The sequence below is a fragment of the Ooceraea biroi genome, chromosome 14 (assembly GCF_003672135.1).
Source record: "Ooceraea biroi isolate clonal line C1 chromosome 14, Obir_v5.4, whole genome shotgun sequence".
NCBI lineage: Eukaryota > Metazoa > Arthropoda > Insecta > Hymenoptera > Formicidae > Ooceraea > Ooceraea biroi.
Window position 1 is genome coordinate 7,891,344 of NC_039519.1, and position 134,448 is coordinate 8,025,791.

Genomic DNA, 134,448 nt, shown 5'->3' on the forward strand with positions numbered 1-134,448 from the left:
TTAAGACCATCTTAAGTACAAAAGGTAAATTAATAATAAATGAAAATAAAACTAAATAAATATTAAATACCTCGACTGACAATTAAATAACCTATTAATTTTTTTCAACCACACTTACATTCATATTCTTCGGTAGGCTCTGACAATCGTTGGCTGCTCGTCTGCAAACAACGATGATCCCTCACGCGATGCAGCGTGGAGACCGCACACCTTATTGATCGAAACATCCTGATCATCCGGAATTAATTCTCACGATGAGGAGCTACGCATTCCATGAACTCGCATGTTCTAACCTCGAAATGCACTTTCCTCGAGCGCAATATCAACAAGCGTGAAGTGAGCAGGGTGGGAGTAAATTCGCATGCGCTGAACTCGCATTGCGCTTTTGAAACTTCCTGTATGTGCGGGCGCATTTGATACCCTGCAAATTTCTTCAGGTAACGCTGTATAAACAATTCCGTAATTATTACTTAACGTCCGTAGAATAATGCATCAATTTTCTAACGTACTTGCGTTAAAGATTGTTTTATTAAGGGGAAGCTGGAGTTGCTAGTGAACTATTTTTTCACTATAGCGATGGTAATTGCAGTTTCGAAAATTCTCTTTATTGCTTGTGCAGAATAAAAAATCCTTCTCCACAAATGAAGTATAGATAGAAAGAAAGCCCGCTCTACAGGACTTTATACTCAAAATGGAAAAGAGTTAAAACCTTGCATTTGTCTTTTCTAACTTTTTTCCATTTTGAATATAAAGTCCTGTAGAGCGGACTTTCTTTCTATCTATACTTCATTTGTGGAAAGGGATTTTTTATTCTGCACAAGCAATAAAGAGAATTTTCGAAACTGCAATTACCATCGCTATAGTGAAAAAATAGTTCACTAGCAACTCCAGGATCACCTTAAGGGGAAGCTGGAGTTGCTAGTGAACTATTTTTTCACTATAGCGATGGTAATTGCAGTTTCGAAAATTCTCTTTATTGCTTGTGCAGAATAAAAATCCTTTTCCACAAATGAAATATAGATAGAAAGAAAGCCCGCTCTACAGGACTTTATATTCAAAATGGAAAAAAGTTAGAAAAGACAAATGCAAGTTTTTAACTTTTTTCCATTTTGAATATAAAGTCCTGTAGAGCGGGCTTTCTTTCTATCTATGCTTCATTTGTGGAGAAGGATTTTTTATTCTGCACAAGCAATAAAGAGAATTTTCGAAACTGCAATTACCATCGCTATAGTGAAAAAATAGTTTACTAGCAACTCCAGGATCACCTTAAGGGGAAGCTGGAGTTGCTAGTGAACTATTTTTTCACTATAGCGATGGTAATTACAGTTTCGAAAATTCTCTTTATTGCTTGTGCAGAATAAAAAATCCTTCTCTACAAATGAAGTATAGATAGAAAGAAAGTCCGCTCTGCAGGACTTTATATTCAAAATGGAAAAAAGTTAGAAAAGACAAATGCAAGGTTTTAACTCTTTTCCATTTTGAATATAAAGTTCTGTAGAGCGGGCTTTCTTTCTACCTATACTTCATTTGTGGAGAAGGATTTTTTATTCTGCACAAGCAATAAAGAGAATTTTCGAAACTGCAATTACCATCGCTATAGTGAAAAAATAGTTTACTAGCAACTCCAGCTTCCCCTTAAGGTGATCCTGGAGTTGCTAGTGAACTATTTTTTCACTATAGCGATGGTAATTGCAGTTTCGAAAATTCTCTTTATTGCTTGTGCAGAATAAAAAATCCTTCTCCACAAATGAAGTATAGGTAGAAAGAAAGCCCGCTCTACAGGACTTTATATTCAAAATGGAAAAGAGTTAAAACCTTGCATTTGTCTTTTCTAACTTTTTTCCATTTTGAATATAAAGTCCTGTAGAGCGGACTTTCTTTCTATCTATACTTCATTTGTAGAGAAGGATTTTTTATTCTGCACAAGCAATAAAGAGAATTTTCGAAACTGCAATTACCATCGCTATAGTGAAAAAATAGTTCACTAGCAACTCCAGGATCACCTTAAGGGAAGCTGGAGTTGCTAGTGAACTATTTTTTCACTATAGGGATGGTAATTACAGTTTCGAAAATTCTCTTTATTGCTTGTGCAGAATAAAAAATCCTTCTCTACAAATGAAGTATAGATAGAAAGAAAGTCCGCTCTACAGGACTTTATATTCAAAATGGAAAAAAGTTAGAAAAGACAAATGCAAGTTTTTAACTCTTTTCCATTTTGAATATAAAGTCCTGTAGAGCGGACTTTCTTTCTATCTATACTTCATTTGTAGAGAAGGATTTTTTATTCTGCACAAGCAATAAAGAGAATTTTCGAAACTGCAATTACCATCCCTATAGTGAAAAAATAGTTCACTAGCAACTCCAGGATCACCTTAAGGGAAGCTGGAGTTGCTAGTGAACTATTTTTCACTATAGCGATGGTAATTACAGTTTCGAAAATTCTCTTTATTGCTTGTACAGAATAAAAAATCCTTCTCTACAAATGAAGTATAGATAGAAAGAAAGTCCGCTCTGCAGGACTTTATATTCAAAATGGAAAAAAGTTAGAAAAGACAAATGCAAGTTTTTAACTTTTTCCATTTTGAATATAAAGTCCTGTAGAGCGGGCTTTCTTTCTATCTATATTTCATTTGTGGAAAAGGATTTTTATTCTGCATAAGCAATAAAGAGAATTTTCGAAACTGCAATTACCGTCGCTACAGTGAAAAAATAGTTCACTAGCAACTCCAGGATCACCTTAAGGGGAAGCTGGAGTTGCTAGTGAACTATTTTTTCACTATAGCGATGGTAATTGCAGTTTCGAAAATTCTCTTTATTGCTTATGCAGAATAAAAATCCTTTTCCACAAATGAAATATAGATAGAAAGAAAGCCCGCTCTACAGGACTTTATATTCAAAATGGAAAAAAGTTAGAAAAGACAAATGCAAGTTTTTAACTTTTTTCCATTTTGAATATAAAGTCCTGTATAGCGGACTTTCTTTCTATCTATGCTTCATTTGTGGAAAAGGATTTTTTATTCTGCACAAGCAATAAAGAGAATTTTCGAAACTGCAATTACCGTCGCTATAGTGAAAAAATAATTCACTAGCAACTCCAGGATCACCTTAAGGGGAAGCTGGAGTTGCTAGTGAACTATTTTTTCACTATAGCGATGGTAATTACAGTTTCGAAAATTCTCTTTATTGCTTGTGCAGAATAAAAAATCCTTCTCTACAAATGAAGTATAGATAGAAAGAAAGTCCGCTCTGCAGGACTTTATATTCAAAATGGAAAAAAGTTAGAAAAGACAAATGCAAGGTTTTAACTCTTTTCCATTTTGAATATAAAGTCCTGTAGAGCGGGCTTTCTTTCTACCTATACTTCATTTGTGGAGAAGGATTTTTTATTCTGCACAAGCAATAAAGAGAATTTTCGAAACTGCAATTACCATCGCTATAGTGAAAAAATAGTTTACTAGCAACTCCAGCTTCCCCTTAAGGTGATCCTGGAGTTGCTAGTGAACTATTTTTTCACTATAGCGATGGTAATTGCAGTTTCGAAAATTCTCTTTATTGCTTGTGCAGAATAAAAAATCCTTCTCCACAAATGAAGTATAGGTAGAAAGAAAGCCCGCTCTACAGGACTTTATGTTCAAAATGGAAAAGAGTTAAAACCTTGCATTTGTCTTTTCTAACTTTTTTCCATTTTGAATATAAAGTCCTGCAGAGCGGACTTTCTTTCTATCTATACTTCATTTGTAGAGAAGGATTTTTTATTCTGCACAAGCAATAAAGAGAATTTTCGAAACTGTAATTACCATCGCTATAGTGAAAAAATAGTTCACTAGCAACTCCAGCTTCCCCTTAAGGTGATCCTGGAGTTGCTAGTAAACTATTTTTTCACTATAGCGATGGTAATTGCAGTTTCGAAAATTCTCTTTATTGCTTGTGCAGAATAAAAAATCCTTTTCCACAAATGAAGTATAGATAGAAAGAAAGTCCGCTCTACAGGACTTTATATTCAAAATGGAAAAAAGTTAGAAAAGACAAATGCAAGGTTTTAACTCTTTTCCATTTTGAATATAAAGTTCTGTAGAGCGGGCTTTCTTTCTACCTATACTTCATTTGTGGAGAAGGATTTTTTATTCTGCACAAGCAATAAAGAGAATTTTCGAAACTGCAATTACCATCCCTATAGTGAAAAAATAGTTCACTAGCAACTCCAGCTTCCCCTTAAGGTGATCCTGGAGTTGCTAGTAAACTATTTTTTCACTATAGCGATGGTAATTGCAGTTTCGAAAATTCTCTTTATTGCTTGTGCAGAATAAAAAATCCTTTTCCACAAATGAAGTATAGATAGAAAGAAAGTCCGCTCTACAGGACTTTATATTCAAAATGGAAAAAAGTTAGAAAAGACAAATGCAAGGTTTTAACTCTTTTCCATTTTGAATATAAAGTCCTGTAGAGCGGACTTTCTTTCTACCTATACTTCATTTGTGGAAAAGGATTTTTTATTCTGCACAAGCAATAAAGAGAATTTTCGAAACTGCAATTACCATCGCTATAGTGAAAAAATAGTTCACTAGCAACTCCAGGATCACCTTAAGGGGAAGCTGGAGTTGCTAGTGAACTATTTTTTCACTATAGGGATGGTAATTACAGTTTCGAAAATTCTCTTTATTGCTTGTGCAGAATAAAAAATCCTTCTCTACAAATGAAGTATAGATAGAAAGAAAGTCCGCTCTACAGGACTTTATATTCAAAATGGAAAAAAGTTAGAAAAGACAAATGCAAGTTTTTAACTCTTTTCCATTTTGAATATAAAGTCCTGTAGAGCGGACTTTCTTTCTATCTATACTTCATTTGTAGAGAAGGATTTTTTATTCTGCACAAGCAATAAAGAGAATTTTCGAAACTGCAATTACCATCCCTATAGTGAAAAAATAGTTCACTAGCAACTCCAGGATCACCTTAAGGGGAAGCTGGAGTTGCTAGTGAACTATTTTTTCACTATAGCGATGGTAATTACAGTTTCGAAAATTCTCTTTATTGCTTGTACAGAATAAAAAATCCTTCTCTACAAATGAAGTATAGATAGAAAGAAAGTCCGCTCTGCAGGACTTTATATTCAAAATGGAAAAAAGTTAGAAAAGACAAATGCAAGTTTTTAACTTTTTTCCATTTTGAATATAAAGTCCTGTAGAGCGGGCTTTCTTTCTATCTATATTTCATTTGTGGAAAAGGATTTTTATTCTGCATAAGCAATAAAGAGAATTTTCGAAACTGCAATTACCGTCGCTACAGTGAAAAAATAGTTCACTAGCAACTCCAGGATCACCTTAAGGGGAAGCTGGAGTTGCTAGTGAACTATTTTTTCACTATAGCGATGGTAATTGCAGTTTCGAAAATTCTCTTTATTGCTTATGCAGAATAAAAATCCTTTTCCACAAATGAAATATAGATAGAAAGAAAGCCCGCTCTACAGGACTTTATATTCAAAATGGAAAAAAGTTAGAAAAGACAAATGCAAGTTTTTAACTTTTTTCCATTTTGAATATAAAGTCCTGTATAGCGGACTTTCTTTCTATCTATGCTTCATTTGTGGAAAAGGATTTTTTATTCTGCACAAGCAATAAAGAGAATTTTCGAAACTGCAATTACCGTCGCTATAGTGAAAAAATAATTCACTAGCAACTCCAGGATCACCTTAAGGCAGAACAAAATATAATAACTTATGTTTATTAGAAAAAAAGAATTGGAGACACGTGGCTTTTAATATCGTTGGGAAATCTTAGGAATCGAGGCAGTTTTGTTAAACACAATTTAATACTGTACAGTTGAAATTATCGAAATTATAATATAATTATAATATAATAATCATGTTCATATCATTAATCATATAATACTTCTCGTATCACAATTTTACCGTCATTGTTTATGTAATGGATAGATTAAATTAGACAAAACTTCATACCAAACACAGTCACAATTATACGATAGTTTTCATAAAAATTGTTTTATGTATCAAATACAATTCAATTAATTCATTGACGTTACGTTATATATTAAAATAATTTCTTATAAAATTTCTTATTGCTTGTTAAACAAATGAGCAGAGATGATAAATGCAAAATCTTTATGTATATAATTATTTTTTTCTTAATAGTATATAATTAAGTATTAATGAGATTTTTCACTAGGCAAGTACATCTTACACCTTCTAACGATCCTTAGAAAGATTCAGGGAATCCCCCATGTCAGCTGATTGCGATGATTGTTGCTTTTTGTGCAACGTCGTCATGTCCAGCCCCCCGAAATCGGGTTTAACGCTCGAGATTGTCAGATCCTCCGTTCCCTGATACTCGCCCGGTCTGCCGATCTTCGAGTCGAGTTGCGCGTCCAATTTTTTGCGATCGCTCGTATAATCCTCAGCGCTCGCTGAGAAGCCTCTAAGCTGAGACGCGTCCGACGAGCTGACGGCGCTCTTGAACGGCGACGGTACCGCATCGACGGTGACGAAGTCCGTCGATTTACGTTGCTCGTTGTTATCCACATCTTTCGCCGGCGGGATCTTGCCGAGCGGACCGAACAAGTTCGTGGCGATGTGGCGCATGTACGCGGACGGTGACGGCGACGAGGTACGCGTGAAGTCCGCGATGGAGAAGCTGGACAACTTCGCCAGGTCAGCAGTGGAGAAGTTCGCCAGCTTCGTCAGGTCGGAGAACTTGGTGATCTGCTGGGTGATGTCCGCTAACGGGAAATCGGTGTTCGTCGACGTTCGAGTCTTATTGATAGCGCTGCCGTCGCCAGCCAGGGAATTTGGCAGTTTCGAGAAGTCGGTCGGCGCGAAATCGTAGTCGCACTTGGCGTTCTTCACCGACACCGTCAGCTCGCCCGACTGGAAGCTCGGTATGATCTCCGACGGCGAAATGTGCTTGGAACTCACGACCGGGTTGCCGTCTTTTATCTGGGTGATGGACGCGGCGTCGTTGCCTAAACTGTCCTTCTTGATGCCGTCGCGGGACGTCGAGGGTTGCAGCACGAACGGCTTGGACGTAGGCGTGATTATGGCGCCGCCGTCGGGCTTGAAGTTGACCGGCGTGAGGAAAACGGCGTTATTGGCTGTAAGACTGACGCCAGGCGGCCCGAGCGATTCCGAGGCAGATACCAAGGGGAACTTCATGGCTAGGAAATCCGGCGTGTTGCCGTCCTCCGAGCCTGGACAGATCATCTCCCTGATCACGTCCCAGTACGAGCCGTTTGATCTGTTTCGGCCAGGCAATTTCGATGCTAGGGAACACTGTCGAGACACGATCGTTAATGCGATATTTGATGAGTCCGCTTGCAGACATTTCACATTATTTGTTAATGTACTCACTCTTAAGCGTTCTAGGTACGTTGTGTTACCATTAAAATTGGCAGTGAAGTCGATGCCACCTTCGCTTTTGTAATATTCTATGCATCTTCTCTGCGAAAGCAAATAATAATAATTAATTAAAAACCAATAATTAATTAAAAAATACTCACAATCTCTTCCAGTGTGTCCTGAGAAAGAAAATGCTCCTGCGACAATGTGTAACTGAGCAGCATGGGCCGAGGGTACTCGTGGGGCCTGTTCTCAGGTGGTGGCATGGACCAAAAGACGTTAAAATTCGACTCGTAGCAATTGCCATCCATATTATAGGGAGCTACAAATTAGGAAACAATAATAATAACAAAGCCGTTGCACACCTTGTGAGGAAGTCTTTGGAATACCAACAACATATCAATCCGACGCATGGTATGTATCCGTTATCACTGTGCCCCTTCATTTTGATCTGGTAATCCAGTTGCGAGTCCACGTCCCGCAGCGAAGGTGACGCGTGCGAGCGCGGGTGAGAGTGATACCAGCCTACCAGCGTCACGCGCTTCCACTCCATGGCTCTCGCTATCTCAGCCTCCACGGCTGCGGCGGCTGATTTATCCTTGCCGGAGTAGCGACACGGAAATGCACACGTTATGGAAAGATCTGCGACAGCACGAGCGTAGTTAATCATCAACATTCTGAATGCACGTAGGATTAAATGCAGCAGTTACGACACGCACTATGTGAATTGATGTCCCAGTGTCCACCCAAGTAGCCGCAGATCTCCCTGTCCGTCAAGTGACAGTGCAGATCTACCAGCAGAGCCGCAGTGGTCGTGATGGTCACCAGGAATGGCTGTATCTTGCCGAGCGTGCTGAACGACGTGAGTTCTACCATGGTGCTCATGTCCCTGGAGAGTGAAAGACAGCTTGATATTAGGTTGTTCATTAAGTTCTGCGGTTTTCTCGATAGATAGCGTTTGTCCATTGAAAAAGATAGCATGCATCGCCTGAACCGCGGATTGCCGCACACTCCGTGACGGGTTAGACAACGCTTGACATTTCGCCAGAGTCTTTGTTGTGTTTTGACGTGTTGTGTGTACGCGCTATTCATTGAAAATGGAGGATCAAAAGGTGCATTTTCGGCACATTTTGCTATTTTTCTTCCGCAAAGGAGTAAAAGCGACGGACGCGCAACGTGAGATATGTGGCGTGTACGGGGACTCGGCCATAAGCTCTGACACTTGTCAGCGTTGGTTTGCGCGCTTTCGTTCCGGAGATGTGAACGTCTCCGATGCTGCTCGCTCCGGTCGTCCATCCACCACTGACGACGACCAAATCGTGGCCGCAATCAAAGCAGACCGACACCTGACGACGCGGGAGAGCGCGGAGCGCTTCGACATCGCCCATACAACGGTTGCGCAGCGATTAAAGCGGCTTGGGATGTCGAAAAAAGCAGATGTTTGGGTCCCTCACGAGCTCACCGAAAAGAACATTTTGGACCGCCTCATGATCTGTGAATCCCTGCTGAAATGGAACTCGCTGGAGGCCTTTCTCAAACGGGTGGTCACGGGAGATGAAAAATGGGTGGTATATAACAACATTCGACGCAAGCGGTCATGGTGCGGTCCGGGTGAGTCGTCACAATCGGTTGCCAAAGCGGATTTGCATCCGAAGAAAGTGATGCTGAGTGGGTGGTGGGATTGGCGAGGCGTCCTGTACTTCGAGCTGCTTCCGCGCGGTCAGACCATCGACGCCGAGAAGTATTGCGCTCAGTTAGAAAAATTGAAGCAGGCAGTGGCGGAGAAGCGGCCGGAATTGGCGAACAGGAAGGGCGTTGTCTTCCACCACGACAACGTCAAACCACACACTGCTTTGGTGACCAAGAAAAAGTTGAAGTGCTTTGGCTGGGAAGTCATGCAGCACCCACCGTACTCCCCAGACCTTGCGCCGTCGGATTACCATCTGTTCCGGTCACTCCAAAACAATCTCGACGAGCAGCGCTTTAATTCAGTGGACGATATTCAAACGTACTTGGAGGACTTTTTCGCGCAGAAGTCGCGCGACTTCTACAAACGCGGCATTATGTCCCTTCCAGAACGTTGGCAGAAGGTGGTCGATCAAGATGGACAACACATTCTAGATTGAATAAATGTGTAAGTACAATAGATTTATGTTTTAATTTAGAGCAAAAAACCGCAGAACTTAATGAACAACCTAATAAATGAAAAAAAACATGTGCATGTGTATGGATCACAAGGATCACTCTCTCGCAGTTCTTACATGGCGTGACTTCGTATTCCTAGATTGGCGTGCTTCACTGGGACTCGTACTATCTGCACCAGTGGACTAGTCTGTTGAACCTTCTCGATACCCTCGTCCATGATCTCGGCCGAAATTATCTCCATGGTTTCTATTATTATTACTTTCACGAAGTAGCTGAGACGGTCGAGACTATTGACGTTCGGAGACCCACATGAATTGTTTCTTTTTGTCTTCACCTCACGTGCAAAAGAGTAAGACGCTCGCTTTGTTAAGAAAATTTCATCTCGCGTGTATGTTATCGCTGCAATTCTTTACAAATTGTAATATTGTTTAGCTAGCGTGAAGTACAAACGAATCGCGCACCGAATTAGAAAAACACATCCGATAGCGTTATTACCTAGCTCAACCTGGCCTGACTTGACAGTGTGATGCCAGAGAGAAACCTGAGAGCGGCCACCAGCCTCCACGGGCACATTTCCTGACGTTTGACGCGCCGCCTGACAAAGTGGACGTGAACTAGGTCGTTACGCTCGGCAGAGAGAAACCTGAGAGCGGCCACCAGCCTCCACGGGCACATTCCTGACGTTTGACGCGCCGCCTGACAAAGTGAACGCGAACTAGTTCGTTACGCTCGGTAATGATACATGATTCGTGTCCAAACTATTCACAAGGAAGCTTTCCCATGTAAACTCTACTTTCGAACGAGTCATAGTGCGTTCGAAAGGGAAGGTAAAAATATTAATGTCGTGTTCGAGGGTTTGGGTGTATGAGCCTTGGTTTCGGAAAAATTTACATCTAAAAGTAAGCATTTTCCAGCGGTACGAAAAGTACCATGAATAGCTACAATTCGGCGTGAAGCGCAGTAGTCCAGTGGCTAAGCGCGAGACTCGTATTTTGCCATCCGCGCACGTTGGGTTCGAGACCGAGTTGTGATAATTTTTTTTCTTCGGATTTTTGTTTCTTTGTGTTTACATTATATTTTTTTATTATATAAATAATAAATTATTATGTAAATAATGATTTATTATGTTTTATTATATTTTGGAGGTATACGTATATAATGAGACATAAACATATACATTTAACATTTGTAAACTTTTTATTTATTTATATAGTTTGTATACTGTCGAGTGTTTATTTATTATAAAATTCTGGCATGACTGTACATAAAAAACATAAATGCTTTTATATAAATTTTCCATCCGCAACACTGTACAGTCATGCCAGAATTTTATAATAAATAAACACTCGACAGTATACAAACTATATAAATAAATAAAAAGTTTACAAATGTTAAATGTATATGTTTATGGCCGGTATTCATAGTCGAATCTTATATTTAAGACCGTCTTAAGTTTATCTGCAGATGCTGTATGGATCATTTCATTGGCTATGGAGTATCTGAAGATACACTTAAGACGGTCTTAAATATAAGATTCGACTATGAATACCGGCCTATGTCTCATTATATACGTATACCTCCAAAATATAATAAAACATAATAAATCATTATTTACATAATAAAAAAATATAATGCAAACACAAAGAAACAAAAATCCGAAAAAAAATTATCACAACTCGGTTTCAAACCCAACTTGCGCGGATGGCAAAATACGAGTTTCGCGCTTAGCCACTGGACTACCGCGCTTCACGCCGAATTGTAGCTATTCATGGTATGCATTTTCCGTACCGCTGGAAAATGCTCACTTGTATCATTACCGAGCGTAACGAACTAGTTCACGTCCACTTTGTCAGGCGGCGCCAAACGTCAGGAGGCTGGTGGCCGCTCTCAGGTTTCTCTCTGGTGATGCATAGACATCATATTACCGAATGATGATGTCGAGAACGTCAGCGATCTGTATTATCATGTTGGTAAGATAGACGCCAGTATGTTAATCGGGTTGTGGTAACGCAGGCGTCTTCGTGCCTTCGTGACAGTCAATTAGTTCCCAAAAATTCCGTTACGAGTCTCCCCTATTTTGTTTAAAAAGTGCAGTAGAAATACGGCTCAACAACTGATTAGACATGATTTTTACGCTCAAGTAAGTAGTTCTACAATAATTAAAAGGTAATCTGTAGATATTTTTTCTATATCTATAGATTTGTTATACACATCGAGATTAATTCAACAAAGTCCTTTCGTACGTCTCAATTATCGTTATGTAAATTGACTCTGTTTTGTGAGGTTAGTATAGAATAAACATGAATGTGAAGCCTGCGGCAACTCTATGCACATTCGCAATTGCGATAATGTACAGTTGAAAATCATTCAATTTCGTTGACAAAAGGAAAAGAATATAATATAAAATAGTTTTTAAAATAGTAAGAAAGAGAGAATTTTATAATATATTAAGGGGAAGCTGGAGTTGCTAGTGAACTATTTTTTCACTATAGCGATGGTAATTGCAGTTTCGAAAATTCTCTTTATTGCTTGTGCAGAATAAAAAATCCTTCTCCACAAATGAAGTATAGATAGAAAGAAAGTCCGCTCTACAGGACTTTATATTCAAAATGGAAAAAAGTTAGAAAAGACAAATGCAAGTTTTTCACTTTTTTCCATTTTGAATATAAAGTCCTGTAGAGCGGACTTTCTTTCTACCTATACTTCATTTGTGGAGAAGGATTTTTTATTCTGCACAAGCAATAAAGAGAATTTTCGAAACTGCAATTACCATCGCTATAGTGAAAAAATAGTTCACTAGCAACTCCAGCTTCCCCTTAAGGGGATGCTGGAGCTGCTAGTGAACTTCTTCGCGATGGTGCTGCCATCGCACAATATTTGCACAATAAAATGTTTTTTTACAAAAATTTGGCAATTTGTACGCACAAAATCGCTGTTGAGCGGTGTTTGGACACAATTAAGGAATATGAGACTGCTTTTCGAAGTGACTTTAGAAGCGTCATAAAAGAGAATTCTGTGTTTTCCTTTAGGATTAGAGGTTAGAATACAGGAAAACACAGAATTCTCTTTTATGACGCTTCTAAAGTCACTTCGAAAAGCATCCTCATATTTCTTAATTGTGTCCAAACGCCGCTCAACAGCGATTTTGTGCGTACAAATTGCCAAATTGTTGTAAAAAGCATTTTATTGTGCAAAATTGTGCGATGGCAGCACCATCGCGAAGAAGTTCACTAGCAGCTCCAGCATTCCCTTAAGGGGAAGCTGGAGTTGCTAGTGAACTATTTTTTCACTATAGCGATGGTAATTGCAGTTTCGAAAATTCTCTTTATTGCTTGTGCAGAATAAAAAATCCTTCTCCACAAATGAAGTATAGATAGAAAGAAAGTCCGCTCTACAGGACTTTATATTCAAAATGGAAAAAAGTTAGAAAAGACAAATGCAAGTTTTTCACTTTTTTCCATTTGGAATATAAAGTCCTGTAGAGCGGACTTTCTTTCTACCTATACTTCATTTGTGGAGAAGGATTTTTTATTCTGCACAAGCAATAAAGAGAATTTTCGAAACTGCAATTACCATCGCTATAGTGAAAAAATAGTTCACTAGCAACTCCAGCTTCCCCTTAAGGGGATGCTGGAGCTGCTAGTGAACTTCTTCGCGATGGTGCTGTCATCGCACAATATTTGCACAATAAAATGTTTTTTTACAAAAATTTGGCAATTTGTACGCACAAAATCGCTGTTGAGCGGTGTTTGGACACAATTAAGGAATATGAGACTGCTTTTCGAAGTGACTTTAGAAGCGTCATAAAAGAGAATTCTGTGTTTTCCTTTAGGATTAGAGGTTAGAATACAGGAAAACACAGAATTCTCTTTTATGACGCTTCTAAAGTCACTTCGAAAAGCATCCTCATATTTCTTAATTGTGTCCAAACGCCGCTCAACAGCGATTTTGTGCGTACAAATTGCCAAATTGTTGTAAAAAAACATTTTATTGTGCAAATATTGTGCGATGGCAGCACCATCGCGAAGAAGTTCACTAGCAGCTCCAGCATCCCCTTAATCTATAAAATAAGAAAAATTTGCTTAGAAACAACTGTAGACAATCGAATAAAGAAAGCCGGAGATTATTAAGGATTCCTGACGCATAAGACGCGTTCGACTACACGAATGTCATCAGAATACTATTGCAGGCATCACATAGGTAAACTGTTTAGGCGGATTATGGCGACAGGCTCTTTGTCGCATCTGTCATACACGAGGCATTATTATATTCCATTTCTCCGCTATTTTGTCGGCCCCCTTATTCATTTCTTCTGCATCATTGAATCGAAATCGGCACATAATCCAAAAATAGGATTATTTTTAATGTAATGGTCAATATATACACCATGTAAAGGGAAGAACTTACAAACTCTCGCCCAGTCATACATATTAGCTTGTGGCTTGCTATTAACGCCGATTCTCTCAATCTCATTTCATTAAATTTTGGTTTTCCATTTTTATTAAAATTATTTATGCTAATAAATATTTAATTATAATGAAATAAATATTTGCAAATATAAAAGTTTGGTAGTCGAGGATAAAATCTCAGTACATCCATCATCGAAGTTTGGTCATCGAAACATTTCGTTTATCGTAAAAGGCATCTCCGCTTTGCATACAACAATGACAATGCAATCATTGACATTCTCAGTGTACATCGTGTGCGATTAAGCACAATGCGGCACACGTTTTCTTCCATTTTCATCTGACTTAGAAGAGACGGGAGCATCGGGGGTGCAATTCATATTTGCTGCCGCAGTCAGCAGCGGAGAGAATTGCACCTTTAATCAAGATTTCTACCAATTTGCGAGCGCCGACGGCGCGAAGACAAAGCCTATTGTTGCCGTAACTGGTCGGAGCTTCAAGTGTTCCAACGCAACGGTGAGAGCCGATGCGCGCGTGTATACCGGGTGTACTGCTAAACCGATAAACACATATTGTCGACATTTCTGTTATTTATTAAATTAATTTTTACATTGATTGTATTTGAAATAATGCGTATATAAAAGTCATTAGATAACATATAATATTATTAAACAATGCTCTCTTTTCTCTCTCTCTCTCTTTCTCTTTGTTATCTCGAAGTTAGATTCATTAAATTTATTAAGATTAAGTTTTTAATATTTTAAATGAAAACGTTAGTTTGTATTCTGTGGATGTTGAATCTAAAGTATATCATAAGAATATAAAAGAAAAATTATTTTAACGTATATTGACACAAAAAATAAAATTCTGGATTTGAAAGTATGTTGAGATTGATTTCAATATCGAGAAGAATATTCTTCTCTTATTAGTACAATTTTCTCCGGTACAGTCTTAAAGTAGTTGCTCAGTTTGCGCTACGTGTCTCTTACAGTGTATATAACGTAAGATTATCGGGTTATTTAAATATGTATAAGACAGCTACTTGCGTATTACCCTGTATACGCATGTTTTCACCGGGCCAGGACAGGAGGAGAAGATGAGGATTTCGTGGTGGAGGCTGACGCTCGGGGACCGCCGAGCTAGTCGCTTCGCATCCCAGAAGCCTCTACCCTACCGCTTCCGGCTAAGCCCGCTGCCACCGCGTCCCAGGCAACTTGAAGCCACTCGTAGCTCTGTTTGTGTTTGCTAATTGTGAATTGTCTACTTCTTGCCGGTGGCTTGTGTGCATGCAGCGTTGAGAGCAAGGGAGACAGACCTTATCTCGAATCTGCGAATAGCGAAAACAATATAAGAGAAAGACGGAAAGCGAGAGGGAAGCAGATAAAGAGAGAGAGGAACGGAAGAATGCGGAACACGAGCGTGTGCGAGGCGAACCGGGTTCTGGCTGGAAGCACATCGCCTACGAAATGCTCGGATTGAGGAAGAGCCACCCCCTCGAGCTAGTATCCCTGTCTGCTTGCCTGGGCTGACTCCTTTACCCTCCGTCCGCACCCAGTCCTACTACTCCGCACTACCACGGCGCTTTTATGCCGTAGACACTTGAGTTTACCTCACTAGGCGGTGCTCGTATGAGCACCACCCGCCAAGAGGCATCCACGAGCGCGAAGGTACCAATTTTTAGCCGTTCTTCGTACCTTGATCGTCGGCAATTGAAAAATAGTTGGCGGTACTTAATATAGGATGTTTTATTGTGAGCAATAAGGCAGTAGGATTTACAGGGTGTCCCGAATTTAAATGTCCAAACTTCGGGAGCGTGTAGGGGATGATAAATGAAAAATAAAAAGTCCTTTAGAGATACGCTCGTTTTTACTTCGTTTTGGAAAAATCGCAAAAAAGAAAACGTAGATTTCATGCAGCGATGACTCGTCGCTCCGGAATTCTTCTGTTTGAAAATCGGCGCCGCGCATACTCTCGCACTTCCTTTGTTTGTTTACATTTCTGCTTCTCTCCTATAAATTCGTCAGTTACTCATCAGAAGCCATCGAGTGAATTACTCCTGTCACAATGCCGCGTACATGTTCTAACGTTGAATATGCTGATATGGTTTTCGATTAAACGCAGCCGGATATACAGATTTGTTGGGGACAGACTTCCGTAATTATTTAGAAGACATCCACCTGCAACAACGGATGAGATGTGGTTCCAGCTCGATGGGTGTCCAGCTCATTGTGGCAGAACTACTCGAGCTTGGCTAGACAGGCATTATCCACGAAGATGGATTGGACGTGGAGGAGTAGTATCTTGGCCACCTCGATCACCTGATCTGACACCAGTGGACTTCTTTGTGTGGGGGGCCCTGAAGCAGGAAGTTTATTCGTTGCCAGTCAACTCAAGAGAGCAATTAAGAGACCGAACCGTGGCTGCAGTGCACCAAATATCACCAGATCAGTGTTTGGCTGCGACACCAGCTGTCCGTACTAGATGCAATGCTTGCATTGCAGCAAGAGGCCAACATTTTGAACAATATCTACATTTACATTAAGCAAGTGACAACATGAATAAATAAGTGTGAAATCTACGTTTTCTTTTTTGCGATTTTTCCAAAACGAAGTAAAAACGAGCATATCTCTAAAGGACTTTTTATTTTTCATTTATCATCCCCTACACGCTCCCGAAGTTTGGACATTTAAATTCGGGACACCCTGTATACTTAATTATAAGATATTTTATTTATATGATGAAAAGGAATTTGGCCTTGATTGACCTTGAATGTTTTTATGTAATGTATCATTAAATTTATATTAAAAAGGGCTACTATCCTATAAAATAAAAAATACAGCATCCCATTAAAAAAAAGAAGTTGACTTTGAAATGTCCTCAACGCCTCCACTCATAAAATAATCGTATCCGTTATATGGTGTCCCCCTTTGTACTGAACATATCAGTATAAACTCTTTTTTCATGTCTTCAAATTTCACTAATAATTAAATCGGTCACTTTATACGAATCACCCTGTATAATATAATTATGATGCTAAAAGTAATTTGCAAAAATTAATAGTTCTTATTTAGGAACTAGTAGCTACACATTATGCAGAGTCGTTAATAATTATATTGACTTGTTGTTAACAGAGTTGTTAATTGCAGTCCTTGGTGGTTTGAAGCTCACCAGAGATACTTTTAATTATCTCGCGGAACCAGCGACGCTTTAATGAAGCGTCGATATTGGCGGCCGGATCATTTGAACTCGCGATAATGAGACAATTTTCGGTGTCGTCCCCGTGCGAAATAAAACGGTGCCGCGATTGTAGTACCGTGAGGGGGATGCGCGCGGTGCACCCTCCGTCGGCTGCTGCTAGGCCGGGGCGCGGGCGGTCCATTCGGAATATACCCCGTCTCTCCAGAGACAGGGGACATATTGTTTGGCTCAGTAATTCCTCGCGTTATTTCCCGTGTTTGCTTTTTATCATTGTAAACTGATATATTGTCCGGGGTAACTCCCCTCGCGGTGGAGAAACTTAGGGGCGCGGAGGGGGCGGGAGGACGACTGTGGAGCGGGTACGAGCGACGGAGGGAGCGTAATCGCTCGGACCAGCGGCGCGGAGTTTCACTTTGCAAAGTGATGGAAACGAGATTACTCGACTATAACACCGAGCTACCTTCTTTATTTTTAGACGCGGAAGCGCGCGGCAATGGAACGCCGCTCGTATACGTGTCGGACTACGTGCGCGGATATACGTGCCCAGAAATGAATTTGATAGAGTGACAGCGTCATAGTGGTCTGTTTTTCTGTCTGCTTTTTGTACGGTTGAATATTTTTGGTTGTCTGCTGCGTTTGCGTTGACGTTGAAAAAAATAGCGACTTGTATGGCGAATAGGAATTTTTCAGTACAAGATATCACAGCATTGGGATAATTGAATAAAAACGTTGAATTGCATCAGTCGAGATTAAGATAGGGAATAACGAGAAGTAATAAATTAGCGACAAGTGACTTATTCGATAAGTTTTGCTCATGAAAAAATACAAACTTAATGTTAGTAAAGTGTCAATAAAATATAGTGTAATTTAAGAATAGTATTATATAAAATATACAATTTACAACTTATCATATATTATAAAATAGTTTCATTCGCTTCTTGAAATTTAGCATTTTACATTTCTACGTGAACAGTAAAAATATAATTTAGTTTTAATATTTTATACCGCACATAAATTAAATGAAAATAAAGTATAAATAGAGATTATACGTATTCTTGATTTTCTTGTTAAGTTATTGGTGAGGGAAATTTTTTCTTAGTCGATCGTTGGATCACCATTGGAGTATTGTATTGACATGTACTTTGCGTCAATGTTTGAGCTTGAACTCTCTCGAGTGTCGCGTAAGTGCTTGCGTGCGACACTGTGATATACACGCTCGTCATATGGCGTGACACGTGCGCCAACGCTAAACTCGTCGCATGGCAAACAACGAATTAAGTCTTCGGCCGTTACGCTTCAGACCCGAATCAAATTCTCTGTAGTTTGAGATTTGTCAATAAAACGTTGCGAGTGTGACGAGATCAATTTGCGAAGTTAATGGAGCAAGTAAACGTTTCCATGAATTATTATAAGTATCAAGACAAACAATGTAATTTTTGAACAATGAAAGATTATTCGACCATCGATTGGCAAGCTCACTTTATTTATTAACGTGACGTTTCGACCAAGGTTTCTCGTCCTTATCAAACCATGTGTAGATTACGTTAATAGTTTCGTCAACAATATTTGAAATATGGACGCATTGTGGGCGCAAAAGTCGTTAATTTCAAACTGAAAACCAAACCACATGTTCAATGAACTATTATAATATCTATAAACATTAAAATCCTGTACTTACAGTTGCACGTCACTAATTAAAAACACCGTAAATCAATTCATTTTTAAAACACTAAGTCGATTTGTAGAGTTCACAGCAACTAAACCTCATGGGACAACGGCTCACGTAATAATGATATCAATGTAATTTTTGCTTGGAATAATTATACTCTTTGGAGAAATATGATCATGTTATATACAATAAGAAACTTAATTCAGATCGGATCAAGAATGAAACAGCCGAAGCTATTACAATGCGAATTATAAACGGCTTTGTACAGATTGTAAGATATTATTGCACGAAATATTCCATCCCAGCCATTCGCCATCGTTCGAAGTTCCCACATCTACATAACGATAAAGATGGACCTGGTCCCTATCTCGGTGGAATGTAATTTATGTTCCTCTTCGGTTAATTACGCGAGGGGGGCATTGATACCGATGGGAGGAAGGAAGCGAGGCGAATGTTTAAAGGGCAACGGTATGATCCGAAGAAAGGCGTCGGGGCGCATCGTCGCCGGTAAAGTGGGTGTAAGTGAGAACAGTAATGGTAGGTGGCTGCTGCCGAGACGACAGTGGAGTTGAGTTGCACACACCCCGGGAATCTTCGTCTTAGGAAAAGTCGGCGTGACCTAACGCGGAAGACAGGGGAGTCTGTCTGTCTGTCTGTCTTTATCAGCCAGGCAAGCAAGCAGGTAGAGCCGTCGAACCGCCACGCCACCCCTGCCTCCCCCTCGCTCCCCACCCTCATCCTCTTTTCACCCCTCACCCCTCAGCAGCCGGTTTCGCCGAGAGCTACGCCACCGGCGAGAACACCCGATTGGCGTTTCTCTCTCGAACGAGGGAGGACATCATGCACCCCTATTGGCTCCCGCCGAATCCATACTCGGTACTTACTCGCCACCCCATTCGTCGACCCCTCGCGGGACCGAAATCCCGTGTTTTCCCCCTTACCCCCGCGCGTCCTCATCCACCTACGTTCTCCTCGTTCGACACCCTTTATGAGCGACCGATGCGACTCGCGCCGCTCTCTCACGGGGCGCCTTTACAATGCATTTCACCGCCGGCGCTTTCACCTTTCGCACGCCGGATATTTCTAAATAAATGCTTTTTTAATAAGCGTTGGTCGCGCGGGCGCGAGTAGCGCCGTAACTGCAGCGCCATTTTGCACGTGCTTTCGCGCCTGGGGGAGAAAATTGGATTTCCACGGTCGCTGGGGTGCCGGCCATTTTTCTCATTTCGATATTTGTTGCGTCTAACTGCTACCACAGTTTTCTACCGGTGTCGGAAAATGGTTGCCATGGAGATCACTCCAACGTAAAAATGTTTCATGAGAAATAATTATTTCGCGTAATCGAATTAATTGTATTGTAAACTTTGATTTCGAAAATAGTAGCTTTCTATTTTATTAAGAAATAATTTGTTCATTCAAGTTACATTTCTTATTATTCAGAAAAGTACATCTATCTATCAAAAATGTGTGAAATAAATAAAACTTAAGTATGACAACAAAATGCAATTATTTAAAAAGTTTTTAAACAGCTGATATAAATTATATAAAAATATAGACTTTTACATATATTGTACAATAATAAGATAATTAGATGTTTTAAATAAAAAATATTTTCAAGATTAATATATGAATATTATTAAGATAATACAGATATAATTTCACGAAGTTTCTTTAACAATCCATCAGTAGGAACTTTTAGACAAATCAAGTTGTTTTCTCGAAAAATGAATATTTTCATGTACCATTTCATGTACAATATTTTATGAACAATATATAATTGTTTCAAAAGATAAAATCATTGATACGTTTTACAATAGTTTCAAGAAGAAAAAGCGTCATTGATATCTGGTTTGTGCAATAGATCGACGCGACGGCGAACGAATTAGGCCAAGGAGGGAGCCGACGCCTCTCAGCTCACCGAAAGAGGATCGATGCAAAGTGTCGAACTCGAAAGCGAGGAGAGCAAGGCTTTCGCCTGCACTTTTGTCGTTGCTGGTCGCACCTCGCCCTTCCTGCCGCAAGTTCGAGCAACCCGCGTGGCGGATAGAAACGGAATAGCCGCGCTGTGACACCCCGTGTGGTGGGTAAACGCAGGAGAAAGAGAGAGGAAGGATCAGCGACGAGAGAAATGACGGGGATGAAGAATTTCTGTGGGGTGACTCGGGTCGAGCAACGAGGATGGGCCATCGTTGCTCCGCCTATCGGCACCGCCCACGCTGCTGGTGTTGCTAGCCTCTTCCTTCCTTGCTTCCTCGCCCTTCACCCTCCGCGGTGCAGCTGGAACCTTCTCGCGGCTCGCCAGCAGGCAGCGCACACACGTCATCCTCATCGGCGGCGAACGGCGCCTCCAACCGTCGCCCCAGGGTTGCCGCCGCGACCCGTCCATCGGAAATCGTCGAACCCGTCGATTCCGGACGCCAGGAGTTTTTTCCGGAAGTGATCTAAGTCGTGCGTAAAATGTGACGTCGATCGCAGATTAGTGAACCGATCGGGCCGCCTCGAGATCGAGAATCTCGGCTGAAGTTGATGGGGGTGAACAGCGAAATCAGCGCACGGGACGCGGGAGGATCAATTCTGAGCGAGGATACTTTGGTGCGTGAAGAGGGATCATCTGTTCTGACAGTAAGAGAGATCAAACGACACCGCCTTCGATCGCAGGATGGCTCTTCAAGCTCGAACTTCCGGGTTGTAATGACGCGTCTCGCCAAATAGGCCCGAAATTTCAATCCTGATGATTGCGAGCAAACTGAAAATGAAACGGAGAAGCCGTTTGACGAAAATGTTTGACGAAAGTACAAGAATATAAATATAAAATGTGAATGAACCGGAAGACTGGAATCAAGAGTCTTGATGATGCCGACGGACGGAGTCAAGATTACGTCAGATCGATCGTTAAAATGTCGATTATCCAATGGCCTCGGAGGTTCTACTTTGATGATGATGAGGAACTCTTGAACTTAGTGACTCGTGTCGCGATGTGTGCACTTTGAAATCGTTCGTAAGGAATTTGTACAATTATTAAGGATGGTATGAAGAACGCATACTGTGACTGATGAGAAAGAACTTTACGCGAAACTTGAATCGTATTCAATGTTGGACGTTCGACAATTAATCGGAAATCGGTGAAAGTGTTCGGGCTGGTAGAACAGAAGTCGTGTTGTGGATCGTGTTGCCAGGGTCGAAATTAAGTGACGAAATCTTCATAATTTCTGTAAGTATCAACATTTACGAAAAAACTTATTTTGTCTCTTTTTAAAAGTTGATATTAAACTGGATAGCGATCATCGATGTTCTTCTCTTTCTCGATGCTTTACGTTCTGCAGATTACAGCTGATTTATTTGTAATTATCTCTAAATAGCATAGAAATTTGTAACAATACAATTTGTCGACCGTTATTAATTCTTTATCTTACAAAAGGTTTATTGAAGTTAAATCATTTCAAGAATTTAGATACATAAATCAAGGAATACATTGTTGGAAGATGTAATATACATTAGCTGTTATTTCATCTTTTATTGATTATGTTTCGACTTTCCATTCTAATGCACGTTTGCGTGTGCGTATGTCGAGTCTAAAACTCGAAGGTTCATTATCAATCGAAGAGTAGATTAGAGGATCAAAGGCTCGGCGTAATTAGCCAGATTTCATCGATGGATAAAGCGAAGATATATACCGCTCCTCTGCATCCAGAGTACTAAATGGATTAAAACGCTCGACGCGTCGCGTCGCGTCGCATCCCATCTTTTCGCAAAACCGGGATGTCGCGCGCAATTATTAGATGCGTTCAAAATAGATGTAAACATTTGAAACTGAGATGATAAAGTATGATAAAGGATTAGTTAAATTACTTTCTAATGTAGAAATAAATTTGACCATTGAGGTTTTAGGTTTTCTTTGAATTATTTGAGTTTTAACAGAAACTTGATCCACAGCTACCTATAACACAATTAATATCATAATTTTGAATTGATTAATTAAGGGGGGAGCCTGCTTTAGAACGCTGAAAATAAGGTATAGATTTACGAATATTTTTTGGAGAAACTATACAGCGGATCATTATAAAACTTTTATGCATTTATTAGTACATGTTTAAAGACAAAAAAATTATTTTTTGATTTGAATATATCGCCTGTAGAGGTCGTCCTGGAGGCATCTTAGTGCAGCCGGCGTTGTAAATTGGTGAGCATTCTCCTGCCTCCAAATTTCATCCAAACTGAAAAATTGAAATATTTTCTCGTTATTTATGAATTCCCATCGTCGATGAACCTTTAATATTCATAAAAACATTAAGTTAAACAATTATTTTTGCATGAAAAAGTTCAAAAACTTTGCCTAAAAATCGTACTTTTGTGTTCTAAGCTCCACCATTTTGGGACTTTTCAACTTTTTTCTTCTCTCTTTGGTTCATCGACGATGGGAATTCATAAATAACGAGAAGATATTTCAATTTTTCAGTTTAGACGAAATTTGGAGGCAGGAGAATGCTCACCAATTTGCAGTGCCGGCGACGCGGCTGCACTAAGATTTCTCCAGGACGACCTCTACAAGCGATATATTCAAATAAAAAATAATTTTTTTATCTTCAAACATGTACTAATAAATGCATAAAACTTTGATGCATTTCTTAGTACATGTTTAAAGACAAAAAAATTATTTTTTGATTTGAATATATCGCCTGTAGAGGTCGTCCTGGAGGCATCTTAGTGCAGCCGGCGTTGTAAATTGGTGAGCATTCTCCTGCCTCCAAATTTCATCCAAACTGAAAAATTGAAATATTTTCTCGTTATTTATGAATTCCCATCGTCGATGAACCTTTAATATTCATAAAAACATTAAGTTAAACAATTATGTTTGCATGAAAAAGTTCAAAAACTTTGCCTAAAAATCGTACTTTTGTGTTCTAAACTCCACCATTTTGGCACTTTTCAACTTTTTTCTTCTCTCTTTGGTTCATCGACGATGGGAATTCATAAATAACGAGAACATATTTCAATTTTTCAGTTTAGACGAAATTTGGAGGCAGGAGAATGCTCACCAATTTGCAGTGCCGGCGACGCGGCTGCACTAAGATTTCTCCAGGACGACCTCTACAAGCGATATATTCAAATCAAAAATAATTTTTTTTTTTCTTAAAGCATGTACTAATAAATGCATAAAACTTTGATGCATTTCTTAGTACATGTTTAAAGACAAAAAAATTATTTTTTGATTTGAATATATCGCCCGTAGAGGTCGTCCTGGAGGCATCTTAGTGCAGCCGGCGTTGTAAATTGGTGAGCATTCTCCTGCCTCCAAATTTCATCCAAACTGAAAAATTGAAATATTTTCTCGTTATTTATGAATTCCCATCGTCGATGAACCTTTAATATTCATAAAAACATTAAGTTAAACAATTATGTTTGCATGAAAAAGTTCAAAAACTTTGCCTAAAAATCGTACTTTTGTGTTCTAAGCTCCACCATTTTGGGACTTTTCAACTTTTTTCTTCTCTCTTTGGTTCATCGACGATGGGAATTCATAAATAACGAGAAAATATTTCAATTTTTCAGTTTGGATGAAATTTGGAGGCAGGAGAATGCTCACCAATTTACAACGCCAGCTGCACTAAGATGCCTCCAGGACGACCTCTACAGGCGATATATTCAAATCAAAGTAATTTTTTTGTCTTTAAACATGTACTAATAAATGCATCAAAGTTTTATGCATTTATTAGTACATGGTTTAAGAAAAAAAAAAAAAATTATTTTTGATTTGAATATATCGCCTGTAGAGGTCGTCCTGGAGGCATCTTAGTGCAGCCGGCGTTGTAAATTGGTGAGCATTCTCCTGCCTCCAAATTTCATCCAAACTGAAAAATTGAAATATTTTCTCGTTATTTATGAATTCCCATCGTCAATGAACCTTTAATATTCATAAAAACATTAAGTTAAACAATTATGTTTGCATGAAAAAGTTCAAAAACTTTGCCTAAAAATCGTACTTTTGTGTTCTAAACTCCACCATTTTGGCACTTTTCAACTTTTTTCTTCTCTCTTTGGTTCATCGACGATGGGAATTCATAAATAACGAGAACATATTTCAATTTTTCAGTTTAGACGAAATTTGGAGGCAGGAGAATGCTCACCAATTTGCAATGCCGGCTGCACTAAGATTTCTCCAGGACGACCTCTACAAGCGATATATTCAAATCAAAAAATAATTTTTGTTGTCTTTAAACATGTACTAATAAATGCATAAAAGTTTTATAATGATCCGCTGTATAGTTTCTCCAAAAATAATTCGTAAAATATACCTTATTTTCAGCGTTCTAAAGCAGGCTCCCCCCTTAATGAAAAGAAGAGAGAAAATTAATAAATTTAATAAAAATTTTGTAAACATACAATATGGAAATCAGTGATTCGATGATACTCAAATTATCTACTTTCATTATGCAACTTTCGCAACACAGTAATATTATACAATAGATTTCGCTGTGTTTTACTCTTCACCATCTTATTTTCTCATCACACGAGCAGCGATTGACTCGATTAGACTCCAGTTCTATCTTACAACGAGCATCTTCCACGTCCAGAAGAAGATCTCGGTGTGATGCAAACGCTGGTGGCTAACAATTGACACCCACATTGTCCGTCTGCGCTACGCACACACAGTAATCTGTCTCATCTTTTCCTCCCGTAACTACCGGCATGTACTTGTACCACGTACCAGCGATGAAAACATTCAGTATTCGAGAGCACCATGGCATCATTGTCACGCAGGGGGTGCAACAATTCGCGTATCCCTCCCAAAAAGCAGCATAGAGCAGTGCGCTACAAAACAAACGCGCATCGAGGCAGTAACGGCGCGGTGAGTGCCATTGGAAATTAGCGAACAATTAGTTCCAACCCCGCTCGTGTTTTATAAACATGGTTCTCGTGCCATCGACGGCCATTATTTTCGAGGATTCGCTCGCCTGCCTAGCTACCTACCTACGTACTACTTACCTAAGTACACCCCACGTTCGAACGTGCGTGCCCGAAGTATCCGACTATATTCGAGCGAGTACTTAGGGCTTTCGAGCACCGTACAGCACGGGGAAGGGGTAGCGGGACTCACGAAGGGGTCTTGTAATGTTTCAGTGCGCTTAAAAGCGCGAGGGGGTTAGCGCGGCAACGGAGGGCCAGCGAGGCAAGGCAGCTTTGGTGTTGCAGCCTCTTCAACCTCGTGCAAACACTCCGGGAGCGGTACGCGTTCGCCCTGGTACGGCGATTAATATCCCAATAAGGCCTCGTTCACCGAGCTCACTCGACCGCGCGCGGCTTCGTTGTTTATTCATTGTATCGCCGGATATTCTCCCGCGGGATAAGCTGCCTCGACGGCTGCTGCGCCGTCCCGGTTTCTTGGGTTCTTTGATTCCAGAAGCGGAAGTGACATCGGGTTGGCGAATGTCATGGCGAAGCGACGGAAAATGATTCCGTGTGATGTGATGGATAAATATCGAACAATCAAGATCATGATAGGGGATGATGAGAAGCATGTGCAACTTCGAAGACGTGAGCTCTGGAAATTTTGGAGTTTGGGAATCTCGAGGCGTCAGAGAGAGTTTGTATTTGATGAAATCTTGGAATTTGTAAGCTTGGACCTTGAAAGTCGAAAGCTTGATGTCGACTCTTGAAGTACAGTATACATATAACAGTTTTATTCTTATCAAATTTTCATAATTCCCATACAGCACGAAAAGATTGCATATGTATTGCAGGAATCTTCCACCGCAACGTAGCAACTTTTTCATTGCAAATTCACTGCGAAATGTTTCTGCAGCATTGCTATGGGATTGCAGGAATGTGAAAATGTCCGCTTTTCGGAACATTGCAACGAAACGTCATAATAATATTGCAATGTAATGAATTTGCAATAATTATAATTATTCATTATTATATACTTTAAATATTTTTATTTATTAACATAAATAGACAATTATATGTAATATAACAATAGTAATAAAAAATGAAATAAACATTTTCTCTATTTTTCTTATAAAAAAGTAACTGTTCTTTATTAAAAAAAAAACTTAAAAATCCTCTTCTTGAGATATTATTTTTCCTTTAATTATGTTAAAATATTTTTCCTTTAATTAAATAATTGAATCTTCTTCGTTTTTGTTTGTATGTTGCCTGTAAAAATAAAATAGGAATTAAAATTCATATATTAGCATAAAATTACATAAAAATATACATACTGCAAGTATGTATAGAATTATACGTAAAATGACATACTTTGATCTCTCAATCCTAACCGGAGCTTGAGCAAGCCACTTGGAAATGCATTCAGCAATTTCTGCATCAGTGGCATGATTGTGTATTTCACGAACAGCTTCTATAACAGAAAAAGTTATTAAAAATATTACAACTATTAATATGCAGTTTTCTAATGAATTTCCATAATTTTGAGGTTATAGTGATATAAACCGTGAGATAGGCAAATAGAGTGATTCTCTATTATAATTAATAGATACAAGATTAACAGCACACAAGTGCTATAATTAGACATAATATTATAAAAAGTACTTACCTTTTCTTTTACGTAACTACTTTCTTTTAGAATGATGCTCGCGTCGTACAACCACCATGTTCTTTAGATAGTCGAAAGAGACAACACCGCATGCACATATATATTACCGAGCTCAGATTCTGGTCATCGCACATCATTGGTCGAATAGATTTGGACGAATCTCGTTAGGATAGGAAGACCCCAATGTTTTAATAAAATGAATTATTAATATTAATTAATTACAAATTTTGATTGTGCAATGTTTCCGAAATATTAATGTCATGTTGCTACAAGTGTGCTGGTATTTTGCGGATATGTATCTCTGCAATGTCTTTGTACCGTTGCATTGCAATTTGCAACGTTGCAACGTTGCTGCAACGTTGGTGCAAGCTTCTGTGCTGTATGGGTTACGACAAAGTCTTTCTTAGTAACGTAGTGTGTCTAGAATTTATTCAAGAAACACGTTTCCAAAATATATTTGACTTTAATGGTCAGGAATTAATTTCGAATGCTGATTCATGAAAGAGATAGTTCATCTTGTTTACATGAATATTTATAATCCCTTTCGAGGGAAAGGTGGTGCCAAGTTTCCCATTTGGAGCGTAATAGAAACGTGTCACGGATAAATACCATATAACACGCGCTGATTACCGCCACTATCGTGACGCAATTGTGCAATTTCGCGCGATTCCTTGTCCTCGTATCGCGGGCACACGTCAAGTTTGCCACCGAATATTACGAGCGCACCTGACGAATCTACAGTGGCCCCGAATAGTGGAGTTTAAGACTGCACGAGGCGTGCGATTAGCATATTTATCGGGCGGCTTGTATCATTTCGTTTGCCGGTGTTAAGAAAACGAAAAACACGGGACACGACGCGACATTAATTGCCGACGCTGAGGTACGAGCAGATCGGCTCGAAAAATTCTGATATCGTTTTATTGGCCAATCCACCCAATTATATTCGAGTGCGTTAAATGTTTACCCATGTAAGACGACTTTTATGTGAATTTTATTGTGAATTAAACGGAGCGATATTTTGCGCTCACGGAAAATTGCTTAATTAGCGTGCCCAACATTCACCGGGTAGTAAACCCACGAGTCACGAGGTAGGCAGCGGCTTTTCGGCAATTGGGTAATTTGAGGAGGAGATTATCGTGGATAACGAGTATATCTGCTGTAATTAGACGCGAGCGCATTTGCAGCGAATTGTAACGATTGTACATAGAAATTTGGTAGATTGTAAATATTTATAGATACTGTTTTTCTCTTTTCTTTATTTTTTCTCTTTGTCGTTTGCGAGATTTTCTTATGCAAATTCGAGTACAAGGAAACAAAGTATAGCAAGACAATTGTACGATTAAATTTTCAATAATTATGAAAATTATACAGGAGATAAAAAGATATATATATATATATTTGTTTAATTTTACTCTTGCTGACACACACGATGAAAAAAGAGCGCGTTCTCAAATTCAATGGAACCAACGCGACTTCCTTTCTCGCTTTATCTTCCCCGTCGTGGAATCTCTGGCATTATTACGCTACTTGATTTCGCATCGAGCCAGCTGTCTCCGATTATTCGCTATAGAAATTTCGGGGATTCCGGTTCAAAGGGAGACCCTGGCATCCTCCGCTAATATTTGAGGAGAGGCCCTGCGCAGTCTTGGGTCTTACCGGACGACGTCACACGGTTTCCTCGTTGTCCAATCATCCTCGGGCCTTTCCTCGGCAAATAGGTACAACTTGATTATATAAGTGCAGTGAGTGTAATCGTTATGTAACCGTTACGCGGTTAATAAAAAATTTGATTATTACAGGTTTAAATTATGGTACTTTTGTCAGATATTTCGTAGGAAAGAACGTCGTACAAGTTACAGGTTTTGAAATAATTATACTAATAAATACAGTGAAAAATCTCTTGAAGAGAATTCAGAAAAGAATTTTTAGATAATTTTATATTTCTTTATTTACGTACAATCCGAATATACTTTGGAGGGAGAATATTTGCGATCCTAAACATTGACTATTTTAGTTTAATACTGTAGAAAACGGAAAGTCTTCTCTTGCAGTTTGAGAAGCGCCTTTTCCAGAGTTTCGAGACTGTCAGTTACATGACGACAATAGGTATCACGTCGCGTTAACAATCGTGGTTTTCGATCTCTTACGAGATTGATGAGCTAACGCGCTTCGTTGATTAGAGATATCGCCGGTTCGGGGAACTCGTTCTCCGATGGTGGTGACGCCACCCCTCGCGAAATGCCTTTTCATCGAGTGATCCCATGAGAAACGATGCGAAGCGGCGAAGCTCGGGGGAGATCACGCGAACCGGAAGAGTAAACCGAAGTATTCTAAGTATCCGGACAGTAAGGGAGACGGAAATCGTTGCCTGTACAGTTTGCGAGGTGCGCGCTTTAAGTCTTCTAGATACAACTATACATACATCTCAAGTGTCTTACAAGGGAACTAACACAACTGTCCGATTTTGATGGGCTTTGGATATGTTGTAGAGCATCGAAAAATATTAGACCCCTATTTTTTTTTAGCTGCGTATCTCAACGTTTAGGGGTTGAAACAGCCCCTCGAAGATAATGAATTTTTTCATTTTTAGCGAATATCTTTGAAAATATAAGATATATGAAAAAATGTTTTATACAAAAGTTTTATACTCTTTACAACGGTGTATTCACATTTTTCGAAAATGTCAAATTTTTTCATTTACCCCTATCTTCGAGGGGCTGTTTCAACCCCTAAACGTTGAGATACGCAGCTAAAAAAAATAGGGGTCTAATATTTTTCGATGCTCTAGAACATATCCAAAGCCCATCAAAATCGGTGAGGGACAGTTGTGTTAGTTCCCTTGTTAGTTTTTTTCTGACATTTTACTTTGAGCCAGGAATCATGACGATGCTAGTCGAATAATATTCTCGACATTGCAATCTAAATAAGATCTGAATATTCTTCAAATTCCCATATGAATCACAAATCTTTATAATTTTGCGAATTTGATGATTTAAGACTTTCTTGACAAATCCTAGGAAACGTCACGTTCTTTTCGAATAGTATCATAATTCCAGTTAACCCTAATTAAAATTAAATAGATGATTGTTGCTTTTCATATAACGAAAGCATTAAATTAATGTCTTATGTACCTTTGAATCCCTCAATATTTGCATGCAATCAGCAAAATCTGTATAAGGCACATTGGAAACTCTTTGAGGGAAGTCGGGTCCTATCAATCACATTGAAATTCTGAAAACAGAGTGCTGCTTTCGCAGAGGTCCAAGGATCAGCAAGATGACTAGTCAGATAACACTTTGCCGCGTTACAACGCTCGCTCGCGGCCGGCGGGTGGCCGTCGGTTGTACGATGGTACATGTATATGTGTGTGTTTGTGGGTGGGTGGACATGTACGAGCGTGTGCCTGCGAGACATGTGTGCGTGACATAGAGTCGAGGATGGGGCCGAAGGTGGTTGGTATCTTGTTGGAGGGCGAGAAATACGAGCCGGCAGCCGAGGCTCTTCCAACAGCTTGCGTGCGAGATCGAATCGAGAGGAAGCGAGCGTGAGACAGAGAAGCGGCGAGCCGTCGGGGTGGAACGAAAAGGACGGAATATACCCACGCGCGGGGTCGCTTCGCCTGTTCGCACCCCCTTTTTGCTGTGCTCTTTAAAAAATTAGCTTCTTCTCTGCGCGAACGCTCCCGCCGACACCGCTTTATCGTGCGACTCCAGGGCCGGGCGCAAAATGCAAGCGAGAGATCTGTTCCGACATTCGTCGATGATGTTTTGCACTTTAAATGATTTATGTAGCAACATTAAGAGAATGAATTTGCGATTGGAAATTAATAACAGAATTTTAGACATTATTTAGGGAATTTTAATTAAAGTTATGCTTTAACAGAAATTTAAATGGTTTTTAAAAATGTACACTACGTATATTTTAACTCCAAATTTTGCTATCTATCTGTTATATTTGTACACTAAGGTGCATTGATTCGCGTGGTAGCAAAAATTTATATTAATATTTATTAATATTACTATATATAATAATATATATATATATATTATTATATATATATATACATATATATTACATGTATATAATATTATAATATACACATATATATAATATATATATTAATATTAATAAATATATATATTCGCTACCACGCGAATTAATGCACCTTAGTGTACATACATATGTTTACGAAATCCATTTTGTGTAGTTCGATTTTTAGAAATGATATTGGGTTGGCCAAAAAGTAATTGCATTTTTTCCAATAGATGGACATACATGTCTTGAAATGTAACTAACTTCATTCTAAACCGCAAATTCATTATGTAGGTTAACAACTCACAGTTCAAGCTTGTTTTACAAAAAGAAAGTACACGATTTCGTTAACAATTGTTTGTTTGCCGTCCATTTCAAAATGGAAAATCAAAAAGAACATTTTCGTCATATTTTGTTTTATTACTTCCGAAAAGGGAAAAACGCTGTGCAAGCTCATAAAAAGTTATCTGATGTATATGGCGAAGATGCTTTAAAACTGCGGCAGTGTCAAAATTCGTTTACTAAATTTCGATCTGCAGATTTTAATGTGAAAGATGCACCACGCTCAGGAAGGCCAATCGAAATTGATGATGACAAAATAAAGGCACTGATCGATTCGAATCGGCGCTTAACGACACGAGAGATTGCTGAGAATCTTAACGTATCGAAATCGAGTGTTGAAAACCATTCAAAACGACTTGGATACATTAGTAAGCTCGATATTTGGGTACGACATGAGCTGAAAGAAATTCATCTCACTAAGCGTATTGACATGTGCGATTCTCTTTTGAAACGTGAGGAAAATGATCCATTTTTGAGACGTATGATAACAGGCGACGAAAAATGGATCGTCTACAACAACGTCAAACGAAAAAGATCGTGGAGCAAGCGTGATGAACCTGCTGAAAGCACTTGAAAAGCAGATATTCACCAAAGAAAGATTATGCTGTCAGTCTGGTGGGACTTTAAAGGTATCGTGTATTTTGAGCTGCTTGCAAGGAATCAAACCATTAATTCAGACGTATACTGTCGTCAACTGGATTGCCATCAAACAGAAACGTCGAGAATTGGTGACTCGCAAAGGTGTTGTGTTTCACCATGATAACGCTAGACCACGTACAAGTTTGGTCACTCGTGAAAAATTGTTGCAGCTTGGATGGGATGTGTTACCATGATGTTACCACATCCACCATATTCGCCAGACCCGGCACCATCAGATTACCATTCGTTTCGTTCTTTGCAAAACGCCTTGAATGGTAAAACCTTTACTGCTGATGAGGATATCAAATCGTTGTTGGAATTGTTTTTTGCTGAAAAAGATAAGAACTGTTTCGAGCGCGGAATCATGAAGTTGCCTGAAAAATGGCAAAAGATAATCAAACGAAATGGACAATATATTGTTTAATAAAGTTTTCGTTTCCCATGAAAAATTCGCCTTTTATTTATATAAAAAAACGCAATTACTTTTTGGCCAACCCAATATTATATATATTATATATTATATATTATATTAATATCTATTGGGCTGGCCAAAAAGTAATTGCGTTTTTTTCCAATAGATGGACATACAAGTCTTGAAATGTAACTAACTTCATTCTAAACCGCAAATTCATTATGTAGGTTAACAACTCACAGTTCAAGCTTGTTTTACAAAAAGAAAGCACACGATTTCGTTAACAATTGTTTCTTTGCCGTCCATTTCAAAATGGAAAATCAAAAAGAACATTTTTGTCATATTTTCTTTTATTACTTCCAAAAAGGGAAAAACGCTGTGCAGGCTCATAAAAAGTTATCTGATGTATATGGCGAAGATGCTTTAAAACTGCGGCAGTATCAAAATTCGTTTACTAAATTTCGATCTGCAGATTTTAATGTGAAAGATGCACCACGCTCAGGAAGGCCAATCGAAATTGATGATGACAAAATAAAGGCACTGATCGATTCGAATCGGCGCTTAACGACACGAGAGATTGCTGAGAATCTTAACGTATCGAAATCGAGTGTTGAAAACCATTTAAAACGACTTGGATACATTAGTAAGCTCGATATTTGGGTACCACATGAGCTCAAAGAAAGTCATCTCACTAAGCGTATTGACATCTGCGATTCTCTTTTGAAACGTGAGGAAAATGATCCATTTTTGAGACGTATGATAACAGGCGACGAAAAATGGATCGTCCACAACAACGTCAAACGAAAAAGATGGTGGAGCAAGCGTGATGAACCTGCTGAAAGCACTTGAAAAGTAGATATTCACCAAAGAAAGATTATGCTGTCAGTCTGGTGGGACTGTAAAGGTATCGTGTATTTTGAGCTGCTTGCAAGGAATCAAACCATTAATTCAGACGTATACTGTCGTCAACTGGATAAATTAAATGATGCCATCAAACAGAAACGTCGAGAATTGGTGAATCGCAAAGGTGTTGTGTTTCACCATGATAACGCTAGACCACGTACAAGTTTGGTCACTCGTGAAAAATTGTTGCAGCTTGGATGGGATGTGTTACCATGATGTTACCACATCCACCATATTCGCCAGACCCGGCACCATCAGATTACCATTCGTTTCGTTCTTTGCAAAACGCCTTGAATGGTAAAACCTTTACTGCTGATGAGGATATTAAATCGTTGTTGGAATTGTTTTTTGCTGAAAAAGATGAGAACTTTTTTGAGCGCGGAATCATGAAGTTGCCTGAAAAATGGCAAAAGATAATCAAACAAAATGGACAATACATTGTTTAATAAAGTTTTTATTTCCCATAAAAAATTCGCCTTTTATTTATATAAAAAAAACGCAATTACTTTTTGGCCAACCCAATAATTTTCATTAAGACAGAGTCGGTTCAATTTTGTTGAAACATCTTGGTCATTATAATATTTTGGCTTATTAGATCTGGGACACTCAATAGAAAGTCCTGACACGGTGCAATATAAGGTTGCGTAAAGGAAATGGTACATTAATTCCGAGTTACCCTCGAATATCGTTCCACCCCCGTACGTGTGCGCAACACCAAGACTACCTAAGAGCGGCAGTTAGCCCATGGTGTTCGGGAGGCGGCTGGTAATTTGTACGGAGATATACGATAGACAATAACACCAGTAAGGGGCAGCACAGTGCGCTGACTAATTTGTTTATCATAAGCTTATCTTGATTTATCGCTCTCACCTGTGCCGTGTCGTAACGCCAATCGTTGACTTTCGTTCGTTTCTCTCAATGTGAGCGGCAGTGAATATATTTCTCTCTTTTCTGCTTTTTCCCTCTTTCTCTCCCCGTTCGATATTTTCCCAAAATCTACGTGACACAATTGCAGGGCATCGTCCTTTTCGCGCGCGGATCGTGTAAATGTTTTTATTCAGGCCACGACTTCGAGGAATAATCGCGGAAAACCACGTTACGAATTGTTCGATCAATTCCGAACCGTATCTGGACAGTTGATAATCCGACGTGGAATATTTCGAATGGAATGTTGAAAAATTCATTCGAGTGGATTTAACTGAGCTCGTGCGGAAGGCTCGTATGCATATTATAGGGAAACCGCTCACATGTTCGGCAAGGGTCATTTCGCGCATGTTCCCCTATATTTACGCGTATCTATATCAAATTAATTGAACGGTCGATTTTATTGATTGATTAGCGACGATCGCGAATGTACATTTCTCGTATCGCGTATGTGATCCTATCGAAAAGTGAATTCATCGCAAACTCGATACTTGTGTAACATGTTAATAATTGAAGAAGTAATTGCAATGAGAAAATCATGTTCAAAAGCAGTCGAGATAGCGCGAAAGATTCGTTGGTTGGACTCTGTTGGATCCTGTTCAATAACGCTTTCTTTATATTCGTCCGAATTTAAAAAAGTTTTATGGCCACTAAATTTTAACGAGGGCTCGTCATCGTCACGGTTTTCGTCGAAAATTACACGGAAGTGAATGACGCGCGATACAATGCCGCCTCACCTGCTTTGCGTTACACATTTTAAGATATAACTGGTTTTTTTAAAAGGTTGCATCGAATTTAATGGAATCATTTTTCACGTCGATCTTTCACGAGGAATATCTTTACTGTAAATTTATTGTAGCCGGATAATATCCTGCATCTTCCATTATAATTACATGCGATGTAAAATGCGATTGCGTGTAACATTTGTGTTTATGAGTATAATTGTTAAATTTTCATAAATGCAGTGACATATTTTGTACGAAAGTTATATTATTAGTGAAATTATTATTAATGAAATTTATTTGTATAAAATCAAATTCTTTCTCGGAGACCATGCAAATAATAAGTTGCATTTATGCAGAAAGTCAGCGAAAATAAAATATAGCTGCTCGTACGCGCGGGAATGGAGAAGATATACCGGAGGAGTGTCCAGTCACGCTATGGAAATTATGACGTATTACACGATTGCCTTTTCAACGTTGCACGCAGCCTGCTCATGCCGTGACTAATAAGTAGACATAACGCAATTTAACGCGCATTAAGGCACCTTAGCACACGATAGTGAAAAGAATTTGAACGATGCGATTCGGAAGCGGCCATTCACTCGAAACATGACGTGAATCATCTTATCTGGAAGCTCGTAAATCGAATTTGAATGAGAGATCGATAGCAAAATCAAACGTCTCATGACACCATCTGAATCTCGAACAATATTATTCAAATCAATAGATTGTCTAATTTTCTCCTAAATTAATAATCGAATATAAATTTCCTAAAACTTTATCGTTATTTCTATTTGATTATCGAATTATATTTTACATTATTAGCGCGTTTAGGTTGCAGCAGCAAAAGTAATACGCACCCACAGAAAAGATTTCTGGACTTAATGCTATTACTCTTTAATCTATCATAAAATAAGATCGCTATAGCGACAATCATATTTATTATCGAAAAGAAGCATATTTTAATCTTGAATAGAAAATTCGAAAATCTAGATTTAAATAATCTTGGTGCCATCTCATTCATTTTCTCAGAAGGATTTAGATAAAAATTTGTAGCAAGTTCAAAATATTCTTGATTTCAGAATATTGTGACATCTAAAAGACATCTTATTCTATTCTTCTAAGAGAATTTGTAGAATCTGCACAAAACGGCCAATATTTATGTGTTGCAATCGAAAATCGGGAAAGTGTTTCTGTTATTTACAATGAATAAGTGCAAAAGATATGGAAATGTCTTATCTCGAATCTTATTTCTCAAGTAAGTATATTGTATATACTTACTTACATTTCCATATCTTTTAATATTTCTTGTAGAGTATTGCACTTATTCATTGTAAATAACAGAAACGCTTTCCCGATTTTCGATTGCAACACATAAATATTGGCCGTTTTATCGGAATAAAGGACGCAGAAGCGCCGAGTCGACGAGCGACTGTGAGAAAATGATGCGTCGACATGGACAAAGCCTACTATAAAGTGGCGCTAATATCAAATTATTCTACATACAAGAATATATAAGCATAAATTTGTACATGTTACTCTTGTCTCGAGACAGCAAGACAATCTTATTTAATTCGAGAGAGAAGAATAGAAATTACTGATTTAAATTAAAAATTGTTTTATTTTCATATTTTTTATGCTTGTAATACGATTAAATTAGTCAAGAATATTTTTCGTCTTGTTATCAGAAATCCTTTCTGAGGGTGTATCGTTTTCTATATTATATTTTCATATTGTATATACTTACTTACATTTCCATATCTTTTAATATTTCTTGTAGAGTATCGCACTTATTCATTGTAAATAACAGAAACGCTTTCCCGATTTTCGATTGCAACACATAAATATTGGCCGTTTTATCGGAATAAAGGACGCAGAAGCGCCGAGTCGACGAGCGACTGTGAGAAAACGATGCGTCGACATGGACAAAGCCTACTATAAAGTGGCGCTAATATCAAATTATTCTACATAGAAGAATATATAAGCATAAATTTGTACATGTTACTCTTGTCTCGAGACAGCAAGACAATCTTATTTAATTCGAGAGAGAAGAATAGAAATTACTGATTTTAATTAAAAATCGTTTTATTTTCATATTTTTTATACTTGTAATACGATTAAATTAGTCAAGAATATTTTTCGTCTTGTTATCAGAAATCCTTTCTGAGGGTGTATCGTTTTCTATATTATATTTTCATATTGTATATACTTACATTTCCATATCTTTTAATATTTCTTGTAGAGTATCGCACTTATTCATTGTAAATAACAGAAACACTTTCCCGATTTTCGATTGCAACACATAAATATTGGCCGTTTTATCGGAATAAAGGACGCAGAAGCGCCGAGTCGACGAGCGACTGTGAGAAAACGATGCGTCGACATGGACAAAGCCTACTATAAAGTGGCGCTAATATCAAATTATTCTACATAGAAGAATATATAAGCATAAATTTGTACATGTTACTCTTGTCTCGAGACAGCAAGACAATCTTATTTAATTCGAGAGAGAAGAATAGAAATTACTGATTTTAATTAAAAATCGTTTTATTTTCATATTTTTTATACTTGTAATACGATTAAATTAGTCAAGAATATTTTTCGTCTTGTTATCAGAAATCCTTTCTGAGGGTGTATCGTTTTCTATATTATATTTTCATATTGTATATACTTACTTACATTTCCATATCTTTTAATATTTCTTGTAGAGTATCGCACTTATTCATTGTAAATAACAGAAACGCTTTCCCGATTTTCGATTGCAACACATAAATATTGGCCGTTTTATCGGAATAAAGGACGCAGAAGCGCCGAGTCGACGAGCGACTGTGAGAAAATGATGCGTCGACATGGGCAAAGCCTACTATAAAGTGGCGCTAATATCAAATTATTCTACATACAAGAATATATAAGCATAAATTTGTACATGTTACTCTTGTCTCGAGACAGCAAGACAATCTTATTTAATTCGAGAGAGAAGAATAGAAATTACTGATTTAAATTAAAAATTGTTTTATTTTCATATTTTTTATGCTTGTAATACGATTAAATTAGTCAAGAATATTTTTCGTCTTGTTATCAGAAATCCTTTCTGAGGGTGCATTTTTCAAGCATGCCTTGTATGTTGCTCGCTATAAATATTATATTTATAAAAAAGAGTAATTGTTTCAAGGATATCAAGGTGGTCGCATCTCCGCGCGATATCGTATGGAAATTGCACTCGCGCAAATTAAATGCTTGCTTATAATTAAGCGATAGGTCGCGACGGCGATGGCTCACGTAATAAATAATTATAGATACATATATATACATATATATGTGTGACGCATATGTGTAATAACTCTGTCCTCGTTAGGCGTGCTCATTACGCAGTTAGATAGGATCGTAATGCGACGGGGAGATGAAAATATAATTATCCGACGGTGTTTTATATTGCGGGGGACGGTGACACATACGAGATACGCGGCGTGCCAGGTCATCCTCTTATGGACTCGCACAGGAAAAATTAAAAGTCGCAAATTGGTGACACGACCTGCGCGATGCACGAACGTGCGCGCTGCATATACATATGCACCGCGAAGCTGAACGTCGTGTGCGATGCATCAGTGTGTTCGTTTAGTATGCGTTAATTCGAAGCGGTCAGTTAATTAAAGTAATCGAGATAGTACCGGGCACTCGGTAATTAGTAGCTGTGGCTAACGCGATAATGCGATCTCGGATCGGCTTGCGATCACCCTACCAGCATGGCGAGACGGTACACGATATTTCGAATACTTTCAAGGAGAGACAGATAACAAACAAGGGAGTTAAAGCAAAAGGTCACACACGGTAGCCGCCGCAGAAATTATTTTCTTCTTGCGTGAGATTCTTCGCGATGTGCAGTACATCAGCGTAATGCTTGGACACTATATTCGTCCGGAATTAAATTCTTCGCTCGCACTTGCTCTCGCGTAGTAATTTATTGCTCATACTATTATAACTGATACTGCTTGAGAAATAATTATTTTAAACTTTCTTCTAAAGAATTATATAATTTTTGATATTCTTTAACAATAGTTACAATAGTTTCATGAATCTAGTACTCATACATTGTTTTTTATTTGCAACGAAATACTGAAATATTGCGAATCACTTTAATAGCGTGTATGCTAATTTTTATGTAATTTATAGTGATTGAAATGTTCATGATGATTTTGTTTATCTTTCCGTCAGCTCATCATCCGTTAGATGACGATAAGTCTCTCAATTAATCGCTATCTGATAACCCGTTCGGTACATGACGCGAGCAAAGCGCGTGGACAGATTAACATATATTATCATAAAACATATTTTCATCTCACGGTATAATTTGCACACCTCATTGTTGCTAATACACGATTACTTTCCGCGTTCACGGCGGGTAGAGCGTTCTAAGTTCACAGGAGTGGTTGTGGGAGCATATCGTAGAACGAAACCGAGGTGCACGGACACCGGAAGTTCATGCTTATTCACTGAGCACCGAAAGGGCGACCGAGTATAATTTACGTATAAATTACGTGAAATGAATCAACGGCAAGCGATTAATCGCAATGGCTCACCCGCGGTAATAACAATGCCTGCTAGCTTGTTTACGAGCGTTAAACGAATACATTATGTTTTTCATTATTCAGACACGTGGACACATCTATTATTTCCACCTCCTCGTGATATGCCTGGACTCTCCTGGTACAAATGCACTTTTTCGCTTCAATATAAAAATGATGCACGCTACTGTAATTATGGTTCAGCGTACTAGAACTCGTAAAACAATATTATCAAGAAATTAAAAATCAGGAGAGTATAATTGATTAAACGTTTGTTGCGTCGGCATGATTATGTAAGGGTAAGGATGGCAAGAGCGAAAAACTGAAAGAAATGGTTGTCATGTTTAGACATGGTACAATTAAGTCTATAAGCATTATTTGTATTGCATATAATTAACTTATAAATTGGGTGAAAAATTATTTGGTGATTTTAAAGAATTTCTTGCTCACCTTAAATTGATTCTCCAGAAAGTTAAAATTTAACATTGATAAATGAGAGAGGGAAATTTAGTCACTTTGTAAAAGTTGTCCATGAATCGAAAATTATTGGGTTGGCCAAAAAGTAATTGCGTTTTTTTATATAATTGCGTTTTTTAATATAATTAAAAAATATATAATTTATATAATTTATATAATATTATAAATAAAAGGCGAATTTTTCATGGGAAACAAAAACTTTATTAAACAATATATTGTCCATTCGGAATCGATCAGTGCCTTTATTTTGTCATCATCAATTTCGATTGGCCTTCCTGAGCGTGGTGCATCTTTCACATTAAAATCTGCAGATCGAAATTTAGTAAACGAATTTTGACACTGCCGCAGTTTTAAAGCATCTTCGCCATATACATCAGATAACTTTTTATGAGCCTGCACAGCGTTTTTCCCTTTTCGGAAGTAATAAAAGAAAATATGAGGAAAATGTTCTTTTTGATTTTCCATTTTGAAATGGACGGCAAAGAAACAATTGTTAACGAAATCGTGTACTTTCTTTTTGTAAAACAAGCTTGAACTGTGAGTTGTTAACCTACATAATGAATTTGCGGTTTAGAATGAAGTTAGTTACATTTGAAGACATGTATGTCCATCTATTGGAAAAAAACGCAATTACTTTTTGGCCAACCCAATGTACGAGTAAAATGTATAATCGAGATTACAACACAATAAGTCACGTGGAAAAACAATATCGACGGAAACCGTGAGAAGTGGTGCCGTTCACGAAAACGCGATTCCCATACTTCGCATTGGTTGGAGTAGCGGGTACCACGAAGGGGAAAGAGAATGGAGCGATGCGAGGGTAGGCGGATTGCACGAAGTAAACAGGCCGTGAAATTACCTTTTAAATATTAGATTATGATTAAATGTGTACCTACCTTCGAGGCACTAAATGTTCACCACCGCCCCACGCGCAGTTCATAAAGCTGATGGGGGTGGTTTATGGCAGATGAGACTCGAACGCCCCTCTCGAGACTATATCGAGATATCAATCAGCTCTTGCCATCAGATAAGATTGGCTGCTCAGGAAGTGACTGCTTTCAAAACCCGGATGAGCTTTCTTGTGTCTTAGCAGACTGTCATCGGAATTTTGACGTGCCTTGTATAAGTGGCAAATAAGGGTTGTACATTGAAAAATGACAGTGCAAGTGCACGAAACCTTCGTGCAAGACGTCGTGGCCCAAATGTACCATCGAAAACCTACTTATTCCACACGCATAAGATGGTAAAAAATATATCAATTAACACGAGCATAATTTTTCGGATTGAGGCGGCCAATACCAATTTGTTTATCGTTATCGCGATACTCATTTCCTGCACTATCGCGATGGCAATCTCTCGTTCACGCATCACACCCCAGCAGCTGTCACGAACTCGCGACGACAATTCGGGAACCCAACTTTATGCGCGTTACACCGCCCATAAACATCTTCGCGTAACTGCAACAGTGACGCTCGCCGCACGTCGGTCGATAATCTTCCCCGTCGCTCGGGCGGCTGTCTCTCTTCCTCTCGCTGCACGATACACGCGTAAATTGCAACAACAATGTTCGGCTTTGTTGGCAGCTAATTGGGTATCGTTAACGCGCACCGGGGTCATAAACGGTTTTAGTGGCACCTTCGGCGATAAATTTCCCCGTACGCCCCCGTCAAAGGAACTTAAAGTCCCGGGCGAACACGTGGACGACACGCCGGGGCCAGTAATGGTGCGCTCGTGTGATGGGCAGGTGCTTATATCCGGTCTCTCGCGACCGGTGGCCGCCGTTCCGTTCCGTTCCGCGTACGTCCGCCCGCGTGTGCATACGATATGCATACATATGCATAAAAAAGAAGGCGTAATGCCCAGTGGGCATTGTACGCCCCCGCCGCACAACTCGGCGCAATTCGTCGAAAACTTTCCGGCGGTGGTGTAAGCATATGCATTGCTCACTTAACAAGATTGATATAACGAGATAGACGCGGGGAGATGCGTAATGCGAGCGCGCGTGAGCGTGCGTCCGGCCGTGCGTGTGCATCCGCAATTACGCGCGACGGAGGATACGTAACAAATAATTAATGCAAACGAGGGATCGTCCGCGAAATTTCAGCCCGTCGGACCTGTCGGGAAAGGTGCGAAGCTGGAATGCGACAACTCGGGCAAATATTTACGACGCCGACGACGGCCCGCGTTTCCGTGGGAGCCGCTGGTCTCGAGAATTAAACTGTACTTTCTGCCAGCGCTCTGGAGTAACTCAGGGTCTGTTCGGATTTTGTTTACTGGTATATTATTATACAGGGTGTTTCCTCTAAATGCAGCACTTAGAATATCTCTGCTTCCTTTGATGATATGAAAAAAGTCAAAGGACGAAAATTGTTCGATTCAAAGAGACTAGTACTCTGGTAAGAAAATTATTTTTTGTAATGTGACCTTTCACAAGATATCAAGGTCATGAACATTTTTTTAAACGAGATGGTATATTTTCCTTAACGAAATGATGTAGCTTGTAAAAAAACAAATTCAACCATACAGAATATGTTGACCTTCAAATGACTTTGAACCACAAAAATCACGTTTAGGAAAAGAAACTCTATTTATTGTATGTATAACTACAAAGATATACTTTTTTACAGATGTTCCAAATGATCACCGTTTACTTCGATACACTTTCGAATTCGATGAATAAACGATTGTTCTACGTTTTTGAGATATTCCGGAGTAATTGCGGTGCACGCACGCTGAATTCTTTCTCGCATATCTTCAGGTGTTGTCGGAATATCGCGATAAACTTCATTTTTTAGGTGTCCCCAAAGAAAAAAATCAAGAGGCGTAAGATCTGGTGATCGAGCCGGCCAAGAATTCTTCCACCACGTCCAATCCAGCGATCAGGAAATGATTCGTTGAGTATGTTCCGTGCAAATGAAGGTCAACATATTCTGTATGGTTGAATTTGTTTTTTTACAAGCTACATCATTTCGTTAAGGAAAATATACCATCTAGTTTAAAAAAATGTTCATGACCTTGATATCTTGTGAAAGGTCATGAACATTTTTTTCATATCATTTTCTTTTTTCATATCATCAAAGGAAGCAGAGATATTCTAAGTGCTACAGTTAGAGGAAACACCCTGTATAACTAGTATATTTTTAGAAAATACTTTTTATTTTTGTGGGACGATTGAAGCAACAGCTTCAATAAAAAAACGCAGCGTGATTTGTATTTCGTTTAAAGAAATGTTTAATAGGTGAAAGTTACCTAAAGAAAACGGATAGTGTAAATATGTGAACACACATACTCGTTTATTTAATTTTGCAGTAATTAATCTACAATATGATGATCACTAGTGGGATTAGAAGTTTTTGTCTACGTCGAATATGTCGAATTTGTGCTGGCGTCGCATTCGATGCCGTTGTCCCCGTATTGGCCGACAAGTAGCTCTGCTACTACCCAAAATCCGCATCCCGCCATCCGGTTTGAGGGCAACAAGAAGTTCGAAATCTCCGGGGAGAGTTTGCCGACTAAAACCAACCCCTACCGGCTGCTCGAGGGGCTGCACCACAATACAAGCAATAACACGTACCAACCCCTCCGTCCTCCCTCCCTTACCGTGGCAATCTCACTGTCGCCTCGTGCACGCACCCTCTCTTACCTTAATCGACGAAGGATGATTTGGTCTTAAATAAACTTCTCACCTCCACCGACGTAGACCACATCCCCTTCTTCGACCCTTCATCATTTATCACATAAATTGTCGAGTGGTCACTTTGATTATAGGCTTACCCTGTCGCCGCTTCTTGAGTCCCTCCTCTTGAAATCACAATTGAATCTGACGTTTAGAGAAAAAGAGCTACGCACTGTTTTCGAGGGAGTTTCATTCGTTAAAGATCAAAATCACGAAAATTATTACAACAGATAAAATACAATATATAAATAACTTTTCTCACGAACATCATACAAACGCACAAGCTCGTTTTAAGACAACGTGATAAAAGATCCTTGATTTAAAAAAATTCCAATTAAACTAAAGTCGCAAAGGGTGAGGAGAACCGACTGATCGGGTGTCATCGTTCGAGGAGTTGCAATACCTCCGAGATCCCGAAGCATTTGCCTTTGCGTGAATTTCGAGACTGCGAGAACCCTAAAACGGACAAAGGGATACCGATCGAAGGAGGTGGAGTTGCAACGCGGAGCGAGACGGTATTATTCTGTCGCGACGAACGGAAATGCATGGAACGCGTCCACACCGACATCCGGCCACGTGTCGACCCTTCTTCCCGCGAGATGGACCAATAGAAGCTGCGATATCGAAGGAAGGACCATCCTGATGAGGCTCCAAGAGCAGAAACGTCCAGACGGACTCGGCGGCACGCGCCAAGACGACCGGGAATTATTCAAATGGAATTCACAAAACGTGCCAGCTGCCTTCGCCTCGGCTCCGATCCAAATTGGGGGAACGACCAAGGAGCCATACGCTGTACATAAGGCCTTTTTATGTTACCCGCCAGCTCGTCCCCGCCTTCTATTTGCCCGACAATTTGACACCGATTTACGGCTTCGTCCAAGTCAAATCGCGGGCAAACCCGAGATACCGCGACTGAACAATAGAGAACAATAGAGAGAAATTTGACTATTCGCGGGAATCCATTTTACTTATTATTTACCGAGGGCGCGTAACATTCCATGGACGGATTAATAAATCAGGTAGTTCCGATAATAATGTTTTTTAACGAGTATGCAATTGTAATATTATCGGTTTATTATCAATCATTATCCATTCATCATTGTAATCCGTAACGAATCCGTAGCCTGTAGCATTTCGCTTTAAAGCGAGAAACCCAATAAAGAAGGATGTTTTTGCAGCATAAAAATCTGAAAAACTTTTCCAATTCTGTTGTTAGATGCTGCAATTTCTTCGACAGCTTTCCCCCGCAGTATATTTCCGTTCAAATCATTTCCGCGGGATTTCTTTGGTGTTCCAGTCAACGGTGTAAGCCCGAGGGGTTAAATTGTGACATTTAACGTGTAATATCCTATATAATCTTGTATGAAAAGCGCCGTGCAGTAGTTCACGATAGAATAAAGCCGTCGCCGAAGAAGGGATGGTTTCTCAGGGGCGGTTAGCAGAACGGTTAAAGGCATTGAGCCGTCCAAGCCACTCGCGAGAGAATTCTGAGCTTCTGAGACCGACGGCAGAAACCCCTGGGGGTTGGGGGTGGCAGATGGCAGCCATCGGACCAGTTCTTTCCGGCACTTCGTTCCGCCGCAATCGTCCGGATACTCTTGTTCTAGAAAAGAGTGAGGGATTAAGTGTCGGAGGGCATCAAAGTGTCATCGCGACGATGATTAACGTCTCCCGATAAAGAACATTTTGGGGAAATGATCGAACTTCTTAAATTTAAGTACAGAAGAGTTGAAGGTTAAGATACAAACTTATTCAAGATTCACTTTTTATCTTTTTATGGACCTTTTCTCTTATTCCAAACAATTTTCGTCGCAAAAATTTTTGTCTAAGAAGGAATTGCTGCTGGCTAACGTACTGTTAATATAATTTAACATTTACATAAATTTGTAATTATAATTATGATTTTAACGATTTCCTAATTTATTAAGTCCTTTGTCTAGAAAAACTTAAGACTAAACTCAATAAAAAACTATTTTTATTTAAAACCTCAAATTTTCATGATTACGTTTAATCTTAATTTCTTCTAGCCATTGAAAAATGTATGGCTTGTACAAATAATTTATTTATTTGAATAACAACAATTTAATGTCATGCAGGTCTATCACAAACGATAAATTCTTTGCCGTCTTACATATGGATCTGGCACATATCAGACACAATTTAGTGACGTCTATTTCTAGAATTGTTTCGTGTTGCCAGAGTGACACAATATCACATTCGACGATGGATATTTGGCGTGGATGTGAATAGCTGCGCACGCAAATATCGTCACGGCTATTGCTTCCTTATCAGATATCAGTTATGTGCTCGCTTTGGGGTGCGTGCAGTCTATTACGTCGGCGATCCATTGATAAGCACGTCAAATCCGCCAGCAACACGCTCCTCGGCAACTAAGCCACGCTATTGAGAGTCCCCACGACTACTCGAATCGATCATCAAACACCTTCTGAGAGTGAAGTATCCTCGATTCAACCTGTCTTACGACGCGTCCCGACCGTTCGCTTTTATCCTTCCACTTGTTACGAAATAAAGAATTACCAACTGCGCCATAAACTCGCGTATGTTATTCGACTCACAAGTAACACTACCCAAGTGTCACACGCCGATTTTGATAAGCTTTGAATATGTTGTTGTCTAGGTCAAAATATGAGATACATATTTTTTTATATCGGCCCGTTTTGCCATTAAGGGGGTGAAACACCCTCTTGAAAAAAATCGGGTTTTATATTTCTTAGCGAATACCGTCGAAACAATAAAACATATAAGAAAAAGTTTCAAGTAAAAGTTTTATGGATTCTAATGTACTTTATAACAGTGCAATCAGATTTTTCGAAAATGTCATATTTTTCGAAATTCCTTTCCCCCTCCACAATTTTTGAAAATTTTAAAATTTATCTTTCAGCAAAACTTCAAGCATATTTAACGACAATTCAACCATATATGATAAGGTCATATTCTGAAAACGCATTTTTCAAAAATAAGCTAAAAGTACCTCTATATCGCTACATACGCGCCCCGTCCGTATTCTCGTATTTAATACGCTAGTTACTCCTGGCAACAGTTTTTTCGCACAGAGATAACAATGAAGTCGGGGGATTACTTTTAATTAACAAAATAAGTCAGGTTCTCGCCCTCTGCCGGACCCAGAAATGGTCAACGTAGAGCTGACAAGAAAATTTTACTTTTTTTATTTTTTTCAATATTTCTAAATTTGTTTGTTTTTTTCTCTATAATTGCATATATACTAACATTTCTTATAAATCTGATTGCACTGTTATAAAGTACATTAGAATCCATAAAACTTTTACTTGAAACTTTTTCTTATATGTTTTATTGTTTCGACGGTATTCGCTAAGAAATATAAAACCCGATTTTTTTCAAGAGGGTGTTTCACCCCCTTAATGGCAAAACGGGCCGATATAAAAAAATATGTATCTCATATTTTGACCTAGACAACAACATATTCAAAGCTTATCAAAATCGGCGTGTGACACTTGGGTAGTGTTACTTGTCAGTAATAAAAGCTGCGTTATCAAAATTCCTCGACCGATCGAACGCCTTTGATTTGTAATAGTTATTGACAAAAGTAGAACATTCGAAGAATGCATCAACAGCATACAGATTTTGGGATCTTGTGACGTAAAAGCTCAAGAAGAGATCGGCATCTCAAGAATTTATTAATACTTATACGTATGTATATTTATATTTAAAATTTTTGCGACATAATCGAATATTTAATATGATGCAATCAAATTTTAATACAGCCTGAATAGTTTTGACTATAATTTTATTGGACGGTTTTTTAATTTTAACAAAATCTCTGCTCCAATTAATTTCAGGCTTGTTCCATGCTAAGCACTTTGTCATTCAAGCCACTTGCGTGCGAGAGCATATTTTTTTATATCAATTCGTACATGACATAACTGCGTTCAGCTGAATTTGCTATATAGCAGCTCTGTGTGAGCTAGCTGCACATTTTCTCCTCAGATCACATACGTCGTCTCCTGATCTGCACTGGTGGCAGCCGGCACGCGCCACTCAAGGAGTCCCCTATTCATCTTACCATGATTCCCGAAGACGAGTATAAGTATATCGTGCGAGGCAAATGGCACGCGAGACTTCCGGCACCGGTCCCCGGCTCACCTTTGCAACGTCGTCTCCCGTGTTCCCGGGGTATCGGGTTTACGGTCCATTCTTCCTTCGAGAATCGAGATCGCGATTGAATGGCGAGAGCGGAAGCGACGTACGCCCTCGGCGTGCGTCGCGTACGCGCGCGTCGCGCCGCGCAAAACCCCTTTTTTGCTGCTCATTGTCTCATCCGGCTGGGCGGAGATGGCTGGAAATGCGGGGAGGAGAACACCCCAAGGAGCACTGTGCGAACAATGCGCGAATCTGCGCGCGACCGTCGACGGACACCCGAATTTTACCTGGACAATAATAAATCATACTGCAATCATTCTGCAATAGATAGAAAAACATAATTCAAGAAGAAAAGAAGAGGAGAAAAGAGGGATACGTTACAAGTTGTAAGTGAAGCTTTTCGTTGTTCATTGTTTATTCTAAACTTGTCGAGTCGAAACTATATGTGCTGTGTGCAATTTTAAGCAGGCATCCATACGTGTGATGATCTCTTCTAATACGGTCGTGCCGTTTTATTCGCGGTATTACGGAAATTTCGAATTCCGGTCTCGTTTGCGGGTCCCTGGGCTAAAACGTACGTGACAAACGCGAGCATGTAGGGTGACCTGAATGGGCCACGAAGTGACAATGGCGAGGCAATTGTTTCGCTGACTTTTATCCCGCTCATTATTCGACGCGACTATTGACTATGATCGTCGGCGGCCGATCGTTATGGAGGCCGACGGTTTCGAGTTACCGAGCCATTGTCGAAAACATGGAACACGCATGACACCGACAATACGAGGCGAACGTGACGTACGCGTGTGTTGGCACGTGTATATGCGTATTTTTTCGCTTAAACGGCCTCAGAATTCACGCATCTCCGACCGAATTATGAATGCAATTAGTCAATATATTAGGGGTGTGATTTAGTTTTGAGGGTTTTTTTGCTCTAAAACGCATGTATTTAAATATGATAATGAATGAATACCTTAATCCAAATATTTTCCTTCGTTTTCTATAACTTTCTCCCATCTTTCTGGCAAGAGATGGATTCCACCACGATAAAATCACTCTTCTTTTCAGTTGGTCCATTCGTCGACGAATTTTCGCACTTCTTCCAAATTATCAAAGTGTGTATCCTCTAAAGCGCGTTGCATCCACCGGAACAAATAATAATCGCACGGAGCAATGTCCGGAGAATACGGGGGGGCGGTAAGATTCCCATTCAAGCTCTAATAGTGTTTGTTTCACTGATAACGCAACGTGAGGTCGAGCGTTGTCACGAAGAAGAATCACTTTCCGTCGTTTACTCGCAATTGGTGGTCGTTTTTGGTCCAATGCTTGCTTCAACTTGTACAATTGGTGTCGATAACGATCAGCCGTGACAGTCTCATGCGGATTTAACAGCTCATAGTACACTATCCCACCAAATACAGAGCATTACTTTTGAACCGTGAATATTGCGTCTCGGAGTGGATGTTGATGGTTCGCCTGGATCCACCCATGATTTTCTGCGTTTCGGATTATCAAAATAGATCCACTTTTCATCCCCAGTAACAATCCGAGACAAAAGACTCTTCTTTTTTTGCCTGGCGGTCAACGAAATGCAAATGTTCAAATGGCACTTTCCGATAATTGATGTCGAACCCATTTCCCTTCTTTCTGAATTTTTCCCATTTCATGTAAATGTTTGGTAACTGTTGTACGATCAACATTTAATGCTCTAGCAAGAGATGGATTCCACCACGATAAAATGACTCTTCTTTTCAGTTGGTCCATTCGTCGACGAATTTTCGCACTTCTTCCAAATTATGAAAGTGTGTATCCTCTAAAGCGCGTTGCATCCACCGGAACAAATAATAATCGCACGGAGCAATGTCCGGAGAGTACGCGGGGTGCGGTAAGACTTCCCATTCGAGCTCTAATAGCGTTTGTTTCACTGATAACGCAACGTGAGGTCGAGCGTTGTCACGAAGAAGAATCACTTTCCGTCGTTTACTCGCAATTGGTGGTCGTTTTTGGTCCAATGCTTGCTTCAACTTGTACAATTGGTGTCGATAACGATCAGCCGTGACAGTCTCATGCGGATTTAACAGCTCATAATACACTATCCCACCAAATACAGAGCATTACTTTTGAACCGTGAATATTGCGTCTCGGAGTGGATGTTGATGATTGGCCTGGACCCACCCATGATTTTCTGTGTTTGGGATTATCAAAATAAATCCACTTTTCATCCCCAGTAACAATCCGAGACAAAAGACTCTTCTTTTCAGTTGATCCATTCGTCGACGAATTTTCGCACTTCTTCCAAATTATGAAAGTGTGTATCCTCTAAAGCGCGTTGCATCCACCGGAACAAATAATAATCGCATGGAGCAATGTCCGGAGAGTACGCGGGGTGCGGTAAGACTTCCCATTCGAGCTCTAATAGCGTTTGTTTCACTGATAACGCAACGTGAGGTCGAGCGTTGTCACGAAGAAGAATCACTTTCCGTCGTTTACTCGCAATTGGTGGTCGTTTTTGGTCCAATGCTTGCTTCAACTTGTACAATTGGTGTCGATAACGATCAGCCGTGACAGTCTCGTGCGGATTTAACAGCTCATAGTACACTATCCCACCAAATACAGAGCATTACTTTTGAACCGTGAATTTGCGTCTCGGAGTGGATGTTGATGGTTCGCCTGGACCCACCCATGATTTTCTGTGTTTGGGATTATCAAAATAAATCCACTTTTCATCCCCAGTAACAATCCGAGACAAAAGACTCTTCTTTTCAGGTGATCCATTCGTCGACGAATTTTCGCACTTCTTCCAAATTATCAAAGTGTGTATCCTCTAAAGGGTGTTGCATCCACCGGAACAAATAATAATCGCATGGAGCAATGTCCGGAGAGTACGCGGGGTGCGGTAAGACTTCCCATTCGAGCTCTAATGGTGTTTGTTTCACTGATAACGCAACGTGAGGTCGAGCGTTGTCACAAAGAAGAATCACTTTCCGTCGTTTACTCGCAATTGGTGGTCGTTTTTGGTCCAATGCTTGCTTCAACTTGTACAATTGGTGTCGATAACGATCAGCCGTGACAGTCTCATGCGGATTTAACAGCTCATAGTACACTATCCCACCAAATACAGAGCATTACTTTTGAACCGTGAATTTGCGTCTCGGAGTGGATGTTGATGGTTCGCCTGGATCCACCCATGATTTTCTGCGTTTCGGATTATCAAAATAGATCCACTTTTCATCCCCAGTAACAATCCGAGACAAAAGACTCTTCTTTTTTGGCCTGGCGATCAACGAAATGCAAATGTTTAAATGGCACTTTCCGATAATTCATGTCGAACCCATTTCCCTTCTTTCTGAATTTTTCCCATTTCATGTAAATATTTGGCAACTGTTGTACGATCAACATTTAATGCTCTGGCAAGTTCTAAAGTGGATGGTGTTGGATTTTCGTGCAATAATGCTTGGAAATCTGCATTTTCAAGCTTTCTTGGTTGTCCCGAGCGTTCTTTGTCCTTCACATCAGTATCACCACTTTTAAAGCGTCTAAACCAGTATTCACACGTCTTAATTGACGGGGCAGAATCACCATAAGTTTCCACAAGAATTCTATAACCGGCAGCCGCAGTTTTCTTTTGATTAAAAAACAAAAGCAACGCATGTCGAAAATGCTGTTTCGGAAGTTGCATTTTTACGATGATATAAACGCGACTGTTATTGCATCTATTGCTACAATGCTACTAAATGTCATGGATAATGTCAAGACTGTAAGAAAGAACAGTTATCGGAAACAGCTATTGGAACAAACTGACACTACAGCCATCTGTTGCAAAACCCTCAAAACTAAATCACACTCCTAATAGATGTGCGTTTGCGGGATATTATTGATACCATCAAGCAGGAAGATTAATAACGCGATATATGCGGCCTTAATAATAAACGGCATAATTTTATTGAATTCTCTATTTGAGTAAAATTTAACACGTATGAATAATGCCAATGATGATATAAGAGCCTTCTTACTGATGCGAATTTTATGCCGCAATTTTATTTCTTGCGAAAGCGAATATGAGTTTACGATGCATTTATCGAAGCAACCGGTCGCACACACATACATGCAAATCCAGGTTGGAAAGAGAGGAACGAGAAGAAAGAATCAGTGATAACAAGGTGCCTCCGGTGCTCCAACGAGGGCTGCAACAGTCATCGGGTGGGAGAGAACACTAACCCCCCGTGGACTGCGCAGCTGTGAACCCCCCGCCAACTCGGTTTCGACTCGACGACGACATGTCGAACACCAGTGAATTCCAGGCGCACATATCGAGCCCAGCGGGACCGTTGCCATTTTGCAAAGCCGCTCGCATTCATCCGGGCACGCACGTGGGCACCAATTTTTTTCGACCCTTAACGTTTGCTCATATGTGCGGCTCGAGCGATTTGCGCGACTCGTGCGACCGAAACTGCGCTCCCAAATTGCCATTTCCATTGACATCCAGAGTTCCGTTTCCCTTATTCAGTTTTTGTTTGCTGTTATATGAGTTTCGCACCAATTCACGTGATTTTGCGGTATATTCCAGTCTTTCTTTTGTATATTTTAATTTTGATTTCGCAAAATAACGTGCGTGTGTGAAACATTTCTATTTAAGCTTCCAGAACACTGCAAAATTATTACGGTTTATAGAAATAGGACAAAAATATGTCAAAGTTATAAACTTTAAGATTTATGAGTTTTTAAGGATACAAAGAGTACAATATATTTTTCGATATACATTATATTCCATTATGTTCACTTGTCCTAAACATCTTCTCTTGAATTGCAAGATATAATCGGACTAGAAAATATTTTTGAGAAAATCATATTCGTTGGTAATTCCATAAGTATAATAAAATAATTTTCCAATCACGATAATTTAAATAATCAATTTGTCGTCCAATACCCTTCTGCGAGAAAAGTATTTTACAGGGAATATCCAGCAAACTTCATTTTTGTAATTAAATTTTCTTATATTTTTTAAATAATATTTGCGAGCTGTGTAAGTCGCGCGCTCGGCGAACGTGTCCTCGATTCCGCTGGTCGGATGTCAAAGTCCAACTTGGTAAACCTACCGGGAACTTTCTTAAAATTAAGCAATTCCCCCGAATGATTCGGGAGAGACTGCCGGGACGCAATGTAAACGGCATATAACCGAACGACTTAATCCGGAATACCGTCGGAATACACCAACCCCCTGATTCGCTGACTCGCAATTTATTCCTCCGTACCCCTCGCCGTCGCACCACCGCTCTCCAATTAACTTTAAATCACCCTCCTCCACGGACCCTCCTCATAACGTGGAACTTCGAAATTCAGTTCGTCTCGATTTACGCAAAGACATTATGTATTGCGATGTACTCGCACTTGCATTAATGTATTCCTGGAAGTTTCATCGAGAGTCAATCTCGCATTACTTATGCGGCGCATCTTTTAATTCATAAAAATATCATTCTTTTAAGATTAGAATTGGATCATAAATTAAATTCGAATTTTGTGAAATAATTTTGACCTCAAGTTCTAGTTTATACTACTAAGAGCAGTGTGAACGGTTTAATTTAATCCGTTGAATGTCAGCCATTGCAAACAACATTAACGATAAAAATGGAAATCTTTTTAACACAGTTTATCTTACAAATTAATTTTCTTTCAGAGATATTTGTAATTCTTGTGAACTTTTCAAAAGTATCGAAGCATTTATTGGGTATTGCTTTAGTCTACAAAATTCGCTGCGACGTCATATTTTTTCACACGAGTTTGAGATTCCTAAAGATGTACGTGAAAACGCGATAGGCGATTAAGCTGACTAATTTCGAAGCGGCTTAGGTGACACACTCGTCTACGCTACGAAACACGAAGGGCGGATTTGTGGCCGAGTTATGGGACAGAGGACAAACCAAGGGGGCGTGCATTGTGCCTCCTGTCATCCTCAGCCTGAGCCTTCGTTGTCCCAAATGCTAATTATATGTCAACTGTTCACGCGCCGCATCACGAAAGGTTGATTGTCAGAGATGGAACAATAGGGAAGGGCTTGCTAATGGGCCTGATCCGGGCCGAAAAGAATTTCCGGTATTTTCTTGAGAGAAATCCTTTTTCTTGACTACATTTTTTACGATGTCTTGTGATGATATAATCCTATATTAATTACATAATATTTTATTTAATGATCTGCTAGAAAATTTGTATTAATTGTATAATGTATACTGCAAATTTTAGAGAGTTTTAATATCAGTTAAGACGTGTAAAGACAGTATTTCGAAACGACGGTTTATAAAAAGGATTGAGCAAGGAATTTTGCGGCGCACCTTATTTCCTTATCGCCACTTAACGTTGAAGAGAGATAGGCGTCTGCGTCCATGAGCGGGTATATCCAGAGAAGGCCGCGGTGATTGATGCAGTTCGTACACGCGAAATCGCTATCCGCCCACTTTCACCCTCTTATTCCAGGATGTTCATACGGGGGATTCACTGATTCGAATCGCTATGCCTGCTGTTTCGGGGTCAACCATTTTAGCTAGATGTATCGTATTCCTTTGCACGTCTTTGTATCCGGAAAAAACCTGTCAATTAAAAATTTCACCAAACTCTTTTTGTCAAGCGTGTTGATGAAAAATAAGCGGATATTTTATAATTGTATTGTATGAATTACATGAATTTTTATTTTATTTTTCGTTAATGCGATAAAATTGCTTCTCTAAAATTAAGCAAAATTTTTCTTTAACTCATTACATGTACTTACTTGCTTTAATCATTTTTACATTTTTCATCACTCATTTCTATTATTAAAATATTTATTACTTTATTCTTAGAATCTTTGAATGATACAGGATAGCATACAAACAGAAAGAGCAATATAATAAGAGCGATATCTCTTATTCTTGCCATATTAATCACGGAAGATTTAAAGAACTTGAAGAAGACAACCGATCTCATTTTATCAAACAGTTGCATTTGCAAGTCCGAGGATGAACTTAAAAAGCATTTTGCAATGAAAGAAACGGCGTTCAGTTGAGTGTAATCTCTTAATTGTTTCGTTAATTATAATAGAGAGTAAATAGTCTCAAGAGAACGAAATCTTGGCGATTGGAACGAGAAACCGCAGGGTAGAGAAAGGTAATTAGCAGATCGACAACGAGACGGGCAAATTTGCAAAGCCATTTCAAGTTCCTTCGAGCCCCCCCTTCAACTTTCTTTAAGTTCGAAGCTATCCGCTCATCGTCACTAATAGTTTACTAGAGATGATTGGATTCTTCGGATCGGTTGTAACCACATCGGTAAACTTTGTACATTTAACGCCTGCGATTTAATCCCTACACTGGATAGATCGCTCGTTCGCGAAGGGGTTGCCGCATTATCGAACCAGTCACGAAAGCGAGTCTTAGCTCTGCCTAGTTCGCGTGCGCCTTTTACACAAAATTGACTTGCAAAGCCTGTTTTTGGCATTCCGTTCTCCCCTGTCATCTTCGCCTCATAATATTGGGTTGGCCAAAAAGTAATTGCGTTTTTTTAAATGTAAATAAAAGGCGAATTTTTCATGGGAAACAAAAACTTTATTAAACAATGTATTGTCCATTTTGTTTGATTATCTTTTGCCATTTTTCAGGCAACTTCATGATTCCGCGCTCAAAAAAGTTCTCATCTTTTTCAGCAAAAAGCAATTCCAACAACGATTTGATATCCTCATCAGCAGTAAAGGTTTTACCATTCAAGGCGTTTTGCAAAGAACGAAACGAATGGTAATCTGATGGTGCCGGGTCTGGCGAATATGGTGGATGTGGTAACATCATGGTAACACATCCCATCCAAGCTGCAACAATTTTTCACGAGTGACCAAACTTGTACGTGGTCTAGCGTTATCATGGTGAAACACAACACCTTTGCGATTCACCAATTCTCGACGTTTCTGTTTGATGGCAATCCAGTTGACGACAGTATACGTCTGAATTAATGGTTTGATTCCTTGCAAGCAGCTCAAAATACACGATACCTTTACAGTCCCACCAGACTGACAGCATAATCTTTCTTTGGTGAATATCTGCTTTTCAAGTGCTTTCAGCAGGTTCATCACGCTTGCTCCACGATCTTTTTCGTTTGACGTTGTTGTAGACGATCGATTTTTCGTCGCCTGTTATCATACGTCTCAAAAATGGATCATTTTCCTCACGTTTCAAAAGAGAAGCGCACATGTCAATACGCTTAGTGAGATGAATTTCTTTGAGCTCATGTCGTACCCAAATATCGAGCTCACTAATGTATCCAAGTCGTTTTGAATGGTTTTCAACACTCGATTTCGATACGTTAAGATTCTCAGCAATCTCTCGTGTCGTTAAACGCCGATTGGAATCGATCAGTGCCTCTATTTTGTCATCATCAATTTCGATTGGCCTTCCTGAGCGTGGTGCATCTTTCACGTTAAAATCTCGAGATCGAAATTTAGTAAACGAATTTTGACACTGCCGCAGCTTTAAAGCATCTTCGCCATATACATCAGATAACTTTTTACGAGCCTGCACAGCGTTTTTCCCTTTTCGGAAGTAATAAAAGAAAATATGAGGAAAATGTTCTTTTTGATTTTCCATTTTGAAATGGACGGCAAAGAAACAATTGTTAACGAAATCGTGTGCTTTCTATTTCTAAAACAAGCTTGAACTGTGAGTTGTTAACCTACATAATGAATTTGCGGTTTAGAATGAAGTTAGTTACATTTGAAGACATGTATGTCCATCTATTGGAAAAAAACGCAATTACTTTTTGGCCAACCCAATATATATTAATATAATATATATAATATTGGGTTAACCAAAAAGTAATTGCGTTTTTTTAAATATAAATAAAAGGCGAATTTTTCATGGGAAGCAAAAACTTTATTAAACAATGTATTGTCCATTTTGTTTGATTATCTTTTGCCATTTTTCAGGCAACTTCATGATTCCGCGCTCAAAAAAGTTCTCATCTTTTTCAGCAAAGAGCAATTCCAACAACGATTTGATATCCTCATCAGCAGTAAAGGTTTTACCATTCAAGGAGTTTTGCAAGGAACGAAACGAATGGTAATCTGATGGTGCCGGGTCTGGCGAATGTGGTGGTTGTGGTAACACATCCCATCCAAGCTGCAACAATTTTTCACGAGTGACCAAACTTGTACGTGGTCTAGCGTTATCATGGTGAAACACAACACCTTTGCGATTCACCAATTCTCGACGTTTCTGTTTGATGACATCATTTAATTTATCCAGTTGACGACAGTATGTCTGAACTAATGGTTTGATTCCTTGCAAGCAGCTCAAAATACACGATACCTTTACAGTCCCACCAGACTGACAGCATAATCTTTCTTTGGTGAATATTTGCTTTTCAAGTGCTTTGAGCAGGTTCATCACGCTTGCTCCACCATCTTTTTCGTTTGACGTTGTTGTAGACGATCGATTTTTCGTCGCCTGTTATCATACGTCTCAAAAATGGATCATTTTCCTCACGTTTCAAAAGAGAATCGCAGATGAAAAAAACGCAATTACTTTTTGACCAACCCAATACATTTTAAAACAAATGTTTCTTTAAATGTTTTCGCATAAAATCTATATATTCGGGTTATATTGGGGTGTATTACAAAGGAGATTTTTCGTATAACGCGGAACGCGTTTCCTCCTGTTATACGAGGTATATTGTGTTGTACAATACATGTCTGTGTTATTATATCGGATAATAAAATATCGAAATTCTATTTCAAATACTGAACTTTCCTATCCCGATTGCGCATACATGGATTTGACAGCGCAGATATTAACAATAGAATATTGTTATATTTTTATTCCGTTGTTATACGTGTTTTTTAGCTGCCAAAGTATTTAAAAATTTCGTGATTTCCCTCTTTCAGTTCTCTATCTGTATAACTTTTTTGTATAATCACTATTCTTTTGCTAGCATTTTTACATCTATCATTTTACATTTATCTTTCTCTGTATATTTTAATATCGTTTCGATATTTTTTTCTTTAAGAGCATTTGTTTGTTGAAATTTTGGTGCTCAAGTTTAATTTCATGAGAAGAGTAATTCGCGAAAATGCATCAGGCTCCGAAAGGAGCAAATAACTGCACCGGCGATCGCGTGGGACGTGTCGTCGATTGGATCGAGTGGCATTAAGAAAACAAAATGGTCTCTGGCTGCGTGTCGGCCATGCTACGGCCGAGATTGATATAAATTGGTAGAATTGCCGGGTGCCGCGGGTCTCAGTAGCGGGGAACGATACTGATTGCCACGGCCGCTCGTTAAGTACTGTAACAATACTGGCCCCCACTACGATGCGGTTTGCCACCCCTCGCTTCGTGCACCCTCGCGACCGATGATAGCCTCCACCAATCTGTTCTCGTTCATCCCCTCCGTCGACAACGGTGACTCGCTCTGTCTCTGTCGACCGATGTGAAACCAAAAGAGGAAGGCAGATGGATTGACGCGATACCAAAGAGAAGGACGAAAGTACTAGGTAGCGAGTGAGAAGAAACCACGAAGTAAGAAAGATAGAGAGAAGGGAGGCGCAGAGGGAGAGAGAGAGAGAGAAAGAGCGAGAGAAAGAATGAGAGAGTGACAATGCACGGGGAGAGACAGGGCGAAAGAGATGGAGGGAGAAGCGTGAGAATGGGAAGGAGGATACGTGAGGGTAGGGTGAAAATAGTAGAGGGAGAAGCGTGTGAATGAGGAGAGTGTGAGAAGGGAACCAAGGATAATGTTGGGGACGAATAACAGAGAAGGCGATGAGCGCGAAGAGAGAAGAGAGAATGACGGTGCGTGACGGTGCGAAGGAGGAAATGACAGGGTGAAAGATACGGCTAAGAGGGACTGATCAAGAAGATGAGAAGGTAAAGGGTAGGTCGTACGAGAGAGAGAGAGAGAGAATGACAAGAAATAGATAAAGATATATATAAAAAAGAGAGCTAACATGCATTTATAAGTAAAATTTATTTAAAGAATAAAATAAAATAAAATATTAATAATTACTATATAATAGCTGTCGAAGTATCTGTAAATGTTATATATTATTTAAGGGTTGTTTTATATTTGAATAAGAGTTCGGAACAGCGACGGACGGCGTGGCAGATTTAAAAGTGAAACGGAGAGGAACACGACAGGGTAAGCGGGTTCTACAATGACAAATTAAAAAATATAAAATTAAAATTTTAAGTTTTAAGTTGTAAGAAATTGACCAAGTCGAATGTGGAAACAGAAACCGACTGTGATTGGTCAATTTCTTATGATTAAAATCTTAAAGTTTTATATCTTAAATTCTCATTGTAAAACCCCTTAACAAAGACGTAAAATGGCATGAGGAACGGCGGCTGTCTCGAGCTTAGCTTGATAGGGGCCGAGAGGAGCCTACGCGGTACATAATCGCGTTCTTTTGTCGATGGTACACTTCGGTCGACGGTTGCGCCCTTCCATGGCGCTGGAAGCTGGCGTCGCGACGCGCCGCGCTGTCTATGGTCGACGTTGCCGGTGCTTTCTATAGGCCGTAGGGGCGGGTTTCGGGGTGCGTTACGAGGCAAGGCCGTTTTCCCTGCTCGAGTCTCGCTTCTCACACCGGGGGTAACTTTTCCTACCAGGCTCTCCCGGTTATTAGGGCTGCCTTCGTTTGAGGGACAATCGAGAGGTACCCCGACGATGGGCGGGGCTTGCGAAAGACCGCTGCGTCGCGTTCCATCCAGTAAGCTCGCTCTTTTGAGCTTTTCGGAAAAGTTTCTAGCGAACACAAAGCAAAGGAGAGCTGGGGGGTGAGCGCCGCATTATGGCACGTTGTTCCGGAATGGAGCTGCGACGAGAAAGAAATTTATGAATGATTAGGGTGAAGTGCTGATTTTATAACGGAACATTGACGGAGATATATATATCTAATGCACTTTAGAATCTTTTTATGCGCAACGATGACATTTTTTAAATTATAACCAGAAGATAGTCTCAAAAGTATTCACATATTGGGTCGTCCGGAAAGTTCGTACCGATTTTGAAGGAAAATTCAAAGGCAACATTTTTTTATGTCGATAAATATTTATTGTCTTATGTATGCACCGTTTTGTTTCACAACCTTTGTCCATCTTTCACGCAACTGGAAGATTCCATTCTCCCAGAACTTCTTAGGTTTCTCGGCGAAAAACTCCTCAAGGTGGTTTTTTATGTCGATCAAAGAGTTGAAGTTCTTGCCGCTAAGAGAATTTTGCAAAGACCTAAATAAGTGAAAGTCTGAAGGTGCAATGTTTGGTGAACACGGTGGGTGAGGTAGCACATCCCAGCCAAACTCCAACAATTTTTGTCGGGTAGTCAAAGAAACATGAGGTCTGGCATTGTCCTGATGGAACCGACGCCCTTCCTATTAGCTAATTCTGGACGTTTTTCCTGAATCGCTGTCTTTAATTCGTCCAGTTGCGAGCAGTACTTATCTGCATTTATCGTTTGGTTGTGTGGTAGGAGCTCATAATATAGGATTCCTTTCCAACCCCACCAGACACAGAGCATGACTTTTTTGGATGAAGGCCGGCTTTCGGAGTGGTTAATGCTGGTTCATTTCGCTTACCCCAGGATCTTTTTCGTTCTATTGGGTCGTCCGGAAAGTCCGTGCCGATTTTGAAGGAAAATTCAAAGGCAACATTTTTTTATGTCGATAAATATTTATTGACTTATGTATGCACCGTTTTGTTTCACAACCTTTGTCCATCTTTCACGCAACTGGAAGATTCCATTCTCCCAGAACTTCTTAGGTTTCTCGGCGAAAAACTCCTCAAGGTGGTTTTTTATGTCGATCAAAGAGTTGAAGTTCTTGCCGCTAAGAGAATTTTGCAAAGACCTAAATAAGTGAAAGTCTGAAGGTGCAATGTTTGGTGAACACGGTGGGTGAGGTAGCACATCCCAGCCAAACTCCAACAATTTTTGTCGGGTGGTCAAAGAAACATGAGGTCTGGCATTGTCCTGATGGAACCGACGCCCTTCCTATTAGCTAATTCTGGACGTTTTTCCTGAATCGCTGTCTTTAATTCGTCCAGTTGCGAGCAGTACTTATCTGCATTTATCGTTTGGTTGTGTGGTAGGAGCTCATAATATAGGATTCCTTTCCAATCCCACCAGACACAGAGCATGACTTTTTTTGGATGAAGGCCGGCTTTCAGAGTGGTTAATGCTGGTTCATTTCGCTTACCCCAGGATCTTTTTCGTTCTACATTGTTGTAAATGATCCATTTTTCGTCACCCGTCACTAATTGCTTCAAAAATGGTACGTTTTCGTTGCGCTTGTACAGCGAGTCGCAGATGGAAATGCGATCCATTAAATTTTTTCGGCCAAATTATGCGGAACCCATACATCACAGCGACTTACGTAACCAAGCTTCACTACATAATCGTGGACAGTGGTTTTCGATATTTTCAGTATCTCTGCTAATTCACGTGTCGTGTAGCGCGGGTTATTCTCGATCAGTGTCTTGATTTGGTCATCATCGGTAGTAGAGGGTCTGCCCGAGCGTTCTTGGTCTTTAAGGTTAAAATCACCAGCTCTAAACTTAGCGAACCACTTACGCACGGTTCTTTCAGCCAAAGCGCCTTCTCCGTAAACAGAACATATCGAATTTGTTGCTTGTGAGGCACTTTTGCCTTTCCGGTAATAGAAAAGCATCAAGTGTCTAAAATGTTCTTTGTTTTCTTCCATCTTCAAAAGAGTACAAAACTGACACGAATCAATTTATCTGAAACAACTTTTTTCCTAAAGATGCGTTGAAATGTCACCTTTAAGCATATGTATATAAATCGCATGTTTTCAATAACATTGATATATTCAGACATGTTCGAACGCCATCTATTAAAAATCGGCACGAACTTTCCGGACGACCCAATACTTACGTGCCCTGTATGACGCTTTGTACGAATAATAATATTAAAATTATATGCTAACTTTTTCTTTTATAAAGTAAAATATAATAATTTCAAGAAAACAATAGATTGTAAGCTAAAAAGAAAGATTTTAGAAAAGAGCTTTACATACTAAACTACGTATAAATTTTCAATGATTTATATTATTATTAAAACTTTTCATTATCATTATCTAGAAAGAATGTATAAATGTAAACCCTTCTTCAATAAAAGTTTACTTAATGGCGACCGTCGTATCTGATTGCGAGTGCTTGTTCCCGCCAGACTCGTAAATCTTGAATCAAGATCCGGCGATCCAACCGCGAGTATTTTGTGGGATCACCAACGAGTTCCCATCCAATTCCAGCCGTCATTCCAAGTCCAAACATAACGCCATTCCACGGAGCAAACATTTCTACTTTTCGACGTGCAAACCTTTCGCGATACCTCCGGGGAAGCTTGCTCTTCTACTGTGCTGACCATTTCGCGTCTCATTCAGTTCCGCCATTCATTCCTCGCTCCCGCGTTGCATACGCTTGATGCTTGGCTCACATGTACAGCTGTCATGCACAAATCCACATTGAAATCCCATGTACATATCTTATTAAATGCGATTCGTTTCACACAATGATGACTCTTTGGAGATATACTGTATTAGTAACATGTCAACCCTACAAATGGCGACAAATGGCGAGTAATATGAAGGTGGAGACATATCATATAAATAATTCTGCAAAAATATAATTGTCATTTTTAAATTCTTTAGTCGTAAAAGATCTTGAATAATTTGTAAGAAATAAAGTCGCGTGATAATATATAATAATTACAGAAAATTATCTCTCGAAATGACAAAAATGATAAAAAATTAAATTCATTAAGAAGATAACACTTATGAGTAGAAAGTAATGTGGAATAGCGAAATTGGAAGTGTTTTTGGAAAAAGTGTGAAATAGATTTCATGTTTCGCCGTTGAAGTCCGACGTTTACGTACCCTCATTGTTCAACACGTGGCGTTCTTTCTTTCTTTTGAAGGCGAGGTTCAATTGAGTGGTACCACATGTTTTACTCGGATTTGCTGACATGTGGGTTCCGTCGGTGTGTGTTAAAACACTAACGTTGGAGCTGCGAAGGGAAAATTGCTGGTAATAGTGGCCCTTAAAGTCATCAAGTTGATTGCCATGATTTAAATATTCTCCTTTCGAACAATTAACAAAACACGGTAGATGATTGTCAAGTAATAGTAGACACAAATTTATATATCTTTACTTTCACCTTTACCTTAACGATTTTTAATTAATTTTTCTTAAATTTTGCGTTAAATTATTCTTAAAGTATTACATTTTATCAAAACAAATACTATAGTCGACTTTACTAGCAATAATGATGTTTATTCTACGACGTTTCGACCATACGGATTGTGGTCCTTATCAAGTACAATCTTCTACAACAATCATTGACAAACAGTGAACAATATATTACAATAGAAATAGAAAGAAATAAAAATAAAATAAAATAATAAAAACCAAGATACTCACAAGAATAAATATACTACGTTCAAACTTTCAGTATCCGTTTGTAAATTTATAGTATTGTCAGACAACTTAATGTAAAACATCTATGCAACTTGACTTTTTCGCCAATGTTCCTCTCTGTGCAACACTCTAGGATTAGTCCAATCAAAATCATGCTGTTGTGAAAGTCGATGGTCAGAAACAACGGAGTAATATTTAGATGAACCATTAATATTGCACGGAAAGAAAAAAGTAGCTGCCATAGCTAAAAACTGCGTGTGGTAACTAAATTCAGTCGTAATATATGGACAGCTAAATTTTAGCTGTGATACCTATTTTATTAGATAGGGTTCCTAGTTCATTAGCTGCAAGAGCAAACATTTTGCTGTAGTTTAGAAATTTATAGCTACGGCAGCAAACAGTTTTTAGCAAATCATGATTAGCTACGGTAGCAAAAATTTTTCTTTCTGTGTGCCTCGTACGTAGAGGTAAGGATAAATTGGATCTTTATAATCGGACGCATCTTGTATATCAGATTAATTGTATAGACTGTAATGCGTCGTATATTGGACAGACGAAGAGAAGTCTGGATACTAGGGTTAGTGAACACAAGCGCAATTTGTTTGTGATCGTCTGAGTTTTATTTGTCAGACTTGTTATTCTTTCGGTGTTGTTCGTGTCATCTAGACGTACTGCGACACGTCTTACTTCCTCCAATATAACAACGTGAATGTGACTCTTTATTTATTCTTGTGAGTATCTTGGTTTTTATTATTTTATTTTATTTTTATTTCTTTCTATTTCTATTGTAATATATTGTTCACTGTTTTTCAATGATTGTTGTAGAAGATTGTACTTGATAAGGACCACAATCCGTATGGTCGAAACGTCGTAGAATAAACATCATTATTGCTAGTAAAGTCGACTATAGTATTTGTTTTCATATATTGGGTTGGCCAATAAGTAATTGCGTTTTCTTTATATAAATAAAAGGCGAATTTTTCATGGGAAACAAAAACTTTATTAAACAATATATTGTCCATTTTGTTTGATTATCTTTTGCCATTTTTCAGGAAACTTCATGATTCCGCGATCAAAAAAGTTCTTATCTTTTTCAGCAAAAAACAATTCCAACAACGATTTGATATCCTCATCAGCAGTAAAGGTTTTACCATTCAAGGCGTTTTGCAAAGAACGAAACGAATGGTAATCTGATGGTGCCGGGTCTGGCGAATATGGTGGATGTGGTAACGCATCCCATCCAAGCTGCAACAATTTTTCACGAGTGACCAAACTTGTACGTGGTCTAGCGTTATCATGGTGAAACACAACACCTTTGCGATTCACCAATTCTCGACGTTTCTGTTTGATGACATCATTTAATTTATCCAGTTGACGACAGTATACGTCTGAATGAATGGTTTGATTCCTTGCAAGCAGCTCAAAATACACGATACCTTTACAGTCCCACCAGACTGACAGCATAATCTTTCTTTGGTGAATATTTGCTTTTCAAGTGCTTTCAGCAGGTTCATCACGCTTGCTCCACGATCTTTTTCGTTTGACGTTGTTGTAGACGATCGATTTTTCGTCGCCTGTTATCATACGTCTCAAAAATGGATCATTTTCCTCACGTTTCAAAAGAGAAGCGCACATGTCAATACGCTTAGTGAGATGAATTTCTTTGAGCTCATGTCGTACCCAAATATCGAGCTCACTAATGTATCCAAGTCGTTTTGAATGGTTTTCAACACTCGATTTCGATACGTTAAGATTCTCAGCAATCTCTCGTGTCGTTAAACGCCGATTGAAATCGATCAGTGCCTCTATTTTGTCATCATCAATTTCGATTGGCCTTCCTGAGCGTGGTGCATCTTTCACGTTAAAATCTCGAGATCGAAATTTAGTAAACGAATTTTGACACTGCCGCAGCTTTAAAGCATCTTCGCCATATACATCAGATAACTTTTTACGAGCCTGCACAGCGTTTTTCCCTTTTCGGAAGTAATAAAAGAAAATATGAGGAAAATGTTCTTTTTGATTTTCCATTTTGAAATGGACGGCAAAGAAACAATTGTTAACGAAATCGTGTGCTTTCTATTTCTAAAACAAGCTTGAACTGTGAGTTGTTAACCTACATAATGAATTTGCGGTTTAGAATGAAGTTAGTTACATTTGAAGACATGTATGTCCATCTATTGGAAAAAAACGCAATTACTTTTTGGCCAACCCAATATATACAACACTAGCATTTTTGAATACGAAGTTGGTTATATTACTTATTAATTTGTTCTATCGTATATTATTGTAAAATTCAAAATTTGTAATTTAAAGGAATATATTATAAAATTTGTCTATCATTACACGTTTATATAAAAATATAAGATATTCTCATTAAATTTGACTTGCACAAGCAGCGTTTTTCCACTCGTAACAAGAAGGTTTAGAGATACGAAATAAAGAATATTTTACTCACACAAAAGACTCACGGAGCGTTGGAATCCCGACAAGAATCAGTGGGCGGTGTTGAGTGTGGGGAGTGTCCTCTCTCAAGTTCCTCTACACGATTCATCACAAAAAATTCCAAAACCCTGGGAAAGTGTGTCCTGACGGTCAGTATTTTCATTGCAGGCCTACCATGCAACCATTCGCAACGGGCAGCACAATGGCGACCGAGACACCGACGAGTCTGCCGCCCGAGAGGGTGACTTCCCCGACGCCCTGCCGAAACCTCACCTTCTCCATCGCGAAGATTATGGAGCCGGACAAGCGACTGACCGAGCAAAACGTTAATCCGGTGCCTCCACCGCCGCCGGCACTACCGACGACGACGGCCACGACGATTCTGCAACAACCACCGAATATCACCTCCTCGTCGTACTCGGCGCATCTCAAGTCGGCGTTCGAGAAATATGTGCCGACCTTAAGGCACCAGGATTTGCTGCAGCATTACCCCGTATTATCTAAATACTATCCACTGTACTATCCGAGTCCCTTATTAAGGGCCTTCCCAGGTCCCCCCGCTTCGACTCCGTCGGTTACGCAAAATTCGCCACCGCCCACGACGATTCAGGAGGCTTCCTCGAGGTTGAGCCTCACCAACATGTCGTCGGAGAACCCGCGCGGCAAGAAGAGCCCGGCACCGCGCGGCGAACTCGGCGCCGCCACCAAGCAGAAGACCTTCACCTGTCCAGAATGCGGCAAGGTGTTCAACGCGCATTACAATCTGACGCGGCATATGCCGGTTCACACGGGCGCCCGGCCGTTCGTCTGCAAGATCTGCGGCAAGGGTTTCCGGCAAGCGAGCACCCTCTGTCGGCACAAGATCATCCACACCGCCGAGAAGCCGCACAAATGCGTGACCTGCGGCAAGGCCTTCAACCGCAGCTCCACCCTCAACACCCACACGCGCATACACGCCAACTTTAAGCCGTTCATCTGCGAGTTCTGTGGCAAGGGCTTTCACCAGAAGGGCAACTACAAGAACCACAAGCTTACGCACAGCGGCGAGAAGGCGTACAAGTGCAGCATTTGCAACAAGGCATTCCACCAGGTCTACAACCTGACCTTCCACATGCACACGCACAACGACAAGAAGCCGTTCTCCTGCAAGATCTGTGGCAAGGGCTTTTGCAGGAACTTCGACCTCAAGAAGCACATGCGGAAGCTGCACGACGCGGGCTCGCCGGTGCTGAACGGATTGGACGCTTCGGGACAGAGCCACAATCAGCAGTCGGGCTATTCGTCAGTGTACCATGGCCCGGAACACTCCATCGTTAGTCCGTTCATCCTTCCACCACCTGGATCCACCAGTTATCACTCGTTGAGCAAAATGTTGTGACAAAGCGAGAACATGCACTATCCCAGGAAGACTCAATATCCGCTGATCCTCGGCTCACCTTGCTACCCAGCTGACATGGGTCAGCTGGTGCAAACGTCCAAGTGAAAGAGACTCGACCTCTTGTTTCAAGAGAATCTTTCCCCGAGTTCGTCATAAAGAGAAATCACAAGATTTGCAATGTACCTTGCTGGAACTGTACGCACGATCTTGAAAGGATGAGAAAAGTATGACAAACATTTAACATGCAACAAGTAATAACATTGACGGATTACTCGATATGAAGAATGAAAACATGTAGTCGTCCATTTACGTTGTTATAAAGGTAAAAATTAGGTTAAAACAAAACACGAACTTTCTTAAAATGAATTTATATGAAATTGTTTTCTTTACATTTTTATAATATTTTATGGATAAAAATTCTTAACTAAATTTTTATGTTTCACGTTTTATAAATCCATAATCTGTGTGCGTGCTGCGAATAGAAATATAAACTGTCAAATTACCAGTCGGATTGCACACGTTGTAACAATTTGGATGATATTTCCGATGAGCATAATATGAAATTGTGGGATATTTACTCAACAGTATTGAAAATCGCAAATAATTCGCATCGTGAACGAGATAAACCATGTCGCGGAGGTAAACCAAACAAGACACGGACGCCCTATTAGACCCTTCGCCAACTGGGAAGGGTTTTAACGATCGATTTTGGACGTCGACGGTTGCGTCAATGAACTCCTGCGGGCTAATTACACATATGATATGTAAATATTTGTAAATATTTGTATGTGCAAAGCAAATGTGCGCGTAACGATGGACAGAAACGAGCGTCATTAGCAAAGTGATCTGTAATTAGGATCGTTTTAGTATAGAGACTGACAGCAAGACTGGCAGCACGATGAAATCGTCCGGAAGGCTTATCAAAAATTCGTCCAGATCTCGCAGAATATTTGCCCTCGTGTTCCATTATGTATTAATTGCGGCTAGAAAGGAATAAAAATTCTGAATAAATGTGCGTTTGTGCAACAAGAGTTATAAAAAAATCAGTATTTGTATTTGCTGTGCAAATTAAATCAGTATCTTTTTTTATGTTTGCTTATATAAAAAGCACTTTTCAGATTTCGCAACTTTTATGTTTTGCGAGTTATGTTCTTCTCTTCTGACACTTTTACAATTGTGCATTTCTGTAACTCACACATATACAGAGTGTCCCGGGTTTTAACCGACAAACTGCGGGAGCATATTCTACTAGTGGAAATAAGAAAAAATTCTTATATCGAGTTTGCTTAGAAATGCTTCATTACAAAGTTATAAACCAATATTGAAAAGAAATATGAGATAAGTAACAACGGATTTTTTCACAAAAATAAAAATTATCTACGCAATGATTTAGTGACTCATTTCAAACTGTTGTCCTTGCACATCGATACAAGCTAGACATCGACGTAGTACAGAATTTGTTACAGTACGACATTCCTGAAAATTTTGTTGCATCTCAGTGACTGAATTAGTAATTCGTTGCTTTAAATCTATCTGGTACTCTCCTGTTAGGAAATCTACGTTGATACTCTCGTACGGCAGCTCGTGCATTTCCGTCACAGAATCCGTACACGAAATGAATATCGGTGTATTCCTCATTTGAAAACACTTTTGGCATTCTGATAGTAATTGCTAGTTGACACGACGATTGAAATCTAACAGCTACTGTTGTGAAAGTAACAATCATACTGAATCGTTTCAACATAGTGAACATGAATACATGTGAATACACGTAACATAAACATCTTCGACCTTCCAAATTCTACACTATGTTCCGTTGTTACTTATCTCATATTTCTTTTCAATATTGGTTTATAACTTTGTAATAAAGCATTTCTAAGCAAACTCGATATAAGAATTTTTTCTTATTTCCACTAGTAGAATATGCTCCCGCAGTTTGTCGGTTAAAACCCGGGACACCCTGTATAGCCTGAAGAGATTCAGTTTTCTCATAAATATTGAGTGTGTGCTCGGAACTTAAATAAATCATTTTATATCAATTTTATATCTAACAACATTTTATATCCACCGATCCGCGATGGAAATTGCATATTTCCATGATTATGTTTATCGAGATTACGTTATAAGGATTTTTATTTCACTGGAACTGATGCGTAATCGAGCACGAGGGTTATAAGAGATTTTTGTATCGCGAAATTACGGATAAGGATCTATGACTATGTGGACACACGGAGCGATATTACACGTTGACCGCATATCTATCTACTTTTAGACAAATGTATAAATCGGTGTGATAGTAGCTTTAAGTGAATTATAGATAGCAAATGAAATGTTGGTCACTATTATTACCATTGTAATTATTATAGATATTATCAATCATGATCATTGTGGCTAATAATGCAACTACGATCATTAAGAGCTTTGCAATAGAATGTTTATAAAGATTATTATTATTATTATAACTCGTGTATCTATTTATGCATTTTTATTTACATCCCGTGATTAAACAAAAACAATCTAAATAATATTTTCTGTCGTCTATAAAATAAACTCCAAAACACCGCATCGTGCACAAACAAAATTATAATAATAATAAATATTTTTTTAATTGTGTGTTTTTTAAAACTTCATTTTAACAAAGCAGATCGTAACGGACTTTTGTCTGTGTATGTATTGTGCTAGATAAGAGCGGCAAGTACTCGCGGTGAAAAAGAATTAATCAAGCATAATTAAAAACAAAAAAGTTATATATGTAGATAATCGGTAGAGTAGATGAAAATGCATATGTATGTGTCCCTGTTGTAAATATGAGTCAAACCGATGCAATAAATTCATCGATACCAGTAGATTACCGTCTGTTTTTCTCCGCCTCTTCAAATTTTTTTCAGGAAATGCGCTTCGTCAATCAGATTTATTGCTGAGTCTATCTGCTTAATTCAGTGCAAAACATAAATGCGAGAATGCCAAATTAAAATTATCTTACCCTAAACCAATAAAATTTTTAGTCCGACATATTGAAAATTTATTTCTTTTGTGATGAAAATCTTATAAATAACTTTATAATAACTATTTTATCATTAGCGAATGCTTAGACAAATTTCTGCATTACTTTCACATTTAATATATTTATAACTTGAGAATATAAAATAATGATACAAGAAATAAATTCTATTCTTTTCATAAGTTCCAAAAATATATGAAATAGAGGAAAGTCCCCGATTATGAGATACCATATCGATTTTGCCGAATGTAAGGAAGTCTATAGGCAGAATTTTAAAATGTAATACGTTATCTTGAAGAGAATTTAATAAGTTTTAGGTTGGTCAAATGAAAAATCTAATTTAAATATTATTTTTTCTGAAAATTAAAACACTTTGAAAAAGAGCTTTACGCAGGATCGAGAAAGTGTGCTCCTAATATAAGATACCTCGAGAAATCGGTGTTAAAAGTGCAAAATACATCAGTATTGCAATTAAAAAAGTTTATTAGATAGTTTTATAAAAATACTGCTGCCACAGCCTTCGCCGAATCTTCACGGTTCCACTGTCGGCGCTTCCTCGTATCTCTAACCTCCATAGTCAGATTCTATAAAAATTAAATACACAAAAATACGTAATATAAATTCGTATTAACTTTTCTTTAACCTTAACGTAGTATTTTCTTTCTTTTTATTACACTACATAATCTTTATATTCGAGCAATAATTATCTCATATTAAGAGTACGCTGAATATCTCATTATACGAGCCACGCGCCCAGCGGTTCCGCGATCATGAAATCTAACCTCTACAATTAAGCAATTCAACAAATCGCGTATTTTCCTGTTACTACGATTCTACTCTATCATTGCATACTGAATTTATTGCCAACCATTTCTTTATTATATAATAAACAAGGTTTAAAGACGTACCTCAAGTTCCTTTGACATGTTCACAATTTCACAAACCTTTTCTTGCAAAGGCTAAACGCAATAACGAACAATGAATTTTTCACTAAATACATTTTACACCAAGAGTAATAAGATCATGGTGGAACTAACAGATGGTGCTCACTAGTTTAGCAGAAACCCCATTATCTCATATTAGGAGCATATCTCATAATAGGGGATCCTCCTCTACGTTATCTCTAATAAAACACTAAACAAGTTTAAAAACACATTGCTCAGTAACTTAAATTCATTATTGATAAGATAGTCAAAAACTAATCTGAATCTTGTACCTACATATAATAATACATATTTAAGTGTTTAAATAAAATGTAAAAGTGGAATTCTCTTGTGTAGTATTAGAAAAATTGTGAAGATTTTAACATAAGACTGTATAAATAATCTTCATTTTATCTGATATAAATGGATGGCAAATTATTTTTCAGCTTTCGAAGAAGCAAAGAAATTAAATTTAGTATCTCGATGTACAAAATGTACAAAGTTTATATCTGCGGGGAACAGGAAGTCGTCGTGTTTCAATCGTATTCATTAATCCGCGCATTATTCACGAAAAATGCAATAACGAACAATGAATTTTTCACTAAATTCATTTTACACCAAGAGTAATAAGATCATGGTGGAACTAACAGATGGTGCTCACTAGTTTAGCAGAAACCCCATTATCTCATATTAGAAGCATATCTCATAATAGGGGATCCTCCTCTACGTTATCTCTAATAAAACACTAAACAAGTTTAAAAACACATTGCTCAGTAACTTAAATTCATTATTGATAAGATAGTCAAAAACTAATCTGAATCTTGTACCTACATATAATAATACATATTTAAGTGTTTAAACAAAATGTAAAAGTGGAATTCTCTTGTGTAGTATTAGAAAAATTGTGAAGATTTTAACATAAGACTGTATAAATAATCTTCATTTTATCTGATATAAATGGATGGCAAATTATTTTTCAGCTTTCGAAGAAGCAAAGAAATTAAATTTGGTATCTCGATGTACAAAATGTACAAAGTTTATATCTGCGGGGAACAGGAAGTCGTCGTGTTTCAATCGTATTCATTAATCCGCGCATTATTCACGAAAAATGCAATAACGAACAATGAATTTTTCACTAAATTCATTTTACACCAAGAGTAATAAGATCATGGTGGAACTAACAGATGGTGCTCACTAGTTTAGCAGAAACCCCATTATCTCATATTAGGAGCATATCTCATAATAGGGGATCCTCCTCTACGTTATCTCTAATAAAACACTAAACAAGTTTAAAAACACATTGCTCAGTAACTTAAATTCATTATTGATAAGATAGTCAAAAACTAATCTGAATCTTGTACCTACATATAATAATACATATTTAAGTGTTTAAATAAAATGTAAAAGTGGAATTCTCTTGTGTAGTATTAGAAAAATTGTGAAGATTTTAACATAAGACTGTATAAATAATCTTCATTTTATCTGATATAAATGGATGGCAAATTATTTTTCAGCTTTCGAAGAAGCAAAGAAATTAAATTTGGTATCTCGATGTACAAAATGTACAAAGTTTATATCTGCGGGGAACAGGAAGTCGTCGTGTTTCAATCGTATTCATTAATCCGCGCATTATTCACGAAAAATGCAATAACGAACAATGAATTTTTCACTAAATACATTTTACACCAAGAGTAATAAGATCATGGTGGAACTAACAGATAGTGCTCACTAGTTTAGCAGAAACCCCATTATCTCATATTAGGAGCATATCTCATAATAGGGGATCCTCCTCTACGTTATCTCTAATAAAACACTAAACAAGTTTAAAAACACATTGCTCAGTAACTTAAATTCATTATTGATAAGATAGTCAAAAAACTAATCTGAATCTTGTACCTACATATAATAATACATATTTAAGTGTTTAAACAAAATGTAAAAATGGAATTCTCTTGTGTAGTATTGGAAAAATTGTGAAGATTTTAACATAAGACTGTATAAATAATCTTCATTTTATCTGATATAAATGGATGGCAAATTATTTTTCAGCTTACGAAGAAGCAAAGAAATTAAATTTAGTATCTCGATGTACAAAATGTACAAAGTTTATATCTGCGGGGAACAGGAAGTCGTCGTGTTTCAATCGTATTCATTAATCCGCGCATTATTCACGAAAAATGCAATAACGAACAATGAATTTTTCACTAAATTCATTTTACACCAAGAGAAATAAGTTCATTGTGGAATTAACAGATAGTGCTCACTAGTTTAGCAGAAACCCCATTATCTCATATTAGGAGCATATCTCATAATAGGGGATCCTCCTCTACGTTATCTCTAATAAAACACTAAACAAGTTTAAAAACACATTGCTCAGTAACTTAAATTCATTATTGATAAGATAGTCAAAAAACTAATCTGAATCTTGTACCTACATATAATAATACATATTTAAGTGTTTAAACAAAATGTAAAAGTGGAATTCTCTTGTGTAGTATTAGAAAAATTGTGAAGATTTTAACATAAGACTGTATAAATAATCTTCATTTTATCTGATATAAATGGATGGCAAATTATTTTTCAGCTTTCGAAGAAGCAAAGAAATTAAATTTAGTATCTCGATGTACAAAATGCACAAAGTTTATATCTGCGGGGAACAGGAAGTCGTCGTGTTTCAATCGTATTCATTAATCCGCGCATTATTCACGAAAAATGCAATAACGAACAATGAATTTTTCACTAAATACATTTTACACCAAGAGAAATAAGTTCATGGTGGAATTAACAGATAGTGCTCACTAGTTTAGCAGAAACCCCATTATCTCATATTAGGAGCATATCTCATAATAGGGGATTCTCCTCTATTTATTGTCAAAATATGTTTCTTTGAAACAAATTTGTAAAAGTTTTAACGTTAATCCTTTCCTAAGTTTTCCTACATTGTTATTTAATTATAAATTATGGCTACAGAGATTTAACTTTATGTTTTTATTTAATAATTTTCAAACAAATGAGAGTAGCCTTAACATAATTTCAATTTAGTTCGCAGTCTCGAGTACTCTGATGCTTATCTGATATACGTAAGAAGCGGAAGGTATCTATCGCGAACTTCATAAAATCACGTATCGATTGCACGGGAAAAGGTTGAATTCCTGGCGTAATATACGTAACGAGGCTATATACGCGCTAATCTTTCGAGCACATCATTCGGGCGATCCCTAATCTAGCTGCAGTCGAGCGAGAACCACCCTTAAGTACACCGTCTACTTCGGTATCTCATCTTCTCATTTAAACGTAGCAGAGAAGGATCGACGATATCGGAGGGCGAATCAGCCGATCGACGGAGAGCGCTAAAAAAGAGGCGAGACAAAGAGGATGCATCGCGTCCATTAGAGATGATGTGATCCGCTCACGTGTGGCACAGGAGAGAAAGAGATGTCACGATTTCGAGAGGAACGAAGATTGAAAGTGCAGCCAAGGAAGATAGTGGTTGCGTGAAAGAGTAGGAGGCGAGTCGAGGGTGGTCGGTTACGGGGGAGGGTTGGAGGGCACCGACGAGAGACAGAGAGGGAGAGAGGACAACGTGCCTCTGTCTTGATGTTTGCGCGAGATATCGCGTCGTCCCTCTGGTGTATCTGCAGAATCTGTCCTCCATCCATTAAATCCGAGCTCATCCGACCATCCAGGCCACCCTGTCTCTTATCAAATACTGTCGGTCGTTACCGGATCGACGGCTCTCCATAGGACGTCGTTCCAGCTACGTGTCAATGAGGAATCCGGCGATGTTTGCGATGTAACACGGCCCGTCATTGAAATACTTTCGTGGTCGATACGCGACGCACCGTATCTCCGTAATGCATCTGGGTTTGATGATACGCTATTGGATGCGCCGTCCTAGTCTTTTTCTCTTTCCTTTCTTCCTTTTTCTCTTTCTCTTTCTCTCTTACCCGACTATTGAACTTGGAGATATTACCGCATATTTTATTGATTATGATATTTTCTTATTATATAAATTTTTGTATTTGATTATATAATCAAGAAACGCAAGTCTGTTAATATAAGAATCGAAGTTGTAGACGTACTTCGCGGATATATGTGATTCCTCTGTAATTTTAGATTAAAATTATTTCGATCATAATTTAATGAAATTTAATATTTACTTCAAAAAATGTAGAATCTGTTGGTTGAGCAAATTAATATAATTTTAACTGTACATTATTTTCTGTTACTTTTATAGGAACAAAATGACATGAGCATTGTATTATACGAGGGAGAAATTTGATTTTATGACAAAGCTTGCTATGTTTTTCTCTTTTTTACTAACAACACACCCACAGAAAAGATTTCTGGACTTAATGCTATTACTCTTTAATCTATCATAAAATAAGATCGCTATAGCGACAATCATATTTATTATTGAAAAGAAGCATATTTTAATCTTGAATAGAAAATTCGAAAATCTAGATTCAAATAATCTTCGTGCTATCTCATTCATTTTCTCAGAAGGATTTAGATACAAATTTCTAGCAAGTTCAAAATATTCTTGATTTCAGAATATTGTCAGATCTAAAAGACATCTTAATCTATTCTTCTAAGAGAATTTGTAGAATCTGCACAAAACGGCCAATATTTATGTGTTGCAATCGAAAATCGGCAAAGTGTTTCTGTTATTTACAATGAATAAGTGGAAATGTCTTATCTCGAATCTTATTTCTCAAGTAAGTATATTGTATATACTTACTTACATTTCCATATCTTTTAATATTTCTTGTAGAGTATTGCACTTATTCATTGTAAATAACAGAAACGCTTTCCCGATTTTCGATTGCAACACATAAATATTGGCCGTTTTATCGGAATAAAGGACGCAGAAGCGCCGAGTCGACGAGCGACTGTGAGAAAATGATGCGTCGACATGGACAAAGCCTACTATAAAGTGGCGCTAATATCAAATTATTCTACATACAAGAATATATAAGCATAAATTTGTATATGTTACTCTTGTCTCGAGACAGTAAGACAATGTTATTTAATTCGAGAGAGAAGAATAGAAATTACTGATTTAAATTAAAAATTGTTTTATTTTCATATTTTTTATACTTGTAATACGATTAAATTAGTCAAGAATATTTTTCGTCTTGTTATCAGAAATCCTTTCTGAGGGTGTATCGTTTTCTATATTATATTTTCATATTGTATATACTTACTTACATTTCCATATCTTTTAATATTTCTTGTAGAGTATCGCACTTATTCATTGTAAATAACAGAAACACTTTCCCGATTTTCGATTGCAACACATAAATATTGGCCGTTTTATCGGAATAAAGGACGCAGAAGCGCCGAGTCGACGAGCGACTGTGAGAAAATGATGCGTCGACATCGACAAAGCCTACTATAAAATGGCGCTAATATCAAATTATTCTACATACAAGAATATATAAGCATAACTTTGTACATGTTACTCTTGTCTCGAGACAGTAAGACAATCTTACTTAATTCGAGAGAGAAGAATAGAAATTACTGATTTAAATTAAAAATTGTTTTATTTTCATATTTTTTATACTTGTAATACGATTAAATTAGTCAAGAATATTTTTCGTCTTGTTATCAGAAATCCTTTCTGAGGGTGTATCGTTTTCTATATTATATTTTCATATTGTATATACTTACTTACATTTCCATATCTTTTAATATTTCTTGTAGAGTATCGCACTTATTCATTGTAAATAACAGAAACACTTTCCCGATTTTCGATTGCAACACATAAATATTGGCCGTTTTATCGGAATAAAGGACGCAGAAGCGCCGAGTCGACGAGCGACTGTGAGAAAACGATGCGTCGACATGGACAAAGCCTACTATAAAGTGGCGCTAATATCAAATTATTCTACATACAAGAATATATAAGCATAAATTTGTATATGTTACTCTTGTCTCGAGACAGTAAGACAATCTTACTTAATTCGAGAGAGAAGAATAGAAATTACTGATTTAAATTAAAAATTGTTTTATTTTCATATTTTTTATACTTGTAATACGATTAAATTAGTCAAGAATATTTTTCGTCTTGTTATCAGAAATCCTTTCTGAGGGTGTATCGTTTTCTATATTATATTTTCATATTGTATATACTTACTTACATTTCCATATCTTTTAATATTTCTTGTAGAGTATTGCACTTATTCATTGTGAATAACAGAAACGCTTTCCCGATTTTCGATTGCAACACATAAATATTGGCCGTTTTATCGGAATAAAGGACGCAGAAGCGCCGAGTCGACGAGCGACTGTGAGAAAATGATGCGTCGACATGGGCAAAGCCTACTATAAAGTGGCGCTAATATCAAATTATTCTACATACAAGAATATATAAGCATAAATTTGTACATGTTACTCTTGTCTCGAGACAGTAAGACAATCTTACTTAATTCGAGAGAGAAGAATAGAAATTACTGATTTAAATTAAAAATTGTTTTATTTTCATATTTTTTATACTTGTAATACGATTAAATTAGTCAAGAATATTTTTCGTCTTGTTATCAGAAATCCTTTCTGAGGGTGTATCGTTTTCTATATTATATTTTCATATTGTATATACTTACTTACATTTCCATATCTTTTAATATTTCTTGTAGAGTATTGCACTTATTCATTGTGAATAACAGAAACGCTTTCCCGATTTTCGATTGCAACACATAAATATTGGCCGTTTTATCGGAATAAAGGACGCAGAAGCGCCGAGTCGACGAGCGACTGTGAGAAAATGATGCGTCGACATGGGCAAAGCCTACTATAAAGTGGCGCTAATATCAAATTATTCTACATACAAGAATATATAAGCATAAATTTGTACATGTTACTCTTGTCTCGAGACAGTAAGACAATCTTACTTAATTCGAGAGAGAAGAATAGAAATTACTGATTTAAATTAAAAATTGTTTTATTTTCATATTTTTTATACTTGTAATACGATTAAATTAGTCAAGAATATTTTTCGTCTTGTTATCAGAAATCCTTTCTGAGGGTGTATCGTTTTCTATATTATATTTTCATATTGTATATACTTACTTACATTTCCATATCTTTTAATATTTCTTGTAGAGTATTGCACTTATTCATTGTAAATAACAGAAACACTTTCCCGATTTTCGATTGCCACACATAAATATTGGCCGTTTTATCGGAATAAAGGACGCAGAAGCGCCGAGTCGACGAGCGACTGTGAGAAAATGATGCGTCGACATCGACAAAGCCTACTATAAAATGGCGCTAATATCAAATTATTCTACATACAAGAATATATAAGCATAACTTTGTACATGTTATTCTTGTCTCGAGACAGTAAGACAATCTTACTTAATTCGAGAGAGAAGAATAGAAATTACTGATTTAAATTAAAAATTGTTTTATTTTCATATTTTTTATACTTGTAATACGATTAAATTAGTCAAGAATATTTTTCGTCTTATCAGAAATCCTTTCTGAAGGTGCAATTTCCACGTTATTATTAAATTCACAAAGCAAATGGCAAATAAATATATTTCCTCTGGATCACGGCAGGAAGCCTCGACTCTCAGAAGAGGTGTAAAAGAGTCCTGGTTTCACAGCGGGATTGTATACAAACAAGTATTTAGTGGCTTTTAATAGGAATTATCCGCGCTGGAGGAACACAATTAAGGGAGGATTATTAACACCTGGAACCGCTGCTGTGCTGCTTCTTGAGTTGTCGGCTTCTTGCTTCCATTGCGAGCTCCCTGAACCACAAAGTCGTACGAATACTTCTTCCCTCGAAGGATAGATCGCGAGGTAACCACGTCGGTCGCCTTTTAAGTCGGTTCACTCTACTGCGATTCCGGTTTTGGAATTTTGCTCTATGAAGGAAGGAACCGCCATGCCAAATTCGGTGTACCGTAAAATCGCTGGAAATCGCCGTTGCATCCGGAAAGTACTCGATTTTAACATATTTGTATCTCTCTTTCCGTTTAAAAAAAAATACTAGAAAAATGAAAACCGAGATTTTAATAAAATTTTATTGTTTATTGTCAATTTGTTATTTCAAACATAAACATCGTTTATCTAGTAATTTATACAAGTAGTAATATAAATTTCACGCTAAAAGCTAAATAAAAGAAATTTTGCAATAAGGCATATGAATAATTATAAAACTGCCTTTATTCTATATCGTGTCAACGTAATGTATTATACTTTGTTTAATGCATTATCATACGCTACACAATTCTTCATCCCCATGCTCCAAATCTGTAAATAAATTTAAACAATACAAAACATGTCGCTTTTGCCATTACAGAGATTAAAATCCGTGCGCAGTGCATTGAAATAAACTCAATGATCGCCATCGCATTTCCGCAAATTCGTCATAGATCTCTCAATAAATCTGATCTCAAGCGTAGCGCGCTCGAAACGTATACCGAGCGAATTTTTGCGCGTATCAGCTTATTCGAGCGCAACATTCGCGCGAATCCTGCAGTGGAGCGGACGATCCTCGGCGATCCGTGCTACAATGACAATACGGAGGCCGCCATAATGCCGGCATCCGTACTGACACACCGCCGTCGCCGGGTCTATGGAGGGATGAAGAGGGTAATGAAGAGGTGTCGAACCGTATCCCGTAAACCCCCATCGCCGAACCGAGCGCACCACCAAGGGTCTCGCTCGTATAATAACTTACAGTTCGCTCATCAGTTACGGGTTTTAACCAATTATAAGGATATTAACGGGGGTGGCACGATCGCGAAACAGCCCCCGGGGTAAGGGGTCCGGCGCATTTACCGAGCGAACCGATATCACGCCGGGGGATTTAGCGCTTCCTGCTGCGATCATTTCGCGTGCCGTCGCCGCTACCGTGGTGTTTGTTTCGACGTAGGCGTTTCGATGATCGCTCGTATTAATTCGCTGCCGTTCGATGGGACGCGCCTCAATGAATCCATTCCGCGATTAATACGCTTAAATCTTTCGCGTAGCGCGTTCTCGTACGGCACGCTCGCATCCTTTTAATGAAACGTTACAGCGAAACATCTACGAAACTAGACAGAATAGAGAGTTTGCTGTGATTTCGAACGTGTCGTAAAGATTACTGCGATTACTGTAATTTTACGAAACAGCAATTGATTTGTAATTTAATGTTATTATTTTCTCTGTGCGAGAAAATCGCTCTTAATAAATTGTTTATGTCATATCAATATTCATGTATTAACTATTTTCATTTCAAATATTTATAACAATTTAGTATTTATAATTGAGACTTCTAATGTGAATAATTGTGATATGAGCGTATGCGTGCTTGGAAGTAATTCCGCAGTAAGTGCGTCCCCATTAACTACAGCGTAATCTTCGGCATCTAATTACGTAGTATCAGGTGTCACTGGGGCATGTATATTCTAAGCCCCGTTTTTCTCGATCATTGTGTCTCGGTCGAGCGTTATCTTCGGTTCGACGCCTCGGTGAAACGCGACGGGGGCGACGAGTCACTCGATTCACTCCGAATCATTCGACTAAGTGGGAATATTTAGCGGGAGGAATATAAAGCGAGCGGTCGAGCATTCAACAATCGCGTATCCGTTTCACGGAGACACCGTTTTCTTTTGTTACCCCCCATGAGAACAGCCTCAACCCCTCTCCCGAGTTTTTCCGAAGTAATAAAGCGCACCATGTGCATACCGATCTTATTGCATCGAACATGAATAGCGGATAGAGAAAAATCGTAGAACATCTAACAGTTGAATTCGACTGGTCTAGTCGATAGTCGCGGCGATTTCTAATAGATAAAGTGAATCTGCAAATGAACCAACCGCAGTTAGCATTTTTGTTGTATCGATTGTTTTATTAAAGATTTATAAAAGACTAGTACAACACAGGCGCGCGCTATTTTATTTTTCAATATTAATAATGTTTTCGACTAATAATATTCATCTATTATTTATTATATGCACAATTATCACACTCTACCAAATTGTTAACCTCCACGCGAAGACATTTAACACGGCTTTTTTAAGAGTGGATTTGGCATATTGCGAAGAGTTCTCGACGATTGAAAATCCTTTAGACCAATAACTGAAAAAATTCTAGCCCAAACATTTTTTTCTTTTTACCATTAGTTCTGGGATATTTATATTGTTATTTGCCATATTGCGAAGAGTTCTCGACGATTGAAAATCCTTTAGAGTTTAGACCAATAACTGAAAAAGTTCTAGCCATTAAAATTTTTTTCTTTTTCCGAGGAGTTTACTATTTATATTGTTATTTGGCATATTGCCTAGAGTTCTCGATGATTTAAAATTCGTTAAATCAATAAATTAAAAAGTTCTAGCCATTAAAATTTTTTTCTTTTTCCGAGGAGTTCTGTGCTATTTATATTGTTATTTGGCATATTGCCTAGAGTTCTCGATGATTTAAAATTCGTTAAATCAATAAATTAAAAAGTTCTAGCCATTAAAATTTTTTTCTTTTTCCGAGGAGTTCTGTGCTATTTATATTGTTATTTGGCATATTGCCTAGAGTTCTCGATGATTTAAAATTCTTTAAATCAATAAATGAAAAAGTTCTAGCCCAAACAATTTTTTCTTTTTCCGAGGAGTTCTGTGCTATTTATATTGTTATTTGGCATATGACCTAGAGTTCTCGATGATTTAAAATTCGTTAAATCAATAAATGAAAAAGTTCTAGCCATTAAAATTTTTTTCTTTTTCCGAGGAGTTCTGTGCTATTTATATTGTTATTTGGCATATTGCCTAGAGTTCTCGATGATTTAAAATTCGTTAAATCAATAAATGAAAAAGTTCTAGCCCAAAAATTTTTTTCTTTTTCCGATTAGTTCTGTGCTATTTATATTGTTATTTGGGATATTGCCTAGAGTTCTCGATGATTTAAAATTCGTTAAATCAATAAATTAAAAAGTTGTAGCCCAAAAATATTTTCTTTTTCCGAGGAGTTTTGTACTATTTATATTGTTATTTGGCATATTGCCTAGAGTTCTCGATGATTTAAAATTCGTTAAATCAATAAATTAAAAAGTTCTAGCCATTAAAATTTTTTTCTTTTTCCGAGGAGTTCTGTGCTATTTATATTGTTATTTGGCATATTGCCTAGAGTTCTCGATGATTTAAAATTCGTTAAATCAATAAATTAAAAAGTTCTAGCCATTAAAATTTTTTTCTTTTTCCGAGGAGTTCTGTGCTATTTATATTGTTATTTGGCATATTGCCTAGAGTTCTCGATGATTTAAAATTCGTTAAATCAATAAATGAAAAAGTTCTAGCCCAAACAATTTTTTCTTTTTCCGAGGAGTTCTGTGCTATTTATATTGTGATTTGGCATATGACCTAGAGTTCTCGATGATTTAAAATTCGTTAAATCAATAAATGAAAAAGTTCTAGCCCAAACAATTTTTTCTTTTTCCGAGGAGTTCTGTGCTATTTATATTGTGATTTGGCATATGACCTAGAGTTCTCGATGATTTAAAATTCGTTAAAACAATAAATGAAAAAGTTCTAGCCCAAAAATTTTTTTCTTTTTCCGATTAGTTCTGGGATATTTATATTGTTATTTGGCATATTGCCTAGAGTTCTCGATGATTTAAAATTCGTTAAAACAATAAATAAAAAAGTTCTAGCCCAAACAATTTTTTCTTTTTCCGAGGAGTTCTGTGCTATTTATATTGTTACCAGTACAACACCGGCGCGCGCTATTTTATTTTTCAATATTAATAATGTTTTCAACAATCATTTGTATTTTGATACTTCGAGCTAAGGACAAACGCGAGGAACGCGCTGTAATGATGTACTTGTCAGAGGCAGAGACAACATGGCGTGGATCTCGATAATCATAGTTTATTGTGCCATGGGATTGTGCCGGGGGATGAGACGGACGACAAATTGAACGACGCGCCGGAGGAAGTTCAAAGTTTCGCCGCGGCGAATTGCGAGGGAAATAGTCGGGCACGAATCCTCGTATACGGATCTCTAACAAGGGGGTGGATGCGCGACGCGGTGTGTTATAATGATATCCCTCTTGGAAACGGTAGCGTTTCTCACCCCCGGCGGTGGTGCCGCCGGCACGAATCTCGATACTTATGCGCGCAGGGCGCCATCGATTTGCTCGACCTCTTGGCTCTCGTAAAATCGCACGCCTCGACGAGCCATCTTCCTCATTATCGTTGGGCTCTTAACTGAGTGGGGGCGCGTGCGATTCAGTAAACTTTGCTGCATGGAATGGATGTCGGTACCACGATGTCGTATTCCATTTTCTTGCTGTTATCTTGTGGTTCGATACGGTTACACACTGCACCGCGTATCTACGATGTTGCATTGCATTTTCTCGTTGTTATCTTGCCATTCGAAGTAGTCACGTACTCGTGCAGTGAAAGATAATGCCATGTAGTTTGGAACGGGTAAATATAAAACGAAGTGCATTTGTATAGTTTGTTTATGCCGATCGCTCTCAGTAATATATACAATGCTAGTGAAAAACACATGTTTATATATTTATATAAATAAAGAACGATGCTTTGAAAGATTGTGGAATTATAAAATGCTTAACAAAATATTTTCTATCCTGTGTAGATAAAATCTACAAGAGACTGCGCAGATAACAACTAATAATATGTAAAATAATTATTCTTTATGTTATATTCCAACATGTAACGGTATTATTTAAAAAATTTTATTTGTTTCATGTCAATAAACGTAAAAATTGTTCTTGTAAAACTTCTAAAACGCATAATATTTTTTTATTATCTTAGATAAAAGTACGTACTCTTTTGCATGCGAAACGCCTGACCAGGATTCGAATTTAGGTCAAATTGGGGAATGACTAGCGAAAGGGGAATGACGTCGCTGAGAGCGCACGCATGAAGTCACGCGCGTGTCCTCGAAAGGGCGCTGTTAGGAAAGGGTTGCTACGGCGCGCTCGGCATCGGGTGGCCGCCGGGTGCGCCGGAGACATTTCCGAATCTGTTTAATCTCGGTACGCGGCGCGTAAGTGAAAGCTATCTCCGTGAATGCAAAATCAAACAAAGCGACAAACAAACGCCTTTCCTGCCGCCGCCATCTCGAGAGGAGCCGAAGTTGGCCGGGCTGGCCTGGCTGGCGTGAGATTGCGCCTCGTCGTCGCACCCCATCACTTTGATGCGTGTGCTCGACACCGGCGTGTCACACTCCAAGTGTTTATGAGGCGAATCTCTTACCCTCCCTTCCTCCGCGTGTATCGCCCTTTCCCCCGGTCTCCTTTCCGCTTTCTCTCCTTTGCACCCCCTGGGTGGTATCTCGCTCCTTCGCCACCTGTCTCGACACTCCTTTCCGCTTTTCTGATCGCCGCTATCCACCCCTTTTTAGTTCACTTTCGTCGGGTAATTAACTGGCTACCCCTTTTGCGCGCCGACCTACCACGACAGCTCGACTAAGGTCGTCGAACCGGAAATACCGCGTCACGAGTGACATCGAGAAGAATAGCGGATATCAGTGGTTCCAAAAGGGTGAAGCAATTAATGATCATCATCGCGCGAATATAAGTAATATATTAGGTCGTCCGGAAAGTTCGTGCCGATTTTTAATAGATGGCGTTGGAACATGTCTGAATATATCAATGTTATTGAAAACATACGATTTATATACATGTGCTTAAAGGTGACATTTCAACGCATCTTTAGGAAAAAAGTTGTTTCAGATAAATTGATTCGTGTCAGTTTTGTACTCTTTTGAAGATGGAAGAAAACAAAGAACATTTTAGACACTTGATGCTTTTCTATTACCGGAAAGGCAAAAATGCCTCACAAGCAACAAATTCGATACGTTCCGTTTACGGAGAAGGCGCTTTGGCTGAAAGAACCGTGCGTAAGTGGTTCGCTAAGTTTAGAGCTGGTGATTTTAACCTTAAAGACCAAGAACGCTCGGGCAGACCCTCTACTACCGATGATGACCAAATCAAGACACTGATCGAGAATAACCCGCGCTACACGACACGTGAATTAGCAGAGATACTGAAAATATCGAAAACCACTGTCCACGATCATGTAGTGAAGCTTGGTTACGTAAGTCGCTATGATGTATGGGTTCCGCATAATTTGGCCGAAAAAATTTAATGGATCGCATTTCCATCTGCGACTCGCTGTACAAGCGCAACGAAAACGTACCATTTTTTAAGCAATTAGTAACGGGTGACGAAAAATGGATCATTTACGACAATGTAGAACGAAAAAGATCCTGGGGTAAGCGAAATGAACCAGCATTAACCACTCCGAAAGCCGGCCTTCATCCAAAAAAGTCATGCTCTGTGTCTGGTGGGGTTGGAAAGGAATCCTATATTATGAGCTCCTACCACACAACCAAACGATAAATGCAGATAAGTACTGCTCGCAACTGGACGAATTAAAGACAGCGATTCAGGAAAACCGTCCAGAATTAGTTAATAGGAAGGGCGTCGTGTTCCATCAGGACAATGCCAGACCTCATGTTTCTTTGACCACCCGACAAAAATTGTTGGAGTTTGGCTGGGATGTGCTACCTCACCCACCGTGTTCACCAGACATTGCACCTTCAGACTTTCACTTATTTAGGTCTTTGCAAAATTCTCTTAGCGGCAAGAACTTCAACTCTTTGATCGACATAAAAAACCACCTTGAGGAGTTTTTCGCCGAGAAACCTAAGAAGTTCTGGGAGAATGGAATCTTCCAGTTGCGTGAAAGATGGACAAAGGTTGTGAAACAAAACGGTGCATACATAAGTCAATAAATATTTATCGACATAAAAAAATGTTGCCTTTGAATTTTCCTTCAAAATCGGCACGAACTTTCCGGACGACCCAATACATGATAAAGTTCATCTCATTTCGGGAATATTATAAATATGTTTCTTGCAAATTATATCACGCAAACATGTAACAATTATATTATTGGGTCGTCCGGAAAGTTCGTGCCGATTTTTAATAGATGGCGTTGGAACATGTCTGAATATATCAATGTTATTGAAAACATACGATTTATATACATGTGCTTAAAGGTGACATTTCAACGCATCTTTAGGAAAAAAGTTGTTTCAGATAAATTGATTCGTGTCAGTTTTGTACTCTTTTGAAGATGGAAGAAAACAAAGAACATTTTAGACACTTGATGCTTTTCTATTACCGGAAAGGCAAAAATGCCTCACAAGCAACAAATTCGATACGTTCCGTTTACGGAGAAGGCGCTTTGGCTGAAAGAACCGTGCGTAAGTGGTTCGCTAAGTTTAGAGCTGGTGATTTTAACCTTAAAGACCAAGAACGCTCGGGCAGACCCTCTACTACCGATGATGACCAAATCAAGACACTGATCGAGAATAACCCGCGCTACACGACACGTGAATTAGCAGAGATACTGAAAATATCGAAAACCACTGTCCACGATCATGTAGTGAAGCTTGGTTACGTAAGTCGCTATGATGTATGGGTTCCGCATAATTTGGCCGAAAAAAATTTAATGGATCGCATTTCCATCTGCGACTCGCTGTACAAGCGCAACGAAAACGTACCATTTTTGAAGCAATTAGTGACGGGTGACGAAAAATGGATCATTTACAACAATGTAGAACGAAAAAGATCCTGGGGTAAGCGAAATGTACCAGCATTAACCACTCCGAAAGCCGGCCTTCGTCCAAAAAAAGTCATGCTCTGTATCTGGTGGGATTGGAAAGGAATCCTATATTATGAGCTCCTACCACACAACCAAACGATAAATGCAGATAAGTACTGCTCGCAACTGGACGAATTAAAGACAGCGATTCAGGAAAACCGTCCAGAATTAGTTAATAGGAAGGGCGTCGTGTTCCATCAGGACAATGCCAGACCTCATGTTTCTTTGACCACCCGACAAAAATTGTTGGAGTTTGGCTGGGATGTGCTACCTCACCCACCGTGTTCACCAAACATTGCACCTTCAGACTTTCACTTATTTAGGTCTTTGCAAAATTCTCTTAGCGGCAAGAGCTTCAACTCTTTGATCGACATAAAAAACCACCTTGAGGAGTTTTTCGCCGAGAAACCTAAGAAGTTCTGGGAGAATGGAATCTTCCAGTTGCGTGAAAGATGGACAAAGGTTGTGAAACAAAACGGTGCATACATAAGTCAATAAATATTTATCGACATAAAAAAATGTTGCCTTTGAATTTTCCTTCAAAATCGGCACGAACTTTCCGGACGACCCAATACATGATAAAGTTCATCTCATTTCGGGAATATTATAAATATGTTTCTTGCAAATTATATCACGCAAACATGTAACAATTATATTATTGGGTCGTCCGGAAAGTTCGTGCCGATTTTTAATAGATGGCGTTGGAACATGTCTGAATATATCAATGTTATTGAAAACATACGATTTATATACATGTGCTTAAAGGTGACATTTCAACGCATCTTTAGGAAAAAAGTTGTTTCAGATAAATTGATTTGTGTCAGTTTTGTACTCTTTTGAAGATGGAAGAAAACAAAGAACATTTTAGACACTTGATGCTTTTCTATTACCGGAAAGGCAAAAATGCCTCACAAGCAACAAATTCGATACGTTCCGTTTACGGAGAAGGCGCTTTGGCTGAAAGAACCGTGCGTAAGTGGTTCGCTAAGTTTAGAGCTGGTGATTTTAACCTTAAAGACCAAGAACGCTCGGGCAGACCCTCTACTACCGATGATGACCAAATCAAGACACTGATCGAGAATAACCCGCGCTACACGACACGTGAATTAGCAGAGATACTGAAAATATCGAAAACCACTGTCCACGATCATGTAGTGAAGCTTGGTTACGTAAGTCGCTATGATGTATGGGTTCCGCATAATTTGGCCGAAAAAAATTTAATGGATCGCATTTCCATCTGCGACTCGCTGTACAAGCGCAACGAAAACGTACCATTTTTGAAGCAATTAGTGACGGGTGACGAAAAATGGATCATTTACAACAATGTAGAACGAAAAAGATCCTGGGGTAAGCGAAATGTACCAGCATTAACCACTCCGAAAGCCGGCCTTCGTTCAAAAAAAGTCATGCTCTGTGTCTGGTGGGATTGGAAAGGAATCCTATATTATGAGCTCCTACCACACAACCAAACGATAAATGCAGATAAGTACTGCTCGCAACTGGACGAATTAAAGACAGCGATTCAGGAAAACCGTCCAGAATTAGTTAATAGGAAGGGCGTCGGTTCCATCAGGACAATGCCAGACCTCATGTTTCTTTGACCACCCGACAAAAATTGTTGGAGTTTGGCTGGGATGTGCTACCTCACCCACCGTGTTCACCAAACATTGCACCTTCAGACTATCACTTATTTAGGTCTTTGCAAAATTCTCTTAGCGGCAAGAGCTTCAACTCTTTGATCGACATAAAAAACCACCTTGAGGAGTTTTTCGCCGAGAAACCTAAGAAGTTCTGGGAGAATGGAATCTTCCAGTTGCGTGAAAGATGGACAAAGGTTGTGAAACAAAACGGTGCATACATAAGTCAATAAATATTTATCGACATAAAAAAATGTTGCCTTTGAATTTTCCTTCAAAATCGGCACGAACTTTCCGGACGACCCAATACATGATAAAGTTCATCTCATTTCGGGAATATTATAAATATGTTTCTTGCAAATTATATCACGCAAACATGTAACAATTATATTACATACACAGTCTAATATTCTTTTATCGATGATTATTATTGTAATTCAATTCGCTATCGCATTGTCCATAAATATGAGAAAATATTTTTTAACAATTGTTACACAGGATCTTTTATGCACGATACGATAAACACAAATAATAGAACACGAATATCAAAACGCGAATATCACGAAGGCTCTGAAATAAGTTTTGAGGATCATCGTAAAGCTGAACCATTAAAAGTGAGTGATCGTAATGCTGCATACATGTATTAAATCGGCTTCAGGCGACGCATTCACTCACGAATTTTTCGATAAGCGCTCACCGATTTTTCAAGTGCAAATGTGTAACGTCGTGTATACATGATAAATTTTATCAGGTCGTCACATCGACGCGCTTTACATCGCTCATACGATGCAGTGCCTGTCTGCTGAGTGTTCGGGCGAGCGCGCGTATCGTCTAGAAGCGGATTTAGCGCGTAAAGCGGCTTGGTGCAGCAGATTATCACGAAACCGCGAGCGGCAACGCGCGAGATTGCGCGAATCCGCGCCGAGCGCGTTAAAACCTCACCGTGCGTTCCGTTCACGCGTTCCTAACTCGCGAACGCGCGATGCGATTTCCGGCTCTTCTTCGGAACAATACCGTGGATCATGAATAACTTGATTCCGCGATTCGATTGTATGCCGGCACGGAAATTACATGCTTACACGCCGCGGCTCTTTCATCGTTCGCGCGTGCTTTTTCCTTTGCATCGACGAAGAGGAAGAGAAGAAGAAACGGGAGGCGGAGGGAAGAGAAGAAGGCGACGACGGCGGGATGAATGGCGAGCGAATGTGCTTCCAAAACTTGTTTCGACAGTGGCGATAATAAGGGCCCATTGAGACCGTACGAGCGCCATTGTGTCTGCCTAGGGTTGTACCTGCCCTGCCCTGGATGTTCCGCCTGAACATCCTGAAGGTCCTCAATGGAGCGAGCAAACTCGAGAAACAGACGCGCTCGTGAGTGGACGCGCTTCCTTTACACTTTAGTTATCCTTCTAAACGTGCGAGTCGCCGCGCCTACCGATCGCCTTTATTCTATTCTCATTCTTATTTATGTATGTACCGACGTGACCCAGCCGTAATGATTACGGTCACAATACCTGATACTTGTTGCGAGTGTTTTCAGGATCGGGTATACATGTACACTAAGGTGCATTGATCGCGTGGTAGCAAATATTTATATTAATATTTATTAATATTACTATATATAATAATATATATATATATATACATACATATATATTACATGTATATAATATTATAATATACACATATATATAATATATATATTAATATTAATAAATATATATATTCGCTACCACGCGAATTAATGCACCTTAGTGTACATGCACGTGTCCGCTCACGGAGGAGCTGTTTTATATTCTAATATTTTCCTTAAAATTAATTTCTCTTCCTTTTTCTATTAATACAGGGTGGGGCAATAACTGTTACCACCTTAAATATCTTCTAATTTATAAGGTCCAGAGGAAAATTTATGTAATCAAAATTATACGGTACGAAGGGGGCTAACATATGGCGATAATAATTTGTCCTGGTGGAGGCGCTTCGAAGATATCAAGGTCACCTTCATTTTTTTTAATAGGTCCGGTATGTTTTTTTCCATAATTTTATAGAGGAGCTTAAAACAAGTACGGAACTCATGACACAAAATTATTGAACAAGATTAAATGTAAATGAAAACAATAAAAAATACATTTTTATATTAAATGAAATTTACGTTTAAAAGATGTACGAAATGACGCTTTATTAGTATGTGTTGTCGGAATGTTTTGATTTTAACATTCCTCATAAATGAGGATCAACTTGTTCTTCAAACGGATACATCGATGAAAATAAATAGTGACGTAAACTTATTTCAATGAAAACAAAGACCCTTTGAAGGCCATCTTAAGTTCACAGGATAAGATAAACATAAAAAGTAGTATCGATAGATAAGTCAATCGTGCAAGATGTATTCATTTGAAGAACAAGTCGACATGATGGAGAATGATCTCATTTATGGAGAATGTCAAAAAATTCAGTGAGAGCGCAAAATTTATACGCTGAACGATATCCTAATCGCACTCAGCCCTCGCGTCGAACATTTAAAATCCTATTTATTTTCATCGATGTATCCGTTTGAAGAACAAGTTGATCCTCATTTATGAGGAATGTCAAAATCAAAACATTCCGACAAAACATATTACTGATAAAGCGTCATTTCGTACATCTTTTAAACGTAAATTTCATTTAATATAAAAATGTATTTTTTATCGTTTTCATTTACATTTATATTTAATCTTGTTCAATAATTTTGTGTCATGAGTTCCGTACTTGTTTTAAGCTCCTCTATAAAATTATGGAAAAAACACATACCGAACCTATTAAAAAAAATGAAGGTGACCTTGATATCTTCGAAGCGCCTCCACCAGGATAAAAATTATTATCGCCATATGTTAGCCCCCTTCGTACCGTATAATGTTGATTACATAAATTTTCCTCTGGACCTTATAAATTAGAAGATATTTAAGGTGGTAGTAGTTATTGCCCCACCCTGTATAAGCGGTATTAGATATGATGCTTTCTTGTGTAATAAAAATATAGAATAAAAGAATTTAATAATATATGTAAAAATGCTATAACAATAATCTGTAAGTTTTTTATTACTTGAGGTTTTTTAATTAATAAGCATTGATTAAATATTGATAATGTAAATATTGATATTGGTAGTATTAATAATATAAATTAATAATTATTATAACTTTTATGTATTATGCCGATGTAGAACGGAAACTACTGCAACTGAACAGTCAAGCTCAGGATCATCTTGTCTAACCCTACCCCGTATAATCCACCCTTGTGTAAAGAGATATTTCAAAAATGCCGGCCGAATATTATCGCCCTTCCAGATCACGAGATCAATCGAAGCGCAAGCAGGTATTTGCTGATGGCTCGGACTTCGAGGTATCTATGCTAAAGTCTCGTAGGGGGTGGAGACCTACGCCCGATACGTACCGATACAAGCATGTCGGAATCAAGGCGGTCAGTAATCCGTGTGTAGATCTTGACGGTAAAAGGAGCCGACAGCAAGCTCGTCGAAGACTTTAACATTAGGCCGGGATTAAAGGACCCGCCAGTAACAACATGAATCGACAACAATGGAGGCGGTAGCCGATGACCAATAAATTGAGTTATGGTTCATTTCACTAATTCCCCTAATAATCTAATAGATTAACGATTATCTGTTTAGTGCGGCTCGTTTACGTCCGCTGGTCCTCGGAGGATGGCTCATTCAAAATTTATGAATGAACTTTTTGTGGGGCTTCTTCTCAGAGGGGTAAGAAGAACGCCTCGCGTGAAAGACCAGTTCTACAGAAATTCTTTTAGATCAGGATACTTAAGGCGAAATAATGGAATAACGAAAGACCATTTATAATTTGTTGTATCATTTAAGAAATTAATTTCGATTTTGTTATTATAATTTTAGCATTAGCAACTTCAATTACATAATATCAGAGAACGCTTAGAATATATAGTTATTAATTATCTGCTTTACGTTTTACAATAGTTAATAGTATAAATTTCTTAAATTATAACAATTTCTTAAACTACGATTGGCGAGAATTAAAAATTTATGACTAAAATTGTTTGTTGACGTTAATCTCCACGCGAGCAATTAAGAAAATCTGATGTGAGTGTGAAATGTGATTAGGATTGAAGATCTCTATTTACATCGCTTCAACAATACAAAGCCGGCTGGTAGAGTGTGAGCAGAAGTGAACGAAGCGCGGATCTTTTTATTGCGCCGATTGGCGGTACCAAATTTGGGGTGCAATTTAATTTAATGGGGGCAAACGGAGGTGGTCGAAGGGGGATCAAGAAGATTGAAGGGGGTGAAACGAGCAAAGACCACCGATCGGTATTTAGTGGCTCCTGCGAGTGACATGTACGAGCTAACAACCGTCCCATCGCATTTTGAATGAACCGGGGACTCGTGAAAAATATTTTTTAAGCATTGTCGATGCATGTGTATACGTATGCACGCGTGTATCCGTCAATAAAGTAGATGATGTACATGTTTCTGATGTGGTGTTGTAATGTCCAAGTGAAATCATTTTAGCGCAATTGCGAATAATTAAAAAAGTTAGATAATAAATAAAAATCATATATAATAAAAAATTGACTTGAAATAAAGATATGATTAAATAAATCAATTATTCATACATGAAGTATATGATACACAGACAACAATTATAATATTTATTAATTAATATATATTAGGAGTGTGATTTAGTTTTGAGGGTTTTGCAACAGATGGCTGTAGTGTCAGTTTGTTCCAATAGCTGTTTCCGATAACTGTTCTTTCTTACAGTCTTGACATTATCCATGACATTTAGTAGCATTGTAGCAATAGATGCAATAACAGTCCTGTTTATATCATCGTAAAAATGCAACTTCCGAAACAGCATTTTCGACATGCGTTGCTTTTGTTTTTTAATCAAAAGAAAACTGCGGCGACGGTTATAGAATTCTTGTGGAAACTTATGGTGATTCTGCCCCATCAATTAAGACGTGTGAATACTGGTTTAGACGCTTTAAAAGTGGTGATACTGATGTGAAGGACAAAGAACGCTCGGGACAACCAAGAAAGCTTGAAAATGCAGATTTCCAAGCATTATTGCACGAAAATCCAACACCATCCACTTCAGAACTTGCCAGAGCATTAAATGTTGATCGTACAACAGTTGCCAAACATTTACATGAAATGGGAAAAATTCAGAAAGAAGGGAAATGGGTTCAACATGAATTATCGAAAAGTACCATTGCGAACTGGTTGAACATTTGCATTTCGTTGATCGCCAGGCAAAAAAAGAAGAGTCTTTTGTCTCGGATTGTTACTGGGGATGAAAAGTGGATCTATTTTGATAATCCGAAACGCAGAAAATCATGGGTGGATCCAGACGAACCATCAACATCCACTCCGAGACGCAAATTCACGGTTCAAAAGTAATGCTCTGTGTTTGGTGGGATAGCGTACTATGAGCTGTTAAATCCGCATGGGACTGTCACGGCTGATCGTTATCGACACCAATTGTACAAGTTGAAGCAAGCATTGGACCAAAACGACCACCAATTGCGAGTAAACGACGGAAAGTGATTCTTCTTCGTGACAACGCTCGACCTCACGTTGCGTTATCAGTGAAACAAACGCTATTAGAGCTTGAATGGGAAGTCTTACCGCACCCCGCGTATTCTCCGGACATTGCTCCATGCGATTATTATTTGTTCCGGTGGATGCAACACGCTTTAGAGGATACACACTTTCATAATTTGGAAGAAGTGCGAAAATTCGTCAACGAATGGATCAACTGAAAAGAAGAGTGATTTTATCGTGGTGGAATCCATCTCTTGCTAGAGCATTAAATGTTGATCGTATAACAGTTACCAAACATTTACATGAAATGGGAAAAATTCAGAAAGAAGGGAAATGGGTTCGACATCAATTATCGGAAAGTGCCATTTGAACATTTGCATTTCGTTGATCGCCAGGCAAAAAAAGAAGTCTTTTGTCTCGGATTGTTACTGGGGATGAAAAGTGGATCTATTTTGATAATCCGAAACGCGGAAAATCATGGGTGGATCCAGGCGAACCATCAACATCCACTCCGAGACGCAAATTCACGGTTCAAAAGTAATGCTCTGTATTTGGTGGGATAGTGTACTATGAGCTGTTAAATCCGCACGAGACTGTCACGGCTGATCGTTATCGACACCAATTGTACAAGTTGAAGCAAGCATTGGACCAAAACGACCACCAATTGCGAGTAAACGACGGAAAGTGATTCTTCTTCGTGACAACGCTCGACCTCACGTTGCGTTATCAGTGAAACAAACGCTATTAGAGCTTGAATGGGAAGTCTTACCGCACCCCGCGTATTCTCCGGACATTGCTCCATGCGATTATTATTTGTTCCGGTGGATGCAACACGCTTTAGAGGATACACACTTTCATAATTTGGAAGAAGCGCGAAAATTCGTCGACGAATGGACCAACTGAAAAGAAGAGTCATTTTATCGTGGTGGAATCCATCTCTTGCTAGAGCATTAAATGTTGATCGTACAACAGTTACCAAACATTTACATGAAATGGGAAAAATTCAGAAAGAAGGGAAATGGGTTCGACATCAATTATCGGAAAGTGCCATTTGAACATTTGCATTTCGTTGATCGCCAGGCAAAAAAAGAAGAGTCTTTTGTCTCGGATTGTTACTGGGGATGAAAAGTGGATCTATTTTGATAATCCGAAACGCGGAAAATCATGGGTGGATCCAGGCGAACCATCAACATCCACTCCGAGACGCAATATTGACGGTTCAAAAGTAATGCTCTGTATTTGGTGGGATAGTGTACTATGAGCTGTTAAATCCGCACGAGACTGTCACGGCTGATCGTTATCGACACCAATTGTACAAGTTGAAGCAAGCATTGGACCAAAAACGACCACCAATCGCGAGTAAACGACGGAAAGTGATTCTTCTTCGTGACAACGCTCGACCTCACGTTGCGTTATCAGTGAAACAAACGCTATTAGAGCTTGAATGGGAAGTCTTACCGCACCCCGCGTATTCTCCGGACATTGCTCCATGCGATTATTATTTGTTCCGGTGGATGCAACGCGCTTTAGAGGATACACACTTTCATAATTTGGAAGAAGCGCGAAAATTCGTCAACGAATGGATCAACTGAAAAGAAGAGTGATTTTATCGTAGTGGAATCCATCTCTTGCTAGAGCATTAAATGTTGATCGTATAACAGTTACCAAACATTTACATGAAATGGGAAAAATTCAGAAAGAAGGGAAATGGGTTCGACATCAATTATCGGAAAGTGCCATTGCGAACCATTTCGTTGATCGCCAGGCAAAAAAAGAAGTCTTTTGTCTCGAATTGTTACTGGGGATGAAAAGTGGATCTATTTTGATAATCTGAAACGCGGAAAATCATGGGTGGATCCAGGCGAACCATCAACATCCACTCCGAGACGCAAATTCACGGTTCAAAAGTAATGCTCTGTATTTGGTGGGATAGTGTACTATGAGCTGTTAAATCCGCACGAGACTGTCACGGCTGATCGTTATCGACACCAATTGTACAAGTTGAAGCAAGCATTGGACCAAAAACGACCACCAATTGCGAGTAAACGACGGAAAGTGATTCTTCTTCGTGACAACGCTCGACCTCACGTTGCGTTATCAGTGAAACAAACGCTATTAGAGCTTGAATGGGAAGTCTTACCGCACCCCGCGTACTCTCCGGACATTGCTCCATGCGATTATTATTTGTTCCGGTGGATGCAACGCGCTTTAGAGGATACACACTTTCATAATTTGGAAGAAGCGCGAAAATTCGTCGACGAATGGATCAACTGAAAAGAAGAGTGATTTTATCGTGGTGGAATCCATCTCTTGCTAGAGCATTAAATGGTGATCGTATAACAGTTACCAAACATTTACATGAAATGGGAAAAATTCAGAAAGAAGGGAAATGGGTTCGACATCAATTATCGGAAAGTGCCATTTGAACATTTGCATTTCGTTGATCGCCAGGCAAAAAAAGAAGAGTCTTTTGTCTCGGATTGTTACTGGGGATGAAAAGTGGATCTATTTTGATAATCCGAAACGCGGAAAATCATGGGTGGATCCAGGCGAACCATCAACATCCACTCCGAGACGCAATATTGACGGTTCAAAAGTAATGCTCTGTATTTGGTGGGATAGTGTACTATGAGCTGTTAAATCCGCACGAGACTGTCACGGCTGATCGTTATCGACACCAATTGTACAAGTTGAAGCAAGCATTGGACCAAAAACGACCACCAATCGCGAGTAAACGACGGAAAGTGATTCTTCTTCGTGACAACGCTCGACCTCACGTTGCGTTATCAGTGAAACAAACCATTAGAGCTGAATGGGAAGTCTTACCGCACCCCGCGTATTCTCCGGACATTGCTCCATGCGATTATTATTTGTTCCGGTGGATGCAACCGCTTTAGAGGATACACACTTTCATAATTTGGAAGAAGGCGAAAATTCGTCACGAATGGATCAACTGAAAAGAAGAGTGATTTTATCGTGTGGAATCCATCTCTTGCTAGAGCATTAAATGTTGATCGTATAACAGTTACCAAACATTTACATGAAATGGGAAAAATTCAGAAAGAAGGGAAATGGGTTCGACATCAATTATCGGAAAGTGCCATTGCGAACCATTTCGTTGATCGCCAGGCAAAAAAAGAAGTCTTTTGTCTCGGATTGTTACTGGGGATGAAAAGTGGATCTATTTTGATAATCTGAAACGCGGAAAATCATGGGTGGATCCAGGCGAACCATCAACATCCACTCCGAGACGCAAATTCACGGTTCAAAAGTAATGCTCTGTATTTGGTGGGATAGTGTACTATGAGCTGTTAAATCCGCATGAGACTGTCACGGCTGATCGTTATCGACACCAATTGTACAAGTTGAAGCAAGCATTGGACCAAAAACGACCACCAATTGCGAGTAAACGACGGAAAGTGATTCTTCTTCGTGACAACGCTCGACCTCACGTTGCGTTATCAGTGAAACAAACGCTATTAGAGCTTGAATGGGAAGTCTTACCGCACCCCGCGTACTCTCCGGACATTGCTCCATGCGATTATTATTTGTTCCGGTGGATGCAACGCGCTTTAGAGGATACACACTTTCATAATTTGGAAGAAGTGCGAAAATTCGTCGACGAATGGATCAACTGAAAAGAAGAGTGATTTTATCGTGGTGGAATCGATCTCTTGCCAGAAAGATGGGAAAAAGTTATAGAAAACGAAGGAAAATATTTGGATTAAGGTATTCATTCATTATCATATTCAAATACATGCGTTTTTGAGCAAAAAAAACCCTCAAAACTAAATCACACCCCTAATCATAGATACACGCACACACACAATGTTTTCAACAGCTAGATTTTCTGGTATAATTTAATGTTACAGGAATACCGCAGAACAGAATAGTAAAGCCCCCGGCCGCATCGTCAGCGATGCAAGCCGCAACCCCGGCCGAAAAAACACCAAGACAAAGGTGCGCGCGTCAATCGTTGATGCACGAGGCAGAAAATAAAGACAAGTGCAAGTGCGCCGCGATGCACGGCGTCGCCGACGACTGTGGGGGCACGCCGCCCATACGACAAAGGGGGATTTTCATGGGGAGAACGGACACAGGGGGTGCGTTCTTGAATGCGGGAGACGCGCTCGCGTATGTGCGTGTGCGTGCGACGTGGGTGGAGAGGTTAACACGTGCGCGCGAGGGATTTCTGTGTCGCCGCGAAACGCTTAGCGAGATTGCAGTCGACAATACGACAATACAACGCGCGTGACACGCCCGGCGCGGTTTTCGCAGGGAGGACGGGGGCGGAGGGGGGCCGGGGGCGGGAGGGGGTCGCGGGGTGACTAGCGACGGCGAAGGGGTGGATTTCGAGCAGACACTGAAATCTCGCCAATTCTAGAGGGGGCGGCCTCGCCACACCCCGGCTCGCGCGCGAGGGCGCCGCAGCTCTCACCGTGCGGACCAGGAGTCGATCCGTGATTCTCACCCTTGTTTACCGCGACGACATACCGCCTCCTTCCCTCCCGCTTCAGCCGAAATGTGCACGCGAATATTTCTTTCTACGCATCGGAAATCCTCTGGATCACGGCTAATCCGCGCGATATTCCAAAGCGAATTGCATTTGCCGGCGAATATGATCGGTGTCCGGCTTCGTGTGCGCATTATATTTGTTTGTGCAGTGTTCACTGCGTTTGTAAAAGCAAATGTTTACAATCTATCTATGAAAACGATGCACCCCTTTTAGCATTAATTTATTGCATGGTGTTATTTGCGAAATTATTTGATGAGCACTATGAACAGAATCCGATGAACTGGACATCGGTATACGATGGAACGAAGTATCAGTTTTAAATGGTTGCATTACGTGGAGGATTCTTGATTATATTGGATTGTAACAAAAGTTCGTAGCATACTTTATCTTGTTCTATTGCGCCATCTTGTTCTACTAACATTTGCCATTTTTGCAGTAGCTTCACGATTCCATCTTTCCAGAACTTACTATTGGGTCATTAAGTATGAAACTTTACAAATGTAAAAGCGCCATCTTTAACATTTGTTATCTCAAATTTGGCGCCAGACGTCAGTATCAGGTTAGGTTAGTGTGATAGATGTATGTTCGCTCTTCAAATGTCATATTTGTTTGTTCAAATATCTTCATTAGTTTTATTGGTCGATTCTTTTTTATAGAACTATGGAAAAGTCCAAAATTCGTGTGATTTATGAATATGAGTTCCGCCGTGGAACCACAGGGTCGGAGACAGCTCGTAATATCAACGCTGTATTTGGTGAAGGTTCAACTACTAAAGCAACGGTGGGCAATTGGTTCAAAAACTTCAGAGATGGAGATTTCAGCCTCGCTAATGAGCCACGTGGAAGACCAAAGACGAAGGTGGATAATGATCACTTGAGAGCCGTAGTAGAGTCCGATCCATCTCAAAGTACACGTGAATTGGCATCGATATTCAATGTTTCCATACCCACCATATTGGTTCATTTAGCTGCAATTGGTAAGATAAAGAAGTTGGACAAATGGGTCCCGCACGAATTGACCGATGCGCAGCAGGCGCAACGTCTAGAGGCTTCCCTTTCTTTGCTTTCCCGTCACAAAAATGAATCTTTTTTTAATCGAATTGTGACCTGCGATGAAAAGTGGATACTCTACGACAATCGTAAACGCTCACATCAGTGGTTGAACGCTGATGAACCACCGAGACATCACGCGAAACCTAACATTACACAGAAGAAGCTTATGGTGACTGTTTGGTGGTCCAGGTCAGGTGTTATCTACTACAACTTTATGAAACCTGGTACATCGATAACGGCTGAAGTATATTGCAAGCAACTGGACGAAATGATGCAACAACTTGCTATTAAACAACCGAAATTGGTCAATCGGTCAATGCCAATCCTGTTGCATGATAATGCTCGACCGCACACTGCACGACTGACCGTGGCAAAGCTACAGGAGTTGGAATTGGAAACTCTCCGTCATCCACCATATTCACCAGATCTATCACCTACCGACTATCACTTCTTCCGAAATTTGGACAACTTCTTGGTGGGAAAATTGTTCAATTCTCAACAGGCAGTCGAAACAGCCTTCCGCGACTTCATCGATTCCCGTACTCCTGGCTTCTATAGTAGAGGCATAGACCAACTACCACTAAAATGGCAGAAGTGTGTAGATAACATGGGCGCATACTTCGATTGAAAATAAATCATGTCCATGTGCCAAAAAATGCAAAAGTTTATGTTCTATTTGTAAAGTTTCATACTTAATGACCCAATATCTTGTTTTCATTAAAAAAATTAAACGACGCTACAGAATCGTAACTGACAGGTTGATCTTAGCTCTGTATTACCCTCGAGTAAATATTCCGCAACTATTAATATCTTTTTATGCATTTTATGCATCACGAAACGACCGCGCGGTCGGCAATGGCAGAGCGATATTGCGCGCGTGTATTGAAAAGATATAAAACAGGCCGGACACAATGCAAACTCGATCTCGAAGCAAAGTGGCAAGCTGCTAGTACAAAAAAGTGCTCCTATGTATGCCAAATGGTATTCGAGACCATCCTCACCCTTCGACGCGATGCGTTTGTATCTCCCGCTCTGTGTACCCTAGCCATATGTATCTAGCTTATAAAATAGCGCACAATGCTGGCATTATGGATGCCCGGAAAGTGCACAAGTGCACGGGCTCTTGAGTTTGTACCGAAGATTTCGTATCTGTGTCCCTTTGTGCGCGTCCGCGAGGGCTCAAATGGCTAGTCAATGGCAAAGGGGACCGCACGATTCGTCAGGCTGTATTTTCATACGTTGCGGCGCACTATAAACGGCCATTCACGTAAATCACGCAATGCACAGGGTGAAGTGAAACTCGTAGAATCACGAAAAAGCAGGTGATACCCCCGTACAAGAAAGAAAGAAAGTGCTGCGTTTGGTTTTGTAAAGAATTTCCGTTTCGGCAGTGTTACATTCTTTGGTTTCCAAGATTAGTCTTACGTTCGACCAAGTGCATATTATCTTTTGTCCGAGGCCGGTCTTTTCGGAAATGATTTCTCCAAAGTTCAATCTTGTCTTCAATCATCCCTTGCGGGCGGGCTAATAATTTCGGGCGATTTTATGACTGCGCGGACGGGAATCACGGTTTGGTTATATTTTTCATAGGACGGGAGACGTTTTTGATGGAGAAGCATGACCCACTTCTTCGCTATTACAAATCAATATTACGTCGTCTCGAGGGCGCCCGGCTATACGTCAAAGCGAGATCAAACTTTTTCAATCTCGATTAATTCCGCCGCTGCGGTATTGCCGTGACAGGGGCGATTGTCCGCTGTTAAAGAGTGCGGAAAACTGCGGTTGAGTGACACGAGCGCTTGAAATTTAAAAAAAGAGCCCTATGAAAATAAATAGAACGGGGGTGCGCGCGGTGACAGGCAGCGGCGCTTCATAAATGCCGCGTCGCGAGGTAATTTCTCTTTGTCACGCTCAGCTCGATAACGAGATGACTCTCAAAAACGCAATTCCAAAAATTCCACCGTCATTATAATAAACTTCGATATGTCGTATCCCACCGGCACAAACGGCAATTTTTAGAACAAATCCGAAGCTCAATATTAAAATTAAAAATAGCGTCTTATCGACTTATCGTATCTTCCTAAAACATGCTTGTTAAATGACACCATCTACCAAATACACAGTTACTTTCTATAAATAGTTTCAGTACGAACAAAGACAGATGATGCAAAATGAGATTAAAACAAATCAATTCGATGACGTAACCCGCGCACAATTTCGCTGGAAGTTCGAACACGAGATCAGAAAATCTAGCGGCCCCACGCCAATGAGACGTGGAGCGCCCTATAAATGGTTAAGCCGGGTTTAGTCGGCGCTCGAGCGGCACGGGGGTAAAGGTTACAGGCCGCCGATTCCGTGCGGTTCCCGGATACGTGTATATACGCGCGATACACGCACGATACACGTGTATCCGCGCGGAACGCGGCGCGGCCACGGCTGAAATCTCCGCGAAGAGTCCGGCGTTGCGCTCGCAGCTTCCGTATGCCCGCAGGAGCAGCGAGGGGGAATCCGTCCCTACGGCCCGGGGATCTTCAATGACGATGACAAGGGCCGACAGCCTTTCCAAACACGCAGTTGTAAACGTCTGCTCTCGTTTCATGCCAGACGTGACCACGTCGCCCCGAGGGCTTCACTAGTCTATTTCGGCAGCGGCTACCGTTCGGCTACCGAGTTAATACGCCGGTAACTCCCGCCGGTTATACTGGCGATCGAAGGAGACGCGCTCGTGTGTCTGCAAATTTGCGTGAGAAACTCGCGACTTGAGGTGGTTTAGCGTTAGCTGCCGTGCGACCGGGGCGTGATGACATTTTTTTCCTCCTTTTCTGCACACACCCACAGAAAAGATTTCTGGACTTAAGGGGGGAGCCTGCTTTAGAACGTTGAAAATAAGGTATAATTTTAGGAATTTTTTTTGAAGAAACTATACAGCGGATCATTATAAAACTTTGATGCATTTATTAGTACATGTTTAAAGATAAAAAAATTATTTTTTGATTTGAATATATCGCCTGTAGAGGTCGTCCTGGAGGCATCTTAGTGCAGCCGGCATTGTAAATTGGTGAGCATTCTCCTGCCTCCAAATTTCATCCAAACTGAAAAATTGAAATATTTTCTTGTTATTTATGAATTCCCATCGTCGATGAACCTTTAATATTCATAAAAACATTAAGTTAAACAATTATTTTTGCATGAAAAAGTTCAACAACTTTGCCTAAAAATCGTACTTTTGTGTTCTAAGCTCCACCATTCTGGCACTTTTCAACTTTTTTCTTCTCTCTTTGGTTCATCGACGATGGGCATTCATAAATAACGAGAACATATTTCAATTTTTCAGTTTAAACGAGATTTGGAGGCAGGAGAATGCTCACCAATTTGCAATGCCGGCGACGCGGCTGCACTAAGATTTCTCCAGGACGACCTCTACAAGCGATATATTCAAATAAAAAAATAATTTTTTTATCTTTCAACATGTACTAATAAACGCATAAAAGTTTTATAATGATCCGCTGTATAGTTTTTCCAAAAACAATTCGTAAAATATACCTTATTTTCAGCGTTCTAAAGCAGGCTCCCCCCTTAATGCTATTACTCTTTAATCTATCATAAAATAAGATCGCTATAGCGACAATCATATTTATTATTGAAAAGAAGCATATTTTAATCTTGAATAGAAAATTCGAAAATCTAGATTCAAATAATCTTCGTGCTATCTCATTCATTTTCTCAGAAGGATTTAGATACAAATTTCTAGCAAGTTCAAAATATTCTTGATTTCAGAATATTGTCAGATCTAAAAGACATCTTATTCTATTCTTCTAAGAGAATTTGTAGAATCTGCACAAAACGGCCAATATTTATGTGTTGCAATCGAAAATCGGCAAAGTGTTTCTGTTATTTACAATAAATAAGTGGAAATGTCTTATCTCGAATCTTATTTCTCAAGGAAGTATATTGTATATACTTACTTACATTTCCATATCTTTTAATATTTCTTGTAGAGTATTGCACTTATTCATTGTAAATAACAGAAACACTTTCCCGATTTTCGATTGCAACACATAAATATTGGCCGTTTTATCGGAATAAAGGACGCAGAAGCGCCGAGTCGACGAGCGACTGTGAGAAAATGATGCGTCGACATGGACAAAGCCTACTATAAAGTGGCGCTAATATCAAATTATTCTACATACAAGAATATATAAGCATAAATTTGTATATGTTACTCTTGTCTCGAGACAGTAAGACAATCTTACTTAATTCGAGAGAGAAGAATAGAAATTACTGATTTAAATTAAAAATTGTTTTATTTTCATATTTTTTATACTTGTAATACGATTAAATTAGTCAAGAATATTTTTCGTCTTGTTATCAGAAATCCTTTCTGAGGGTGTATCGTTTTCTATATTATATTTTCATATTGTATATACTTACTTACATTTCCATATCTTTTAATATTTCTTGTAGAGTATTGCACTTATTCATTGTAAATAACAGAAACACTTTCCCGATTTTCGATTGCAACACATAAATATTGGCCGTTTTATCGGAATAAAGGACGCAGAAGCGCCGAGTCGACGAGCGACTGTGAGAAAATGATGCGTCGACATCGACAAAGCCTACTATAAAGTGGCGCTAATATCAAATTATTCTACATACAAGAATATATAAGCATAAATTTGTATATGTTACTCTTGTCTCGAGACAGTAAGACAATGTTATTTAATTCGAGAGAGAAGAATAGAAATTACTGATTTAAATTAAAAATTGTTTTATTTTCATATTTTTTATACTTGTAATACGATTAAATTAGTCAAGAATATTTTTCGTCTTGTTATCAGAAATCCTTTCTGAGGGTGTATCGTTTTCTATATTATATTTTCATATTGTATATACTTACTTACATTTCCATATCTTTTAATATTTCTTGTAGAGTATTGCACTTATTCATTGTAAATAACAGAAACACTTTCCCGATTTTCGATTGCAACACATAAATATTGGCCGTTTTATCGGAATAAAGGACGCAGAAGCGCCGAGTCGACGAGCGACTGTGAGAAAATGATGCGTCGACATCGACAAAGCCTACTATAAAGTGGCGCTAATATCAAATTATTCTACATACAAGAATATATAAGCATAAATTTGTATATGTTACTCTTGTCTCGAGACAGTAAGACAATGTTATTTAATTCGAGAGAGAAGAATAGAAATTACTGATTTAAATTAAAAATTGTTTTATTTTCATATTTTTTATACTTGTAATACGATTAAATTAGTCAAGAATATTTTTCGTCTTGTTATCAGAAATCCTTTCTGAGGGTGTATCGTTTTCTATATTATATTTTCATATTGTATATACTTACTTACATTTCCATATCTTTTAATATTTCTTGTAGAGTATTGCACTTATTCATTGTAAATAACAGAAACACTTTCCCGATTTTCGATTGCAACACATAAATATTGGCCGTTTTATCGGAATAAAGGACGCAGAAGCGCCGAGTCGACGAGCGACTGTGAGAAAATGATGCGTCGACATGGACAAAGCCTACTATAAAGTGGCGCTAATATCAAATTATTCTACATAGAAGAATATATAAGCATAAATTTGTATATGTTACTCTTGTCTCGAGACAGTAAGACAATGTTATTTAATTCGAGAGAGAAGAATAGAAATTACTGATTTAAATTAAAAATTGTTTTATTTTCATATTTTTATACTTGTAATACGATTAAATTAGTCAAGAATATTTTTCGTCTTGTTATCAGAAATCCTTTCTGAGGGTGTATCGTTTTCTATATTATATTTTCATATTGTATATACTTACTTACATTTCCATATCTTTTAATATTTCTTGTAGAGTATCGCACTTATTCATTGTAAATAACAGAAACGCTTTCCCGATTTTCGATTGCAACACATAAATATTGGCCGTTTTATCGGAATAAAGGACGCAGAAGCGCCGAGTCGACGAGCGACTGTGAGAAAATGATGCGTCGACATCGACAAAGCCTACTATAAAGTGGCGCTAATATCAAATTATTCTACATAGAAGAATATATAAGCATAAATTTGTACATGTTACTCTTGTCTCGAGACAGTAAGACAATCTTATTTAATTCGAGAGAGAAGAATAGAAATTACTGATTTAAATTAAAAATTGTTTTATTTTCATATTTTTTATACTTGTAATACGATTAAATTAGTCAAGAATATTTTTCGTCTTGTTATCAGAAATCCTTTCTGAGGGTGCAGCTAGGGCGATTCCAGTTACTACATATTTCAGTTGCAGTTCTTAATTCTGGGATAATGGAATAAAAAATTGGAACGTTTATAATTTTTATGTTGAAAAGTAAGCTAATTTTAGATATTTATAGCTTTATTTCTCTTAAATTGTAAAACAGTGCTATTAATAGGAAATGCTCGGTTCGATATGTTAAATTTTGAAGGTTTGAAGAATCTTTTTGAATTTTGCTAAAAACATTTTTTTATGAGATGATGTATCTGATTAATGTTTTTATGATCACAGATTATTGTTAAATTAATTATTATTTCACGGCGCAGTTCTTTTCCCCTTCGAAGTATAATGTGAAGCGAATACTTCCCCCAGCACCTTCTTAATCTTTCGTTTGAATTAGTTCAGTACTACCGACCGCTAATGCTTTCACGTTCACCGAATTTGCTCTCGATCATTTGAGGCTCCATTTCCAAAGGAAGCCACATCGAAATGACGATGACAATAATAACAACAACAACATCAACACAAGAAGATTTGGCTGACCGTCGCTACGGGGCTTACGAGAAGCTTATCTCCCTAATGCTGGTAATACTTTGGCTTTAACTGGGCATTAAAGGCACACACAAATGTACTTACGTTTCTGCTATTCGGTCCCGTTTCTGCGCCGCCGACCATCGCGGTATTAATGCATGAAAGGATCCCGTGACCCCGTTCACGTTTCTCTCTAGAGGTTTTATAGATCGGATTACCAGAAAGTGCACAAATACATTAGAACTGTTTGCTTTGTAACGTCTCACAACATTCATGGAAGAAATACTTTTCATTTTATTTTGCTTTTGCAAGGTACTGATGCAGTCAGACACAGATCTCTATCTTTTTGTCAATATAGATTTTTCTCTTTACTAAACTTTTTGATATGAACGTGCTGTGAACGTTTTTGAAAAATGAAGATTGACGTTATGCGAAGTATCTTGAATTTTTCGGTTACATTTATTGCGAACATATGCCGATGTTTGCCTTCTGGCAACTATGCATGCTTTACGCTCATCTAGTTACTTTGCTCGCAATCAGTCGAACCCTCTTTCTTGTTCAGATGACCACGGATTGACCACCCTCCTCGCGTGAACGAAATCTACAATGAAACGAGCAGTTATTTACATAATCTTAAATTTAAATGATTAATCGCAAAAGCAAATTTTATCTTTCGCACGTTATATGATAGATCGGTATAATAGTAATTTATTTTATTAATAAAAATAAGTTTCTGGAATCTGTTTTTGCTCCAGTGTATTGTATATTTAATTTAGATACGAGATTAAGTATATATTTATTAGATATATATTAAAATATCTGATTTGATAGTTTGTCAGTTGTATAGTTATTTTTACAAAGCGGTGAAAATTTTTATTACAATTTTGTTGGTAATGGCTACGTGAGGGATCTTATAGTTATTTCAGTGTTAATTTCAAATTGATAGCGCATATAGTTGGCACACGGCACTTCTGGTGCATTGCATTGTCTTAAAGTGGTATATGAAGTGCATATAGGATGTGAGAACAGTTTAGCGGTATAGTTGGTCTGACGAGAGCCGAGAGAGATGTGGTGTGAATTGGTAAGTTCAGTTGAGTTACGTTGAGAGCCGAACTTTCTCGTTAGTGATGGTAGCAATCCTCACTCGAACAGTTCAAAATTTTATGTTCTCGTAATACGAAAATGAGCTTGAATTAAAAAATGTGCATAAGGATAAAAACGACTTATTTTTATTAACAATACAACGCTTTAAATAATTAACTTTAATGGATTATATTTCATATGTGCAGCAAATTCTAGATTTAAATCCATAAACATTTTCTGTCTGCATATATTCTTTATTTTAGCAATGTAATTGTTGTACAAATAAAGAACACAATTTTTGGCAAGATTTATAGTTGAGAAGAGCAATCCTGATGATCTAGGATCTAGGATCGTTTGTATACATTCCTAGATTCCAATAAGAGTAGGTGTGAACAGACTATTTCTGGTAATGAGGAATCTACTGGCTAAGCAACCAAGCATCCACTAGTCCATCTATCTAACCAACCCACGGTTCGTTCCCCCATACCTATCCATTTCTACTTGCTCGCACACCCTTTCGACACCACCGCTGCGCTGGTACCGTTAACCCTCTCGCATGCCTCTGGCTTCATCACGTTTTAGCTTCCCCGTTAAACTCTGTCACCTCGCCTTCGTTTGTTGAAAGTTAAGAAGCAAGTAATAAAAAAACGAACAATGATATCTTTTTAACGCGACAAAACAAATTTTATTATGTACACTAGTACAACACAGGCGCGCGCTATTTTATTTTTCAATATTAATAATGTTTTCGAATAATATCTATACAATTTTTTTCTTTTTCCGAGGAGTTCTGTGCTATTTATATTGTTATTTGGGATGTTGCCTAGAGTTCTCGATGATTTAAAATTCGTTAAATCAATAAATTAAAAAGTTCTAGCCCAAACAATTTTTTCTTTTTCCGAGGAGTTCTATGCTATTTATATTGTTATTTGGGATATTGCCTAGAGTTCTCGATGATTTAAAATTCGTTAAATCAATAAATTAAAAAGTTGTAGCCCAAAAATATTTTCTTTTTCCGAGGAGTTCTGTGCTATTTATATTGTTATTTGGGATGTTGCCTAGAGTTCTCGATGATTTAAAATTCGTTAAATCAATAAATTAAAAAGTTGTAGCCCAAAAATATTTTCTTTTTCCGAGGAGTTCTGTGCTATTTATATTGTTATTTGGCATATTGCCTAGAGTTCTCGATGATTTAAAATTCGTTAAATCAATAAATGAAAAAGTTCTAGCCCAAACAATTTTTTCTTTTTCCGAGGAGTTCTGTGCTATTTATATTGTTATTTGGGATATTGCCTAGAGTTCTCGATGATTTAAAATTCGTTAAATCAATAAATTAAAAAGTTGTAGCCCAAAAATTTTTTCTTTTTCCGAGGAGTTCTGTGCTATTTATATTGTTATTTGGGATATTGCCTAGAGTTCTCGATGATTTAAAATTCGTTAAATCAATAAATTAAAAAGTTGTAGCCCAAAAATTTTTTCTTTTTCCGAGGAGTTCTGTGCTATTTATATTGTTATTTGGGATGTTGCCTAGAGTTCTCGATGATTTAAAATTCGTTAAAACAATAAATGAAAAAGTTCTAGCCATTAAAATTTTTTTCTTTTCCGAGGAGTTCTGTGCTATTTATATTGTTATTTGGGATGTTGCCTAGAGTTCTCGATGATTTAAAATTCGTTAAATCAATAAATGAAAAAGTTCTAGCCATTAAAAATTTTTTCTTTTTCCGAGAAGTTCTGTGCTATTTATATTGTTATTTGGGATATTGCCTAGAGTTCTCGATGATTTAAAATTCGTTAAATCAATAAATTAAAAAGTTGTAGCCCAAAAATATTTTCTTTTTCCGAGGAGTTCTGTGCTATTTATATTGTTATTTGGGATGTTGCCTAGCGTTCTCGATGATTTAAAATTCGTTAAATCAATAAATTAAAAAGTTCTAGCCCAAACAATTTTTTCTTTTTCCGAGGAGTTCTATGCTATTTATATTGTTATTTGGGATATTGCCTAGAGTTCTCGATGATTTAAAATTCGTTAAATCAATAAATTAAAAAGTTGTAGCCCAAAAATATTTTCTTTTTCCGAGGAGTTCTGTGCTATTTATATTGTTATTTGGGATGTTGCCTAGAGTTCTCGATGATTTAAAATTCGTTAAAACAATAAATGAAAAAGTTCTAGGCATTAAAATTTTTTTCTTTTCCGAGGAGTTCTGTGCTATTTATATTGTTATTTGGGATGTTGCCTAGAGTTCTCGATGATTTAAAATTCGTTAAATCAATAAATGAAAAAGTTCTAGCCATTAAAAATTTTTTCTTTTTCCGAGAAGTTCTGTGCTATTTATATGGTTATTTGGCATATTGCCTAGAGTTCTCGATGATTTAAAATTCGTTAAATCAATAAATGAAAAAGTTCTAGCCCAAACAATTTTTTCTTTTTCCGAGGAGTTCTGTGCTATTTATATTGTTATTTGGGATATTGCCTAGAGTTCTCGATGATTTAAAATTCGTTAAAACAATAAATGAAAAAGTTCTAGCCATTAAAATTTTTTTCTTTTCCGAGGAGTTTTGTACTATTTATATTGTTATTTGGCATATTGCCTAGAGTTCTCGATGATTTAAAATTCGTTAAATCAATAAATGAAAAAGTTCTAGCCATTAAAAATTTTTTCTTTTTCCGAGGAGTTCTGTGCTATTTATATTGTTATTTAGCATATTGCCTAGAGTTCTCGATGATTTAAAATTCGTTAAAACGCGAAGACAGCCGCGCGATGGTAATCCAAACTGAACATAACGCACAACGCGAATCGAGATAACCAATCAGTTTCGCGGAAAAGAGGCCTCACCTATTCGATAAAAAAGAACTTCACGAAGTTAACAAGTCTCTTTTAGAATAGGAGGATTGCGGAATTATAAATAAGTATTAACAAATGTATATTAAATAGTACAATATGAATCTAATCATTTATTATTCAACGCGATGTGAAATTAAACGAGTGTAGACTAATTGCAAGGAAGATTTAGAAAACTTACTATTTTGTTTAGAACAAACAGTAAAAGATGAATATATATTTTAAGTTGACGAGGTATAAATAGATAATCATCAACAATATTAATTATATTTGTATTATATTAAATTATATAAAAAATCTTTATTATTTGTCCCAGACATGATAGAACTAAACGCGATGATTTGCTATCGTGCCGTTGCTTTCACATTCAGATTTCTGGTGGTTGATATGTTTCAGTTAACTTCTGATGCTTCGAAAACCCGACGGATAGTTGCAAGGAAACTGTCAGAGCTGAAGAGGACGGAGACAGGAGGGAAGAGAAGAGTAGCGAAGAAGGATAGGCGAGGGTGAGGGGATGAAATCGACGACGAAGACAGTGCGACGAGCGATACGGAACCAGAGGAACGAGTACTCGCGAGAGCGGAAGCGCAAAGGAATCCTTTTGGTAGAAAAAGCGTAGACGCGGATCGCGGTTGAAAGGATTCCGCGGATTAAGACGCGATAACGAGCTTCGTTCACTCTCGAAAAGCCGTCCTTAAGAGGATCACGGCACGATTGCGCGGTGATTGGCTGATTATCCGGCAAAGTAATACGCCGGTTTATTGTTTCCCTGATCTGACACTTCAACCCTCGGAGATAAGAGAGACCTCTCCACTCCGTTGACACCCTGTCGGTGAGAGAGATGAAATCGCGAGAGGCTGCGAGGATTAAACCGCGATGTATTAAGCGCGTTAGCAATTAGACCCATTGTGGTGTTGAAGTGACGTAACGCTACAAAAGATTTTGTACATTTTTATTTGCATTTATCTCGCACCCTGTGAAGCGACGTCGGTTGCGCGCTACCGTCATCTGGACTTTACACAATTCGTTGATTCGCCTAATACTTTTGTGTGAGTAAAATCGTGGAGTAAGCGTTTATTATGTGTACTTTTAGGGAGTGATATAAAAATAAGTTGTCGAATATTTTAGGGGAGATTTTTGGGAGATTGTTACAATTTAAATAAATTTATATTCTATAATAATATTTTATTACAGAATAATGTTGAGCATTAAATTTATTATAACGCATTGATATATCGTTTTATTAATCAGACTATAATATCACACATAGTTGCTTCTTTTTTATTATTATCGCTAAAAGAATTATGTAATAAAACATGCATTAAAAATTATGATTCAAGCAATACTTAATGAAAATTGGCAGTTCGATATGACGATGAAAAAGGACACCCTGATCGGAAGACAATAGCCTTCAACACCCCCGAAGGGACGAGACCTTCATATCCACGTCACGTCACCTATTATTGCGTTAACAGCTAATCATCCACGATCCCTTGTTCCACCACGTTATGGGATCCCAAGAGGGTGAAACCCAGACAGTGGATGCGGAAAAATGATGGCAACTCCACGAAATATTCGTAACTTCCCCCGTAATCGTATCACGGATTGAAACCTGTCGTGACCCCACGCTATAACGGTGTTTTCAGAGAGGAGTCGCGGAGAACATTTGCATGTGCGAATTCACGTCGTGACTGATTCCGGTGCCCGTTCCACGGAATTTCCGGTCGATGCCCGAAGACGCCGGAACGATTGCGCGAGGGCGGAAGATTAGGGACGGGACCGAGTGAGGACGGATTGTTATACCTAAACAAATCACGAGATTGTTTGCAGTGGCATCGTTTCACGCATGAGGCCGTCGCCGAGGCCGTTCTTTATTCCTTTCTCGAGAGTCGATGCCACTCGAGCGAGCTGGAGTGTAGGCGAATGCGAGGAGGGCTGCTCTCTCCGGTCGTCGCCGCGCCGGTCACCCCCGCGGGCCGGGTGGCTTTGATCTGTGCCGGAACTAACCCCGCTGTTATTTTATCCACTTCGACGATGCTCCAGAGACTGCGGGACTCCGCCGCCCGTTCAGTCATCACCGGCAAAGGAATGACGCCCGCGCGATTGTTTTTCGGTCTCCACGGCCACTCAACGGAGTCAAGATTTTTCTCTCTTTCTCTTTATCTCTCTTTTGGGTTTATGTTTATCAAAGCAGACGCAGTCTTGTTAGAGTTCAAGACTCGCGAATGCCGCCGTTCGAATTAATTCAGGGTACCAAATAGCTTGCCAGAAGATCCGAATAGATTCAGCGTCCACATTTATGAAATGATCCTCGAAAGTCGCCAAAAATAGCCGTACATCGTCTCATCATGGAGAATGATGAAGTGGTTTCCGGGTGTGTGTCTTTCCATTATACGATTGTCGTGTGTAATTAGAGGCCCGGTTGCTAAACCAAGTCTAGTAGGCAAGTAGGTTGACTTCTAGTTACCACTCACAAGTAACACTACCCAAGTGTCACACGCCGATTTTGATAAGCTTTGAATATGTTGTTATCTAGGTCAAAATATGAGATACATATTTTTTTATATCGGCCCGTTTTGCCATTAAGGGGGTGAAACACCCTCTTGAAAAAAATCGGGTTTTATATTTCTTAGCGAATACCGTCGAAACAATAAAACATATAAGAAAAAGTTTCAAGTAAAAGTTTTATGGATTCTAATGTACTTTATAACAGTGCAATCAGATTTTTCGAAAATGTCATATTTTTCGAAATTCCTTTCCCCCTCCACAATTTTTGAAAATTTTAAAATTTATCTTTCAGCAAAACTTCAAGCATATTTAACGACAATTCAACCATATATGATAAGGTCATATTCTGAAAACGCATTTTTCAAAAATAAGCTAAAAGTACCTCTATATCGCTACATATGCGCCCCGTCCGTATTCTCGTATTTAATACGCTAGTTACTCCTGGCAACAGTTTTTTCGCACAGAGATAACAATGAAGTCGGGGGATTACTTTTAATTAACAAAATAAGTCAGGTTCTCGCCCTCTGCCGGACCCAGAAATGGTCAACGTAGAGCTGACAAGAAAATTTTACTTTTCTTATTTTTTTCAATATTTCTAAATTTGTTTGTTTTTGCTCTATAATTGCATATATACTAACATTTCTTATAAATCTGATTGCACTGTTATAAAGTACATTAGAATCCATAAAACTTTTACTTGAAACTTTTTCTTATATGTTTTATTGTTTCGACGGTATTCGCTAAGAAATATAAAATCCGATTTTTTTCAAGAGGGTGTTTCACCCCCTTAATGGCAAAACGGGCCGATATAAAAAAATATGTATCTCATATTTTGACCTAGACAACAACATATTCAAAACTTATCAAAATCGGCGTGTGACACTTGGATAGTGTTACTTGTCAGTTATGGTTGTATGCATTTTAACGATGAGTAGTCTGGAAGAGCAAGTATAATTCGTCATCGTAGATACTGCATCGTATTGTTTCCAGAATTTAAGGGGGAGCCTGCTTTAGAACGCTGAAAATAAGGTATATTTTACGAATTGTTTTTGGAGAAACTATACAGCGGATCATTATAAAACTTTGATGCATTTATTAGTACATGTTTAAAGATAAAAAAATTATTTTTTGGTTTGAATATATCGCTTGTAGAGGTCGTCCTGGAGAAATCTTAGTGCAGCCGCGTCGCCGCCATTGCAAATTGGTGAGCATTCTCCTGCCTCCAAATTTCGTCCAAACTGAAAAATTGAAATATGTTCTCGTTATTTATGAATTCCCATCGTCGATGAACCAAAGAGAGAAGAAAAAAGTTGAAAAGTGCCAGAATGGTGGAGCTTAGAACACAAAAGTACGATTTTTAGGCAAAGTTTTTGAACTTTTTCATGCAAAAGTAATTGTTTAACTTAATGTTTTTATAAATATTAAAGGTTCATCGACGATGGGAATTCATAAATAACGAGAAAATAGCACGGGTGTTTACTGGCAGTCAAGGAGACTTTTAAATGCTTTGTTCTTCATTATCAATAATTTATTATGCGCGCACGCGCGCGTGTATGTGAGAGAATATATTAAAATAAATATTGTTATACAATAAAATTATTTCAGTAGTAAAAAATAATTTCTATAATATATTCGATTAAGGGGGGAGCCTGCTTTAGAACGCTGAAAATAAGGTATATTTTACGAATTGTTTTTGGAGAAACTATACAGCGGATCATTATAAAACTTTGATGCATTTATTAGTACATGTTTAAAGATAAAAAAATTATTTTTTTATTTGAATATATCGCTTGTAGAGGTCGTCCTGGAGAAATCTTAGTGCAGCCGCGTCGCCGCCATTGCAAATTGGTGAGCATTCTCCTGCCTCCAAATTTCGTCCAAACTGAAAAATTGAAATATGTTCTCGTTATTTATGAATTCCCATCGTCGATGAACCAAAGAGAGAAGAAAAAAGTTGAAAAGTGCCAGAATGGTGGAGCCTAGAACACAAAAGTACGATTTTTAGGCAAAGTTGTTGAACTTTTTCATGCAAAAGTAATTGTTTAACTTAATGTTTTTATAAATATTAAAGGTTCATCGACGATGGGAATTCATAAATAACGAGAAAATAGCACGGGTGTTTACTGGCAGTCAAGGAGACTTTTAAATGCTTTGTTCTTCATTATCAATAATTTATTATGCGCGCACGCGCGCGTGTATGTGAGAGAATATATTAAAATAAATATTGTTATACAATAAAATTATTTCAGTAGTAAAAAATAATTTCTATAATATATTCGATTAAGGGGGAGCCTGCTTTAGAACGCTGAAAATAAGGTATATTTTACGAATTGTTTTTGGAGAAACTATACAGCGGATCATTATAAAACTTTGATGCATTTATTAGTACATGTTTAAAGATAAAAAAATTATTTTTTTATTTGAATATATCGCTTGTAGAGGTCGTCCTGGAGAAATCTTAGTGCAGCCGCGTCGCCGCCATTGCAAATTGGTGAGCATTCTCCTGCCTCCAAATTTCGTCCAAACTGAAAAATTGAAATATGTTCTCGTTATTTATGAATTCCCATCGTCGATGAACCAAAGAGAGAAGAAAAAAGTTGAAAAGTGCCAGAATGGTGGAGCCTAGAACACAAAAGTACGATTTTTAGGCAAAGTTGTTGAACTTTTTCATGCAAAAATAATTGTTTAACTTAATGTTTTTATGAATATGAAAGGTTCATCGACGATGGGAATTCATAAATAACGAGAAAATATTTCAATTTTTCAGTTTGGATGAAATTTGGAGGCAGGAGAATGCTCACCAATTTACAATGCCGGCTGCACTAAGATGCCTCCAGGACGACCTCTACAGGCGATATATTCAAATAAAAAATAATTTTTTTATCTTTAAACATGTACTAATAAATGCATCAAAGTTTTATAATGATCCGCTGTATAGTTTCTCCAAAAGAATTCGTAAAATTATACCTTATTTTCAACGGTCTAAAGCAGTCCCCCCTTAATCTTCTGTTGTTTTAAAAAGTGGAGGACTCTTCAGTCTGTCTGCTTCTCTTCTTCACGTATACTTATTATTTAATTAGAGATTCGGTTTTAATGTCTGCTAAATCGCAGTCATGCGTAAATGCATAATTTAAATGTCTGATTCTAATGAATTTTGGAGGAAAAGCTAATAATGAAGGAAACGGTCAGTAAAACGGAATTGGTGAGTATCCTAAGCAACTAAATCATAACGATTTTACATCATGCTACACGAAGGCACTTTGAATTCGCGCGTTCACAAATGCGACCGCAGCTATCCGACTTTCGGCTAACGATTGCGCCGATGCTCTCACGTAATCGCACCTGGTGCCTGGCTTAAGGAGGACAATTAGATGACGTGGTGTGCGCGGTGGTAACATCGACTACGGATTCTCCATATTCATGGGAGAGATCAGCGCGCGTTTAGACGGGGGATATGCCGGTGAGTTGATCAAAGGCCGCTCGACTGCGATGCCAGGGTCCTCACAGCCCCTGCGCGAACCTCTCGCTCTTTATTACTCAAACAACTCACCCGGCCGCCCGAAGTTCAACTGTACTTTTCAAATAATGACCCCGTCATATTGTATACCTTTGCATTTTTGCATTAACAACTCGGCGCTTTCTTTAATGTTTCAAGATCGACGGCGGCCACACGACGGGGGTGGAGGAAAGCGCTGGTGCTCTCGAAGGGGCGATACAGGGAGGCAGGAAATGAGAACCATTCATGGCGAGATTTTATTGGAACTGCCTAATGTTTGCTAACAAGTGGACGCATTGTCGCACACTAACAAAGATCGTGCATCACTATCCACATTCTTTCCTGTGCAATTATGCCAGAGATTTGCATTGCTGCATCGTGCAGTTTTTATTAAATATTAAAATTTGTATTTCTATAAAAGTTGTTTCTTTAAATCTTTATATTTATGTAATACACGAGTCAATTTCGGCGCATCTTGCACTGCTTTTGTTGTAAAATTAGTAGCATGCGCTCGAGGATAAACGAAAGAGAATATTCCGATGGAAAAAAGAATAAACGAAAAATAAAGTTATTTACATATTTGCGGAAGCCAACATTCCGCGCGAAAGAAAGAGGGATGGCAAGACGCGAAGGGTTGAGCAGATGGGCCAAGAGGCTCCAATTTGCGTGATGGTTGCTGCGTCTTTCCAGGATCACCGTAATCTTTCGTTGGGAGAGGAGAGTAAATTTTATCGCATTCCCAGACGTAAAAGGACGAGCAGGATGGTAGAAACCTTCGGCTTTGTCAAAGGGCCAGCTTTATAACCTTTTATACTCATGTTTGCAGACTGCGAACGAGGTACGTTCGCGAAGAGAGGAGTCAGGAAGATATCACTGCTACTGCTGCGTCTACCACCCTCCCGACCTAGCTACTGACTTTTCCAAGACATGATTAAATGATGGTGCGTCAAGAAATTGTGAACGCGACACCTTGTAATTAGGATATCTCTAATGAAATAGAGGAAAGTCCCCGATTATGAGATACCATATCGATTTTGCCGAATGTAAGGAAGTCTATAGGCAGAATTTTAAAATGTAATACGTTATCTTGAAGAGAATTTAATAAGCTTTAGGTTGGTCAAATGAAAAATCTAATTTAAATATTATTTTTTCTGAAAATTAAAACACTTTGAAAAAGAGCTTTACGCAGGATCGAGAAAGTGTGCTCCTAATATAAGATGCCTCGAGAAATCGGTGTTAAAAGTGCAAAATACATCAGTATTGCAATTAAAAAACTTTATTAAATAGTTTTATAAAAATACTGCTGCCACAGCCTTCGCCAAATCTTCACGGTTCCACTGTCGACGCTTCCTCGTATCTCTAACCTCCATAGTCAGATTCTATAAAAATTAAATACACAAAAATACGTAATATAAATTCGTATTAACTTTTCTTTAACCTTAACGTAGTATTTTCTTTCTTTTTATTACACTACATAATCTTTATATTCGAGCAATAATTATCTCATATTAAGAGTACGCTGAATATCTCATTATACGAGCCACACGCCCAGCGGTTCCGCGATCATGAAATCTAACCTCTACAATTAAGCAATTCAACAAATCGCGTATTTTCCTGTTACTACGATTCTACTCTATCATTGCATACTGAATTTATTGCCAACCATTTCTTTATTATATAATAAACAAGGTTTAAAGACGTACCTCAAGTTCCTTTGACATGTTCACAATTTCACAAACCTTTTCTTGCAAAGGCTAAACGCAATAACGAACAATGAATTTTTCACTAAATACATTTTACACCAAGAGTAATAAGATCATGGTGGAACTAACAGATAGTGCTCACTAGTTTAGCAGAAACCCCATTATCTCATATTAGGAGCATATCTCATAATAGGGGATTCTCCTCTACGTTATCTCTAATAAAATACTAAACAAGTTTAAAAACACATTGCTCAGTAACTTAAATTCATTATTGATAAGATAGTCAAAAAACTAATCTGAATCTTATACCTACATATAATAATACATATTTAAGTGTTTAAATAAAATGTAAAAATGGAATTCTCTTGTATAGTATTAGAAAAATTGTGAAGATTTTAACATAAGACTGTATAAATAATCTTCATTTTATCTGATATAAATGGATGGCAAATTATTTTTTAGCTTTCGAAGAAGCAAAGAAATTAAATTTAGTATCTCGATGTACAAAATGTACAAAGTTTATATCTGCGGGGAACAGGAAGTCGTCGTGTTTCAATCGTATTCATTAATTCGCGCATTATTCACGAAAAATGCAATAACGAACAATGAATTTTTCACTAAATACATTTTACACCAAGAGTAATAAGATCATGGTGGAACTAACAGATAGTGCTCACTAGTTTAGCAGAAACCCCATTATCTCATATTAGGAGCATATCTCATAATAGGGGATTCTCCTCTACGTTATCTCTAATAAAACACTAAACAAGTTTAAAAACACATTGCTCAGTAACTTAAATTCATTATTGATAAGATAGTCAAAAAACTAATCTGAATCTTATACCTACATATAATAATACATATTTAAGTGTTTAAATAAAATGTAAAAATGGAATTCTCTTGTATAGTATTAGAAAAATTGTGAAGATTTTAACATAAGACAGTATAAATAATCTTCATTTTATCTGATATAAATGGATGGCAAATTATTTTTTAGCTTTCGAAGAAGCAAAGAAATTAAATTTAGTATCTCGATGTACAAAATGTACAAAGTTTATATCTGCGGGGAACAGGAAGTCGTCGTGTTTCAATCGTATTCATTAATTCGCGCATTATTCACGAAAAATGCAATAACGAACAATGAATTTTTCACTAAATACATTTTACACCAAGAGTAATAAGATCATGGTGGAACTAACAGATAGTGCTCACTAGTTTAGCAGAAACCCCATTATCTCATATTAGGAGCATATCTCATAATAGGGGATTCTCCTCTACGTTATCTCTAATAAAATACTAAACAAGTTTAAAAACACATTGCTCAGTAACTTAAATTCATTATTGATAAGATAGTCAAAAAACTAATCTGAATCTTGTACCTACATATAATAATACATATTTAAGTGTTTAAACAAAATGTAAAAATGGAATTCTCTTGTGTAATATTAGAAAAATTGTGAAGATTTTAACATAAGACTGTATAAATAATCTTCATTTTATCTGATATAAATGGATGGCAAATTATTTTTCAGCTTTCGAAGAAGCAAAGAAATTAAATTTAGTATCTCGATGTACAAAATGTACAAAGTTTATATCTGCGGGGAACAGGAAGTCGTCGTGTTTCAATCGTATTCATTAATCCGCGCATTATTCACGAAAAATGCAATAACGAACAATGAATTTTTCACTAAATACATTTTACACCAAGAGTAATAAGATCATGGTGGAACTAACAGATAGTGCTCACTAGTTTAGCAGAAACCCCATTATCTCATATTAGGAGCATATCTCATAATAGGGGATTCTCCTCTACGTTATCTCTAATAAAACACTAAACAAGTTTAAAAACACATTGCTCAGTAACTTAAATTCATTATTGATAAGATAGTCAAAAAACTAATCTGAATCTTATACCTACATATAATAATACATATTTAAGTGTTTAAATAAAATGTAAAAATGGAATTCTCTTGTGTAGTATTAGAAAAATTGTGAAGATTTTAACATAAGACTGTATAAATAATCTTCATTTTATCTGATATAAATGGATGGCAAATTATTTTTTAGCTTTCGAAGAAGCAAAGAAATTAAATTTAGTATCTCGATGTACAAAATGTACAAAGTTTATATCTGCGGGGAACAGGAAGTCGTCGTGTTTCAATCGTATTCATTAATTCGCGCATTATTCACGAAAAATGCAATAACGAACAATGAATTTTTCACTAAATACATTTTACACCAAGAGTAATAAGATCATGGTGGAACTAACAGATAGTGCTCACTAGTTTAGCAGAAACCCCATTATCTCATATTAGGAGCATATCTCATAATAGGGGATTCTCCTCTACGTTATCTCTAATAAAATACTAAACAAGTTAAAAACACATTGCTCAGTAACTTAAATTCATTATTGATAAGATAGTCAAAAAACTAATCTGAATCTTGTACCTACATATAATAATACATATTTAAGTGTTTAAACAAAATGTAAAAATGGAATTCTCTTGTGTAATATTAGAAAAATTGTGAAGATTTTAACATAAGACTGTATAAATAATCTTCATTTTATCTGATATAAATGGATGGCAAATTATTTTTCAGCTTTCGAAGAAGCAAAGAAATTAAATTTAGTATCTCGATGTACAAAATGTACAAAGTTTATATCTGCGGGGAACAGGAAGTCGTCGTGTTTCAATCGTATTCATTAATCCGCGCATTATTCACGAAAAATGCAATAACGAACAATGAATTTTTCACTAAATACATTTTACACCAAGAGTAATAAGATCATGGTGGAACTAACAGATAGTGCTCACTAGTTTAGCAGAAACCCCATTATCTCATATTAGGAGCATATCTCATAATAGGGGATTCTCCTCTACGTTATCTCTAATAAAACACTAAACAAGTTTAAAAACACATTGCTCAGTAACTTAAATTCATTATTGATAAGATAGTCAAAAAACTAATCTGAATCTTATACCTACATATAATAATACATATTTAAGTGTTTAAATAAAATGTAAAAATGGAATTCTCTTGTGTAGTATTAGAAAAATTGTGAAGATTTTAACATAAGACTGTATAAATAATCTTCATTTTATCTGATATAAATGGATGGCAAATTATTTTTTAGCTTTCGAAGAAGCAAAGAAATTAAATTTAGTATCTCGATGTACAAAATGTACAAAGTTTATATCTGCGGGGAACAGGAAGTCGTCGTGTTTCAATCGTATTCATTAATTCGCGCATTATTCACGAAAAATGCAATAACGAACAATGAATTTTTCACTAAATACATTTTACACCAAGAGTAATAAGATCATGGTGGAACTAACAGATAGTGCTCACTAGTTTAGCAGAAACCCCATTATCTCATATTAGGAGCATATCTCATAATAGGGGATCCTCCTCTACGTTATCTCTAATAAAACACTAAACAAGTTTAAAAACACATTGCTCAGTAACTTAAATTCATTATTGATAAGATAGTCAAAAAACTAATCTGAATCTTGTACCTACATATAATAATACATATTTAAGTGTTTAAATAAAATGTAAAAATGGAATTCTCTTGTATAGTATTAGAAAAATTGTGAAGATTTTAACATAAGACTGTATAAATAATCTTCATTTTATCTGATATAAATGGATGGCAAATTATTTTTTAGCTTTCGAAGAAGCAAAGAAATTAAATTTAGTATCTCGATGTACAAAATGTACAAAGTTTATATCTGCGGGGAACAGGAAGTCGTCGTGTTTCAATCGTATTCATTAATCCGCGCATTATTCACGAAAAATGCCCCCTTTTTGGGGTCATACGTTACTTTCCCGCGATTTCGTGAAGGCGTGCAACAAAGGCGAGAACATCTACAGGTAGTCCCAGACGCGTAATCGCCTTAGTAGACATTTTTGAATGCCGCGGCGAGGGCCGCGAGAGTCCCATCCACCCCATAATGGGTATCCGGCACACGTAATGATAATCCCATAATGCGCGGATCTCTACTTGAAATTGGTCGGCTACACAAGCGTCGAATATCTTCCGCTTCGTGCGCATCGAAATCATACTTCCTATTGAATTCATCCACCGATCTCTTACGGTCGCGAGATGTGGGCATGGTGGTACACAGATCGGAAATATAGCAGAATATACCTACATATATCGTGTGTAAATGTAGGGAGACCAGCTCGGTACTTGAGGCATGATGATCGCTAGATACAATGGGAACGACGTATGCGTCTTCTAGTCGATGGAACAGCTTGAATAATCTTGAAGTCCTCGAATATGACAGCAATATACGATAATCGAATATACGTGCACGTGTACAATGCGAGAAAAAAATAAAAAAGATTGCGTATTTTTATGAATTATATTTATGAATATTATAAGCCACTGATACGCGACATGGATTATTATAAACATTAAAATGTTAATTAAAGCTCTTTAATAATAGCATCCTTTTACAATAACTAAAACCGCGTTGTCGATAAAAAGATGAGTAAAAATATATCCTTAGCATAAATTAATTAGATATATTTATTGTCCTAATAATTTATTATGTTAAATAACTGTAATAATAATTTAATTTATTATGTTAAATAAAAATATATTATATCCTACATATGTTTAGTTTGTATTATTGTATTAATGCTTTTAATCAAAGTTACTAAGCGTATAATATCAGTGTGCCATAATTTTTATAATACATTTATTTTATAATTAACTATATAATATATATAAGATATATAATAATATATTTATACAATATAAAGCGCTAGATAAAATGAAGCTTCGTATTATGCCTTGGAGCCCTGACCATCTTTTAGCAGCTGCCATCTGCAATTCATGCGAGCAGTGACTGATGTGAAGAGAATTGCGATGTTCTACGGTCGATAGTCATGATAAAACTTATTGATATATTTGGAAATATAAAAATCAAAATTTCATGGATTTATATAAAACATGTAAATCATTCAATTTATAACATAGCAAACTATTTCGATTATTTCCATATATGTAAGAATTAAATATATAATAAGTTTATTCAACGATCAATAATTTATCCCATCGATAATAGTAATAAAAGACTATTAAAAAAATATATTGGAAGATTTATACATTGAAAAAAGTGTATATGCATTTTTGTACACTTTATCAACCGTCATCTGCCTTATGTAGCGCTAATAATTTGGTAATCTGTCGGTAACGATTCGAGAATAATTTTACCAAAATCTTTTCAATAATCTGAGAGATCCTGTACTGTATGTCGAAAATGTCGGCACAGCTAGATAATAATAATGCAAATTGCTGCTGGACTACATTGGTAAAATTCTGAGTTAACATGTATTGTCGTTTGGTAACGTAGAACCCAAAGCATGCCGGCATTATTGGTAAACAATAATACCAGATCGTAGTAAGATAATTTAAATAATTTGGATAATTTATAAATTATTCGATTTTCCTCATTATTCTATTATTATCTACATATATTACATTTCAATAAAAATTGTTTTGAGAAATAATTATATCTTTGTGCAATCAAATTTTTACTTGATTTTTATACATGACTATAATGACAATAATTGTTTTATCATTTTTTGGTAATTAATATTTGGTACCTTTGATATTATAGTTTGTTCATGGGATATCTACCTTATTGGAAACTGATTCATTTTATGGGGTTGATATGAATCAATAAAGTCAGTTGTGATGTACAGTCGGCAATATTTAATAAAATTTATTGAATTATTTAGTAAGATAAAATTATTCGTAAATATTATAAAACACGTAACAAATAAAGTAATACATGTATTATTATTAAGGTTTCGTAAAATGCGGTTTCATAAAATTTTATAAAATTTTATTAAAACATGTAGATGTACATTTATATACTTAACTACATCACTGTTTTACATTTTTAAGCCTGTTACATATTTATATGGAATGAAACGAAAGAATTTATATAAAAATAATAAAATTACTCGAATGTACCTGTTCCTAAAAGCCAGCGGCAGAAAATTAAATTTATGACGTGAAAGTGATAAAAATGCTAATCTTACAGCATGTAATTGAGATAATAATGTACATAGGTATTTACTTTGCTGTACATAGGTATTTACTTCGCTGCTTTCTTTGCCGTTCTGCACTTTAATACTAATTAAATATTAAATAATTGATATTTTATACTAAGTTGATAAAAGGGTGATATATGAAATCTATCATCTTTTCCTATCAAAATATCCTTCGAAGACATTCCGCTAGTTCTCCAGTGTTTCCATAGCGTAATTAAAAGCGAGTGAAGATAGTGGAAGAATGTAATTAAAAAGAAAACTCTGTAATTGAACCACACAGTTATTGAATCTACCATCCAGAAAGGATGCACGGCACGAAATGAAATGTACAAACTTGTAAGCCACAAAGGTAATTTCAACTCATCTATATTTTGTGAAAATCTTCCGTTAAATAATTTATTCAAGCTTTTGGAAGTTTATATAAATATAGAAAACACAGTTCATATTTATCGAGAGTTTCATTCGCAATGATGGAAAGTTAGATGTAGACCTCTCACGTAAATTGGAGACAAACATCTTTAAAAAATATTAAAAGATAAATAATTTGTTTAAACTTCTGTGTTATTTGTCAATATGAAATATTGGAATAAATAAGTTTATAGAGAATTTTGGAGAATCTTGGTTAAACCAAATTCCGTTTAAAAATAATTAAAACTTTCTTTGCTATTAAGAGTATTTAATATCAAATTGAAAAACATACAGGAAACCTCTATTTTTAATTAATGATTAAAAGTTATTTATATTATATTGTTTTTGTTAAAATTTTTCCTGATCTCTATCTCAGATCAAAAGTAGATAAATTTAATGTAAAGGACATGCTTTTACAATTTTATTTCAATACTTCAATTCTGCTGTTTATAATATATACAATATAATTATATTATTAATTAAATTGATTTTCCTTAAACTATAACAGATTATAACTAGAAATATCACATATATGCCATGTTTATTATTTGAAATAATAAAGAGTATTATGGCTATTATATTCAGTATGCTGCAAGCGAGCCTATAAATTATGTACATTTTATGTTAGTCGATCACAGCAGACCATGCAAGTAATTGTTTTATTGTGTAAATAATTAATTCATACATAAAACATATGTTATACGTAAAGAGTTCCATACATATGTAATATATCGGAAGCGTTTTACAATGTACGCATGTTTATAAATGATATTACCGCAAACTAACTACGAGTTTAATTATAACATATTGGAAACTGAAAATTTAGCTTTCAAGCAAATAAACGATTGTAGAGATCACATAGATTATTCTGCAAATTTAATCGGATTTTTATCACGCGAGAGTTAACTGTAATTTATATTATCAGCAAAAATATTGAAAGACTGAAATGTTAATGTTGAAACGCATTCCTGTGCATACAGGAACTTGCCGTGTACAACTAAATAATTAATTAATTCGTTATTTACAGCGTACACCACTATAAATTATGTTCCGTCAAATCTAAATACGTTATATCAAATGTACCGTAGAAACAATTAATTAATTCATTCTGAAGAGGCTTTGTATTTACATTATCCCACTGAAGAGTTAGTAGTGTTTGAAACTTATCACGCCGGAATGAGAATTTCGGGTGACAAGTCTTATACAAGGCTTTATCATAAATACAAGCAGCTACACGAGACAAGACCCAGGTGGTTTCCGCTTTAAGATTGATTAATTACCCGGACACATTCAGCATAAATAGTTTCAGTATGCGCCACTCCTTAACCAGTTTGATCTGCACGCGTAAGACAAAGTACAAGTCGATAATTGCCGATTCTCCGGATCCGCGTAGCTTGTTGCCCAATCTACAATGAAAGATAATGTTATCCCGCGGCATCTCAATTAATATAACGATAAAAATGGTATTGACAGTACGATTGACATCGAAAAATATTATCTCTACGTGAGAATTAACAGGCGCGATGTGTAGAGCGAGTTTGTTTTCCACTCACACGAGATATCCACTTAAAACGATACCATCGGCTTTTTATAATTTGCAGCGCAAGAGATATCGTTTGTGCATCTCGTTCGGCAGTTCGCAGTACCGTTTATTTATTTCTCTTCTTTTTTTCTTTTGTAGATAATAACGTTTGATGTTATTCTTCTTTAATATGTTTTGTATTTTCTAATAGAAATTTTAATAGAACTGGCAATATATTTAAACCACTTGTAGTATAAAACCCACATTTATAATATACGTGTGATAGTTACTGGTAAAATTTTCAAAAATCATATTTTTTGCAGTATAATTCAGTTTTTGGGGGAAGTTTTTTTCTGTAAATTTATGAAATATAAAATTACATATAATTCAAATTTTTTGCTACGTACGAATTTAAAAATCACGAACAACTTGCGTGCACGTAGTGCAAGAGTTGCGGAATATCTTTGTAAATAAAAATTTTAAGGTATTTGTGTATGTAGAGAAATAAAAATAACTGACCGAGCAACAGACAAATATTTTGATAACTGGATTTTTTAATAAATTTTTATTTTGTAGTATTTTACAATTTCTAACTTTGTGATTTGATACTTCGTGATTTTTAAGAATTTGTACATTCGATGACAAATAAAAAGAAATAAACTTGCACAAAATGTACAATACAAGATAGAAATGCATATTGGTTAAAAGAATTGATTAAGATCGATTAAAAGAAAAAAAGAAATAGAAACATATCTCTTAAAAAACTTAGATTATTTCTTAATAAAAGTTTGTTAAAATGATTTACGTGATTCATAAAGTTGTTCAGATAAGTATATTTCTACCAATTTTGCATAATATTCTAAATTTTATTCGTGTAAAATAAAAAAGAGCTTTTATACTCACAAGCTACAAAGAAGTATTGTGCTATTGAATTATATCTCTCTCGCTCTGAACAAGATAATAATAGAGATATTAATATTCTGAAAATATATTTCCATTTCATGTTTACTTTAAAAAAGCTATATCTTAAAGTTCAATGCTCGTATTTCCAGATCTGATATCCGAATTTTGAAAAGGTGGCGAATGATTCATTAGGATTTAAAATAATACAAATATATATAAATATGCGGAAGCAAAATCAAGAGGAGTAAAAGGCATTATTATTTAATGTTGTATGATTACATAAAACAAGATATTTTTATATGATATAATAAAGTACTCAAATATTGAAAAATAAATAAATGTACAAAGATTATATTTCCCAATAGATATTTCAAATTTAATTAATTATAAGAACGAAGATACATGTAATAATTTCACACTGAAATTCCAATAAAGGGTAATTGAAATCGCAAAAATAATAAAATCAATTGCGCATGATTTCGCACGTATCGTTTCATATCAAACACATTTAATAATTATTTAATAAGAAGATTCATTTTCGCTGAAGTTATCATCGACTTTTGTCATCACAATTTGACAAGCTCTCGCGGAAAGGATGTGGTCTCTATCTATTCGTATACATTAGGAAAATTTATGCAGCTCCGGCAGTGTCACTTCATACAAGAGAGCTGCAGGATCCGCAGCATAAAGAGTATAAAGGAATTCGAGGGCCTTTGAATGCTTTCGAGTTAGACCGACTGATTATGCCCCAAGTGGTGCCGCGTAATCCGTCTCCGTTTCATTTGCATGTTACTCCGGTAGTTGCTTATAAAGCGTACGTGATCGCGATAAAAGTCAACGCGCCCCAGAAGACATCTGATAATGGCAGTCGTACGTGCCGCATTCGTCTTATTAATGCAACGCGAGTCTTGGCGACGTCTCCGTCGCTTATCCGTCGCGTCTTGCGGGCAAAAATCTCGCCCGGGACGCCCCGCATTTTTCCCGCTTACTTAAGATTCCTCGTCTGGTGCGAACTCAATCTTACGACGTTTGCTCCTCGGCATTGATTCCTCGCAAGACTTCCTCGTGATCACCGATCCCCCTCACCGCAGTAATCGCCCTCGGCCACTGGCATATATTACGAGGAAAAGGTTTGCGAGCTCATAGCTTCCTCCGCCGACTGTCGCCGTCCATCGCTCAAGATAGTCAGTCGCGAAGCCGATTACGCGTGGCGTCAACTCACGTAAGTAGGATTACCTCTTCCTGTTAACTGTTCTTCCGCTGATTGTGCGTCAGATTTGTTGCGCCGATGAAACATGAATGTTGTAATCATTGTTGTACAATTTTCGAATGTTAAGCGAGTTGTCCAGGTTCGGTCCTTGACGATGAACGGAAAAGAGAATCTTGAGGCGCTAGGCGCGTCTCGCTGCCACGATTCTCAAGGACCTTGAACAGATCCGCCCGCAAGTTAATCTACTTTTGCGAAAGAGTCAGCCGGCGGCTGCCGCTCAAAATTTACGGGCTGCACAGATTCCGCAAAACGCTACGAAGAAGTGCGTTCTCCCGCCGATCGATATTTTAAAGTGATTTACGTTCGAGAACGTCGAACGTTCTGAGGGAATAATGGTTCACGGGCCAATAAGTTCGAGGTTTCATAGCAGACAGTTTCGGGATGGAAGTAAAACATGAAAAGGACTACGATCGCGAACGTATCGGGCAGGCAGGATAAACTGCGTGGACACGTTGCAACTTTGGCACTTACTCATCCTCCGGTCATGGGAACCAGTTTATTTCATTCGCCAACTTCAATTTTTCGTGACAGATTATGCGACTATCGAGTAGTGCGCGTTGCACCAAGCCCGAAATACATTTATCTCGAGACCCAGTTAGTTTTTCTCGACTCGTGATATCGCTTTCCTGAAAATCATCGAGAAATTTTCTCCCGTTTTTAATTTTATATAATGCTTACGCGTAAAAGTGCTTCTGAAAATTTAGTCGTACCATATTCTGCAACTTTAATTTTCCATTTTCATGAAGGTACCGTTGACGCAGCCCAAATATATACGTTAGTTGAATATTCTTTGCAACTTGTTAAAGAAGTTTAATCTTACAACGCGAGAGAGAGAGAATATACACGATAGGTATACTCCTTACTGTCGTCTTACAATTGTCTATTTTTCTTAAATAAAAAAGTTGGTTTTTTCTTTAAAAAAAGAGAAGAGCAACTTTGGTTAACTTTAGTCACTATTTTCAAGAACGAGAGACAGATAAATTAAGATTTTACAAAATCCGGATTGAGAAAAGATTATAGTAATTAAGGAAGGAACGTTGGAACAAGCGAATCGAAGGAGCAATAGCTGCGTCCTCGTAACCCCATTCGACAAACCGCCTATTTTCTGCTTTTCGCACACGAGGATTGATTTTTGTTCTTCTCTTTTTTACGATCGATTCGTTCGATAGGTTTTCGTAACCCGCTTTCTTATAGAGAAGTGATAAAATAAAATTTGCAATCAGTTAGGGGAAAGCCCAGCTGTAATTCCCTTCTTATCAAATTATAGGAATCATCATCTATAAAAATGCCGCATATCATTTCGGTTATGAAATTCTCAGACAAATTTTGCAAATACTTCATCTAGGAATGCGAATGATGGATTTCGCAAGCTTGGTTTTGACAGCTGATAAATTCGCTGGATTATTTGATAAAAATTAAATGCGATTATCTGGGGGAAAACTTATCGGAGCGCATTTTTATCATGTTTGCCATTTTATCGTAGTTACTATTTTTAAATTTCCTTTCGCAAATTGCTCGATAATTACACAAGTACACACGTCGAAGTATATCGAAATGCATATATGTCGTACACGTAGTACTTTGAATTTAATTAAATGCACTGGCATAAGTTGATCCTTTTATCGAAATGTGTTTCATACGTCAAAAACAGTATTAATGGTTATCTTCATTATTGCAGTTTAATTAATGTTACGATATTTACACATTTCAGAATATTAGCACGGCAGTATTTTAATAACAATAGATATGTATCAAATATTCTTATGTGTTCGCTTGCGACCTGTGAAGTTTCACGTTTATTTTTAGAAAGATTACTTAATTAATTATCCTAATATACATTAATTAGAGTTAACACACATTAAAAAATATGAAATAATTGAATAATGAAATCAAGGAAAAATTATAGACCACGTCACACTCGATAGTTCCACGAATACATATGTACAAGGTTTTTACGATAGTTTGTGAGAATAAAAATTAAAATATGTACAATAACTCTTCGAAAATATTATGCAACATCAATAGTTTTATTCAGTTGTCAAGTGTAATGCGTGTAACGCAAGGTCGTGCTTGTCAGTGCGGGTATCTACAAAATTTTCCTTAATGGTAATACCCGACTCGTGACTTACCGTATGTCGTCAACGTACAGTAATCTTGAATAGAATTCTGTCCGCTTGTGTCAGTCCGCGTCAAGCTGTGCAAATGTCATTGCTATATTTGTACAAAAGAAATAGCACAGTATCTCTTCATAATATTTTGTTCACAAACAGTTAAATAGCTTCAAACTGAGAGATCCTCGCTTTACGGTTTCGTTCTTATGAGTTGAGAAAAATTAATTAATATTTTATACATAAACAAAATGCATGTATTCACACACGTACAAGGAGATAGAAAGAATGTAAAGTTCGGTTTCAGTACAAGACATTAGAAATAGGTTGTCATTCCTTTTAGCAAAAATATTTTAAAAATTATGTAAACATATCTTATTCGTATCGTAGATTGCAAAATTAGAGCACTTTTAAAAAAGGAATTAAAAGAGCAAATCAAATCGACCAAATTGGATCACGTACAATCAAGCGTTATATTTTTATTCGAAGAAAACTTAACGTTGGGAGTATTTTTACGCGTTATGGTATATGGTCGTTAACTTTTACGGCACCATCATATGTGCCGTAAGAATTATAGTACGGAGAAAAATAGAGTACGAGAAGATATAGTGTTGTAATGTCATTTTACGTCGGGGAGTGTGAATCAGGCTTCAAGCGTACTTCCCCCGAGACGCATTAGAATATTTATCGGTCAAGTGCGATAAAATTATCGTATAAACATTTTCAACGTATCTCACGTAGAAAAATATCGCTCAAGAATGTGAATTGAGATAACAGCTCATCGAATTTGCAAACTGATAACAATTTGCACGTGTCAAGTATAATGAATACATATTCACTCATTATTATGTCATATATTGGTATAAATGATGTAATAATTACAATGAATTTGATGTTGGATTACTATTAACAAATCCTGATTTAACTATTATAATTTATAAATAGATGCCTATAACAACTGATTTATTTAACTATACTAATTTATTTGAATATATGTTAAATGAATGTGCAATAGAAGTTAATATTATTCATGTCAACTTCTATATAATTATACTTTATAACTAATATACGATTTGTCATGTTTTGCTCTTAACAAATATCATTTACCTATTACAAATACATCAAGAACTATATTTCTTTATTGTAATGTCAATTGTAGCAAGTATATCAAAAATACTCATTTCCTATTATGTTACAAATTGTCTCCATACCAAAAATATAGTGAGGGACTTTAAAAAATGGAAATGTGATCAAATTCAGTGCATAGGAATAGAAACTTTTTGGACTAATAACGTTGACCAAAAAGCCGATAATAAATCGTACATATTGCAGGACAATGGCGGAGAAAAACAATGGGCTCGCACTTCAATCGATAGAATCGGAAATCCAACCTGGCGGTTCTCTCGAAAGTATCGTAAACTCCGAGAATAGGAAGGCAAATTGGAACACTCAACGTATATTTGTCTCTGCAGTGGACTTGATTAACCATATTTTAATTGTATTAGTGACGATATATATCGTGTATCACTCAGCAAAGTCTCATTACGTTACAAATATACACGTGATCCTCTGTACTATCGGGGTAAGTGTGCCATTCTCATAAAATATACATTTCACCTGTCATTTCACTGTCTTTTTTGTTATCAATTTTAGAACGTCGCACTGAGAAAAAACTCCAATTACTTTTTTTATAATCAGTATAGTCATAATAATGTGTGTGGTATATTAAATTATAATTTTATGACAATTTTTTCATAAGCCTATTGGTAATAACTGCAAAAATATTCAAAATGCGTATTATGGTAATAGCAATTATAATGCAGTGTAACATCAGCTGTAATATATTAGGGGTGTGATTTAGTTTTGAGGGTTTTTTTGCTCAAAAACGCATGTATTTAAATATGATAATGAATGAATACCTTAATCCAAATATTTTCCTTCGTTTTCTATAACTTTCTCCCATCTTTCTGGCAAGAGATGGATTCCACCACGACAAAATCACTCTTCTTTTGAGTTGATTCATTCGTCGACGAATTTTCGCACTTCTTCCAAATTATGAAAGTGTGTATCCTCTAAAGCGTGTTGCATCCACCGGAACAAATAATAATCGCATGGAGCAATGTCCGGAGAATACGCGGGGTGCGGTAAGACTTCCCATTCAAGCTCTAATAGCGTTTCTTTCACTGATAACGCAACGTCAGGTCGAGCGTTGTCACGAAGAATCACTTTCCGTCGTTTACTCGCAATTGGTGGTCGTTCTTGGTCCAATGCTTGCTTCAACTTGTACAATTGGTGTCGATAACGATCAGCCGTGACAGTCCCATGCGGATTTAACAGCTCATAGTACGCTATCCCACCAAACACAGAGCATTACTTTTGAACCGTGAATTTGCGTCTCGGAGTGGATGTTGATGGTTGGCCTGGACCCACCCATGATTTTCTGTGTTTGGGATTATCAAAATAAATCCACTTTTCATCCCCAGAAACAATCCGAGACAAAAGACTCTTCTTTTCAGTTGATCCATTCGTCGACGAATTTTCGCACTTCTTCCAAATTATGAAAGTGTGTATCCTCTAAAGCGTGTTGCATCCACCGGAACAAATAACAATCGCATGGAGCAATGTCCGGAGAATACGGGGGGGGGGGGGCGGTAAGACTTCCCATTCAAGCTCTAATAGCGTTTGTTTCACTGATAACGCAACGTGAGGTCGAGCGTTGTCACGAAGAATCACTTTCCGTCGTTTACTCGCAATTGGTGGTCGTTTTTGGTCCAATGCTTGCTTCAACTTGTACAATTGGTATCGATAACGATCAGCCGTGACAGCCTCGTGCGGATTTAACAGCTCATAGTACACTATCCCACCAAATACAGAGCATTACTTTTGAACCGTGAATTTGCGTCTCGGAGTGGATGTTGATGGTTCGTCTGGATCCACCCATGATTTTCTGTGTTTGGGATTATCAAAATAAATCCACTTTTCATCCCCAGTAACAATCCGAGACAAAAGACTCTTCTTTTTTTGCCTGGCGATCAACGAAATGCAAATGTTCAAATGGCACTTTCCGATAATTGATGTCGAACCCATTTCCCTTCTTTCTGAATTTTTCCCATTTCATGTAAATGTTTGGCAACTGTTGTACGATCAACATTTAATGCTCTAGCAAGAGATGGATTCCACCACGATAAAATCACTCTTCTTTTGAGTTGATTCATTCGTCGACGAATTTTCGCACTTCTTCCAAATTATCAAAGTGTGTATCCTCTAAAGCGTGTTGCATCCACCGGAACAAATAATAATCGCATGGAGCAATGTCCGGAGAATACGCGGGGTGCGGTCAGACTTCCCATTCGAGCTCTAATAGCGTTTCTTTCACTGATAACGCAAGTGAGGTCGAGCGTTGTCACGAAGAAGAATCACTTTCCGTCGTTTACTCGCAATTGGTGGTCGGTTTTGGTCCAATGCTTGCTTCAACTTGTACAATTGGTGTCGATAACGATCAGCCGTGACAGTCCCATGCGGATTTAACAGCTCATAGTACACTATCCCACCAAATACAGAGCATTACTTTTGAACCGTGAATTTGCGTCTCGGAGTGGATGTTGATGGTTGGCCTGGATCCACCCATGATTTTCTGCGTTTCGGATTATCAAAATAGATCCACTTTTCATCCCCAGTAACAATCCGAGACAAAAGACTCTTCTTTTTTGCCTGGCGATCAACGAAATGCAAATGTTCAAATGGCACTTTCCAATAATTGATGTCGAACCCATTTCCCTTCTTTCTGAATTTTTCCCATTTCATGTAAATGTTTGGTAACTGTTGTACGATCAACATTTAATGCTCTGGCAAGTTCTGAAGTGGATTGTGTTGGATTTTCGTGCAATAATGCTTGGAAATCTGCATTTTCAAGCTTTCTTGGTTGTCCCGAGCGTTCTTTGTCCTTCACATCAGTATCACCACTCCTTTTAAAAATGCGCTAAACAGTCTATTTTTTCACACGTCCCTTTTAAATTTGGGGGATTGGATCCTGCTTTCCCCTGTTTTTTTTT

The 134,448-nt window shown here is 37.8% G+C and overlaps 2 protein-coding genes across 2 annotated transcripts; one reads left to right on the forward strand and one right to left on the reverse strand.

Moving 5' to 3' along the window:
* Positions 1 to 5,786: 5,786 nt before the first annotated feature.
* On the reverse strand, positions 5,787 to 10,063 carry LOC105287981. Its single transcript, XM_011353897.3, has 6 exons — positions 9,607 to 10,063; positions 8,065 to 8,234; positions 7,739 to 7,987; positions 7,507 to 7,667; positions 7,358 to 7,447; positions 5,787 to 7,279 (listed from the first exon to the last, which is right to left on the reverse strand). The coding sequence occupies exons 1-6, from the start codon at positions 9,729 to 9,731 to the stop codon at positions 6,200 to 6,202; spliced, it is 1,875 nt and encodes a 624-aa protein (XP_011352199.1). The 5' UTR covers positions 9,732 to 10,063; the 3' UTR covers positions 5,787 to 6,199.
* A 10,968-nt stretch (positions 10,064 to 21,031) lies between these two features.
* On the forward strand, positions 21,032 to 68,427 carry LOC109611568 (fez family zinc finger protein erm-like). Its single transcript, XM_026974887.1, has 2 exons — positions 21,032 to 21,974; positions 66,185 to 68,427. The coding sequence occupies exon 2, from the start codon at positions 66,192 to 66,194 to the stop codon at positions 67,392 to 67,394; it is 1,203 nt and encodes a 400-aa protein (XP_026830688.1). The 5' UTR covers positions 21,032 to 21,974; positions 66,185 to 66,191; the 3' UTR covers positions 67,395 to 68,427.
* Positions 68,428 to 134,448: the final 66,021 nt, after the last annotated feature.

What these genes read in the sequence shown, in the direction of transcription:
- LOC109611568 (XM_026974887.1), top strand. Translation starts at nt 66,192, where the DNA reads ATGCAACCATTCGCAACGGGCAGCACAATGGCGACCGAGACACCGACG.
- LOC105287981 (XM_011353897.3), bottom strand. Translation starts at nt 9,731, where the DNA reads ATGGAGATAATTTCGGCCGAGATCATGGACGAGGGTATCGAGAAGGTT. An exon ending in GGAATACGAAGTCACGCCAT is followed by an intron (nt 8,235 to 9,606) that starts GTAAGAACTGCG and finishes TTCACTCTCCAG; the next exon opens with GGACATGAGCACCATGGTAG. An exon ending in AGGACACACTGGAAGAGATT is followed by an intron (nt 7,448 to 7,506) that starts GTGAGTATTTTT and finishes TTGCTTTCGCAG; the next exon opens with AGAAGATGCATAGAATATTA.